At 31.4% G+C, this 114087-nt stretch overlaps 9 protein-coding genes, 3 long non-coding RNA genes and 3 other non-coding genes across 18 annotated transcripts; 7 read left to right on the top strand and 8 right to left on the bottom strand.

Moving 5' to 3' along the window:
• Window positions 1–4668: 4668 nt before the first annotated feature.
• Window positions 4669–7499, top strand: LOC121209674 (uncharacterized). Its single transcript, XR_005904764.1, has 2 exons — window positions 4669–5731; window positions 6939–7499. It is a non-coding gene; the product is annotated as an uncharacterized lncRNA (long non-coding RNA).
• LOC107899923 (transcription factor bHLH131) lies at window positions 5822–7364 on the bottom strand. The gene is made up of 3 exons (XM_016825661.2): window positions 7234–7364; window positions 6929–7141; window positions 5822–6468 (listed from the first exon to the last, which is right to left on the bottom strand). The coding sequence occupies exons 1-3, from the start codon at window positions 7249–7251 to the stop codon at window positions 6067–6069; spliced, it is 633 nt and encodes a 210-aa protein (XP_016681150.1). The 5' UTR covers window positions 7252–7364; the 3' UTR covers window positions 5822–6066.
• A 1059-nt stretch (window positions 7500–8558) lies between the features above and the next one.
• LOC107959578 (uncharacterized protein At4g38062) lies at window positions 8559–14319 on the bottom strand. Its single transcript, XM_016895667.2, has 2 exons — window positions 14114–14319; window positions 8559–13607 (listed from the first exon to the last, which is right to left on the bottom strand). The coding sequence occupies exon 2, from the start codon at window positions 13570–13572 to the stop codon at window positions 10546–10548; it is 3027 nt and encodes a 1008-aa protein (XP_016751156.2). The 5' UTR covers window positions 13573–13607; window positions 14114–14319; the 3' UTR covers window positions 8559–10545.
• Window positions 14320–15324: 1005 nt separating this feature from the next.
• Window positions 15325–15441, bottom strand: LOC121210507 (U5 spliceosomal RNA). Its single transcript, XR_005905625.1, has one exon. It is a non-coding gene; the product is annotated as a U5 spliceosomal RNA (small nuclear RNA).
• A 10985-nt stretch (window positions 15442–26426) lies between these two features.
• LOC107899929 (nucleobase-ascorbate transporter 11) lies at window positions 26427–32011 on the top strand. The gene is made up of 10 exons (XM_016825672.2): window positions 26427–27452; window positions 28197–28294; window positions 28386–28556; window positions 28830–28930; window positions 29065–29200; window positions 29336–29386; window positions 30158–30445; window positions 30600–30834; window positions 31075–31355; window positions 31547–32011. Exons 1-10 carry the CDS (start codon window positions 26804–26806, stop codon window positions 31766–31768), a joined length of 2232 nt encoding a protein of 743 aa, XP_016681161.2. The 5' UTR covers window positions 26427–26803; the 3' UTR covers window positions 31769–32011.
• A 530-nt stretch (window positions 32012–32541) lies between these two features.
• Window positions 32542–32614, top strand: TRNAA-CGC (transfer RNA alanine (anticodon CGC)). The gene has a single exon. It is a non-coding gene; the product is annotated as a tRNA-Ala (tRNA).
• Window positions 32615–37001: 4387 nt separating this feature from the next.
• On the top strand, window positions 37002–38771 carry LOC107959588 (abrin-b-like). The gene has a single exon (XM_016895675.2). The coding sequence runs from the start codon at window positions 37002–37004 to the stop codon at window positions 38769–38771; it is 1770 nt and encodes a 589-aa protein (XP_016751164.1).
• Window positions 38772–39489: 718 nt separating this feature from the next.
• Window positions 39490–40140, bottom strand: LOC107959598 (uncharacterized). The gene has a single exon (XM_016895686.1). It carries the CDS (start codon window positions 40138–40140, stop codon window positions 39490–39492), a length of 651 nt encoding a protein of 216 aa, XP_016751175.1.
• A 719-nt stretch (window positions 40141–40859) lies between these two features.
• On the bottom strand, window positions 40860–43754 carry LOC107899940 (receptor-like cytosolic serine/threonine-protein kinase RBK1). Of its 2 annotated transcripts, none has more exons than XM_016825677.2 (9): window positions 43434–43754; window positions 43239–43301; window positions 42787–43152; window positions 42226–42480; window positions 41956–42110; window positions 41798–41877; window positions 41574–41709; window positions 41344–41493; window positions 40860–41251 (listed from the first exon to the last, which is right to left on the bottom strand). In XM_016825677.2, the coding sequence occupies exons 1-9, from the start codon at window positions 43450–43452 to the stop codon at window positions 41111–41113; spliced, it is 1365 nt and encodes a 454-aa protein (XP_016681166.2). In that variant the 5' UTR covers window positions 43453–43754; the 3' UTR covers window positions 40860–41110. The 2 variants fall into 2 exon arrangements, with proteins under 2 accessions (XP_016681166.2, XP_016681171.2); XM_016825682.2 differs by having other exon boundaries at window positions 41583–41709; window positions 43434–43748.
• A 1139-nt stretch (window positions 43755–44893) lies between these two features.
• On the top strand, window positions 44894–44966 carry TRNAR-CCU (transfer RNA arginine (anticodon CCU)). Its single transcript has one exon. It is a non-coding gene; the product is annotated as a tRNA-Arg (tRNA).
• A 6968-nt stretch (window positions 44967–51934) lies between these two features.
• Window positions 51935–56387, top strand: LOC107899952 (MADS-box transcription factor 23-like). Of its 3 annotated transcripts, none has more exons than XM_016825695.2 (9): window positions 51935–52154; window positions 52274–52476; window positions 54700–54778; window positions 55175–55236; window positions 55441–55540; window positions 55631–55672; window positions 55765–55806; window positions 55927–56048; window positions 56133–56387. In XM_016825695.2, exons 2-8 carry the CDS (start codon window positions 52295–52297, stop codon window positions 56044–56046), a joined length of 627 nt encoding a protein of 208 aa, XP_016681184.2. In that variant the 5' UTR covers window positions 51935–52154; window positions 52274–52294; the 3' UTR covers window positions 56047–56048; window positions 56133–56387.
• A 9604-nt stretch (window positions 56388–65991) lies between these two features.
• Window positions 65992–68360, bottom strand: LOC107899965 (uncharacterized). Its single transcript, XM_016825699.2, has 2 exons — window positions 67629–68360; window positions 65992–67000 (listed from the first exon to the last, which is right to left on the bottom strand). The coding sequence occupies exons 1-2, from the start codon at window positions 68262–68264 to the stop codon at window positions 66242–66244; spliced, it is 1395 nt and encodes a 464-aa protein (XP_016681188.1). The 5' UTR covers window positions 68265–68360; the 3' UTR covers window positions 65992–66241.
• Window positions 68361–80625: 12265 nt separating this feature from the next.
• Window positions 80626–81470, top strand: LOC107905785 (uncharacterized). The gene is made up of 2 exons (XR_001686603.2): window positions 80626–80746; window positions 81193–81470. It is a non-coding gene; the product is annotated as an uncharacterized lncRNA (long non-coding RNA).
• Window positions 81471–86609: 5139 nt separating this feature from the next.
• On the bottom strand, window positions 86610–87396 carry LOC107899972 (uncharacterized protein At5g65660). Its single transcript, XM_016825706.2, has 2 exons — window positions 86983–87396; window positions 86610–86849 (listed from the first exon to the last, which is right to left on the bottom strand). Exons 1-2 carry the CDS (start codon window positions 87214–87216, stop codon window positions 86682–86684), a joined length of 402 nt encoding a protein of 133 aa, XP_016681195.2. The 5' UTR covers window positions 87217–87396; the 3' UTR covers window positions 86610–86681.
• A 17760-nt stretch (window positions 87397–105156) lies between these two features.
• On the bottom strand, window positions 105157–106264 carry LOC107905790 (uncharacterized). The gene is made up of 2 exons (XR_001686604.2): window positions 105739–106264; window positions 105157–105427 (listed from the first exon to the last, which is right to left on the bottom strand). It is a non-coding gene; the product is annotated as an uncharacterized lncRNA (long non-coding RNA).
• Between the last annotated feature and the right edge of the window lie 7823 nt (window positions 106265–114087).

Raw genomic sequence — 114087 nt, 5'->3', positions numbered from 1 at the left:
GTGTTACACCACCAATAGACTTTCAAGCTTAAAGTAGTGTGACCCCTGACCCTTGAATAAGTTTACTTCTGAAAGTCCTAATGTTATTTCTGACCAACCTCTTAAAGCCCCAACTTGCTAAACTACCAGCGAAGCCATGCGTATCTTGCAAAAGCTTCAACAAACAAAGCAAGGAAGAAATACTTTTAAATCGTAATACTAAAATAAAATTGTTTGCGATTATATCAATAGGCAACAGTAAAACAAAAATAAGTGTAGAATGATAAAGCCAACTTAGGAAAAACAACGACATTTATCAATTAACAAAGCTACATATTTAAGTAGAAGTAGAAGTAGAAAGATTATATCAATGACCTCCAAAGCTTACGTTTTAAGGATTGGTACCCCAAATTCACCTCCAAAACATCTTATATACTTCTCTTGATCGACTTTGCCATATTAATTTCTCATACCTATAAAGATCATTCACAAACCTTGCCATGCATCGACTCAAAACAACCCACTTTATAACTTACTTTTGGTGTACAAAACAATTATTATATTCATTTTTTGATCACATCATGACATGCTAATGAAGCATTCATGCCTCTATAGACACACCTTATACGTAATAGGGCATAAATCTATTGGGAGGCTAGGCTATTATATAAAATCCATAAATGATTAAAATATTCTGTTCAAAGTGTCATTTTTCAAATAAATTATGAGGCGTAAGGTATGTATGGAAGCCATCTTGTCAACATGAATTTGCCTCCGACATTTTGTTAAAGTATGGCAGAAATAATTCTTAACTTTCCCTCTTTTGAATCTTTTAATAATTTATCAATTATATACATATAGGAAATTTGTTTATTCCATCATTAATGGCAACATTAAGTCATTTAAAATTTTTTAAAATTTATTTTAGTTGGTTAATTATTTAATTAGATATTTAAATGATTTATTTCATTTAAAATGGATGATATAATGTCAATTGAGTTTTAGTTTGACTGGCATTAATATTGTTGCCAATGTATGAGGATCTGGATTCAAGTGTGTTGAAACACATTATCCTCTTATTTTGGATTTAGGGAGAAACTATAGATAATTATAGTTATTGTATCAAAAAGAATAAATATGATCAAAATCTATAACGAGAATATTTAAAAAAAATTATATAACAGGAGTGAAGTTAGAAAATTTTTTTAGGGGAGTCAAAATTAAATTGTAATTTTCACGATAATAAAAACATAATTTTACCATTTTAATAGCCTCTATCTTTATAATTTTTAAAGGATTAAATTAATTTTTTTATCATTTTTAGGGAGCTAAAATATAATTTTACCTTTATTAATTTAAAATTTTAAAAATTTCAAATAGCTTAAATAAAAAATTTTACATTTTAGAGGTTGAGTGGCTGCCAGCCCAGGCTTCTCCCTATGATATAATAAAATATTTCTTAACCATTTTTAGACATCTTAAAATGTCAAACAACAAATAATATGTATATTTTGAAATATAATTGGTGAATTTTATTTTATAATTTATCCATAAATAATAAATTTTTAATTGTTAAAGTTATTGGAAAGCTATATCATTAAACAAATAAATACTTTTAATTTTTTTATAATATTTATTTCTTATTTAATATTTAAATATATTTAATTAATTGATCGGCTCTACTTATCGAATTTCTTACACTAATATACTTAATTTTTTTTTAATTTAGTACTTAACAATTTGTTAATTTAGTATTTAAGTTTTTTTAGGTTCAATTTGGTATTTAATTTCGTTAAATGATATATAAATTATCCCAAAATATTAATGGTGTTAAAAAATTTACACAATGTTACAAAAATATCGTCAATATTAGAGGAAATTTGTGTTAAAAAAATTATGCATTTAGCTATACTTAACGGATTAATATTGAATAAGAAAATAAGAGTTCTAAAAACCCAAAATAAAATAAATTCATTAATTTAAATTAATAAAATGAAATAAGTAAATTAAACTAAAAAGAATTGAACATTTAAAATACAAAAAAGAAATATCATATCATTTGCCATATGCTTGTCATACATTGATTATTTTACTACCTCATAAAAAATAACATTTTTAGTATATTGGAGTAATTTGTATAATCTTTAATAAGTGTAGGTACCAAATCAGAAAAGAAAAAAAATTTATGCATCAAATAAAAAAAAAAGAGTCAAGTTCAGGTACCAAATTGGACCCCAAAAAAAGTAAGAGGAAAAAAATATCAAATCCAGATATCAAATTAGAAAAAAATATAAGTGCAAATACTAAATTAAAAAAAATTAAATGTCAAATTAAGAAATAGTGTTAAGTACGAAATATTAAGCCTTGTGTTTGATAAAAGGGAAGCTATTCAATTTTTTTAATATTTAATACAATAATCATTACTGTTTAAATGTATTGGAAAATTTTAATATCATTATTAATGTTTAGTTTTCTTTGTCTATTGAGTCTTAATTCGATTGATATGGATATTGTTGTCAATACAAAAGAACGTAGGTTTAAGTGCGTTGAAGAGCATTATTCTCTTATTTATAGGTCGAGAGGGGCTATGAGTAGTTTTAAACATTGTGTTAAAAAAGAACAAATATGATCAAAACATCAAATGAAATTATTCAAAAAAGAATGTTTAGCTTTAGTTTATTTGGTTGATGGGGAGAATTTCATTACGTACTGATTAATATGATACTCAATTTCCGCATTTTGCAATAGTTAACATTTTGGAATAAATAAGGCGATAAATAATGAAATTATTTTGAGTTAATTGCATTACACATCCTTAAAACTATAATTTTCATTTTAAATTGATTCATAAATTTTAACATTCTAATTACATCTTCAAACTATCAAAGTTGTGTTAATAGCCTTTCCATTACTAAAATCATTAAATTAATTGTTAAATAAAAAGTCAAATATTATGCGACATATTCTCAAATAAAAAAATTAAATAAAAATAAATGTTGTAAAAATCTCGATTTTGAGGTTTTTGAAGCTTTTATAAAAGCTTTATCATTCATTCTCTATTTTTTCTATTTTATTTTATATATAGTTTTAACTTTTAAAAGTTATAGTTAACGTTTTACTTTTTTTTTTAATATTTTAAATTATATCAAATAAGATTAGACGTGTTATTTAACTGTTTTAATAATAAAAAATATAATTGATATAGAATCGATAATTTAGAGATATAATTAAAATATTTTAAAATTAAAAATAAAAATAATAGTTTAAACTCTTATTTTCCAAATAGTAGATAAAATAGGTATAAAAAAGGGAAGGGGGTGTCCTTTACATGCTGTTGAATTTAAGACTTTTAAGATTCATGGGGTTGAAGTATATTTGATAATGCTTTTGAGAAATAAATTATGAAAATTATTAATAGTGTGAGATTTTAAGAAATAAAATATATTTTGCTTTATAACAATAAAGATAAACCTAAATACAAATAAATCTTAAGCATGCCATTCTTAGACCAATTTCAGATTTTGCTATTATAATATTGATAGTTGGAGTTGGAGGTGGAGGCAACGACGGTAATGGCAGTGGGGAAGAGGGTAAATTTTGAGGATTAAATTAAGATTACTGGTAAATTTTAAGGGTTAATTTATTTTGAAATTATGACTAAATTCATATAAGTTGAGGGCTAATTCTATTATTGTATTGATTTTTTACTTACCACGTCACCCTCTCGTAAGAGATTTAACTGCACTTAATAGAAATGGACAAAAAAAAATCTCGATTAATTGAGTGGCCAAATTAAAAAAATTGATAGTTGAGTGACCTATGGTGTAGTTTACCCATAAAAATATGTTTATATAATGTGCAACTATTAATATAAAAAATAATTTTTAATTTTTAATTATTATTTTTTATGTCTTTCAAAAGGGATATCATTCAACTCGGTCTAACAAAGCTTCGGGTTTGTTTAGTAATGCTTAAAAAAAGTATTTTTAGCTCCAAAGCTCCAAAAGTACTTTTGGCTTAAAAAACACTTTAAAAAAATTGTGCTAAACAAACTAAAATTTTTAGCTTTTTAAAAGCACATTTAAAAAACACTTATGTAGAGAAGAAGTTAAAAGTTTTAGTTTTTCTTCTTCTAAAAGTAATTTTAGTGCTTAATTATTTTTTCACCCCTCCAATAACATAATATTATACATTTTTTTCTTAGTTCTTAGTTACAAATATGTTAAAATCATTAATTAAAAATAAAAAATATGTTTTAAAATAATACAAATGTGTTAATATCTAATTACAAATATTTAATAGTTATACTTAAATATTTAAAATATAGTTTATATATTCTAATTAAAATTTATAAATAATTAATATTTATTAATTAAAAATATTTAAAATTTATATTTCATATATTCAAATATTAACAAGTTATAATAAATTTTTTATATTCTTATTAAAATTTAATAACATTAATTGATTTAAATATTATTTAAATATATATTTATTATTTGATAATAATATCTCTAAAATTAGACATTTTATTTTTTAAAAATGTTTTTTAACAATAATAAACACTCAAATCTTAAACTAAATTTTTTAAAATTATTTTTTATACTTTTCAAAAATATTGCTCAAAAGTATTGCTAAACTAGTTATTTAAACCTTAAACAGATATATATATATTTAAGAAATGTTCGAACTACGAAGCGGTTTGACTGTCAACATAATAACGACTGGGCAGCAAGACGTCGTTGCTTTGTCCAAATGTGAATGGACTTTCCATTTGAATACGGTTAATGGCGGCAACAAGAGAGAGAAAACCTACTGTCACCACCGCCGGAAGCTCCAGCACCATCACTATTGGACGCGCATTTACCACAATCCAAGAGATAGTAACATTCGAGAAGGAAATAGAAAAGAGCAAATTCATAGTCATTGCTGGCCTCATCTCCGACTAACAATCTGCTCAGTCTTTCCTCAGTCAGGTCAAGGATCCCCGTGCCACTCACAATTGCTGGGCTTATAAGGTATCTAATACGCCGCCGCTTCAGTTATCTGATTCAATTTCAGTTCATAATCTGACGTTGTTAGAAGGATTAGAGTCGGGGATCAGTACCGGTCGAGTGATGACTGATGACGGTGAACCTTCTGGAACGGCGGGGAAGCCGATTCATTCTTCGGTTGCTTTTTCCGGTTTGGATAAAGTCATGGTGGTGGTCATCAGGTAAATTGGGGGAATTAAATTGGGAACGGGAGGACTTGTTAGGGCTTACGGTGGAGTGAGATCGGAATGCTTGAGAAATGCTCCGATTTGTCTTGTCAAAAAAGCAAGAAAACAATTGAAGATCTTTCGATTTCAATACATTGAAATTCTAATATTTGATTGGAATTTCCTAAAGGTTCCAATGGGTGTGGAGGTTCCTTTCGACCTCTCGCGAGTTCTATACCGTCAACTGAGCATTGTTTTGCATTAGAATTATGCCTCGTTCAAGTGAATTAATATTTTAGGGTTAATCGTTAGCTTCTGTTAGTCGTATGCATAATTATTTCAAGCAAAACAATTGTAGCAGAGGACATTAAACAGGATTATGATACTGGCGAAGATGGGATCGCCATGGTTTCATTCGAAGTTGATTTTGATCGGCTTGTGAAATTAGAAGAGACTATCAAAGCCAATTGTAGCAGAGAACTTGTGTTTTATAAGCGGTGCAACCGACTTTGCTCTGCAATCTTTTCAGCTTTCCAGGAACAGGCAGGATTGGTACGTGATCTAAATCTAGGCTTGGCATGTTCCTGTATTTTATCATATCATAACTATTGTGTTTAAAATTTAAGATGTCGACTTGTAAGTGTTTTGAAACATTCGAATGTGTCGTGCTTGTAGATCGTATTACAAAAATAAATAAATTAAATTTGAGAATTGAGGCAGTCGTGTTTCGAACTGTTGTTCTAGGTCATAGAACTACATCTATGAAATTGAAAACACAAAGCACACTATTCACCATTATTTGTTCTTTAAATATACTCATAAAACCAACCTTTTCGATAGCCTTATAGCTGCTAGAAATTACTACTGTTTCACACACAACAGAACAATCAGATGTTGAAACGAGGCTTCCAATTCTTCTTAGGTATATCAATGGCCATTTTCAATGCTCTCTTGAGCATCCCCATCCGTTCATTTCCACTAAACCCTTTAATCCACAACACACTTTTATTCCTTCCTCCTATAAACACCATCTCAGCCCTCACAACCGTCCCATTCACCTTCCTAATTTCTCGTGTGAGATCAGCTATCAGTTCTGGCCTGTCATCGCAGCTGAATGTAGCCTTTACCAAATTCCCATCCTTTTCAGAAAAACCAAAACTTAAGCTGTTCAAGTCACCAGGGAGCACACATTCCAAGCTTCCGTTAGAAGCTCCTTTCATTTCTTTTACTCTGTTTTTCAGCTCCCTTAGCTGCCTCACTGTCTCACCCAACACAGATGCCTTGTCCATCTGTTGCACGAAATGAATAGATTGACTTGAGTACCCTTTCATTTTTATAAAGGAGACTGTTGCTTAGGGTTATGTTACTGAACTCTTCATTTTTCTTAAAGTACCTGTTTTTGAAATTTGCATCTGATACATGGAAGATCCTCTAATATATTGAAAAAGTGAGGGAAACAAATTAAGCATACTAGTGTAGGATAAATATCTATAGCTGACACTCGCACCAAATCTGGGAACATAAGCCTAGAGAAATAGAAGGGTCTGCAGATGCTGAAATTCAAACCTCAATCACCTCTTAAAGATGGTTTCATGAACTAACAGGCCTACACCCAAACCCAATACCCATGCATTATGTAAGCTGTTATTAATAAGTAAAATTCCACAAAATTTCTGCAAAAATTTAATATATCATATCTACAGTTCAATATCATGGTAATTAAATTTATGTAATCTCTTTGTCACTTACTTTGATCAAGTTCGGTAGGATGGTTCGGAGCATGTCAAACTGTTGGCTGATCCGCTTTCTTCGATGCCTCTCAGCCATTTTATGTTTCAGGGCATTGGCTATGTTGGCCTCAGCCTTAGGTTTAGTCACCTTTTTCAAACTTTTGAAGCTGAAATCAATGGTGGAAATTGAATCACGGTAACGTCTGAGATGCTGTTGTATATCCTGTTCTAACTATAGGTACGAACCAGAAGATACAAACAGATGATTATAAGAAGATTGCCCGACTAAGGAATGAGAAAATGGGAAAAACAGTAAACAGTTACCTGTTTAAGACGAACCATGGGGGAGCTCAGATTTTTCTCCAGTAGAACTTGTTCAGTAGAAAGAAAGATTGTAGATCGGAAGAGAGATTTTGATCCAAGATTGAACAAGGTAATTCCTTTTTACTGCTTATTAGCGAGATGGCATATGCACGCAAAAGAGAATAAGAGATATAGAAGCTAATAAATGAGAGTTAATGTATCAAGCATGGGCTGATTTTATGAAATATTTGATATAATCTAAACATTTAACTCTTAAGATATTGGTATCTAGAGTTGTTGATTATGATCTTGAAGTTTGTTTCACAATTTTATCATTTCATTCTTCACAGAAACAAACTAAAAAAAAAAATTTTGGAATAGCCACAGTGTCGGATAATCCTTAGTACTACATTCCAATGATTTGCATGATAATCAGGCCAAAGTAAAGTGCAATATGTATATGTGTGTTTTTGCGTGCGTGCCTATATAATAAGCTAAAAATATATAATTATGAAAATAAACTCTAAAGAACAGTTTATTTACAAAACATGTAAAAAGGAAAATTTCTTTTATTGGCCAATATGCATGATTTTGTTATGATTCCATGTCTGGAGTTAAAAAAAAAATTGCCAACTCTCTCACAGCCATGACAACATAAGCAAGTTAAACTAAAATCAAAGTTAGCTTCAGAAAGAATATTCTGTTAATAGATAAATGCACAAGAAGAGCTTAACATGACAGAATGCTAGATTTCACCATCTAGGAATATCAAACTCTATAAGTGCAGTATCAGTATGAGTCAAAGAAGTACTGGAAATTCTATAGCTGACATTCTGAAATTTTTGTATGAATGAAGACCAAATTTAGTCTAGGACATCAATGACAGTGTCTAGGAGACCATTTCTAAGCATCCACAAATGCAGTCTATTACACAGACAGACATTTTGAGTGTGTTGAATATAGGAATATGCCCAACATAAGTATTACATATATTGCAGGATGTACCTGTACCCATATCCGAATATGTGTCACACATGGGTACTTTAGGAAAATAAATAATCCAAGTAACATAGATTTAATCCAAGGGTCAATATTCATTTGAACAAAAGAAGCTAACACTGGGCTTGCAGAGCTTGAGAGAGATTATCAGGAAATTTCTGCTTGAATTCTTATTCAAGCCAAACAGCTTCACAAGTAAAATATAACTGTCCTCTAAATCCTACAAAAACAGTTAAGGAAAAAGTAGTTGACACTATCAATCAATCCCCTTCTAATATACAAATCATCAAAACAGAGAATAACAGTCCATTCAAGAACAAATAGTTAAAACATAACATCAAAACACATGCTCAAGAACCATAACACAGTTTCCATTAATTAATAGCGATGAAACAACGACAATTTGGTCAAGACTCAAGAACCATACCATAACTACTGCATTTTATTTTCAACAATGAGGCTAGTAAACAACAGTGTCAGCCAAACTAGCCTACATAAGCATACATTATGCTTTCATGTTAACCTGTCTACTGTTGGGAATCATACAAGCATATAGTGAGGGATCCCTTAATACCATTGATTTCCCATCAGCTAATATCTCTCAAACCAACAAATATATCATCAACGACCTCCACTTCATCTTCATTACAACCATCTGCAACTCCATTCTCAACTTTCTTGATCTTTATCCCTCTTCCTGCAATTTTCTTTGTATTCCTTGCCACAGATTTTAGTCTCTTCATTACAACACTACCTTCACTATTGTTGAAACCTTCTGCTTTCACTTTATTAGCCTCAATTTTCACTCCCAATTCCTTCTTCTCATCATCACTATCAGAAATCTCCACAACATCATGCCTTTTCCCTTTACCTCGCCGTCTGGTTTCCTTCTTGTCACCCATTGAACTATTACCAGAACTATATTTCGCCAGTAAACTTTCCGACGGCGGCGCCACCGCCACTGCATGAAATCCTTTTCTACAGTTCCGACAACGCAAGCTGCACTCTTCATACTTCTTCTCATACTCGAATTTGTAATAGCAGTAGGAACATGCAGTCCAAAATGTGCCCTTTACATTTCCCGTCTCTCCAGGACCTTTCTTCCGCTCATTTTTCCCATTTTTCCCTCGCTTTACAACTTTCTTTTGATCGAAACCCATGTTAAAAGGATGGGTTTCCCGTCTTTGGTCTTCTGCAGACTTATTGTGGATGGTTTGACCATTGTTTTGAGATGGGTTAGCAACTTTTTGACTAAAAGTGAATTTATCGGTCATTGGGGTTTAAGTCTTTTAAGAGAATGGAGGATTGGGGTTGCGATTACGGGTCGGTTTTGGCGATAGAACGTCGCCGGTAAGTAGAAATGGTCGGACGACGGGCCCAATATTGGGTAAACCCAAATGATTCGGATCGGATTCTTAAGAGGCGGCAAGAGAGAACAGACTCGGAACAGGGAAGAACCGAAAAACTGAAGAAATATTTTGTGCGGTTAAATATAAGGGTTTATGTTTTTATGGATTGTGTTGCCACTTGCCAGTTATAGATTCTATACGCTATAATTTCATTTAATTCTTTTAGAAGTAATTACTCCTCAAAATAAATAAATAAATTTAATTGTCATAATGTTATTTAAACGTAAAACTTGAAATACCACTTTTGGACATGCGTGGTGAACTAGGATATGAGGGTGTTTTTGTCATTCCCTGGTTAGAGCTTTCTTACATCAGGATCACGTTTCTCCTAGCTGGCATGCAGGATGTGTGTTGTGGTCATTCATGATCTAAAACATTAGATAATTTAGAAAGGGATAAATATGTAAGTTTATACGGTAATTTTGATTTAATGTGTAATTTTATTTGACGTGATTATGTATATAAATTTAAATTGTGATTTATATGTATTCATAAAATTTTAATTTTGATTTAATTATACATATTTAAAGAAATAAATACATACATTTATTTTCATATCGAATCAATATAATTGTTTGTTTGTATAATTTATTAACATAAAATGGTGCTAATTCGATAATGTTATTAGTAATTTGTGAAAATTAAATTAAATCATATAAAACTGCAAAAAATCTATTTATTTTGTTTGAAATATTAATGTATACTAAGGACGGATATGACTCTAAAAACCTTCCAAATGTATATATATGTATACCCATATCTGATGCATTAGATAATCGTACAAGGTCAATTACATTAGAAACATGCTATCTTGTTATTAAAAATGAAACAATGAATCATAAGTGGTAAAATGTTACTGGCAGATGATACATGCACGAATTTATCCATACACAGAAGCCGAAAAGGAAAATGAAATCAATAATTTCTAGTTGAGCTCTCTAAAAGGTGATCTTTCTTCAACAAGAGAATCAGGTTTTCTAGCTGCTGGAGAAGAACTAAGACTCTTCTTGTTTTCCTTGAGAGTGTCATAAAGTTCATCATTTCCTTTCATGTCTGAAATGCAATTGTCAAAAGACTGCACTATCCTCCCCAAAATCCCCATCAGCTTAGCGTCTTCACCGGCGAACTCGCTGATCCAATCACCTAGGCTCGTAACAAATCCAAGAAGGTTTTCGCGGTCTGTTGACAACTTGGTGTTGTTTTCAAGCAAGTTTCTGTTTTCCATATGTTTTGCCTCCAATTCAGCTTCGTGTTCTCTTGTCTGTTGATGAACGCTGTCCTCTGCCGAATTGGCTTCTTCTTCTAGTTCTCTAGCTGTGTGCTCTTGCACTAGTGACACCATCTGCTGCTGGAGATTAACTATTCTCCCATCTTTTTCTTCGGTTATACGGACAAGGTCTTCTTTCTCTTTCTTGATACTTTCCTCCACATCCATTTGTGCAAGAAGAGAAGCTTCTAATTCTTTACGCAATGCCTGACTTTCTTCAAGCTCGGCTTTTAACCGCTCAGCGATTGATTCCCATATCCACAATTCAAGTTCGAGTTCATGTCCTTCACGAGTTTTCTCTGACAGTTCAGAATTTGCTTTCACCAAGGCATTGCGGACTTCTTTCAGTTCCCTTTCCGAGCCATTGTCAGTCCGAGAAATTTGCTCTTCTAATAGAAGTTGGCACCTGGATGACTCTAACAGTTCATTGTATCTGTCAAGTTCTTTCTGCTTCAGGGCTAACTGTTCTTCCAACTGATCTGACGATTCAATCCGCTTCATTAATGAAGCTGTTTTCTCACGTTCTTCAGCCAATTCAATGTTTGCAGTTTCTAAAGCATCAGAAACTTCTTTTAGTTTCTCCCCGAGTTCATTTTTCATATGCACAGATTGCTCTTCTAACTGACATTGACGCCTACATGCTTCCTCGAGCATTTCTTTATACCTCTTAAGCTCTGCCTGTGTCTGGAGCCACCGCTCTTCAATCTGATCTAAAAACTCGACACTTATCATCAATGAAGCTGTTCTCTCTTGTTCTTCGGTTAATTCAGATTTCGTTGTTTCTAAAGCATCACAAACTTCCCTAAGTTTCTCTCTGGATTCATTTTCCATCTGCAAAGCTTGCTCTTTGAACTGTATTTGAGACTTAGCGGCTTCCTCAAGCATTTCCTTGCACTTCTTGAGCTCTTTCTGCAGCAGGAGCCGCTGTCCTTCGATAAGATCCAAGGACTCAACTCTCCTTAACAAAGATGCTACATTCTCCCGTTCTTCTGCCAGTTCAGAATTCACTGCATCTAAAGCATCATAGACTTCTCGAATTTTTTCTTTTGAATCATTCTCCACCTGCAAAGCTTGTTCTTTCAACCAAAGTTGACACCTTGATGATTCCTCGAGCATTTCTTTACATCTATTGAGCTCTTTTTCCATTAGCTGATGCTTATCCTCAAGTTGATCTAAAGTATCAACCCTCCTGGATAAAATCGCTGTCCTCTCACGTTCATCCGCAATGTCTTTCTGAGCATCGGCCAAAGCCGTATCTTTCATATCCAGCTGCTGTTTCAGAATAGAAAGCTCCTCTACCCTCTCTTTCTCATGGAGGCCCAACTCAGCCTCAACATTTCCAAGTTTCAGTCGAGCCTCTGACATTCCCGACTTCAATACTAGCAACATCACGGAAATCTCCTCATTCTGCAATTTCAACTGTACAGCTGAAGATAGGCAACCTTCAAGTTCCATCTCGAGAACTTTAAGAGTGGCATCTTTACTCTGTAACCGAGAGCTGTAATCGTTTAATTTCCTAGTCATTTCCTCCCGCTGAGAGTTCCATTCGGCTTCTTTAGCTCTAAGATTTGTTGAACAGTCCTTGTGCATCTGCTCCACACTTCTGAGCTTGTTTTTCAGTTTTGAAAGAGACGAGGAACTTCCAGCTTCCTGAATTCTAGTTTCCCGGAGTTCTTTGAGGGATGTCAGCAGCTCTTGGTTTTCTTGTTCCAGCTTTCCAGATCGATATTCCATTTCCTTATAAAACGATTCCTTCATGCCCAATACATGTCTCAAAGTTGCAACTTCATTGTCCCTCTGAGAATTCAAGCAGTCCAGTTGTGATTTTGCATCCTGGCATTTCGAGAAAATGTTTTCATAGTGTGTTTTGAACTCCGAAACTTCAACTTCGAGGTACTTTCTTCGGGTTTCTTCACAAGATAAGGCTTGATTGCACACCTGTAACCGGTTTTGGAGGTCACTCGTTACTCGGATCTCCGAATCTAACCTTGTCTGCAGTGAAGAAATCTCATCGAGCAATGCGGATTTTTCTTGCTCCCACTCTTTCTTACTTGCTTTGAACCGGTCCCGAAGCTTCTCGTGGGCTTCTTCTAAATGTCTGAACTGCTCCTTCTTCCATTTTAGCTGATCTTCAACCTTGCTCTTCTCTTCCTCTACTTTGATTAACAAATCTTCTCTTTCCCTCAGCGCCCTTGGATTTTTGGCTGCCTTCTCAGCATCTAAACACTTCTTCTTTGAAACAGATAGGTCCATTTTGAGACCTTCAATCTCGGCTTTAAGCACATTAATCTTTTGTTCTTGATCTATATTCACCTCATTTGCTTCATCTAAAGCCAATACCAACCTTCGATTTTCCTGCTCCGATTTCCGATTCCTTTCATCACGCCCAGCTCTCAGCTTATCATTTACAACATTCAAATGCTTGACAGCAGATTCTTTTTCATTCAGGATGCGTTTAAGTTCTTCATTTGATCGCTTTACTGTCGTGATTTCTTCTTCTTTTTCAAGAAGCTCTTGTGCCAACTTCTCGATTTTGGAACTCGCTTCTCGGATCTTCTTTACCTGCTCATTCTGCACTTTCTTCAAGTGCTCACATAATTCAGCTTTGCTTATGAAATCTTCCCTTAACTTTTCATTTTCAACTTTAACTTCTTCTAGCTCTTCATAAACTTTTTCCTTTGCCATTTTTTTCCCCGGAAAATATAGTTAAAAAATTACACCTGTTTGTAAGCAAAGTACAGATCTTTTAGGAGTGAAAATGACCATAATATATATGAGCATATAAAAAGTATAATCCATCAGAATTCTTTAGGAATTTAAACCGAATTGTCATTTTCTTTTCTATGGATCTCTGGGGAAACAAACGGAGGCAGAAAATAATACAAAATCTAATTATAAAAAAATGTAAATTGAAAATTATAAGGAAAAAAAAACAAACCTAAAGCTACATAACAACAAAATAAATATGTATATATTTCAAATTAAAACTTCACAATGCCAAAAAAAAAAAAATTACCCACAAGAAGAAAATGATTATTTTCTTAAGTTCAAGAGGACTAAGGCTAAAAGGACTTAGTTATCAGTTTTCTTCTACATCTGATCTTTGGCTCTTTTATTGTTATTTTAATGGAAGGTTGAGTGGTTTCTCAAAGTCTTTCTCTAAAAAACTAAAAATAGATGAGCAAAAAAAAAAAAACTAGAAGATAAGGAAAACCCAGAAATGTACCTGGTTTAGAGATAATAGATTCGTCATCTGATGGGGATTCCGCCAAAGTCTAATTTTTTCTGGTAATTTTCTGTTTCTGAAAATTGAAAGATTACGGAGAGAAAATATGTACGAAAATGGAAGAAAAAAAGAGAAAGGGAACCGAAGAAACAGATATATGATTCAAAAAGAGCCGTTAAGAGATGGATGCCGTGAATTTAAAATTAAGTGGACGGAGACCTGACGTCGTTAGAATTTAAATGAGACTAGCCGTTAGGTAGTAAAGGTTGGATTGGGCTAAGTGGGCCACTATATATGGGCTTTTTAACTCGCTGCTTTAACTTTCTCAGGTCAAAAATTTTACTTAACTTTTATATTTTTAATCTATGTATTATTTGAATTTTGAAACCTCGATTTTGATTTAAATGGTAGTTTAAATTCATTCTGTTAAATCGTATTGTTTTTAAAATATTATACGAGAAAGATATTTTTACATATGTAGTGTCATTAATTTTTCATATAATATTCATAAAAATTATATTATTTTAATTAATAAATTTAATGATTAGTTAGAACTCTATTTTTAAAAAATTTAAAGATTAAAATTATTAAATTGAAATATATGCTAAATGTACTACTTAGTATACTATGAGATTAATGGAAAACTTTTACCAATGAAATTACTACTATCATTTGAATCTGGATAAAGTTTAAAATTCAAAAACTATAATAATTAAGAAGTGATCAAACTAGAATACAATAATTAAATATATAACTTATTCATAAAAATAGGAACGGGATCTAAAAATAAACTTATGTTTCATAATTATATTTAAGATATTTTATATTTTTATGAATTTTAATTTTTGCGGTAACATATATAAATTTTAATAATTTTATTATATGCAATTTAAATAATTCGTATTTTCATATTTGAATTTAATTTCACTTTATATAAATTTAAATATTCAATACTTATTTAATCAAACGCGGTAAAGATTATTATATTGGATATTAAAAAAGTAATGAAAATGCATCTTAGTTATTTGATACCATTATTTTGCAGAATCCTTTAGATACTAATATAAGTTTCACTAAAAATGAAAATCTTCTCTTAATAAGAAAAATGAAAGTACCTACTTAAACAATAAACCCTAATTGCAAAAAGAAATTCTGTAAGGGTTCTTTGAAGTGAAAGCAACACCTTATAAAGTTTAAACTAGAATTGTTGCGGCTCTCCAATATGAAGAGCCCTCCAGAAATTGGCATATGCCGCTAATAGCAGCGAGCACACGGTATTCTTTAGTAAAAGGCGAAAGAATAGTTCGCTATGTGCTCACTGGACGGCTCTGTGACTCAACTAAGCTTTCGTCACTAGTTTATATAATTTCACTCGAGGTGTTGGCCTTTGTTTCCTACCAGTATGGGATGTGTGCTATTTTTATAGCTGCTTCTAAGTTTCCTATGCTCGTACTGTTAGTTTATAAGTACTGGTGGAAGGGCACCGCAAGTGATCCACGACGGTCCCCCAGCCATGGGCATAGAAAATAGGAGTTAAAAACAAAGAAACTAATTTTCAATAATTAAAAAAACAAAGAAGAAAGGTTTGAAAGGTTTGAAGAATATAGGGATTGGATACAGAATTAGACCTAAAAAATAATAGCAGTGATAAGAAGCAAAAATGGGATTGCAGACAAACAAGCAATCGAACAGTTAGTTGATCCGCTGGCATTGTATAAACCACATTCTGTTGCTATCATTGAAAGACGAAGCAAGTTTCTGGTCAAGGATCTCATTGTCATAGACGTGGCAGATCTTTGGAACATGTGATAGATATATGAGAGCAATTCTTGAAAGTGAATCTGTAAGTAATTTTGTGCAATGAAAAGCTTTCTTTATTTGGAGGAGAAGATGAAGCAGTTTGGAAGTAAAACTTTTCAAGGTATACAAGATACTAAATTGTTGCAGATACTGATGGTAATTAATTTGCATGATTTGAACATTGGAAGCAGTTGTGGAAACTCAAAAGGTACCATGCAAAAATGGTGCTGTTTTTGTGGAAAATATGCAGGAATTGTCTTCCAACCAAACAGGAAATAAGATAAGAGACTACAGGCAAATACAATTGGTAGCTTCACGTTGGATTTTACGATAGCCACGTAAGCGAATTTGTACGTTTGATGTTGATGTTGATATTGATGTTGGGGTTTGAAGTTTGAAGTTTGATTTTTTTTTTAAGATATATCTATAGAGCAGACTGTTCTGCTTGAGCTTAATTTATGAGCTTTTGGATCCAATTAATATCATCTCGAATTTTGGTCTTGTTGTTTTTAAGTTATCACACTCAGTGAACTATTTCCTAATTTAGTGGTTAACTGCAATTTTGACTTAAAGAAAGAACAGATTTGTGGAGTCTTAAGATTACTAAGAAAAATAGCAGTTTCTTTTCCTGGTTTTCCATGGCGGTTTAGCCGTGGTGGAAGTAAAGAGAAACAACCTGTTGTAAAAGTGGCTTCTCTGAATTCTGGGAATTCTTCTTCTGATGCTGAAACTGTTAAATTCCAAACAAAAATATCCGTAAATGGAAATTGGCAAGGCAGTGAAGAGAGGAGGGTCATTGATAAAGAATTTGATGTTGTGGTGGTTCCATCAGATGGTATACATTTGTCTGGATATGAATCAGATGGTCCATTGGGTGGGAAGAACCCCTCGGCCCTGGCTTTCATGGTGATGAAGAGGATGGTGGATACGCTGTTCTTGTTCCTTGTTATAAATGTGGTTACAAGGAGCTTGTAAATGGCCCCCATAACCAGCTCTCGAGTGCAATCAAAGAACCTGCTAAATGGGTTTTTGTATGGTAACTGCTCAATCCCTTTTTATTTATTTATTTATTGGTGATGGATCATTTCTAAGGCTAGTTGATTGGTTTTATGGTGTCTTTAAATGCTCCCCATTCTTCGAAATAAAGGCTAGAATATGTTTGAATCTGTTTTTGTGAATAAGTTAGGATTGTTCTTCATGCCTTTTTTGTGCTTGACTGTAAGCTAAGCTTTTACTGTCTGTACTTGGAAGCTATCGAGACAAGTATAACTTATCAAGAATTCTGGTTTGTTTTATTGAAACCGGGTTCGATAGAACTCATGTTACAATTGCAGCATCATGAAATTAGTGCTACATCCTATTGCATGTTTGCATAGTCACTGCACATAATCCTTGCAGCATACATCACTGGAATAGAAAGCCTTTATGGAACATGCATTTTAATGAACAAGATGAATGTATTAGGATACTATGAGGTTACCTACCATTTTGAGGTAATTGGTAGTTAACCACTGATGCAAACTTGTTCATTAACGGCTAGAGGGAAGTGTTAGGATATTATGAGTTAGTGTTGCGGAAAGGATCGATTCGAGAACTCCGATATGACTACAAGTAAATTGACCGGAACGAAAAATAAAGTGAACACAAGGATTTACGTGGTTCGGCTTTAATGCCTACGTCCACGGGCAGAGGCGAAAAGAAATTTCACTATAACAAGATGAAGATTACAAGTGTTTTACACTCAAGACACAACCCGAGAACCTCACAACTCTCAACCCCTATAGAAAACCCGAAAGCTAAAATCCTAGCTTTCAAAGAACAAGCTTTGCTCTCTCTTGGTTTGGGATCATGAATATGGCTAATGAACCTCTCTATTTATAAGAGAGTTCAAGGACATAATTGTCCAAAACTTTGGCAAAGATTTGTGGTTGAAAATGGACACCAACAACCATCCACTAATCCACTACCACCAACAACCCACTACCAACAACAACAATCCACTACCAATTTTAAGCCATTTCTTAACAAATCTCCACCTTGGCTTGAAATTTACCAAGCTGAACATCATAGTGAATTCCTCGAACTGGATCACCTCTTCCAAACGCCTCTCTGGCGCTAATCAATCCCGAATACCTATCAAGTCCAAGCAATGCTTGAACTTATATGCAGGGATCACCTTAGTTAACATATCTGCAGGATTCTTCTCGGTAGCAACCTTGCTGATAACAATGTCACCTTGCGTAACATGTTCCCGAACAAAATGATATCTGACATCAATATGTTTGGTCCGTTCATGAAACATCTGATTTTTAGTCAGATGTATGGCACTCTGGCTATCGCAAAATACAACAGTGAAATCCTGTTGTAAACCCAAACTGCTTACTAGACCTTTCATCCACAATGCTTCTTTCACTGCTTCTGCTAACGCCATATATTCCGCCTCAGTCGTAGATAAGGCTACGGTAGACTGTAACACAGCTTTCCAACTAATGGCTCCTCCAGAATAAGTGAAAACATAGCCCGTCAGAGATCTTCTTTTGTCCAGATCTCCAGCATAATCAGAGTCCACATAGCCCGTGACACTGCTAGTGCAGTCACTCTGATCATATACCAAGCATAAATCTGCAGAACCTCTCAAGTACCTGAGAATCCATTTCACGGCCTGCCAGTGTTCCTTGCCAGGACAACTCATGTATCTGCTGACCACACTAACTGCATGTGAAATGTCTGGACGAGTGCAAACCATTGCATACATCACGCTTCCAACTGCACTCGAGTATGGAATGTGAGACATTTGCTGCTTTTCTTCATCAGATTGTGGTGACAACTCTGCAGAGAGTTTGAAATGTGGTGCCAACGGAGTACTCACAGTTTTCGCTTTATCCATGCCGAAGCGTTGAAGAACCTTTTCAATGTAGTTCTTCTGCGACACACGAAGCTTGCCCGCCTTGCGATCTCTGTGAATATCCATGCCCAAAATTTTCTTGGCAGCACCCAGATCCTTCATCTCGAACTCACCACTCAACTGCGACTTTAACTTGTTGATTTCCGACATGTTTTTGGAAGCAATTAACATGTCATCAACATACAGCAACAAATAAATGTGCGAACCATCTGAGAGCTTCCGATGATAGACACAAGCATCATAGTCACATCTTGTGTAACCATGCTGAATCATGAAGCTATCAAACCGCTTGTACCACTGCCTTGGGGATTGTTTCAATCCATATAAAGACTTCTTTAATAGACAGACATGGTCTTCTTTACCAGGAACTGTAAAACCCTCTGGTTGACGCATGTAGATTGTTTCCTCGAGCTCACCATGCAAGAACGCCGTTTTTACGTCAAGCTGCTCAAGTTCTAGATCAGACTTGGCCACCATGGCAAGTAATACACGAATGGAAGAATGCTTTACGACTGGGGAGAAAACTTCATTGTAGTCAATCCCCTCTTTCTGAGTGAAGCCTTTAGCAACCAATCGTGCCTTGAATCTAGTTGCTTCAACCCCTAGGATGCCTTCCTTTTTCTTGAAGACCCATTTGCAACCAACTATCTTCTGGTTACTTGGCGGCTTAACCAACTCCCAAGTATGGTTCTTGTGAAGAGATTCTATCTCCTCACTCATAGCAATTGCCCACTGTGCCGACTCATCACACGTGACAGCCTCATTATAACTGGAAGGTTCTATACCAATGGACTCCGCCACACTGAGCGCGAAAGACACCAGATTAGCGTAACGCGGATTTGGTTTGATTTGTCTCTTCGTTCTTCCAGTGGCAATGCTATATGGTTTTTCTTGAGGTGACTCATCTTCATCGGAATCTTGCACCTCAACTTGATCATCCTGGACTGAAGTACCTTCCGTAGGAATTGGAGCGTCCACCTGACACTCCACCTGCTTCTCAACACCGTGATCTCCCATTCTATCTGACTCCTCCTTTTCCCGGGAATTTGTGGTGGATCGAAGCATGGATGACTCATCAAAAGTCACATCTCTGCTGATGATGAACTTGGACGAAACCGGATCAGGACACCACAACCTGTATCCTTTCACCCCTTGGCCGTATCCAAGAAATATGCATTTCTTCGCCCTCGGTTTGAGTTTTCCCTCATTTACATGAGCATACGCAGGGCAGCCAAACACTCTTAAACCAGAGTAATCAGCAGGAGAACCAGACCATACTTCCTCAGGAGTCTTCAGCTCAATAGCTGTTGACGGAGATCTGTTAACCAAATAACAAGCAGTATTAACAGCTTCAGCCCAAAATTCTTCACCGAGCCCAGCATTTGATCGCATGCAACGAGCTCGCTCCAAGAGAGTTCTATTCATGCGTTCTGCAACTCCATTTTGTTGTGGTGTTCGACGAACAGTGCGGTGTCTCACTATTCCTTCATTTTTGCAGAACTCATTGAATTCACCTGAGCAAAACTCCAAGCCATTATCCGTCCGGAATCGCTTGATCTTCTTTCCTGTTTGATTTTCGATCAAAGCTTTAAATTGCTTGAAGTTGATGAGAACCTCATACTTGCTCTTCAGAAAATACACCCAAACCTTTCTCGAGTAATCATCGATAAAGGTAAGCAGATATCTGTAACCACCTTTAGAAATTGTCGGAGAAGGCCCCCAAAGGTCAGAATGGAAGTAATCCACTGTGCCTTTTGTCTTGTGAATCCCAGTGCTGAACTTTACCCGAGTCTGCTTACCGAAGACGCAGTGCTCACAGAAATTCAACTTTCCTGTACACTGCCCAGACAATAATCCTCGTTTGCTTAGCACCGATAAGCCTCTCTCGCTCATATGCCCGAGCCGCATATGCCATAACTTCGTGGTGTCAGAATCTAGATCATCTGATGATGACACTCCCGCAACACCTGTAACCGAGGAACCATCGAGGAAGTAAAGGCCCCGCTCCAAATTACCACGTATCACAGTCAAAGCACCCGAGAATACCTTGAGAACTCCACCTTCAGCAGAGTACCGAAAGCCTTTCTTGTCCAACGTACTCAAAGAGATCAAATTTTTCTTCATTTCTGGAATGTGCCGAACATCAGTTAGAGTTCTAACAATACCGTCAAACATCTTTATACGAACTGTGCCAATCCCCATGACTTGACATGCGTGGTCATTTCCCATTAGTACTGAACCAGAATGCTTCTCGTATGTTGAGAATGCATCTTTCGAAGTACTTATATGAAATGTAGCTCCCGTATCAAGAATCCATCTCCCACCAGCGTAAGAGTCGGATACTGCAAGAACGATCTCGGCATCACTTGAAGAATCTGCATCAGCTACATTCGCACGATCATTTTGTTGCTCCTGTGATTCTGATTTCTCCTTCCTTTTCGGACAATCTACCTTCATGTGCCCGTACTTCTTACAGTAGTAGCACTGTATTCTCTTCTTGGACTGCGATCTAGGATGGCTTTTACTTGAACTTCCACCCTTTGCCTTGGATCTTCCTCGAGCAACCAAGCCTTCGCCTTCATTGTTTTCGACCACCTTACCAGTGATTTTCTTCCTCAACTCACTGGAACTTAAGGCATTTTTCACCTCCTCTAAAGTCAGGTCATCACGACCGTACATCATTGTATCAACAAAATTCTCATACGAGGGAGGCAAAGAACACAAAACAATTATTGCTTGGTCCTCATCATCGATTTTGTTATCGATATTATTCAAATCCATGATAATGGAATTGAATTTATCCAGGTGCTGGGAAACAGGTGTACCTTCCTCCATCTTCAGGGCATAGAGTCTTTGCTTGAGGTAGAGCCGGTTCGTCAATGACTTCGTCATGTACTTGCTCTCTAACCGGAGCCACAAACCGGACGCGGTTTTCTCATCCGCTACTTCTCGTAGCACTTCATCTCCTAGACATAGCAGAATAGCACTATGTGCTCTTTCTAGCATGTCATCCTTTTGCTCTTCCGAAAGCGTGCTTGGTAATTTATCTTTACCAGACAATGCTTTTAGCAATCCTTGTTGAACCAGCACTGCCCGCATCTTGATGCGCCATAAACTGAAACTATTTTTCCCGGTAAATTTCTCGACATCATACTTAGTCGATGAAACACTTGTAGCCATAATTTGGAACCTTTGAATGAATGATAATATTTTCTTCCTGATGTGAAAGATCAGACAAAGCTGCAGTCACAGGGCAATTCAGAAAATATTATCACTCCTTCAACTACGCTCTGATACCAATTTGTTGCGGAAAGGATCGATTCGAGAACTCCGATATGACTACAAGTAAATTGACCGGAACGAAAAATAAAGTGAACACAAGGATTTACGTGGTTCGGCTTTAATGCCTACGTCCACGGGCAGAGGCGAAAAGAAATTTCACTATAACAAGATGAAGATTACAAGTGTTTTACACTCAAGACACAACCCGAGAACCTCACAACTCTCAACCCCTATAGAAAACCCGAAAGCTAAAATCCTAGCTTTCAAAGAACAAGCTTTGCTCTCTCTTGGTTTGGGATCATGAATATGGCTAATGAACCTCTCTATTTATAAGAGAGTTCAAGGACATAATTGTCCAAAACTTTGGCAAAGATTTGTGGTTGAAAATGGACACCAACAACCATCCACTAATCCACTACCACCAACAACCCACTACCAACAACAACAATCCACTACCAATTTTAAGCCATTTCTTAACAGTTAGGTATCTATGATTCTGAGAAAATGGATCGGCAATCGTTAATGCAAACTGTCCAAATGACTATTATTGCTGCCATTATGGCACCATTCTTCCTTCCAACCTTATTGTTTCATTCGGAGCAGTCCCTTGTAGTTTCTGGTAACAATTCATGTTCGACTTTCTAATTCAGAAGAAACCCGAATTCGGTCAATGCTATAGTTTTATTACTTTATGGTTCTGCATCTATATGCTTTTGAAAATCTATCTTGACATTCTTGGTAGTATGCCTACAGACAATACTGCAAACATTGTCAATCACAGTTCACAGTTAAATGTCTCTGCCTATAGCTTTCTATGGAATGGGATGAAGCTTTGGACTTATAATTTTATCTCCTTAGCTCCGTTGAATTCCATAATGCAGTTTTTACTCATGACTTGCGAGCCGGGTGTTTCCGAGCTTTAATTAGATGCTTATATATGTTGTTTTGACTGAAAATGCTGCATTGGCTATTATTTCTCGCCATATCGTTTTCATCTTTTCGATTTGTTTAAATTAGCAGAAGGAAGCAACTCTTTGCATCAGTGGCTTTCTTCTCGTCGGAACTATTGAAAGGAATCCAATAAGTCAGCTGATAGTAAATATTTCCGCCTTATCAAACAAGTTATCCATTAGAATCAGAGAACATGCATATTTCCAGGGCGAACATCCTATGATTGGAGATGACATGGAAGAATTTCCAGGATGTCACTCTGTTTCAGTATTCAAGCCTTGGATTTACATGTAGTTGAACCGATCTGCTGCATAACAAAGATATTGCGGACAATTCTTTTCAGATTTCTTTCTATAAAATAGTATTACTGTGAATATGAAAGAAATTCACTTATATTAAGCGTAAAATCAAGTTAGAGATGGTATAAACTAAATTTACACTAAAATAATAGATTTTCTTCTCCTATATATATAATCCAAATAATGGTTTAAATTGTCAAGATAATAATAATTTCAGTATTAAGTGAAAAAGTTAAAACATAATCATCTATTATTGATGCTTCTGATTCAAGGCAGTAGTGGTGTTGTAATTATCAACCCAAAGAGGTATATATTGCTCTTCTTCTATAGTGATTGATAATAAATTCATTATTTGTCGGCCAAATGGCCTTCCAAACAAAGTGGCTACACGGGATGAAATCATGAAAAATAAAACTTGAGACTTCTTTTTGTTTCAAATGAAAGGGCTACTCAACAATAAAGTCCAAACTTTTGATAAATGCAACAAATAAAAACATTTAATAATTCTTATTTTTTAAATATTATTTTTTTCACGCCTATATAAATTGTATAAGGACGAACATAAAAGAATAAAAAAAATTTAATTGGTTTATACAATTTTATAATTATTTTAAACTACAATATGTTATAAGTATGGATTAAGTATTGCTCAAAACAATTAGGTTTAAGCATAAGCAACTGATTTTTAGAGTCTATTTTTCTTATCTAATTAATTTAATCAATTTATTTTTAATAATAGTCATCGGATATTAATTTTAACTAATTTAACTGAAATTTTAATTTATTCAACTAGAAATCGGAAAAATCAAATACGTTAATTATATTAATTAAGTCAATTTTTTTATATGTCAAAATTTTAAATTTGATATTAGAGTTTGTTACACGTGAAAATATTTATGTAATGAATTTATAAAAAAAATTGATATATAAATTTAATTAAATGAAAAAAATTAAATAAAATACTATTTAAAAATTAAAATCTAATTAAAGAATCACACCTTTAATATATAGTATACATACACACAATATAACCTTATAAGTGGATAGCAGCAACTGCACGTCCATGTCAACGAAATCGACTTTTTGTGTACTTGAAAAAGGAAGGAAAGGAAAAGTAAAGATTAAGCTAAAATGTGTAAATGAAGTGACGAATAAGAAATTAGAATGAAAAAAAGAAAGAAGAGAGAGTAGGGACCCATAATCCTTTTTGTAATTGTCCAATTCTATTTGCTAATCAAAAAGCCATCCTTTACAAATCCTGAATTCTAAGTAATCTTCCTCGTCAAGCTTTTACACCATCTTTACGTTTATGATAATAACCTAATTTTATATTGGAAAAAATTAGGCATATATGTGATTTTTGAAACGATTTTAGTAAGTTTATTTTCGTTATTTTTAGTTTTGTAAAGTATTTTTAGCCAAAACCATGGAAATATTTTTTTTCTAAATTTTATATTTTTTGTTTTTCAAAAATCTTTTTTAAAATTTTCAGTTAAACACATTTTCTAAAGAAATGAAAATTATTTTTGTTGGTTGAAAATTTAAAATATCTCTAATTTTTAAAAAAATCAAAATTGAATCTTATAAATAATTAAATTAATTTTAATTAAATTTTATAACTTAATCGTATTTTTTCGAAATCAGTTTAAATTTGTTCGATTTGTTTTTTTTTTAAATATCTCTTATACCATAAAAGTTAATAATTAAAAATAACATCTATTTTAAAATTCAAATCCTAATAACTTTAGTAGTAATTTTTTAGAAGAATTCATAAACCTAATTAGATTGCAGTTAAATTTTTCTAAATAAAAATTATATCAGCCTTGAATCTGAGCTACTCAAATGATTTATTTCAAAATGGGATAAATATTAAATTTATATATGAACTTCATATTAATGCGCAATTTTATATATAAATTTTAATTTGGTACAATTATACCTATTAAACTTGAATTGGGATTTATTTGTATATATGAAATTTTGATTTTGATTTAATTGTACACATTTAAATAAATAAATAAATAGATATATTTATTTTCATATTGTATTAATATATTATTTGTGTATACAATATATCAGCGCAAAATAATGCTAATTTAATAACGATGTTAATGATTTGTAAAAATTGAATCAAATCAAAATTTCATGTATCTAATTGTACAAAATCGATGTTCATTTATAACATTACATATTGAATCAAAGCTTATTTATAATTTTGACATTTATCCCTTCAAAATTTAGTAAAAAATTAAATTTTAAAAAGTCAAAATGATTATGCTGATGTGGCAATAGAAAAGCTAAAAACACCTCTTGCAAGAAACATTTTCAGTTTGTTTGTTTAAAATCGATTTATTTTCTTAAATTTGAGAAAAAAATGACTTAATTTATTAAATTCATTTTAAAAATGACATATGCCTAATTTTTGCTTTTATATTTCAATAATTAGTTGATAGAAATTTCATTTCATCACTAATAAGTATTTTTCAAAGGAAAAGGAAATAAAGTAGGAGAATAAGTCAATATCACAATAATAGAAAACTAAAATGTGATTCTGATGATGGTAACTTACATTTACAAATAGATTCAAATGATTCTATTGTTTATATGATGAATTATTATTTTAGTTTACACAAAACTGCTCCTTTTATAGGTGAAAATATTTGTTAAGTCTTACATGAAATCAGTTATTCTGTTATTAAAAATAAATTAAATTATAACCCAATTCAGTATCGGTGTTGTTTTACTAAAATATATATATTAATTATTTATTAGATTACATAATGTTGTTTGATTTAGTATCGAATTAAATATTAAAATTAATTCATGACCTATTTTAGAAAGAATAAAAAAACATTATATTATATTAATCTAATCTCTAATTTCGTTTTGCATTTATTAGTTTAGCACATATTTTAATTTCGATCATATTTATAGTTAAAAAACTAAGAAATTTACATAAATTTTATTTACATTGGATTGGAAGTGGATAGAGGTATGAAGAAAAATCCATTTATGCCGGATATTTGTTGAAAAAGAAATAAAAGGACAAGGAAAGGACTGGATTCAATTTTGCCGTTGCAGTGGCAACTGGGTAATTTTCAATAATAAACTTCATCTGATAGCAACTGGCCAGCGTCAATGAAGAAGAAAGCAGAACCAAAAAAAGTGAACAAGATAAAATAAACAAATTCCCTCACTTTTCACACTCACAGTTCCTACTTTCCAATTTCCTTACTTAATAATGCAAACAAAAACATACCAAATTATTTTCCTCTGAATTTCTCATCTTTCCCTGCACCGATCTGCCTTTACTTAGTTTCTACATTTCCTTCTCTCTTTTATTTTTTTCTGAGTTTATCTTGGTAGTTCACTGAGGTCCTTTTATTATTCATTCGCTTTTTTTTTTGTGTGTGTGTGGGGAAAGAATTGGTACGCATTTGAGAAAAAGCTGAAATGGAAACTGGATCGAACTCAGATTCACTAGACAAGGCAGAGACTTCAAATGGAAGAGGCAACAAGCTTGGTTCAATGTTACCAAAGATTGAACCTTTTGTGCCTAAAAGAGATCAAAACCATAACCCAAGAGAGTTAAGATCTTGGGCTAAAAGAACTGGTTTTGTCTCTCACTTATCTGGAGAAACCGGCACTGCTAGTTCTACTGAAAGATTCGACAGTTCCACTGGGTTTCATGTGGGAAAAAGTAGCCGTGATCAAAGAGCAGGCGGGTCATCTCCGAAAATAGAGATTGATCCGGTTTTGGGCCGGACTAGACCCAATATGGGTGTTGAAATTGAAATGGATTCAGGTTCTGGGTCCGGATCCAGACAAGGAAGGAAGACAGTTGCAGATGGGAATGGTTTGGGAGAGAAAGTTGAGGAAAGGAAAGTTGGGTTAAACGGGAATGGGGTGGAAAATGGGAATGGGAAAGGAAATGGAGTTGCAAGTGTTACACCACTAGTTGTTGAAGAGAAAGATGAGGAAGGAAAGGGTGGAAGGGATGTGGAAATTGGGATGTATCCAGAAGGTGAAGAGCAGGGTCATGAAGGGGGGAATGGTCATCATCCCGGGTTGAAGGTTGGGTTGAGAGATAATCCGGGTTTTGGTTAGTTTCCTTTTTTCCAACTTTTTTGTTTGTTTGTTTATGTTCATTGTTGATGATGAATTGATTACTGTTTTTTTCATAATGCTGGAACCAACTAATGTTAGCTAGTGCTGAAGTAGGCTGTTATTTACTTTAGATTTCCGAGCTATTTAGATATTGTATTACAAATGAAGCTAGAAGCTGGAGTTGATATGGTGATAATGTCTCCTATAGCTTAATTGGCTTGGTGTGTATTTTCAAAGAGCATTGAAAATGATACTGTAAGAGCTAGGAAAAATTGAAGAAGCTCATAGAAAAAAGAAGATCGAAAAGGTTCTACTTTTTTCAGCAAACTTCTCCACGCAGATGGAGCGTTTGGATTTTTCTAGACTTAATGTTCTAACTTGGATAGTTCTGCTATAGTTTTTTTGTTTCGTCTACACTTGTGATTTGTGAAAGTATAAAAGGACTCATCAATGCATGGTCAGCTTAGAAAATTGTCAAACATTTATATGAAATATCCAATTCAAACATGGTTCGTATTTTTATCATGGGTGTGTTTGAGGCTTTAACCAAAGGGAAGGACATAATATTATTGATCTTTCAGTAGCTACCAACTGCTGAAAAACCAAAATCGTGAATTGCTTTCCGCAGTTACAGGGTTCTTGAATCTTGTAGTTGCTGCTTAATCCTTAAAATGTCCTGGATAACTAGGAAGAAATCAGTACACACGACCAGTTCTCATCCGGTTATCTTTACCTACAGGAGCACTAATATATTATGGCCTGCAGCACTTTTTATCATTGGCGGGTTCGCTTATATTCATTCCATCAGTTATGGTACCGGCCATGGGCGGAACAGATGTAAGCTTCCTTTCCTATGGAATTATTGATTGCTTGACTTGCAGCAGAATTGGAATATGAAATGCAGTGATATTTCTGATATGCATTGCAGAAAGATACTGCCACTGTGATTTCTACAATGCTGCTAGTTTCTGGCATTAGTACAATTCTGCACTCCTACTTTGGTTCCCGGCTTCCATTAGTTCAAGGAAGTTCATTCATCTATCTGGCACCAGCGCTAGTTATCATCAATGCTCGGGATTATAGAAATCTCGCAGAACATGTAAGCAGAGGAAAATGAGTGCTTTACCTCCTGCTGTCAATATCATTTCTTTTTTATATAGTTTTAACTTAGCCGTAAATGGCTTTGATCCTCTAAATTCTGGTCAAATTAATGAATGCGATCTCTTTATTTTCATAAAAAATTTCCTCTATCTGTAAGAAGATTGAGCGCATCTCTAGTTCATGTCTTGCAAGCTTAAACCAGTGTTTCTTGCAATACAATCTTTTTCTAGACTCTAGTTCCAATAATACATTTTTTTTTCTTTTAATGCAGAAATTCAGGCACATAATGAGAGAGCTGCAAGGAGCTATTATTGTTGGTTCAATATTCCAAAGTATCTTAGGATTTAGTGGATTGATGTCTCTTTTACTGAGGTAATTCTATCAGAATTTTTGTTCATGGATATCATTAGAAATTGCCATGTCAACTATCTGCACACCATTTAGTTAATGATATAATTTGAAACCACCTATGGAGTTAACTGTTTCATTCTAATCTCACTTTGCAGATTGATTAACCCAGTTGTGGTTGCACCAACTGTTGCCGCTGTGGGTTTAGCATTCTTTAGTTATGGCTTTCCACAAGCTGGTAGTTGTATAGAAGTCAGTGTTCCCTTGTTATTGTTGGTTCTTATATGTACCCTGGTGAGTGATTTCCTGAGCAAAACAAATTGAATATGGGTAGCTACTGAGCATATGAACATATTTGATGCTTTAATTTTGATTATTCCTTTTAGTGATGTCTTCCAAATAGTTACTCAATTTTACATTTTTTTCTAGTATCTTCGAGGAATATCCATTTTTGGGCACCGATTGTTTCGAATATATGCAGTACGTACTCTCACCTATCATCTTGTTTATACTTTTTAAACCTTGACCTCAATTTTGTTTTTAATATCTAGTGTTACTCACGAGCTACCCTTTCTTGAGTTCCTTCTTTGGGGTAATGAGCTATCAGCTAAAAGCTAACCGGCTATCTGCTGTAAAAGTTTCTCACTTCGTTATGATGAAAGCCTAATGGTGGACAGGATAATTTATTGCTTCTTGTCATGTTTGTTTTGTTACCATTGTTTTCCAATTGTTTATCACCTCATGTTATCAGTGAAGGTGTTTTTATCTAGTTTTTTTGTGGTGTGGTTAAAGGACCGCTCTATTTAATTCAGTTTCCTTAAAAACTGAACTTATTTTACTGTCAAGCATTACATTCTTTGTACCATTGCATCTTCTAATTGAGTCGGAAATGGGATGTAATAATGATTTGTCATATAGATCTAACTGAGTCGGAATGTCCTTCATAAGAATGATTTAAGGTCACATTGCTCTCAAAAGTTTAAAAAAAGAAGAATTAATTTGTGTATGTTCCATCAGCTATTACGGAAGCTGAATTTTTTTACCCATGAAAAGCTGATTAGCAGTGCTTCCCAAGGGAAGGTCTCTCTTACCCCTACCATAGTCGAAGTAGAATCACAATATCAAGTGTTTAAAAAGTTACCACAGGTCTTTTTGTTGAACAACTTTGGTTTGTCCAGGTAAATGGTAGATTCTTTGTTTTTGGTAGGGATATTCTTTGTTGGACGTCATGTCATTGTTCGATCACTGCAGGTTCCTCTCAGTGTTACAATCACATGGATATATGCATTCTTTCTGACAGCCGGAGGAGCTTATGATTATAAAGGATGCAGTCCCGAGATTCCCAGTTCAAACATTTTAGTTGATGAGTGTAGAAAACATGCATATACCATGAAGCATTGCAGAACTGATGCTTCAAATGCATTGAGAACTGCTGCGTGGGTCAGAATTCCGTACCCTTTACAGTGGGGTGTCCCTATCTTCCATTTCCGGACGTCTTTGATTATGATCATTGTGTCACTTGTTGCATCGGTAGATTCGGTTAGTATTTATTGTGTGCCAAAATATCCATATCAAATGGACTGTGGGATGGAAATACTTTATTTAACTTTTAATATCTGTAAATTTGAGACACTGAACAAGAAATAACGATAATGGCCCTTACATTGCTGCTTGTGATACAATGACTAAGCAGGTCGGAACATATCACTCTGCCTCTTTGCTAGTCAGTTTGAAGCCTCCAACTCCTGGAGTAGTTAGCAGAGGCATTGCTTTGGAAGGTTTCTGTAGCCTGCTTGCTGGAATTTGGGGTTCGGGTACTGGCTCAACAACTTTGACAGAGAATACACATACTATAAACAAAACAAAGATGGCAAGCCGAAGAGCTTTGGTATTTGGGGCACTTTTCTTGATCCTCTTCTCAGTTGTAGGTAAGTCAAAATTCAAGCTTGGATGTGCATTGTGGATAGATGATAGAATGTTCTTCAACTTCAATGGATTTAAATGATTTGGGGTTCAATCTGATCTTACTGGTTGACACCTCTATGAAGTTTTAGAACAGTACCCATTGGGTTGCATATGTATTCAATATGCCTTGCTCAATAATTTATCTTGTTTATCTTACATGTATGAAATCAATATATGTTGATTTATTGACTTGTGCGTGACAGGAAAAGTGGGTGCAATTCTTGCTTCAATACCACTGTCCTTGGCTGCTGCAATTTTGTGCTTCATGTGGGCCCTTGTAGTGGCCGTAGGCCTCTCAACCTTGCAATACACGCAAACAGCAAGTTTTAGGAACATAACCATAGTTGGGGTGTCCTTGTTTCTTGGTTTATCCATTCCTGCTTATTTCCAACAGTACCAACCTGAGTCAATTTTGATGCTGCCAAGTTATTTTGTTCCATATGCAGCTGCATCAGATGGACCAGTCCACACCATTAATGAACAAGTAAGTTGAAGTTGTGCATATTTTTGAATCTTGATATAGATTGCCGCCATTCTAGTTGCTAAGCTGATGATACATAGATATGCAGACACTTATCCCGGATTTCTTTGATTTTATGATTTATGATGTCTTTCTTGATTTCCTTAATTGTATGAAAAAAAAGTTTTAACAAGTTTGTTTTATGAACATGTCAGCTTGATTTTTCTATAAATGCACTCTTGTCTATGAGCATGGTGGTTACATTCTTGGTAGCATTTGTACTCGACAACACAGTTCCAGGCAGCTGGGAAGAACGAGGGGTGTACATTTGGTCATGTGCTGAAGATGTCGCAACTGATCCATCCTTGCAATTGGATTACTCTCTGCCAGGAAAATTTTCCTCACTTTGTTGTTGTTCTAGCTGTTTGCGGGCATAATACTCAGCAGAAGGTAGCTTGTTCTTCAACTTGAAGTTTCTTTCCAAAGAGGTAAGTTTTGTTACGGAAGGGCACTTCCTCAATAGTACGCATAACCAAGCGCGAAGATGGTTTGGCTAAGTGAGAGAGATACAAGTACATGATAATTCTTTTGCAACAATAGAATTAGTAATAGCATCTTTGTAACTGATTGTTTCTACTTGAAAAGAAGGTAATATTCTTTTAATGAAATGTTTTCCTGTATCCATTTTCTAAGTTTGAAAGGTAGCATTTTTTCCTGTTTCTCTTTTCATTTACAGAAAGGAAATGAAATGGAACCAAAAATAGTGAAAACCTGAGATTCTTGAATGCATGCTCCAAAGAGCACTGCAATGAAAGAAACATATAAAACAGCTCTTACTTGGTAGTCGGGAAAAGCTGGACTTTGGGTTAAAAAACAAGGGTTGCAGTAGTTGGCCCCTTCCATCGGTGTATGTTGAACCCATGGTTAACAGACAGGCATTTTGTGGATCACCCTGCCAAACCGTAAAGGCCTTCTCATCCAAAAGCCTGAACATGAGTCACCATTTTCGTTGTGATTATATCAGCCCTGATCCATAGAACCCCAAAATACAATCTCAGATCATAGTGATCATGGTGCTACTAAATCCCTTACAAGACTAAAGTTGTTGAACACGGTGAGTTGACCATGAGGTAATTGGAGTAGGGATTGAAGTTTGTCCAAATTTTTTGTTTTTATATATGAATAATAATATTGAGATCAAATATCATCTGGGGGTGTAGCTCATATGGTAGAGCGCTCGCTTCGCATGCGAGAGGCACGGGGTTCGATTCCCCGCACCTCCAAAGCCAACTTTCGTTATTATTTTGGTCCTTTCGGCCATCTGTCGACTTTTCTGGTGGTTGTTTAAACTTTTAATCTTAACCAAATGGTTACTAAAACTTACCATTTATAGTGTATGTTAAGCTTTTACCATTTACATGATGAATATGTTAAGAATCATCTTATCTAATTTCATAAAGCTAGTGTTGTTAGTCTTTTTTTGTTTCCTCGTTTATGGGATAACATAATGATTTAAGATTTTCATACTTTACTTGATAAATAATTGAAAAATAAATAAACTGAAAATTAATTTTTCCAATGACAACCCATTTGAATTTGTTTTAGAAATAATTGTAAAAAATGATTTTTGGGTATTTGAGTGTCATGTTTTAGTTGGAAAAGAAGGTAAGGTAGACTGTTATTAAGTAAGGTTAGAGCTAATCTGAATGCTCCAAAGTGGATGTTGGTGTAGCCATGTTTAGCCCACTATTGTGGAAATTCGAGGGATTTTTATTGTCACAAAATGTTCTGATGTATTTGTCGGGATAATACATTGGACAAACTTTGTAGGGGTTTGCATGAAGGAGTTGGATGTCTTATAAAGGCTTCTTTTTATTTAAACCAAAAAAAATAAAAAAATAAAAGGTGAAGGTGAAGGTGATAGTCTTCTATTTGGTTGGATTATGAGATATGGGTGATTTCATACAAGTAGCTTAGTTTGTTTACGATAGTTTTTTTTTTAACCAACGAGGATTTGGTTTGATTTACAAACTTAGAAGGTAGGGGTGAAATCAAAATTTATTTTTTAATGAGGGTTAAAATTAAATTGTAATTTTTACGATAATAAAAATATAATTTTATTATTTTAATAGTCTATATCTTTATAATTTTTAAAAGATTAAATTAAATTTTTATATTTTTATGGGGACCCAAATATAATTTTATTTTTATTAATTTAAAATTTTAAAAATTTTAAACAACTTAAATGAATTTTTTTTTCATTTTAAGAAAAGTCAAGCCTACCAATTCTCCTAATTTTACTCCTATTAAAAGGGTGAGTTAAAAAAAGTATTAAAGTTTGAAGTTCGATCTAAACATGAATAGGGCAAGATATTTCCATAATTCTTTTTAGGCTTATCTTTCGCATGATAAATTTCTTGGTCTTGGAGTCCAAGGCACCTTGGGATTGACTGCTTCCTTCTACCTTGTTTGGCAACTTTGCATAGTGGATTGACGTGGTCAGTCAAAGCTTTGTCTATTATCATAATAGCCTAAACAGTTGTTCCATTGAAGGTCTTATTGGGCTATTTGGGACCTTTTATTATGAAGTTTATGGGCGTGGTCTAACAGTGTTTAGGTTGGAGGAGGGTTATCTACGGTTAAGAAATTCTCTTGGTTATTTTGTCCATACAGTATCTTAACTAGCGTAATATGAGTACAACAAATGTTAAAATCTTTTAACTTTTTTATTTATTTATGGTTTTTATGCACTTTTAATGAGTAATAATCAAGTTGGAATTTTTTTTTTTTAAAAATATAAAAAACTTAATATCTCAAAATTAAAGTATATAGAATAAATTTTAAATCTTAAAATATAAATTATGAAGGATTCGTCCTTGGAGAATTTAATTAGAATTTTATTCAAGTCTAGCTTCGTTTCTTACTACTCAAGTCATTCTCTAAAACATTTTTAGGATCGGTGCAGGGTTTCTCTGATGTTTTTCCCTCATATAATTTGCTTTTCTTTTTCTTTATTTTTTACCCTTTTCCTTGTATTTTTATTTCTTTATTTTAGTCTTTGTTTTTACCCATCTCCCTTTTATCTTTATTTCATTTTTATCACAGTCATTTTCTACACTTTAGTTCCGCACAAGCTACCTTCAAAATTTTCAACTTTACTTGAGATTCTAGCTTCCATTCATTTTCAATAAAACGAAAAGGTCAAAATGATTAATATTTGATATACTAATAACGGATTATTTAATACATTGTCAAAATTAGATGATGACACATTATTTTAAATGGAGTTAATTGGATTATGTGTCATCATTTGATTCACTAATATTTTATAGAATTATCCATTACGAGTACATCAAATATTAATCCTTAATTGTTATTGAATTATTTTACAATTATGCAACATGATGTTTGTTTATTTGGATGACATAATCTTGAATAATTGATTATTAAATTTTATTATTAAATAGTAAAATGGGCTACAAGGTTAACTAGAATGCATTCAAAATCATGTTTATGTAAGAAATTATTAAAAAAAAAAAAAGTTGATAGCAACACAATACATAAACACTCTAATCTTCATCTCTTTATAGTCATTCTTAGTTTCACTTTTAAAATAAGGTTTTTATAGCTGATGCATGTTAGTTCAAGAACGATATTTTTATCGATACACATTAATACAAAGTTTTGTATCATATATTATTGATATCAATATATATAAATGTTATAACAAAAATGATATTCTCATTGATACATTATTGAAATACTTAATTTAGTCTTAAATTTATCTTTTTTCTTATAAAATCTATAAAAAATAATTTAAAACCCAAAATAAATTAAAAAAAAACACGTATATTGAATGAAACTTGAACATAATATATCTTTATATTTAAATATTAAACTTACCATTTGAATTAAAATTTCGTTTACTTTTTGCATCTTTTTTTTTTTAATTTTGTTTGTTCTTCTTTTACTTTTACTTTACTTTTACTTTTTACTTTTTACTTTTTACTTTCACTTTTACTTTTACTTTCACTTTTATTTTTCTTATTTGTTTAACTCATGAACTATATTCGAATACATTATAATTCACTATTAGTATGTAAATTTATATTTTATTTACTATCAATATATAAACTCAAACACTAACAAATAAGATAGGATGAAAGTACCCTTGACTTTCTTAAAATAAAATTAACTACGTGATTGTTTTATAAACGTAATATTCATATAATAGTTTTAACCATTAATTAACATAATTCACATTTTACATATAACATGACGTAGATATTCATTTTTCGCTATTAACATTTTTATTTTTTCTTAAATATAAAAATTATTATATTTCACAAAATTATGTATATCTCTTTCGAAGCAACAATTCTTATTTGAAATAGTTGTTCGAGAATAATTATATTCAGAATAGAACTTTAGTTAAAATAACTGTAATCCAGTATCATTGTTATTTGGGAACAACTCTTATTAAGAACAGTTAAAATTCGAAACAACTCTTATTTAGAACAACCATTGTTTGAAACAATTTGTATTTAGAACAAATGTGTTTTTTTTTTTGAAAAAGCCATTATTTAGAATAAGTTTTACCCAAAAAATTATCACCACATAACTCCTCTTATTCGAAGCAACCTCTACACTGAGAATAACTACATAAAAGCAACTCACATTTTGGAATAGATCAAAATAAATCATTATTTAGGAACAACTCTCATCTAAGAACAACCATGTTTTGCATTTCAAAAGATGTTCTGCAAAAGATGTTTTATATGTTACTGCTTTGCCAAAATAGAAGAAATGGAAGAAACCCCAGAATATGACAGGATTCTTAGGTTATCTTTACTTTTGGGATATTCCGAAGAGTTTAGTTTGGTAGATTAGACATGGAAGTAGTTAAGAATTATCCTCGGAATTTTTCTTCACTATTCACCATTACTTACAAAACCTTTCACTATTTCTTTTTAATTTTTAATGCAATTATAACTGAAAATTAATTACATTATTCATATTAATTACAATATTTGTAAGTCCTATTCATGAAACACAATAAATACGAGTCTTTCACAATTGATGAAAGAACTCATGAAACTTTTGACATTTTTCACATTTTGATCTCTCCAAAGATTTTCTCTGAAATTCTCTTAACTTGCTTCTTTGTTAAGTCTAATTGACAACTACCACCTGTCGTTATGCTTATTATTAGTGGATTTACTCCAATCTTACTCTCTATTATTTTTCATTACATCTCACTCACTTGTTTGCAATACTTCCTCTCTTTACTAAACAACCATCTAGGTGATAAAAGCTTAGAGATTTCAAAATGCTAATTACGTATACTATAGAGAAGGTAAAATCGGATTAAGCGATCCATTCTATAGAATATGAGTTACTTAGAACTAACATAAAGGATGGGTATCAATATAATATACTCAACAAACACATTAATATTGTGCATGCTAGTGGATGAAAGTATTGGATTTGGGGCACCACCAATCCATTCACCGTTAGACACGTGTATGTCGTGGAGGAGTTTGAAATATTGGCGACCAAAATTGTTATAAAAGGTGCTCTCCTATTCCCGTTAGAAGCATCGCAAAACCCTCTACGTTCAAAAAACTATCACCCAATATACTTCCTATAGAAAATTTTCTTCAAGGAAAAATGAAGGCGTGGATTGTCCTACTGTTGGCGGTATTGGCATTCATGGTGGAACCACGATGCTGCATCGCTGCCAAAGAAAATGAACAGAAGCTCAAAATTTACACGGTGAAATTCACTACTAAGGGTGCTGACAGGACGTCGTATCAGATGTTTATTAAAGATCTGCAAAATGCATTGACAGTCCGTGCAGATCGAAGTGGAGACATACCAGTGTTGCCTCCCCGATCTGCGGAACCTTCTGATCCCCAACAATATCTTCTGGTCAAACTCTCAAATGGATACCAAACCGTCACATTAGCCTTGGATGTCAGTGACGTGTATATCTTGGGTTATCAACCAGGTGGAAGTGGAAACTCCTACTTCTTTAGTAACGTTCCCAATAACGTACGCAATTTTTTGTTCCCAAACACTCAAAACCTGTCTCTTCCATTTACTTGCAACTATGGGGCACTTGAAACTGCTGCAGGAGCGTACAGAAGGGAAATCCCTTTGGGAATTGGTGAGCTGCGCCAACATGTTGATAACATGAATCATATGCAGCCTAGTTCTTATCGTCGCCCCATTGCAAGAGCCCTTATAGTTTGTATCCAGATGATCTCGGAAGCTGTGAGATTGAGGAACATCCAACAGGAACTGCTTACAATTGCAGAGCCTCGTCATGATGGAACTTACAATGTGTTTTTTCCAGATGGTTTAGTGATGGAGTATGAAACTAGCTGGGAAGACATATCCACCGCCATCCAATCTGCAACAGATGGAATCTTCAGAACAGCAGTCCGTTTGGTATATGATGGTCAAGAATTAGTTTTGAGCACCGTGAGGCAAGTGATTTTCACCATTGCAATAATGCCGTTACGATGCAGAAGGAACACAGGGGCTCTTCTGCAGATTTTGCGCATGCCAACATCAACGTCGTCATCTGGGTTTTCCCCTTTGTTGCCTGTGGGCACGAGGTCCACTGACCTGGAAGACAATGACCGCACCTGTGAAAAAGATCTAGCACCAACCTCGCATATTATTGGTCTAGATGGTTTTTGTGTTGATGTATACCAAGGAAGCTACCACAATGGAAACAAAATAGTTTTATCAGAATGTTTGAAGAATCAGGCCGGTCAATTGTGGACGCTGAAAACAGATGATAACACAATTCGATCCGGTGGAAAATGCCTAACCACTTACGGATACAGCCTAAAGGACTATGTGATGATCTATGATTGCGAGACAGCTGTCCCTGATGCTACCAAATGGGAAATCCGGAGAGATGGAAACATAAGAAATCCCAAATCGGGGCTAGTTTTAACGGCAAGTAGATATAGCTCAACCATGATTAATCTGGTTGTAGATCGCAATATTTATAGTTCTACACAAGCTTGGTTTGTCAGCAATAACACGAAACCAACAGTGACCACCATTGTTGGTTACAATGGTTTGTGCTTGCTTGCAAGTAGAAGTCGAGTGTGGTTAGAGAAGTGCGTGAAAAACGATGATGAACAACTTTGGGCTATATATCCAGATGGGACCATCAGGCCTAAAAAGAACCGAAACGCGTGTCTCAAGTGTGCATATCCAGGAGGGTACTCAGTCACCGTAGGAACTTGCGAAGGATGGGTAGAGGAACGATGGCAATTTCAAAGCGATGGCACCGTTCTGCATGTGGTGAATGAACAGGTGATGGATGTGAAAGATACTAGCTCCTCTCTTCCTGAGATTACGGTCAATGACTACAACTCTCAGCGCCTTAGCCAAATTTGGTTTCAAGTGCAACCATGATTATGAAAGTGAAAGTGAAAAGCACAGCAATAGGCATGCTTATACACACACACACACACAAACACATATATGTATTGAAAAACATGTTGCCTCTTGTAACCCAACATCAGTATGTACCCCACTAGTTGTTGATTAAAGACTTATTTATGTTTATTCAAATCAGTATATCGATTAACATAAGCATTTTATACAATTAATACTATGCCGTAGCTGATTGTCATCTGTTGGTGCGGCACTTTGCTTTTTAAGAAAATATTGTGATGGTAAAAAAACAAACAATATTGTTACAAATATTGTTGAGAGTTCAAAATATATAAAAAGACAAAAACTAATTGAACAAGACTTAAAGGCTCTCCAATTTTTTTAAAAAAATATTATTTTGACTCTACATTTATTTTTTTCATTTTTTTTAATTTTTAAATTTAAGTTTTTTTTGTCAAAGCATCTGAATTGCCACAGGGATCAGCATTTAATTAATTTTAAAATTATTTTTAAAATTTAATATAAAATATAAAAATATCTTTTTAATATTTTTAAATTTTAAAAACTAATTACATACTGACATCCTGGATGAAGCGGCAAAGTTAAACAAACTATTATGAAAGCATTATGCCAAAGTTAAAAATATACAACACAAAATAATTTTACAATATTTTAGGTGAAAATAATTAAAAGAAATAGAAGAACGAAAAGAATGACGAGTCGTGGAGTCAATGACTCATGACAAACTCACCCGTTCCAAACCCTGGCGAGCGAGGGTAGAGGCAGGCTCCAGCTTAAGCGCCTCTACGAAAGCCTTCCTAGATTCTTCCCTCATCCCTTTTAACTGATAACAAACCCCCAACAAACAAAACGCCTTCGTTTTGATCTCACCCTCTTTATCACTCACCTTAACTGCCTCCTCCAAATCCGTAACGGCCGAGTCAATTCGCCTTCTCTTATTAACCGCCAACTTCAACTCTGCCCTCCTCACCAGCGCCTCCACACGTTCCTTCTCCGACAGAGACTTCACGCGGGGGAAAGCCAACGCCAAATCGAGCGATCTGAGAGCGGATCCCTTGTGGCCCAATAAGTCGAGAGCTAGGGATTTGAGAATGTAAGGAGTTGGGTCTTTTGGGAAAAGAGAAAGGGCTTTTTCGATTTCGGTTATGGCGGTTTTAGCTAGGGTTTGAGATTGGTCTTTCTGAGGGTTGGATTTGGCTCGACGAAGCAATTGGGTGGCTCGGCTGAGATGGCGTTGGGTTTGGGTCGTGGTTCGATGGTCGGTTCGGTGCTTGGTTAAGGTTTGTTTGGGAACGTATTGAACTGCGAAGACAATAGCGACTGTTAATAACAAAATTGCCGTCTGGATAATAATGTCCGTCGCCATTTCCCCTTCTCAAGCTTTTGCATAGAATTCTGTTATTTTACGGTTCATTTTATTTGGGCCTAAAAAGGCTTCCTTTCTTTTTTCTTTTTAAAGAAAGGACTCAATCGTGATTATTAATAAACTATTTTTTAACTAAATTAAGACTAGTTTTAAAGATGCTTTTCAAAAAGTGTTTTATGGCTGTTTTTAAAAAAAAATGTTTTTGAGTAAAAATTAAAATTTATTATTTTTGTTTTTAGTTAAAATAGTATTTTTTGAAGTATTTTTTTTGTCTCAAAAATATTTTTAAAAAACTTAAAAATATATTATTTAATAATATTTTTATCTTAAAAATACTTCTAAAATGCAATACTAAACCGACATTATTATGAAATTTTTAATTATTGCAAAGTGAATAAGTGGAGTTTGAATAATTTAACTAAATTGATAAATGATTTAATTAATATTTAAAAATAAAATAAATATATAAATGACACATAAATTTTATTTATAAAATTAAAAATATTAAAAAAAACTCAAGGATATAAACAATTAAGTTTAATGTTAGAATATAAAAATAGAAATTTTTATTAGATAAATAATTTTAGTTTAGTTTTTTATTATGAATTGAGCTCTAAATTTAAATTCAAATTTAAAAGTCTTACCGATTAAACTGGACTCAATTTCTTCTAACTTTGTATTAAACATTGAGATGTCGAAATATTAAATTATCCGGTCGATTAAAAGAATGTTTATTTATTGCCTTTTGGTAAAATAAACAAAAGAATATCTATAATTCAATGAAAGAATAGGAAGTTGAAAAGCTGAAGAAAAATAACCCAAATCACGTGGAATTTATCAACAACAACCATGCAAGGCGGCTCTATTTGTTCCAAATCCAATCCTGCAACACCATGCCCCGCTCCGTATAGATACAGTGTCCGAATGTATTCGAACGTAAATGTATAGATATGGTTTTCCAATTACATAATTATGTTGGACGCATGGTATATAGATAGTTTTTACAACTAGAATCTTTCAAATCATGGCCGTCAAAAATCACTGCTTTCCTTCCACAAGATATTTGGTGAAACTCAATTGGACCATCTTCGTTCTTAAGCATCCTTACAACCTGCAAAATGGGCAAAGAATTCGTGGTTTCTAGCATGAATTTTCAGGGAAAATGGGATGTTTTCTTGGGAAATTTTGTTGTGTTTTTCATACCTTTGTCATGGTTGGACGGTTGCTGGGTAAGTGACTTAAGCACATTGAAGCTGTAATCAATATTCGTTGCACTTCGCTCGGATTATAATCATCTTTGAGCCGAGGATCGACCAATTCCTTTACTTGATTTGATTCCAGAAATGGTTTTGCCTGTAACAAAAATGCAGAAAATAAGTTCAAATCTTTTTGCAGGATATAAAATGGATGATTTCGGTGCATATTTGTGTTACCCATATTACAAGACTTTGTTTGGACTTGTCAACTGCACGGCGACCTGTTACTATCTCCAGTAATAGAACTCCAAATGCGAAAACATCGGTCTTTTCATCAACGATCCCGTGCATAAAATACTCTGGAGCTAGATAACTGCAGGCAATTTTTTTTTACTTCATATAAAATGAATCAATGCTAATAACAAATCAACCGAATAACGAGAAAGAGTCGCTTTTCTAACCCGAATGTTCCTTCAATGGGATGAACAATATGGTGAGCCCATTTGTCTGGAAGCCATTTTGCGAGACCGAAATCTGAAATCTGCAATGTTGGAGGAAATCAGAAACATGGTATCATTCAACAAAACATATACATTTTCAGTGCATGAAATCACAGTACCTGAGCTTCGTAATCTTCAGTTAGCAATATGTTCGAAGCAGTGATGTCCCGGTGTATAATCCGCCGATGGCAGTCATGATGGAGATATTTCAATCCTTCTGATATGCCAACAGCAACCTTAAACCTTGTTTTCCAATCTAAACACTGTTTTGAATCTGAAGGGAAGAACAGTTTCTAGTTACACTCGAGACCGAGTAACGCAGGAGATGAAAGTATGTTTACCGGACTAAACAAGACAAATTGAAACTATAAAGGAAATTGGGGTGGTACAAAAAAGCATGGAAGTAAGGCTGCCAAAAGGGGAAAACTCAAGGACTAAATGTAAGCCGCAATCAACACTGAATCCGATCAAGTGAGCTGCATTCGGGTGATTGATGTGAGCAATAATCCCAAGCTCCGTCAAGAAATTTCCAGCTAGATCCTCATCGTCACCATTACTCACCATCTTCTTCACCGCAACAATTTGACCATCAGATAAATGCCCTTTGTATACTAATGCATGGCCTCCCCTTCCGAGCAAATTCTCTACAAAAATATTACATGCATATTTAGAACCATACTTTATCAATATAACCAAAGATACAGTACCTTTAGAGAATGTTACCCCAAATCAAATCAAGTTTTAACTTTTCCCAAATCAAATTCTAATAGCTCATTTACATGGATGTTATCCCTAAGTTGCTTTGAATTGTCAGTAAGTTTGAGCATCTTCAAGCTGTCATTCTATTTCTATCTAAAGATATAGCTAAACCAAATACAACCCAATTTTAACATATTTGCATCAGAGAAATAGAAAGGAAAAAGACTTTGAAATGGGATATGATGGCATACCAGGGCTGAAATTATCAGTAGCATTAGCAAGCTCTAAGTAAGAAAAGTTCTTCCATGAAGCTTTAAGCAATGGCATGCAATCAAGCTCTTCATCTCCGTAAGAGCAATAGCGTTTTGAAAGTTTTGTTAGCAAAGGAATCACAGATATACTTCTGGCTGATTTCCTCTTAATTGATCCGATTACACTCTTCCACTGAAAACTATCGGCCCATTTTTGCAAAACTGGGCCGCCACCCTTGCTGGTGGTCCTTGTGGGGGTGACGCTGTTGGCGGAGTCTGATCCCAGTTCAGGATTCTCCAACACACCTCTTGGCGGTTGATTTGATTCAATTTCTGGGCTTTTTTCTTCTGTTTCATTTCCCTTGTCTGCATGAACAAAACCAAAACCTGTAAATTTGAAGAAACCGTTTATGATTTTTAACCAATCCAAGTAAAAAGAATCTCCAATAAACCTCTCGGTAGTTGGTGATTTGATTCAATTTCTGGGTTTTCTTCTTCTGTTCCTTTAACTGTCTCTGCATGAACAAAATCAGAACTTTTAAAGCAACCATTTATGATTAAAACAATCCCAAAAAAAAAAAAACCAAATTCATTAAAGGATGAAAAATGTCCAAAAACAATAAGACAAAAAAAAAAGCCTGAAATACCTTCTACTTCCATAGCCATATTGTCCCAGGCTTTTCAAATTCCAAACAAAAAGAAAATTGAATAAAAAAGGATTTGTTTTTTCAATTCAAAATCCTCTCCAACATTTGAAATTGAAAAGTTCTTGGAAAATCAAGAATCTCCCAAAACTAAACTTACATGTTCGTGTTTTGGGAGAAAAGGAAAGGGGGGGGGGTTTCTTCTTTCCAATCCCAATCTCTGGGAAGATTAGTTTGCATTCAAAGAATTTTAGATGCAAAATAGTTTATATTTGGAAGTTGGTTATCCATTGACACGTTATGGCAAAACTAAAAATCAATCCACCTTTTATCATATGATCTGGAATTTCTCCTATATTTATACACTTAATTCAACTCAATCTATATCCTTTTCATTCATTTTTCTAATTAAAGTCACTAAAAAATAAATATATATTATTTAAATTATATTGTATAGTTAAATTTGTTTAAAGTATTGTTATGTAAAATGGAAGCATATGGTTTTTTCTTGTGAGGTTTTTCTCTTTATTATTATTTTTCTGCTAAGATTTTCTTCGACCGTTGGTTTTGGCGCTCGACATATGTGTCAAAACTAACGCTTGTATGAATGCAAGGAAAAGTTGGGTAAAATTCTGTTATTAATCCCTGTATTATATACAAGTTGTGAATTTAATCTCTATATTTTATAACATTTAAAATTTCAATCTCGATCCAAATGTTTTCCATTAAATATGTTTCGTTAAATTCTGTTATTAGTATTATATTATGCATAATTTTATAGATTTAATTCATACTTTTTAATTTGATCATGCTTAGTTTAGTTCATGTACTTTTTCGAATTTTTAATTTTTAGCCTTGAAAAAAATAGCACCCATTAAATTTATTAACTGATTTATTTTAAATTTTTAATATTATGTGTGAATAAAAAGCTAATATAACACACACATATGCTAATATTTTGATAAATATAATTTTTGAATTAAAAAATATTTAACTTAATAAGCTCGTGATTTATTTAAAGGGTGTTATTTTGAAAAAAATAACTTGAGTTTGAATAATCAATATAAAAAAAATTAGCTTAATGAATGCAACTATTATTGTTAAACGAGGACCTAAATTTTTTAAATTATAAAGAGTTTAATTAAAATTGACAAATAAACCATCAACCATCGATTTTTTGTAAACTTTCGTAAGAATTTTACTTTATTGCTATATGTTGAAGAAAAGAGAACATGATTTATTTATTTATTTCAAATAATAATATATTTAATATTAGTGAAAAAAGTTGAACGTTGGAGAGTAGTTTCAATTTCTAAAATGGATATCAATTTCATGGTGAGCTGAATAATAGAATTGATGAAAGCAAGTAACCTGTAATAGGACTCGAAAAACCATAAACTAGTGTAGGAAGTATTAATGAAGTAGATAATCAATAGGGTAGTTAGTTAGCCGATATTAAACAAGCGCTCGTAGCTCAGTGGATAGAGCGTCTGTTTCCTAAGCAGAAGGCCGTAGGTTCGATCCCTACCTGGCGCGTATCTTATTGTTTTTAACAGAACAATGCCCAAAAATTGATATATCATTAAAGCACAACGTAGAGGACTAAAAGGTAGGCTTCAAAGCTCTGCCGATTGGATTGCTAGGTTTGCTCCATCCGATTCTATCGGTGTTGTCTGATTGACGTTTCCTCCCCTTGAATTGTATTGATTGCTTTGTTGAATATATATATATGTGGGTTCAATTCATCGCCACCACATGTCCACTTCAACGAGGGATTAGCCCTAGGGTTAGTACTATTTGTTTTTTGGGGGGAGGAGCGTTGGGGGATTTAATTGTTTGGAGCTTTTATGAAAATGACTATTTTTTGCGAATATATTTAATTTTTAATTTTTGGTATAGTAGTTTTTATATTATATTTTAGATTGTATTTTAATTTTTAGATTGAAATGAGTCAATTGATTCTTATACCTTAAGTAAATAAGTAGAATAATTTCTGTTAAAATTGATATGTTAAATGCTTATTTTATCCTTTTATATATAAGACATAATAAAAAATAAATTAACCATTAATCTTTAGACTGTTGTCAATAGAAAGTGTAAGGTGATTTTCAATGCCTTCACTACAGTTATCACCATATTTTCGGTGCTTGCATAATTTTTATTATTATTATTTTGGTGGTAGATTGCTTGGAGTTTACTTTCAAAGCAAATTGAAGAATTCATCGTGCTTTCCAAGTGATTGAATATTAGTAAAATTTTTAATTTATTTTTATTAATTAGTGTCTAAAGGCAAATTTTACAACACTCGTAAAAATCTATTATCATTATCAATTTTGATTGATCTAAACAACTGTTTAAATCCAACTAATGATGAGGTCATATAGACAACCAACAATGTGTCCGTCATCTTGATCGAACACGACGCGTGTGAAGGTTCCATAGCTTTAAAATATGGCTTTAAAGGTTGTTGAACTCCATAGGAGATTAGGAGTACAGCTTTCTCCCTCCTGCACAGCCACGCGTGGGTTTTTCCTCCTCTAACGACAAGAAATATGCAATCGATCCCTTGGTCATATACTTTTCTTTCTATCTTTTGCTCGGAACCAGAGTTATGATGGGTCTCCCTTTATATTTGGACTTAATCATTTGTAACCTTGTGGTTTGATTAAATGAATTTGATCTATTTTAATTTATTTATATGATCACCTTCAAAAAAATAACATTAAAAAAGTTTAGTGCTCAAATCTTAATTTATATTTTTCCTTAAAATTGTAATTTTATGTCTATAGCTTTAATTAAAATCAATTATTGTAAATATTAAATTAAATAATCAATAACTAACTAAATAGAAAAAAATCTAGGGGACAATACACACATAAATAACGTACGAAAACTCCAACCTGAGCAGCAAAGTTGACAAAGCCTTAACATTTGCTAACACCATGAAAATGTCTCAATGACACTGTGCACTTTACTAAACTGCTTGTGTAATTAATTTTGAAATGAGGTAAAAATATCATGGAAGTTCATGTATTAAGTGTTAGATTGTTTTTTATTTTATCTATTAAAAAAGTGACAAATTAGTTATTGTACATTGGATCAAAGAGTAAATTAGCCATTTCTGTTAAGAATTTTATTCATTTCTACGGTTAAAAACTAGCATCACTAACAGAATAACCAAACAGTGACATATGGCATGTCATAAGTATTTCATGTTGACAAATAGAGACCAACTTTTAACAATAAAATGGATGAAATTTTTAATAGAATGATTAATTTATTCTTTTAATATAACACATAAAGATTAATTTATCTATTTTAGTTTTAATTTCAAAAATGAAAAACTGAACGAAATGGTGGAATTTAATTTTTATCTAAAATTTGAAATCAACCGAATCGAATACTGATGCGCACACTTCATTTCTCCTTCAATAATTTTGTACATTATTTTGTCGAACAGACAATAGTTTATGGATAAGAAATGAATGTGGATATGCGCTTTAAGCCTAACCCCAAATTTATAAGATATTATTATTTGTGTAGAATAAAAATAAAAATATCTAAAATCGTTAATCTTAATTCGGTTCGGTTCAACACTTTTTATCAAATTTAGACTTTATAAAAAAAACACCTTGTTTTGGGTCTAAAATAATCAAATATTGCAATTTTTGCTCTCTTTTTTTCACAACCATCATAATACATTTTCTAGATTCATTAATACATTTAAAGTGAACTAAATAATTAAATTAATATCATAATCATCAATAAGACTATTTAAAAAATTATTTAAGTTAATCTATTAAGGTGATAAACCATTCAAAGTTGTTAAAAGGAAAGCTAATACATAAATCATCAGTATACGTAAATTTTTTTCGATTCATTTTTTATATCAGTTATAACTAGGTGATTACAATATGCCAGATAAGTGATTAAATTTGTAACTATCAAATATATATAATTGTGAAAAGTTGTTTCTCTTATAAATAAAATATTATAAAGTTTAACAAACTATTTTTCTAAAATTAAAATTATGTTTATAATTATAATTATAATATTTAATAAATGATTCGCTTAATCTAATATAAAACTACACTTTTATAATTTTTTATGAAATATTAATAATAATAATAATAATAATAGGGTTAAATGATTTAGTCCATATAGATATTAAAATGGTCAATTTATTATTCTATTAGAATTATTTCTTTAAGTATAATTTTTATTTCATTTAGTTCGATTTAGATAAAATGAGTTTCATGTGGAAAAATCAAACTCGAATCGAATTGTGCGGTTTGGGTGATAGCACCAACCCGAAATCCGAACTGAACCAAACTGACTACATCAATTTGAATTGATTTTTCGATTTTTTTACTTAGCCCTAGTCCTAATAATTAGATTTAAGTGTAATTATTTGTAATTGTATATTTGTAATTTGAGTAACTATTATATAATTACCAAATTTCATTAAATTTTGTATAACTAGATCATTTCAATTACAATCTCGAATTCTTGTAAATGGTTAAATTTTTTTTAAAAAAAATCATGATAATTAATCATAATATTTTTTTTTTATTTTTAAAAATATAATATGCTCTACGAAACAAGCACTACACAATCTAAAAATCGAAATCATGTGAACTTGAAATCTGTAAAAGGCAGCAGATCTCTACGACTTTGAAAGATAGAAAAGCGTTGCCAAAATCTTCATTTTTTCTCGGGTGGAGAAAATATTTGAGAGGTATGATGAGAGTTCACGTGCAAATCCTTTCATTTTATGGGTAAAATATAAGTTTACTCTTAAATTATATTTTGATTATTAAATTTCAAAAGATTACAATATAATTATTGATATTATCAATTTACTATATTTTGATCATTAAATCGCTACTCATGCCTAGCTAAAAAATTATAGTTAAATACTTAAATGCATAATTGGAAGTTACATAATTAAAAAAAAAATTCCTTCATACTTCACCATCTTCACTATTTAACCTATTACATTACACATCAAGTTTTTGGTTACTAGGGTCGTGTCACCGTCCTAGCTTTAATCCCCACAATCGCTGACAAGAGGAACATTATATTGAAAAACCAAGGTGATCTAATGACAGTGATGGGGAAGATTGGATTCACACAAATTCAATTATGAGCTTTCATTCAAATGATTTTGAGCATGTGGGTGCCATCGTTGGTGAGAAGAGGTCGACTGAAAAGGCAGTGGTGCAAAGTGTGAGTTTAGGATTGGGAGTAAATTATGGTGACGTTGTTATCAGAATTCAATGACAAATCAAATGAAATCTCATGATTTTTAAATTTTGGTGAGTAAAAAACATAATGCAAATTTATATAGACATCCTTCCGCAACTTGGAAAATGATGAGTTGATGGTGGGATGAGTCAGAAAAGTGACATTTCCATTTGTTGGGATGCTTTATTAATTAATAGAAAACTGTTCGTTTTCGTAACTTTCTTTTCTCAATCATTTGTTGATGATTGACACCTGGCTAACCTCAGTTTTTCAAACATATTTTAAAATCTTTGGATTTTGGGATCTCCTTTATCTATGACTGCCTAACCCTAACCCTAAAACTAACCCTAGTTTCAGTTTATGCTTTTCTGGCAAAGGTTTATGGAATCTTATTGGTCCAACAAATCCCATTCACATGCTCATTAACCAATCGCAGGTATGATTATCTGTTTGGGACCCCCACCCAAACTTCTCATTTTCATTTTCATTTTCATAAATCTGTATTAAATTCACACAGGCTTTTACATAAATCACGCGCGTGGAGATTGTTTCCCATTGGCTAATGTGGATGAAAAAGCGTGTGGAGACAGCACTAGATTGGTGGATGATAATTTTAAGGTGTTTCACATGTATGTCACTGCTCAACTTGTATTTTCCAACAAAAATGTTGGAATAAAATGATTTAACTCAAAGTAACCTTGTTTTGGTTCCACGAAATCGGTCCATTTTCACTTTAAATCTCCTAATATTTTTAGGCATGTTCAAAATAACCTTCTTTTGCTTCCATCATCTATGATTTACTCAATCTTAATTGTTCTATCAAATGAGAAATAAAATTACAGATTTTTTTTATTATATATATACACACAACATCAAATTTTGAACATTGGTCTTAGGACTTAGGAGTGCGAACATTGGCTTTGCCATCTAAATTTTAAACTTATTATTTCAACTCAATTTTTTTTTATATAATAAAAGAGAGAGAGCTAAGTGTTAGAGACTATAGAAACTAAGAGAGGCAAAGACGACTCAATCTATTACCTGACAATATATTTCTAACTTCAACTGGTGGCTGCTCAAATTCTTGCTATCAAATTTTCATTAGTTAACATACGTTTCATGAAATCTGTTGCATAATTGGCTCCATGATATATATGGCAGACTCTAACATCCTATTCTATATTCTATATAAAGGCAAGCGTTTGATCAAATCAAGTGAAAAGTTTTTGTATTAATTGAGTTGACGAGTCCTAGCTATTTTACCATCCTAATTATATTTGAAATTTTTTAAATCGAGTCAAGTGGAATTGTTCGAGTTAAATTAAAAAATTAAACATGTCAAATTAAAATTTTATTACAGTATAGCTAATTCTATATTAAAGCGCATAAATTTGAAACCATATATATTTGAAAAAAATTCAAAAAAAAAAATTGATACTTTAATATGATAAACTTGAACCATTAATTAACTTATTTAGGTCCATATAAATATTTTGAATTTTTGAAAATTATTTTGAAATTTTTGTTGAAAGAGTGACTAATTTGTCCATTTTCAAAATTGACAGGGACCAAAAGGATATTTACACCAATTTGTTATTCAAATTATTCAAGTTATTCGATTTGTAAAATTTAACTCAACTCGAAACTTGAATCACTTATTCAAGTTGACTCAAATAAATCGATTTGATTAACTTAAATTTTATTTTTAAAAAATTTTTTCAAATCAAATTAAATTTTACTTACCCCTAATTATAAATTATTGTAAATTTCTTTAAACAGTTAAGTTATATATATATACACTTTATTAATATATACATTTGTTTAAAGCAAAAGTTAGCACTTTTTGAAGGTTTATCTCTCAAGATTTTCGCATTAACTTCATTGCAATGTACAAAAATAATAATAATTCATTATTTTGAAATATATATTAAGCATTTTGGGAGCAGCTATATTATATGAACTGAGCTCAGGAGAATAGTTTGCATATGTGAGCCGAACAATTCCATCCTTCTAAAACAAAGAAAACAAAATAATTAAATTTTTTTTAAAATCCTTAAACTTTGTCATGTTTAATTTTAGGAGCCTTTTTATTATTGTTAATAACTAAACAGTGTTGACTTGTGAATTGTGATGCTGTGCAACAGTGTATTAAATATAAAGTATTTTTATTTGTATCTGAAATTTTAAAGAAATCCTTTTATAAAGAATTGTTCATAATTTAAGCTATTTACTTATTTGTTTTACTATCAATTAAAATCAAATCAATTTAAATTTATAGAATTTATTAATCAATTCTAATTTTCATATAAAAACATTCTTGGACAATGACAACTCTAAAATCCCCCCTCCCCAAAGAAAAAAAAAGCGCGCTTTTGTATACTTAAAAATAGTGTGTTGGCATGATAATTAGGGTGTTTATCGTTTCAGGTGTGGTCTGAGTTCGAGTCGTGTTGCTATTAGAGTTTTGCACTCCTCTTATAATTCAAAAAAAAAAACAAAAAAAAAGTTTGATGAACCAATAACATATAAGGGCTTCTACATTTGGATTGAAGAAATTTGTTTCTTACATTATCCATATTTGGAAGCTCTCCAAATCCAAAGCTATGTCTGGAAATTAACACCAATTTTATACTTAATGTTCAAACAACACCACCCACTTCACGGATCCTATCTTATTCAAAATCCCTATTCTTTTTAAATATATATATATTTGTACCCTAAACACGAAAGTATAATCTCAGTTAAAATATATTTTGCATTATTCTCAAATCCAAATTGACTTAAACAACTGCCACTCCTTTTAGCTTTTGAATTAAAATTTTCCATATTAAAAAGGTATATATTTGATGAATCCTGTAAATTTATTTAATGTCATGTGTTTTTTCATTTGCATTTTATTTATTTATTTACACTTTACAAATGAGTTAAATTCTTTATTAAAAATAATCATTTAGTTTTTGTGATACAAGAAAAGACATAATTTTTTTTATATTCATCAATTGGATTTCAATTCAATTGTGAAATTATTTAATATTTACTTTTACAAAATAATAAATATTCTTTTAAGATTATTTTTGTTTTTATATAATTTTTTAAAAAAATTACATTCAAATTTAAATCTAAAATATCATTATTTTTATTATTATCAATATTAAAGCAGTAATTAACATGCGACTGTTTTCCACAAAAGATAATTAAAAAAAGAAGGAATAGACTACTATTTATTCATATTCATTCCCACCCGTCAGTAACTTATTCGAGCAATGGCGCCATAAAATTACAGGAAATCTCTATACCTTGTAAAGTATTTGCCCTAAAGTATTTGCAGTGTTAGCAAAGTTCCAAGTACTCCAAACCAGCTCTATTAACCCACAAAAGCAAACCCACTTTTCACTTGATAAGCCCTTCTCCCTCTCTCTCTCCCTCTCTCATTCATCATTAATTTCCAAACGCTGTCCATTGGCTTGGCTTAACCCTGTAAGCTAATAGTTCCAACTTGAGAATCAATCTTTGCCTTGTTTGTTTTTTTTATTGACTAAGATTTGTGTTTAGGGTCTCTTTCTATTTAATCTTTCTCTGTCATGATCTGACTGTAGAAACCCTAGAAGAAACAAAGGATGGGGAGAGGGAAGATTGCGATTCGAAGGATCGATAATTCAGCAAGTAGGCAAGTAACCTTTTCAAAGAGAAGAAAGGGTTTGATTAAGAAGGCCAAAGAGCTGGCTATCCTATGTGATGCTGAAGTTGGCCTTGTCATCTTCTCCAGCAGTGGGAAGCTCTATGAATTTGCAAGCACCAGGTTTCAACTTTTAACTCAACTCATATCCTTCCTTTATATATATGTGTGTGTGTGTATGTGTGTGTATGTATATATAATATGTTCTCCTTGACTTTTTAGTTTTTACAAATAGAGATAACCATTAAACCAAACCTGAGTTATACATGCTACCATTAGTCCAATGTCCTTTTTCTTTATTACTCTTTTTTTTTTTTTAGTTTATTTCTATCTTTGGCCTAATTTCCTGCTTGTTTAACCTATGAAAAACCAAAAAAAATGTTCTTCATTTCAAGCTTAGGGATATATTCATCTCAATGTAGTAAAAGATAAACACAATAATCCCTTCATGTCTAGGGATGAACACCAAGAGGTTGAGATTGAAATGGTGTACTTGTGATGATAAAAGAAAAGAAAGGGGTTAATTACAAGATGGATCAGTTGGTGAGAGATATGAAGGATATCACGGAGTATCAGATGGATGATTTGATTTAGATTAGGTTCTGCAATAATAATGGAGAAGAAACAAATAAAATACAACTTCAAAGGGTAGCCAAAGTGCCTTTTTATGATCATTAATCAAGGGGGAAAAGAAAAGATGAGTAAGTGCTTTTCTATAAGACTGCACTATTGGGAAGGATTATTGCTGGCGTGCTTCAAAGGCGGAGGGTCAGTCAATGAGCATAAAAAAGTCAAAATGGATCATTATTGTCAAATAAACTATATATATATATAGCTCTCACATGAGATAGAAGAATCTGAACTAGATAAACATCAGTCTAAATTACTTGGATTCTTTTTCCAAGTATTCATATTTGATATATACTTATGTTGGCTTATGGATATATGAAAAAATTATAAAATCTAGCACTCACCTTCAAAGATGAATAAGTGTTGCATTCCTCCTTCCTTCTTATTGGAAAAACAAGCTAATTGTATCTTCTTTCTTCAAGCACTAACTGAAACATTTTCCTTTTCCTTTAACAAGAGGAATCAATTTAGCCATCTTTAATATAAATATGTATGTTTTTTATTATTATAATATATCCATATATATTTTCAGCAACTTTGTTTTTCTCTTCCAATAGAAATTCCCGTTCTCCAGTTCTTTTTATGGCCTTTGTTCCTAATCATTCTTATATTCGAACTTGTTAAAACCATATACTTTTTTGACTATAAATCTTTGCTTTTTCTCGTACGAAATCGTAACAGTAAAATTCTTTCCATGATTATTTATGTCTAAATCAATTCCCAGGCATTGAAGTCAAAATTATACAGCTAGCTTTAGCTGAAATATATAGATGGTATATACGAGTATAGTTCCCTCACTCAAGAATTTGGTGTTCATAGAAGCTAGACATTTTGAACCTAAAAAGATTTTGTTAATGACATTTTCGGTTCATTGCATAAAGTACTTGGTTTCCCCCTCAGCCAAATTTACAGAAAAAGAAAAAATCTCATGGAGGCAACTAAACAAAACAATTGGCCTTTAAAACACAGTTGTAGCCAACTTTAAAACAATTTCTTAAAAAATACAAATAATTATATAGTTTGATTCAACTTTCTAGGATTAGTGTTCCCCTTTTTAATATTCAAATCATAAAAAAAGAAAACCCAAGTACTTATATCATTTCACAATATTATATATCTATATATAATGATGTATTTCACTTTAGCATTTGTTGACGTAGATTTCCATATGAAGTAATCTATTAGATATCAGCCAGTTAACCTCAAATGTTCTGAAAAGGGAAGGTTCATATTGAAAAGAATCAAGCATTTGCAACCAATAAATCATGCACATAAACATTGTTTTATATTTCCCAAAGTTTTTTTTTTTGAGTATCTCTTCTCATGACGTTAGAAGAATCTTATGACACTAGGTAGGTCAAGAATTCATGTGCAATAACCTGTGAATTTTTTGCATTTCCCATATGCACGTGGTTTAAAACAAATGAAGTTATTTATGCCAACACTTTAATACATTTACGAGTGGTTCTTAAAAATATAAATGATAATAATAAATATATTAAAAATGAATTCATGAAATCTAAAACTGACTGTTTCAATTTGTTTATAAATTTATTTTTATTTCGTATTGCCACCATGAGTTCTCTAAATCATTTCAAAATATGCTATAAGACACTTACAACAAATGATATCTATGTGAATAAATGTTAAAACGACAACTAAAAAATAGTTTTTACACTAAGACTGAGTATACCTTTGTATATATATATCTATCAGCATGAAAACAGTTATTGAAAGATACAACACCTTGAAAGAGGAACACCAACAGTTGTCGAATCCATCATCAGAAGTCAAGGTAACCTTCTCTACCACTTTTTTCCCATACACACACATAATATAACACAACATCTCTATATGCTTGAAGATTCTGAAAGAAAATATACATGGAATCTTGTTCTAATGGCAGTCGAACCTTGACAATGCCAAATACTGCAGCAATTGTTCTAATGACTTGGAGGATTATACTTTTCTCTCGTGCCCAAATATATCATAAATAATTCATAGGAGGATCTGTTTGACAAATATTGATTGAATAACAAAAATTTGGATTAAATGATGTGAAGAGTCTATAAGAGCTAAATAAACGTTATGTTATGGTGAAAGCAATTTGCTTAATTCCCTGTAAGAATTAAGAAAAAAAGATGCTTTTATGTCCTAAATGAACTTAAGATTTTTCTGTTTTACTTGACAGTTTTGGCAAAGAGAGGCTGCAATCTTGAAACAACAACTGCAGAATTTGCAGGACAACCATCGGTATGTCCTTCTCTCTGACCTTAAAATTCCCTAATATTTACAAAAAAAAAAAAAAGAGGCTGCATCAGTAGGCAACCGGAATTGTAGACCAGTCTTATACATGCACAAATACAGACGCATGTATAGGAATACATGTATGTAGGATGTGAAATCATATATGAGAAGACATGGTGATTGACCAACACCTAAAATCTGATACGTCAGGCAACTCATGGGTGAACAGCTTTATGGTTTGAGAGTTGAAGACCTGCAGAATCTAGAGAACCAACTGGAGATGAGCTTGAAAGGTGTTCGCATGAAAAAGGTCTTAACACCACTATTTATGCAATTTTTAGGCATAATAATAATTGTATGGTAGTAAACTTGACATGCTTAATTTTTAACTTTTTTGCAGGAACGGATATTAACCAATGAAATAGAAGAATTAAACCGAAGGGTCATTCAAAAAGAACACACTAGCTGAGTTTTATTTACATTTGTTGTTCCAAATAGAAACACTTAATATAGTGCTTTTTCACCTTTTTCCAGGGGAGCCTTATTCACCAGGAGAATGTGGAACTCTTCAAGAAGGTAAATCTTATCCGCAAAGAAAACATTGAATTACACAAGAAGGTATTTCATTTTATTGATGGATACAAACAACTCCATAATATGAAATTAGCATAACTCCAGTTGAGTTAATCGAATCAGGTTTATGGAACAAGGGATGAAAATGGAAATGCTATGAGTTCATATGTATTTGACGGTGGAGAGGGTTCAAATGTCCCTATTCATCTTCAACTAAGCCAACCTGAGAGAGATAAGGATTGAAGGTAAAAAAGGGTTTCTATATCAATGTGATACCTTTGCTATATTGCTTTTAATATCCAAGTATATTCCATTCCATGAAACTGCAGGATAACAAGAAAGAATGCAGTGATGAGTTAAAGAGATATGTTACTCCAGTTCATCCCCAGCAAAACCCATGTCTGTGAAGATCTACATAAAAGATCGTCAGTAGAATGACGAATCTGAAATTGATTGTGGCATTATTTATAATAGAACCACTATAAGTTATTGGAGAACCAGGAAGCAAAATATTAATTACAATATGCTGTTTACACGAAAGTATCATTAATGTCAATGAGATGCAAGCTCTTTTTTCTTCTTCATTCACAAGTAGTCAAGTAACATGAATGGCACTTGGTCTTGAGATGTTGCCACTACATTGTACTTTCTATCTCTCTTCTACAAATTGCAAAACATTGAAACGCAATATCATTTAGGACAAGATGAACTTTGAAGCTTTAAATATGGAGCAACAAGACTCATCATCAAATTTCTAATTTGCTAGAAATTTATACATGAAACACGATATCATGTTAAGCATTAGCGGAGGGGTCTAACTATCTTGAAATTAGGTATTAGGGACAAAAAATAAATTTTAAGTACCAAATCGATTATAGTAAATTAGGAGAAAAGATTTAAGTTTTTTTTTTCAAAATAATACAGAATAAATTTTATTTACTAAAATAATATGAACTGTGAATGGGAACCCCAAATTGGCATGGAAGTTGACGATTTGAAGTGACTACAAGGTAAATGAAATTTTTTATTATTATTTCATTTTAAGTTAATTTTAAATATTATAAAATATTAATAAATTAATATAAATATTGTTATAACTTAAATTATTTTTTTTGCAAATGAAAACTTTTCAACTATGTAAATCATATAACTCATTAAAAGTTTTAAGTTGTAAAATATTTAACCTTATCACAAAATGCCTTATATATATAAAATTATTAAAAATCAAATCTCGCAAAGTGAGTTCATATTCCTAATATATAATATCTATTTTAGACGAAAAAAATTAAACTCCTAAATAATACAAATAATAATTTAAAGTTTAAATTTCTTATGGCATGGCTGCACTTCGATTTCCTAACTTCTAATCTCTATTTACAATGCCTATACCAACCGTTTAAGGGCTTATTACTTACTTTTTTTTTTTAGTCTTTGCAATTTTTTTAAAAATATTTGCATGTCATTTTAATCCATGTTAAGCTACTTGATATGTTGTTTCATTATTTGGATTTGTATTTGTTGTGTGTAATTTATAAGTTTAAATATGCCAAAAGTCTTTATGTATTTTTTAAAATTAAAATTTAGTTATTATACTTTTAATTTTAAGACATTGAGTCTTTATATTTTTTTTATTTAAAAATTTTGATCCTTTCATATTTTTTTCGTTAAAATTAATGATGTCAAAAATAAAATATCTTTCTTAACTCTCAATATTTACAATTTTTGTTAATTTAATCTTCACCCTTTAAAAGTACATAAAATATTTTAATAAATTTTAAAAAATATTTTTTTCATATTTTAAATAAAAATATAAAACTAAAAATCTTATTTTAAATAAAAAATCTTATTTTTTTAAAAAATAAAAATTATAAAAAAAGTTAAACACTTTAAAATCTAAAAAATAAAAACTATTTTTAAAATATAAAAAATTTCCAAATATTTTTAACACAATCATTGCCTCATAGTCACCCCGTATTGTTAACCGCTATGTCAATTTAGAGTTCCTATGTGCAGTGTATTTAAATATTTTCCATTTTATTTTAGTAAATATTTTTTTTTTATATTATTCTAAAAAAAATCAAAAAATTAACACCAAATTAAATATTGAAACTAAACTCCAATATCGATCCACTTTCTTTCTCTATGTGAGTCATAAATATTTTTCGTGAATCATAAATGATTTTAAGGTTTCAATTTCATGCTTTCAACGATGACGGTGAACTTGTAGGGTGTGAGTTCCTTTGACGAAGGACGAAGCTAGAGGGACAAGCAGAGGTCCTAGCTCCAAAAAAAAAAAAATTGTTCCTTTAATTCTTTTGAGTATTTTGTAAAGGTTCAAACTAATTTAATAGTAAAATTATATTTTAATCTCTCCTAAAATTTAAAATTAAATTATAATATAATTTCTTAAAAATATAAAATTTTACATTAATACAGTAACAAAATTAGGATTTATAACTCCCAAAATTTATAATTCAAATTCTACTTTAAAAAATATATAAATAATTTCGCCCTGGCTTCCCTTCAATTATTCCGTCACCATTATTAACTGATAAAGCTGTTTTTGGGGGAAAAAACAGAGGATACAAAATTGGTGCTGTTATAACACTGATCAATCATTTTTGTTAAGGAGTTATCCATCCCAGTTCATTAGTCGTTGTCATGGAGTTCAAAAGAGTTGTTTTTCCAGATCCACTTCATATTACTTAATATTTTTCACAGTGAAAAAAGAAACTTAAACAACATATCTTGATATATTTTTATATAATATTACAATTACATCAAAATTGATAACAAAACCAGAAAAAAGAAACATAAATAAGCACAAATTTATCTGGATCTAACGTCTTGAAATATTGATTGTTCATGATGAAAACCTTCGTCGAAATTCTGGGAATAGCTAACAGCATCATAGTGAAAAGACAATGGCTTTGAGGATCCATAAATGCTACTCTTCCCATCTTTTACCAATCTCCTCAGCAGATTTCTCCATCTCTGCCTTCTCTTCTCACTGCCACTGCTGCTGCACTCATGGATGCGTGAGTACTCCATTTCTTCCTTCACCGGTAAGCATGAGGGAGACATCGTATAACAGCCGGAAAAATAAGATGATTGCCGCCGGCGACTCAGATCTCTCCCATTTCCGACATTGCTTTCTTCTTCGATTTAGGTTTGAATTTGGCGATGCTAAGCTTCTCATGTATTTCTCAACATATATATAATATAACATATGATTGAGTATTGAGCAGAGGGTAGATCAGTGTGTATTTTATATTACTATAATTTTAAAATATTAAAAATTTATGTTATGTAATATTTTTATAATTAAATTTAAATAAAAATATATTTTATTAAATTGTAATCAAATGTAAGAATTGAATAATTCAAGTGTGTAAATCAGATAAAAAATCCTTTGTTTTTTTCAGAAAATTCAGGGCAACATTTAATAATTTAAGCCTGCAAAAGCTTGTAAGCCTGAATAAATGGAATTTAAAAAAAAAAAAGAATAGTAAGGACAATAATCATGTGATCCCTAACGATTAAGGGATTTTAATTTAATTAATTAAAATAATTAGGACTATTTTTTCACAGATTTCTGATGAACAACCCATTACTTCCCTCACTCGTCTCTGATGTGCTTTGGATTCTAATTTCTAACACGATATATTTGTTTATTTTAACTTAAATATTAATGTTGGGTATGGGTCCCACTATGTGGGAAACCCATATTTTCTGGCACAAATGTTTTACCTTCCTTTTTCTTTTGGTTTTGTCAAAAGCCAATTTTTTGGCTTATTAACGGGAGTGGGCAGAAATTTTTCTGCAGAGAGCTAAAGAAAAAAAATAGAGAGAAAGAGAATAGAAAAAAATCAGATTTTCAAGCTTGGTGCAGCAGTGATCAACTCTTCGATCGAAGGTCCATCCGTGGTTCGATTGAGCTGATTTTTGGACAGCAGCTAGGCGATAAGGTGTTCTTGACTTTGTACGGTCGGATTTTTCATCCGAGTCTTGTAGCGTCGGAAATACCCATTTTCAGCAGCTACGTTTTTGGTGATGTTCTCTCATTTTTCTCTCTTTTGCTAAAGATTACATGTTGTTAGCCTTGTCGGAGTTGAATGCTTGTTGTAGGCTTGATATTGTGATCTTGTAGTTGAACATTTGATGATAGTGGAGCTCTTTATCGGACTCTAAAGTCCCGTGGTTTTTTACCCTTGATTTAAAGGGGTTTTCCACGTAAAAATATCGGTGTCTCTATTTATTTTTGTTGTGGTTGCATTAGTTGATTTGTGGTTGATTAAGGTTGCTAGAGAACATATCTTGTGCTATTGTGCTTGCCATAATTTTTACAGGAGTTATAAGGAGAGAAAGAACACCGGTTGTGCTTTCGCTTTGTTTCGGTTGTTCGGTTTCTTCCCAACAAACTGGTACCAGAGCTTGGTTATTGTGTCAGATAATTATGGAAATTAATACGAGCAAGATGATTATGTTGAATGGCACAAATTATCAACTTTGGCGGAATAAAATGAAGGACTTGTTGTTTGTGAAGGCTTTGCATCTTCCGGTCTTTACTACTCAAAAACCCGATTCGAAAAGTGATGAAGAATGGGAATTTGAGCATCAACAAGTGTGTGGCTTTATTCGGCAATTTGTTGAAGAAAATGTTTACAATCACATTGATCAGGAGACACATGCTCGAACATTGTGGGAGAAGCTTGAAAGCTTGTATGCTTCGAGGTCGGGCAATAACAAGTTATTTTTGCTGAAGAAAATGATGGCGCTGAAATATAAAGAAGGAATGTCTATAGCTGACCATGTTAGTGAATTTCAGAGTATGATGAATCAGTTGCTTGGTATGGGTGTCAAATTTGATGACGAGATTTTAGGACTTTGGTTGCTTGCTACTCTACCAGACTCTTGGGAGACCTTTCGAGTCTCACTCATTAATTCTGCCCCACAGGGTATTATTACTTTGGATTTGGCTAAGAGTGGTGTGTTGAATGAAGAGGTTAGAAGAAGATCTCAGGGTTCTACATCACAGTCCGAGGTGTTGGTTATCGAGAACAGGGGGAGAAACAGAGACAAAGATGGAAAGGGTAGAGATAAAAGCCGAAGCAAGTCAAGATCGAGATACAAGAATCTTGAGTGTCATCATTGTGGTAAGAAAGGCCATATCAAGAAATATTGCTTCAAGTGGAAGAAAGAGAACAAAAGTGGTGGTGATAAACACGACCGGAATGACGATGAAAAATCCGAGCGTGTTACTACTGTTACTCGTGAAGATTTGTTAGTTATTTGTGATCAGAATTTGGTCAACCTAGCATACGACGAGACTAGTTGGGTGATTGATACTGGTGCATCACTTCATGTCACGTCGAGGAAGGAATTCTTCACATCTTATACTCCTGGTGATTTTGGGGTATTGAAGATGGGTAATGATGGTTTGGTTTCGGTTATTGGTATGGGAGATGTTAGCTTGGTAAGTAACAACGGAACAAAGTTAACTCTCAAGGATGTCAGACATGCACCGGATGTCCGTTTGAATTTGATTTCTGCAGGAAAGCTTGATGATGAGGGATTCTGTAACACCTTCAGTGAAGGGCAGTGGAAGCTGACTAAAGGCTCCTTGGTTGTGGCTCGAGGAAAGAAGAGCTCAAATTTGTACTTGATGCAAGCTTTGACTTCTCGAGAGACGGTGAATGTGACACTGAATGACAACTCAAGTGAGTTGTGGCATAAACGACTCAGTCACATGAGTGAGAAGGGGCTTAACTGTTTAGCGAAGAAGAATCAACTTTCAGGTTTAAAGAATGCTACACTGAAGAATTGTGCTCATTGTCTAGCAGGAAAGCAGAAAAGAGTTTCATTTAGAAGCCATCCTCCTCATAGGAAATCAGAGTTGCTAGAGTTGGTCCATTCAGATGTTTGTGGTCCGATAAAAGTAAGATCACATGGTGGTGCACTTTACTTTGTGACTTTCATTGATGATTGTTCAAGAAAGCTATGGGTTTACACTTTGAAGTCTAAAAATCAAGTCTTTGAGGTGTTTAAACAGTTTCAAGCATCAGTTGAAAGGGAAACTGGGAAGAAGTTGAAGTGCATTCGTACTGATAATGGTGGCGAGTACACAGGGTCGTTTCATGAGTATTGTCTGCGACAGGGAATCAGACATCAGAGAACACCACCAAAGACTCCACAGTTAAATGGGTTAGCTGAAAGAATGAACCGAACATTGATTGAGAGAGTCAGATGTTTGTTGTCAGATGCAAAGTTACCAAGATCGTTTTGGGCTGAAGCTTTGAATACAGTGACACATGTGATAAATCTGTCTCCTAGTGTTCCTTTGAAAGGTGATGTGCCAGATAGAGTTTGGTTTGGTAAAGACGTGTCATATGATCACCTACGTGTGTTCGGTTGTAAAGCATTTGTTCATGTTCCAAAGGATGAAAGATCCAAGTTGGATGCCAAGGCTCGACAATGCATTTTTATTGGTTATGGTCTAGATGGTGAGTTTGGTTATAGACTCTATGATCCAGTTCAGAAGAAACTCGTGAGAAGCAGAGATGTTGTCTTCATTGAGGATCAGACCATTGATGACATTGATAAGACGGAGAAAGTGGATTCACAAGGTAGTGGTGACTTGATCGATGTGAATCCGGTTCCCCTAGACTCTTCACCAGATCCTATCCAGGATGATGTGCATGGTGATGTTAGTGGTGACCATCAGACTATAGGTGACTTTGATACTCCCATGGATGATGTTGTGAATGATCAACAACAAGCACCTATAGCTCCACCAGCAGTTCCACTTCGAAGGTCTTCTAGAGATCGACGATCTTCTGTCAGGTATTCTCCTGATGAATATGTTCTTTTGACTGACGGGGGAGAACCTGAATGTTATGAAGAGGCTATGGAGAGTGAATGCAAAGATCAGTGGGTTGAAGCGATGAAAGGCGAACTTCAATCATTGCATGAGAACCATACTTTTGAATTGGTGAAACTGCCTAAGGGCAAAAGAGCTTTGAAGAATCGGTGGGTTTACAGGTTGAAGCAAGAAGAGAAGTCTTCATCTCCACGATACAAAGCTAGATTGGTCGTCAAGGGTTATACTCAGAAAAAGGGGGTTGATTTTGAAGAAATATTTTCTCCGGTTGTGAAGATGTCCTCTATCAGAACTATACTGAGTTTGGCAGCTTGTTATGACCTAGAGGTTGAACAAATGGATGTGAAAACTGCTTTTCTTCATGGTGACTTGGAAGAAGAGCTTTACATGGAGCAGCCAGAGGGTTTTGTTGCACAAGGGAAAGAGGACTATGTGTGCAGATTGAAGAAGAGCTTGTATGGTTTGAAGCAAGCTCCAAGGCAATGGTACAAGAAGTTTGAGTCTGTTATGGGGGAGCAAGGCTACAAGAAGACTACTTCTGATCATTGTGTGTTTGTTAAGAGATTCTCTGGTGATGATTTTATTATTCTTTTGCTCTATGTTGATGATATGCTTATTGTTGGTCAGAATGCTTCTAGAATTGAGAAGTTGAAACAAGAGTTGAGTAAATCCTTTGCAATGAAGGATTTGGGGCCAGCAAAGCAAATTCTTGGCATAAGACTGACACGTGATAGAAAGGCCAAGAAATTATGGTTATCACAAGAGAGGTACATTGAGAAAGTACTTCAAAGGTTTAGTATGGACAAAGCTAAAGCGGTGAATACTCCATTTGCTATGCACTTTAGATTGAGTGTTAAGCATAGTCCTTCCACAGAAAAGGAGAAGGAAGAGATGCAGAAAATGCCTTACTCTTTAGCCGTGGGTAGTTTGATGTACGCAATGGTTTGCACGAGACCAGACTTGGCTTATGCCGTTGGTACAGTTAGTCGGTTTCTTTCTAATCCAGGCAGAGAGCATTGGAATGCAGTGAAGTGGATTATGAGATATCTTCGTGGCACTTCCAACATGAAACTTTGTTTCGGCAATGAGAAACCTGTTCTTGTTGGGTATACAGATTCAGACATGGCCGGAGACATTGACTCGAGGAGATCTACTTCAGGTTACTTAATCACTTATGCAGGGGGAGCTGTGGCATGGCAATCGAGACTGCAAAAGTGTGTTGCATTGTCCACCACCGAATCAGAGTTCATTGCAGCAACCGAAGCGTGTAAGGAGATGCTTTGGATGAAGAAGTTTGTGCATGAGCTTGGTTTTACTCAGGAGAAGTATGTCCTGTACTGTGATAGCCAGAGTGCTATTCATCTTGGTAAGAACTCAACTTTTCATGCTAGATCTAAGCATATTGATGTGAGGTACCATTGGATACGAGATGTTCTTGAAGCTAAGCTGTTAGAGCTTGAGAAGATACACACTAATGATAATGGTGCTGATATGTTGACGAAGGCCTTACCAAGAGAAAAGTTTGAAGCATGTTGTTTGACCTCCGGCATGGAGGCATTCCCCACATAGTTGGAGGGGGAGATTTGTTGGGTATGGGTCCCACTATGTGGGAAACCCATATTTTCTGGCACAAATGTTTTGCCTTCCTTTTTCTTTTGGTTTTGTCAAAAGCCAATTTTTTGGCTTATTAACGGGAGTGGGCAGAAATTTTTCTGCAGAGAGCTAAAGAAAAAAAATAGAGAGAAAGAGAATAGAAAAAAATCAGATTTTCAAGCTTGGTGCAGCAGTGATCAACTCTTCGATCGAAGGTCCATCCGTGGTTCGATTGAGCTGATTTTTGGACAGCAGCTAGGCGATAAGGTGTTCTTGACTTTGTACGGTCGGATTTTTCATCCGAGTCTTGTAGCGTCGGAAATACCCATTTTCAGCAGCTACGTTTTTGGTGATGTTCTCTCATTTTTCTCTCTTTTGCTAAAGATTACATGTTGTTAGCCTTGTCGGAGTTGAATGCTTGTTGTAGGCTTGATATTGTGATCTTGTAGTTGAACATTTGATGATAGTGGAGCTCTTTATCGGACTCTAAAGTCCCGTGGTTTTTTACCCTTGATTTAAAGGGGTTTTCCACGTAAAAATATCGGTGTCTCTATTTATTTTTGTTGTGGTTGCATTAGTTGATTTGTGGTTGATTAAGGTTGCTAGAGAACATATCTTGTGCTATTGTGCTTGCCATAATTTTTACAGGAGTTATAAGGAGAGAAAGAACACCGGTTGTGCTTTCGCTTTGTTTCGGTTGTTCGGTTTCTTCCCAACAATTAAAGCCCCAGTGATTCTATAATATATATATAATATTGTGAATATAAATACATATTTATTAGTGATTTTTAATAATTTTATATACTTAATTCAAAGGTTGTTAATTTACTCTTCTTCTTCTTTTTTTGTTTCTAATTGCTATGTTAATTTACTAATTTTTTTTAAAATTATATCTACACTAATCATTTTTAAAGTAAAAAATATTATACCTTAAAATTCAAACCACAATAATATACTAAGTTAGATTAAAGGGAAATTAAAAAAGCTGAATTACACACAAACAACAGTACTTTCATAAATTCCTATATTAAAACTTGAATTTTCAAATATTAACTTTCTTAAATATAATTTTAAATCCCAAGTATGCAACCATTTTTAAAGTAGTATTAATTAAGTAGGAGATTGTTGTGTCGATATTGAGACCCTTGTCCCCTATCCACTGACTATGCTCATTTGACATTCACACTTCATTCTTGTTTTCCATTCCAAGAAATTTAATATTTGGACAAGGCAGTACCTCCAAATTTGTTGTTCAACATGTAATTTAATAGCAGTTTTGTTTGGTGAGTTTGTTTCCCGTAAAGTTGCCAACCCAATAGTAGTCACTTTGTTAGTTGAAAAGCATTGGTGTACATCGTTTAGCAGATGCTTTTTAAAGAGATAAATAGTTAATTATCTCATAAATAAGGATGTAAATAAACTTAAATATTAATTTATATGTTGAAAGATTCTGTTAAATAAAACTTAAATTAGAGTTGTCATTGAAGTATTCATTCAATGCATGAATTTTTGTTTGTAGGACCCAATTTCATCACGGGTATTTCCATGCGTTCCCATGCATTATACTTTTTGTCAAGCCCCAGGATCCTACTTAACACAAGTTCCATGGTTGAACCAAATCAAAGCAAATGAGCAGACAATACCACTTTCCAAAAATTATTGGTGTTCGATACTTGTATATTTCTAATATATTTCAACATGGACATAAAGCATGGTTCTCCAAATATCAAATCCATAAACCAATACTCACTGAGACTTACATGGTTATAAATATATTAACCTAAAAGTTTACAATTTGAAATCAACCTCCTCCTTTTTATTACTTGAATGAGGAAATAAATTACTATGTTCCAATTTGCTAAACTACAAGTTCATTAAACAACATGATCAAGAGTCAGCACCTACAAATGACACAATTAGCATTCTAGTTATAGTAGATTACCATACAAAATCAAAATCAAAATGTTATAGCTTAACATCATCCTCGTCCTCATCATCATCGATGTCATCCAACTCCAAAGAGTTGTCAACACTAGTGGTCTGCAGTTGTTGCATCTGGTTAATAACATATCTTGCATCAGAAACTAATGCATTTTTTGCTGCTTTAACCTTGTCTACTTGGATTTGAACATATCCTCTGTTCTCCTTTCCAAGTACTGCTTTTTCAACTTGTGTACGTTCAGCTTTTCTCTTAGCCTCCCGGGTATGTAGCTGGTCGATGTACTTCTCATGTAAAGCCTTATTTTTAATCTGCTTCAACACTGGGGGACTAACAAGGGCTCCAGTACCTGAGTTACCAAGTCTCGAATGGTGCTTCTTACGACCCGAAGAAGATCTCTCATGACACTTGTGGACAAATCCCTGTTTTTCTAATAATTTTTTCGGGGTACAAACCATAACTTTCGGTACACCACGCATGGTTGGACTTGTGTTGGGCTCAAGAATGGAGAACAGATCCGCTTCATCACATTCGTCCACAAGATGATGCTTTCGCAACAAATGTCGCACTGTTTTTTTCTGTACGAGAAAGCTTTTCTGTTTACCGCGACCTGAGCTTTTATTCCTTGGTGCAGAGGACTCTAGCAATTTGCTTGCGGAGAATGACAAATGTTCGATAGGCGACAAGTTTGTTACATTTGCCCTCGATCGAGGCTCAGGCTGAGTTGGAGTTAAATGGTTGGAATGGATTCTATCAAAGCAATCCTGGGCAGATTTTCCTGGCACCTGAGATAGAGTCGGAGTTAAATTATCAGAGCAAATGCAAGGCCATATTTGACACCGAAACAAATCAGCAGAAAGTCTTCACATAAGAGTAAATCATGAATAGTCATACACATCTAAACACAACTGATAGCGAAATGCGCAGCATTCACATCTAACAATACTGAATGCAGTATAACTCACTCGTCTAGTTTCACAAGGTTAATTGCTGTAAATCTATAATTAATTTTCCTTCGTTTGTTAAAAAATTGTTGTTTTCAATGATGACTAATCCCACAAACCCCCTTGTTCAAAGCTCTAGTTGTAGAACTAGGCTGGTAGTGGTACTGTAAGCTGAATTATGTGTGAGACATAGCAAAATCAGAAACATCCCAAGTTCCTAATAATATGCATTTTCATGAATGATAAAGTAATATTCAGGTTTTCAGCAACTAGAAAACACATAAAACATATAAGCAACTTGTATGTCCAAACTTCACCATATATCTAGGACAAACACGGCATAGATATCCATAGGCTTTAGCTTGAATTTGAATAACCACAAAATAAGCACATCAAATCTATACCATTATGATAAGAAAAAAAAATCCATGAAATTTAAACCCAGATATCAAAGGAATGGAAAAGATACCAGCTTTGAAACTTTCTTCCAAAAATTAGCCGTTGGCTTGGCTGAAAAATAGGCTCTTTGCAGAGCCAATTCTTGCTCCCTTGTCCACCCCTGAATAACTGTATCCTCTCTATTGTCAGGCTTCCTCTTTCTCTTTCTCTTAACTCCAACAACTTCATTTCTTTCACGAACTTCTCTTCTTTCACTTTCTTTCCTGTCCACTGTAGTCACTTTCAATCCAACAGAAGCTTCCCTTTCCTTTTCATCCAACGATCCCTCCTTTATACTCTCGTTCTCCTTAGATCCATCATTCTTTGTCTCGACAAATTTTCTATCCTCGGGCTTGTTAGACAAAGACCCACTGCTCAATCTTGGAGATTTTCGCAACCCAGGCGTTGAATTTGAACAATTTCTTGATATCTCACTTGAAACAGTGCTCGTTCTTTGAGACCTTCGCAACTGAGGCGTTGACCTATCACGATTTGTGGAACCATGACTTGATTGTATGGGTTTCTTGGAAAGTTTAACTGCAGAGCTAGCAGTACTTTCCTTGGAATTGGCCTCTGACTTAATGGGAGTTTTTTGGTTGAGAAGCCTTGCAGATCTGCGCATGGCAATGGGTTGTGGGGTTCTAGGAACGGAATTTCTAGTTAGCATTTCACGAACACTAGGTCGGCTTTCGTTTTTCCCGTCTAATCACCTCATGTTCGGGGGTTTTTGAGAGGGAAAGTGCTTTTCAAATTTTAGGTGTCGATATGAATAGGCCTTAGCACGTGTCATTATACACACACGTTAACTTAGCAGGCCCAATTAGAATGGGCTAGAAAAATAATCCCAGCAAATTTTCTTTAAAAATAGGTATAATAATAAATTTAGTCATTAGTATTTATATTTTTATCAATTTGACTCTTTTTTTTTATAGATAAATTTGACCCTCAGCCTTTTAATAAGAATCAATTTAATCATAAATCTTTTAAAAAGAGTCAAATTATTATTTTTTAAATGAAAATATAAATTAAAATATTAATTTTTTAGACATGGCACTCTATGAGTACTTCATGTCAATTTTATTGAATTTTTTAATATTTAAAATTTTATTTTTTGAATATTTTATAAAACAATATTGTGTTAGTATAAAGTACACATAGACTACTATTTGACTCTTTTTGAATGACTAATTGTTAAATTTAGCTTAAAAATAGAATAATGATCAAATTAACAGAAAATATAAAATTAAAAGATAAATTTAATATCATGCCTAAAAAATACAATACGGTACTTTTAGAATTTTGAAATATTATATTTAGACTTCTTTTTATGTAAATCATGTATGATTCTCAAATTAAAATATATTTTAGTTTTTATAATATTATATGAGGATTAATTATGCAAAATTATGTTTATAAATTAATTATAATATATTCCTCACAGTAATAAAATAAAATATTTAATAAATCAAGAAAAAAAACACAACTATAAATATGATCAAATGCATGAAGATAAATAAAATATCATCCTACATTGACTACATACATGCTAAAGAACATCGAAGAGACATCCCGATAAGACAACACAATCCACAGGTTTTAAAGGGTGATTGGAATCTTTATCATCAAAATAAGACAATAAGTAGTAGAAAGAGCTAAAATTAAATTGGGAATAATATCCTAAAATATGTTGAACTAAGCTTCCCACTAATATGATTATTTTTCTCACAACTACATGAATAATAAATAGGTTTGCTGAAACAGTAATTATTTGAAGTTAGAAAATTTGTTAAAGGAATCAGAATTAAATTGTTTTTTTTAATGATAATAAAAGTAAAATTTTATCATTTTAAAGTATTAAATTATTTTTTTTATTTTTTTAGAAGATCAAAATATAATTTTACTATATACTAATTTAAAATTTTAAAAAGACTAAATGTGAATATTTCTATTTTAAGGGAATCGAGCCTTGCCTACCCCTTTGGTTCTGCCTTGAACTATTCTATTTCTTCTTCAATATTTTGGCTCTTATTGAAATGTGATCGTTGTATATTTATTATAATAACATATGAGATTTATATTGTATTTGAAAATTATTTTTTTTATAATTTTCAACTTAAGAAAAGTATAATATGTTAATATTATTATTAAATACCGAGATTTAAATTATATTTTTAATAAAATTTACTAATATAATTCTGTTGATTAAATATTACCTTCACTAGTAAAATACAATTAGTAAATTTTCAATATAAAATTAAAATATTATAGTGATATAATATCTTTAACTTAATTTTATTATTTTTATTTTACTTATAAATATAATTAATTTCACTAAAATTTAAAAAAGAGGTATTTTATAATTTATAGTTGTTGTAAATAAAAAAAAGTCATAAAAGATCTAATTAGAAACTCATTATGAAAGTAAAATAAAATATAAAATTTAATATGTTGTTATAGAAGATGCTTCCTATGTTGATTGAATCTTAATTCAATTAATATTAATATTATTATCAATACAATAGGATTTATACTCAATTACGTTAAAGTACATTATCATCTTATTTAAGAATTAAAAAAATATTATATTTAAAAAAAATACTTCTAATAAATGAGGTCACTTCGTACAAACATACCTAACATTTTATGGGGAATTCCACTACCACTACTACAAACTTTTAATGCAAGTAGCTTTGGTTGATTGATTTCTTGTGCCCCACTAAAGCAACGTGAGCTTCAAGATTTGCACCCAAAAACCTAACTTTTCTTTATTTGATTTGATTTATTGTCTTATCCCTGTCCAAATTGCCAATAATGGTTTTCCTTTTCTTTTTTGTTCATGGAAATTTTATTTAGAAATAGAAAAATTCTACTTGTTTACGTAAACATGAGCTTATCTAAGGAGTTAGATTTCAATTTTCAAGGAATCCCACCCTTTATATGTTCTCATTCTTCAATTCTTTTTTAGATGATGACCTCCTTTATATAAAACTATAATAATTTATCTTCTTATGTCGCTTATTAGCCTCACTTATTAATCAAATTTTAATTTAGTTGTAAATATTATTTTAAGAAAAGTAATTTATTTTTTGTATTTTTAAAAAATCTAAAAATATATATCCATATTATTAGAATAATAAGATTTAAACCCAAAACGTTATAGTCTTTATTAAATTAACTTTACTATGTCAATTCACATTATAAGTTTGTCATAATTTAATATTAATTATTTGATTGATTTTTAAACTTTTATCCAAAAAAGTGGAATATATATAATAAAATTTAATATTGAGTCATAATATAGCAATGTAATTGTTATTTTGTATATTGATAGTGGAGTATTAAATTTAAGTAGGATCAAGAAATTATCGGGTCATTGAGTAACTCTCCGTTTGTTCATCAACATTTCAAATTTTCATGTCAATAGTCTTTGTTAATCCCTTTGGAATGAGGTTCTTCCATCAAAGATTAAAGAATTTTTATAAAGATTATTGTGAGATTTTGGGTGTGTTTGTTTGGTTGTATTTCATTTTCCAGTGTTTGGTAGCCTGAAAACCTTTTCCATTTGGAAAATATTTTCCAAACCATGCGTAAAATCCCTTACATTTTGGGAAAATGTCTTACCGTTTCAATTTCTGTAAGACATTTTCCCGTGCTTCTCCTTCATCCAGGTAAGGCCCCTTCTCTTGCTGCTGTTCAATTTCCGTTCTCTTGCTGCTGGTATTTTGTTTCCTTTCTCCCTCTCTTTCTCTCTTTCTCATGCAATCTCTCTCTCTTGCAGGCATTTTTCTCTTCCTGCATAAAGCTTTTTTTTCGGGTCTTGGCTTAAGGTAAAGCTCTACCCTTTCTCAAATCTAATGGTTTCTCTTTTTTAGTTACCATTTTTTGGGGGAATTTTCAGGGGGTTTTATTTTGGTAAGATTTGAAGTACAAGAACTGTATCCACAGTTCCAAAAGCTTCATAAAATAACCCTGAGAGGCTAGTTTTGCTTAATCTTAATAAACCCCAAAAAAAAAATTCTCATCTTTCCTGTGGATTTGAGATAAAATAATTTACTGACTGCTTCATGTAAATGTATATATATACATACTTACTACTCGTCGCTCAACTTAAACAGATTCAGTGATCACATTCTGTTGCTCTTAATTTCTCTTTCTTTAATTTTCCTCTGTTTAATGTTGCATATGAGGACAAGGATGGATGATGTCTGTAATATATAATATGAATAGAAAGCTGAAATGTTGCCCCTGGCTTTTGTCTTTTTTTAATGAATGAATGAACGAATTGGGTTGTTTGATCATGAGTTACTAGAAACATTGATATAATAATTTACTTGTGCTGGTTGTATTTCCATGTGATGTATGTATTTTAGGAATCACACTAGTCCATGTGAGAGAACAAAACTCCATTGGACCACCTTAGAAAATGACACTGATGTTCAACAAATTTGACTCTTCTCCATACCACTTGTGTGTTTTTCTGTCAATATTTTTTACCTTTGCCAATGTTGACCTGTGTTTTTTGTATTGGGATAGATGGATACTACAATATAATGAAATTTAATAAACTACGAATAAAATATCATTTGGTAGGATACTACAATACATCATTTGCTGTAATTAGCCTGTGTCTGGAGTCAAGCCTGAAATTTTATGCCTTCTTTGTTTCTTTAGCCGATTTTATGCCTGAAATTTTAACCGGTTTTTTTTTTCTTTTGATCTTTCTTCAGATTCACCTTCTTGTTGCTGTTCGTCAAGATTCTGTTGTTGTTTCAGGTAATTCTTCTGTTTTTGAATGGAATTTTTGTTAGATTTTTCTGCTGCCGATTCGATGGTATGTGCTGTGAATCAGATTACTGTGAAATTTTCTTTGTGAATCAGATTACTATGTAGGGTAGTCATGTGTAACTGTAAATTATTTATGCATTGTCTTTGCAAAGCATGTGTGGATAGCTACTATAAGGTATGTGTAATGTAATAACCCGAAATTCACGGGTACCGGAAAAGTGAGTTATAGGGCCTCCGTCTTAGTGAAATAAGTTCGAAAATAATTATTAAAAATATTTATGAGCCTAGTGGTGTGTCTAATTAGGATCTAATTAGGTGAATTTAGCTTAATTTAGAGTAAGTAATAAAAAGGATTAAATTGAATAAAGGGTAAAAGTTTAATTATAAAGCAATAGAAAATAAAAAGAATTAAAATGGCAATTAAGCCATTGACTACAAATGAGGCGACATATTGGTAAAATAAAATCAAAGATTTTTTTAGGTTTTATATATTATAATGATTATTATTATGGTTTTATATTAAATTATTATAATTATTAATTAACATTATGGTTTTATATTAGATTATTATTATTAGCATTATTATTAAATAAATTAAATAGAAGACAATTGTATGGTAATAAAATATACATGTGTAAGAATTGTATTGGTACAATTGTAATTTAAATATTTAATTACTTATAATTTAAGTATAAAGATATTTTATAATTATTAATTGTATTAATTAAATAATGAGATTTTTATTTGATAAGCAAATTAGATAATGACATTTGTAATAATATAAATATGTACACTTGTTATATAATTATTAATTTACTTAATATTAAAGTAAAAGATATTTTAATATATTATATTAATATTATATTATGTTAATAAAATAATAAAGCATAAAAAGAATTAAGGAAACAAAGAAACAAAACAAAAGAAACAGAAACGAAGCAGGGAACAAAACGAAAATAGGGGAAGAAAAAGGGAAAGAAAATAAAAAGGGAAATTGAGATTTTAAAGCTTCAAGTTTAATTTGTAAGCTTAATTAAGTACTTTTCTCTTAATTTTGATATTTTAGAAGCTTTAAAACAAGTTTTGATGAAATTAAGTTCATAATTCAAGAGTTTATATGTTTCCAAATATGGTTCATGTTGGATAAATTATGGAATTAGGGATTTAATTGAATGAATTCTAAGTTAGAACTGATTAAGGGATTAAATTGTAAACTAGGCTATAAGTTTTATGTTGAAGGGACTAAATTGAAGAAATTTCGAAATTAGGGAAATATGCTGGAAATTTTATAGTTAAATATAAGTTTAGACAAAATTTGAATAGAAAAAGAGAGTGAATTGGATTAAGAAAATAATTAAGTTTAGTTAGGATTAAATTGGGAATAAGGTAGGAATTGTTTAGAAATTTAATTATTTATTATAATAATGCTGTAAATAATAATATAAATTACTATTATTTTCGTAGCCAACAAAGAACCTGAAACGTCAGCATCGAAAGAAAAGGAGAAAGTCATTGAGGACTAAAACGGGAGAATTACGGTGTGTATTACTATAATTCAAATTTTAATTATTATTGATTGCTGAAATTTTAATTGTTATGTATGGTAAGTAAGACTTGAGGTAAGTATGTGATTATTTGAAAAGTGTATTGATTGAAAAATAAATAAATGGTGACAATTGTATGGTGTTGATGGTATACACTTGTGTGAAAATTAATTTGTATATGAATTAAGATAATAGATATTTGAATTGAATGAGTGTTGAAAATTTTTGTGTAAATTAAATTGAAATTAGAAAAAGTAAAATAATACCCTATTAACTTGTCGGACTAGATTTGATACAAATGGCATGCCATTGGATTTGTGATGTAATGAGGAGATTGTAGTTCGGCCGAGAAGATGTTTCTGTTATTATATACTTCGATTTATTCGAAGAGGCACTTAATGCCTTACTGGTGTATTATGGAGGATTTAAAATATTCTGGGTGTGTTTGGGTTGGACATTCTGGTGTGTTCGGGTGAAAATCTGCGTATCTGTCATAGTCCGAGCTTTGTTAATAGGGTAAATAATTGAAATGAAATTTTGAAAATGAGATTATTTGTTTTAGCACTATTGAAAAGTACGAGAAAGAATGTATGAACTAAATTATGAATTGAGTTAGTATGAGAAAAATGAATTATGAATTTAGGATTTATGAAGTAAAATAATTATATATAAAAGTAGTTTAAATAATTATAAAATTAACTATTAGTCTCCGTTACAATATTTATCTAAATGCAAAGTCTTGAGTCAGGTAAGAATTTTTCTACCGAAAGGGATTAAGGTGCTCTTCATAAAACTAGAAATACACAGCACAAAATCACATGTATCATTTAGCACAACTATTGCCCATCCCATATACCCACTATCAGAGCCATCAACATTGCATTTATGCTTTCCCACGTCCAGCTTCCACTAACAAACATTCCCTGCCTCTACCGACGTACACGTGATAGTTTGAGAGTTGTGAACCAACTTCACTCCAATTTGCTCCTAACCAACATTGCATAAATTCATCCACATGTTGCACAAGTTGATCTGTCGTCATAACCTTTGTTTCCAAATCGTCACATTCCTGTTGTGCCAAATTTCCCATAACACTCCCGAAACATGCCTCCTCCTGTCATCTTTTTGATTAGCCAAAGTCCTATAACAAGCTTATTAATCGACATCAACAAACGTGAAAGGACAATGTATAAAAATGTAATTGAAATTTTTATTAGCTTGACGACATCTCAGATAAAGAGGATAAATATTCACCTCACGAGTCAAAAGCTTACTAATACAAGACACAAAGGGTCTGTTTCTTTGCCAGTAAAATGTTTTCCGAAAAATGATTTACTTTTCTGGAAAATGATTTACTGAAATATTTTCTGGTGTTTGGATGAAGCTGTGTAAAATATTTTCTGTTGTTTGGCAGATTTCCTGAAAATATTTTCCATAAAAGTTATTTTACATATATTAATAAATTTATATACATATTAATAAATTTTTATATTTTAAATTGTTTTTACATATATTGCAATGATTTATTTATAAATAAATAAATTAAATTAAATATATAATAATACTCAATTATTAAGCTACAATATTAACCTTCATAAATTGAAAACAACCAAATTAAGTCAAATAAATTATTTGTAATTGTGTTAAAAAAATAAAAAACAAGGATTGAATAATTATAAATTAGCTTCCACACCACAATTAATACTAGAAATTAATAATATTATCCAAATGCATAATTAGTAGTACACCACATAATAATAACATTGTCCAAGTGCATAACTAAATATTACACCACATAAAAGTATCAATATCTTCAACCTTGAGAAAATTTTTGAAGCCAAATTTTTTTATGCTTCTTATTTTTAACTAAAAAAGCTTTGGTCTCGGATTCATGACTCACTAGATAATCAAACACAGAACACAAGAAGTCATTATGAAATCCTTCTTCCTCCATCGACATCACTTGTTCGTAAAGCTGTGGTGTCTTATCCGCACTAAATTGTTCCAAAGCATTAGCAATTTTGCCAAGTTGTTCACCCACGAATTTAACTTGTTCATCAACGACACTTTCTTGAACATTTTTTCTTTTACGTTTGGATGTGCCAGATGCAGATACATTTGTTCTTACCTCTTCATCCTCTTCATTGTAGCAATCTAGAGGCACTGAATCTTGGTTACCATCATCCAAATCTATGTCAACAAATGTTCTGGCAAAACTCCCTATTGCCATATCTTTGCCAACAACCAAAGCCATTTCATCATAATGATCAATACTTTTATTCAAAAATGGTTCATACTTCTTGTGTGCCTGTTGGATATTATACACAATTAGAATAACAAGTATAAAACAACTGAAATATACTTAACATATATTATATTACTATCACTGCTGCATCATATGTCGCTCTATCACGTGTGATCATTTTCATGTTATCATCCCATCCAAAACCACTTTCACCTCGAATTTTGCATATAATTTGCCATTGGTTTTTTACAGTCGTCAAATGATTTTCCACATGCTTCGCATCGCATTGGACTTGGAATCTTTCAAAAATAGCTTCGACAACTCATTTAATAGAAACTATTTTGAAAGTATTAGAAGGCTTATTTCCTTTCTGGGCCTTCTCTGCTAGAATTTCAAGAAAAACATGTTCCATCGGTTTTGTCCACCTGAATCGCTTGGAGGTCCCTTCTTTGTTGCCCTTACCCATTCTACATTAATAATTGTCATTGTCAATCATTTCGATATCCAACAAGCTTAAAACATAATAAATTCAATATCTAACAAGCTTAACATAATCAATATCTAACAAATTCAAGACATAATAATTTCAAAATCCAACAAACTAAAATTTTAATATCATTATCCAACAAACATTAATAAAAAAAAGAACAATTTTAATACTAAAACATACATAACATAGAAACAACAAACCTAAGACCTAAACCTACCTAATATTTCTAGCCATATAATCAGTCCATATAGTTTGTGCAATTTCGTCTCTCTTAGCAGACCATTCTCTTGCTTCTTCTCTTTCTTCTCGCTCCATAAGAGTTGGTATTATCAAATCAGACTCAGATTTATAGTAATACCACTGAGTATATCCATACTCAGTGTACGGTTGTTTCCGTGCGCAGGTTAGTAGAAGTCAAGTGTCCCGGCTCAGCATCCTGAACAATCTTGACTCCAACACAAACTTGGTGATGTATATTTTTCTTTTGGGTAAATGTGGCATGTACATAGGTGTTGTTTAGTCACTTGAATATGTATATTACTTTGAGTAGTGAATGATGAATTATAAGATTTAGATGGTTAAATGAAATGGTAAGGAAAGTACATGATATTTTGATACATGAACATTAAGTTGTTAAATGAATGAAGTTTATAATCAATTTTGAATGATGCTATGATAGTTATTAAGTTAAAATTATGTTAATGATATAAATATTAGTTATATGAATGTGAAACATTGGTGTTGGTGATTTTGGTTTGAATTTGCAGGAGGTTTAGGTAAAAATAAGTAGAAATGCTGGCAAATTTTTTTATAAAAAAAAATTTTGGAATACTTGAACAAGTCCCATTCTACTTTTAATACGTGTTTGAACTTCGAGAGTCCAAGATAGGGACTTAATTATACTATGAAAGTTATATTAATTGTAAATTATTCGTAAGTTGTCTGATATGTCCGGTAATGCCTCATAACCTCATTCCGGCGACGATTTGGGGTTAGGGGGTGTTACATGTAAACTGCTTTGGCAAAATATGTGCTAATTGTCCTTGTAATGCTTGAGTAAATCGACTTGAAAGGTACTTATGTGCGAATCTTATGTAAGTAATTATGTGCTACCCGATTTAGTAAGATTTTATATGTCAACTGATTTAGTATATGTATATATCAATGTGCGAGTCGTAATGATGTGTGAGCTGTGTAATTTGCGAGTCATAGTGATGTGTGAGCTGTGTAATGTGTGAGCTACAATGATGTGCGAGTTGTGTAATGTGCAAGCTATGTAATGTGTGAGCTGTGAAAATATGCAAATTGATCCTATAAAGCATGTGCAAGCTTTTTGCAAAATGCAATGTACGAACAACACATTAGGAGTTTAAACTGTGCTTATCTGATTCTTGTATATTTGATTCAAGTTCGAGATAAATATCTAAGTTTGAGAAATTGAACTTATAACTAAAAAGCAGCACATATAATATTGTTGTTTGATTAGTATGGTGTTTTCAGTTTCTTAGATTGAAAGGTTTTGTTGGCATCTTTTGACAAAACAATGTTATGGGTCACTCGGTCGGTTATCTAGATATAGGAAACTTCAACAGTTCAACTCTTTCATTATCTCCTTAGCCAAATGGAGGATTGATCATGAGCAGTTTATTGAATAATGATTGTTGCTTTATCATTATCGGTTGACGACTTCAAATTTGAAGCATTGGTATAGCAGACTTATTAATTATTTAGCAAAACTTATCAAGTTCTTTTTCTCTTGCTATTGGCTCTATTTATAGGATGTTCATTCTCTTTGAGAGGTGTGCAATTAGAATGCTAGAAGATTGAATCATCTTTCTCTAACTATTTATTTCGAGCTTTTCTTTGATTTTTTTTGTGTTGAGATTTTCATATTCACTATAGTATTGAGAACTCTCGTGTATTGATCAGAGACTGATATTGGGTGTTGACACCATTTTTTTGATAAAACGGGGTCGACTTGGATTTTGAAAAAAAGAATGAAAACGGGAGTCGCCACCAATCCTTTTTTTGATGAGGTGTGATCGGGTCACCTCAAAAAGTGGTTGTTTTTAATAAATGATTTAATTTTATGAAAACAACGATTTTGGTCTACGAAATTCAGAAAAAAGGTTCGGGAGTCGGTTACGCATGAGGAAGGATTAGCACCCTCGACACGCCCAAAATTGGTACCTTAGTTGATTATTTAATGTCTTTATGTCGAAAATTAAAAACTCGAAAAGAATTTAAAAATAAGATCCTTCTTTATATTGCGTTATTTTTTTAAAAAAAAATTACTTGGATAAGTCAAAATGAAAAATGCCTTCTTATCTCGAATTAACAAGATGTCACATCCAGTAAGTTAGGACACGACACCTTGTATTTTTTGAGAGTAAGCTTTCCTTTTATTTTTTTATTTAAACCTCATTTATTTTAATTTTAAAAGGATATTCGATTTCTTAAAATCAACGAGAAAAATCGAATCTCAGTAAGTTAGGACACGATTTTCTCGAAATTTCTAAATACGGAATATTGCCTTTATTTTCGAAAAATCCTCATATCGAGAAAACCACGTGTCATATCCAATGCGTTAGGACACAACATATTGAAATCCCGATAATGAGTTTTTATTTATGTTTTTTATTAAAGAGCATTCTCGAGCATTTAGATTCAACAGAAAATTAGAACCCAGCACGTTAGGGCCCAATTCTCTCGAAGATCCCAAGTATCGAGTATTGCTTTTGTTTCCAAAATTTTCCTTTTTTACGAATTCGGGTAAAAATTGATGTGACGGAATATCAATTACGATAATGCGAGTAAAAATAATACGAGCGAAGATAACAAAAATAAATATATAAAAAATCAATTATATACAATAACAAATAAATAAACAAAATAAAAAAAAACTAAAACATTTTTTAAAAAAAATAATAATAATGGACACATAAATAAATAGATAAACATAAAGTAAAACAATAATAATAAAGAAATGAATAAAATTATAAAAGTTTTAAAAATGCATGTATGAATTTTAAAAGATTTAAAATACAAAAAAAAACTATGTAGGTATATATATATAATGAAAATATGTATGTCTATACATATATATATATATGTGTATGTACAAGAATTATAAAATATGAAAACATAATTACATATATATAAATAACATGCGCATGTATGTATATATATTACATAAAGACAAAAAAATATAAATATGTATATTATAAAAATAAAATAACGTAAGTATGTACATACATTTATAAGTATATGAATTAAAATATGTAAATATATAAGTATATATATGCCTGTAGAAAATATGAAATATAAAAATATATACTTAAAATAAATAAAGAATATGTACATGTATATATATAAATTATAATAAAATATTAGAATAAAAATATTAAATATGAAAATATATATATATATATGTATACACGTACATAATAAAAATATATACTAATACATAATAATAATAATAGTGATACTAATAGTACTAATAATATAAAAATAACAAGGATATTTAATAGAGATATAAAAATAAACGAAAAAAGGACTAAAATTGAATTAAAAACAAAGTTGTGGGGCAAATGTGAAAGGAAATAAAGAGAAATGGGCTTATTTGAGCGCGCACAAAACATAGGGGGACCGAAACAACAATTATTCCATTCCATTAAAACACAGCACATTAGCGGGGACTAAATCGAAAAGCGCGAGAAATTATGGGGCCAAATTGGAAACAAGAAAAATGACTTAATTGCAAAACCTTGAAAAAGTGGAAGGACTGCGCGCATAAATATCCCATTCGAACGAAAACACGCGGATCCTCTAGCGGGTCGGGTCGGATGGGTCGGGCAATGGTCAAAACGACGTCGTTTTGAGGCTTAAGTGTAGCCCCCAAAACGACGTCGTTTTGGAGGGCTATATAAAGGCCTAAAATAGCCAAAAAAAATCATTTGGGAGAGGGAAAGAAAAAAAAGAAGAGAGAGAGGGAAGAGAGAAGGGAGAGAGAAGGGAGGGGGAAAGGGAAATCCGGCCAAGGGGGCCGGTCACCGGACGGCCACCGCGTGCGGTGGCCGGAAAAGGTAAAAAAATATATTTTTTTTCTTTTCTCTTTTTTTTTGCTTAATAATGCATATATTTTTATGTTTTATATTTTTTAGTATTTTTATGTAGAAAATAAACTCAAAACAGTAAAGAAAAAAAAAGAAAGAGTCACCTTAGGTTTTAGATTTGATTCTTCGATTTGGTGTTAGAGCCCCTGATAGTATATATATTTTCGAATGGTTCTTGTATTGAATCTGTTAATATTGAAAGAAAATCTTTTGTTTTCATAGCAAAAAATAAAAAAAAATCCCCCTTAAATACAACCGATTCTTCCCTTTGAAATCTCCAAAAAACATCAAAATCCCCCCTCCTAGTTTACAATGACCATAGGGCTTTTATATAGCCCAAAATCCAAAAAAAAAAATACAAAGAATTTCATTTTTTGGTGTTTTTCTTTGCTATCCTTTTTTGTCTTCTTTTGCAGGCATAGAGTGGTGGAGGCAAGTGGGTGTGCTGGTGGCAGACAACTGGTGGTGGCGGGCCAAGGTGGGGCGGCGGCTAGGGTTCTTCTCCTCTCTTTTTTTTGCTGAAAATTGTTTAGGTTTGGGGCTGGGCTTAGGGTTTTAGTCTGTTGGGCTAAATTGGGTTTGGTTAGGGTTGGTTTAATTTTGTGATGGGTTGCTATTTGTATTTTCTGGACAATGGGCCCAGCAAATTTGGGCTTCTACATTGGGTGTATGCTAATTGATTTCTAGTTCGCTATTGGGGCAGCATGAATTCTAGTTGTATTAGTATCAGATAAAAATAATAAAATAAAATAACATTTAGCATGAATTAATGATATTATAAAAATAAAATAATAAAATAATATCAAATTAAAATATAAATATTAATTATTAATTCATAAATTTAAATATAATAAATAAACAGTAACCATAATTTAACCTAAAATAATCTATACTAACATAGATTTAATAAAAATTCGACATTATTAAAGGTTTTTTTTTCAACTTTTTTAATTAATAAAAATTAATTTCAGTCGTTATAATTATTTTAATAAATATATATCTTTAAAGTCTTGACTTTTGAATATCTTCATGAGCTACTAGTGTATTAGATATCAATTTTCATATATGTATGTATGCACTTTAGTCATGGTAGTTTTGTTCATATATGTGATCTTATGAAAAGCTTTTACCTTTTTTGTAGTGATCAAATATTTGTGTGGCATTGTTTTGTGTAGATAGATCGTAGTCAACATCAAAATGTAATTGCTGCAGTCGTGGCTTCAGTTTTAGCTTTTGGGGCTCTTTGGATTAAAAAATTAAAAACTAGGAAGGAAATTACTTCTCACCCTCGTGTGAATCGAGATTATGAAAGAGAAAATTATATTAATAGTATTTTATATAGTGGTGACCAACATTGTATTAATATGATAAGGATGAAATCGATTGCCTTTTTTAATTTGTGTGATATTCTTAGTAGGAATAATTTATTACAATCAACTAAATCTGTGAATATTAGGGAGCAAGTAGTGATATTTTTTCATATAATTGGTCATAATGTAAGGTTTCGAGTGATTGGATCTAGATGTTATAGATTAACTGAGACAGTTCACCGTTACTTTAGGATTGTATTGAGAGCTATTTTGAAATTGTATAAACTAGTTATTAGATCACCTGATGAGTCAACTCCTAGTGAAATTAGAAACAATCGAAGGTTTTATCCTTATTTTAAAGATTGTATTGGAGCATTAGATGGAACTCGTGTTCGTGCATCCGTTCCACCTAGCATTGAAGGAAGATTTCGTAGCCGTAAAAGGGGGACGACACAAAATGTATTGGCTGCCATTACATTTGATTTGAAATTTTCCTATGTTCTAGCTGGTTGGGAAGGTAGTGCACATGATTCTCGTATTTTAAGTGATGCACTTTCACGCCCAAGAGGATTAAGAATTCCATAAGGTAATAATTATCATTAAATACCAAATAGTTCTAATAAGCTCATAATCTATTAGTATTAATAATGTTTTGTAAAATTGTAAGCAAATATTATCTTGCTGATGCTGGATATGGCATCCGAAATGGATATATTACCCCATATCGTGGTGTCCGATATCATTTAAAAGAGTTTAGTGCTTAGGGGCCTGAAAATGCAAAGGAGCTCTTTAATCTTCGACATTCATCATTGCGAATCACTATTGAACATGTTTTTGAGATTTTGAAGAAACGGTTTCATGTATTAGATGCTGAACCATTTTGGAATTTTCAAACTCAAGTAGATTAGTTTTGGTTTGTTGTATCATTCATAATCATATCATGGGAGTTGATCCTAATGCTAAACCATGTGTTTGTATTAGCTTGGATTTTTAATCTTTTTTGTTATGTTGGATTCATAAGGACGCTAATAAGGTTTGGTTATGTCTTGACAATGAAAGTTTTATTGAGAGCAAACTACAAAAATTATACTAACTGTCATCCGTTATTACCAATATTGCTAATGCTGAGAAACCACCTACTTTGGATGATAGTATAAAGAGCTAGGAATGTTTGCATTGAGTAAACCCGATGACTCGAGTTTAGGAACTCTATTTATCCTATCTTTATTTGCTTTTTCCAACTTGATTTACTAATTAATATCGCTTTTTGTCAAAAATAAAATAAAATCATCATATATCATACATCAATTAAGAAATTCCACAAACAATCCATCATATTTTTTATATATTTAATTCACTATTTTTATATAAACATGACAAAATTAATATGTGAGTGATGGAGAAACAAATCTACCAAGTTAATATATATATATATATAAAGTGTTGGAAATAAAGGTGTTTTAAAATAAAGCTATTAATGTCTTATATTTAGTGATTAATTGAAGACTTGAAGCTATCTTTACTTTTTCTTAATCAAAAGTGCATTCGAGTCTACCATGAAATGTTCATCTCTAGTTTTTTCATACTCGGCAAATGATTGATACCTTGAGAATCATTATGTTGGCCAATCCAATATTGTTTTCAAACATCACAATCAATCAATAATAATTTTTTTTTATCTTTTGAAAAAAAAATTCCTTTTATTTTACATTCATATTTTTTGCATCTAATAAATCCTTAATTTACGTCTAAAATTTTGAAGTTAATAAAAAAAGAAAAATATTTTAGAAGAAAGAAAATGATGCACGCTTCCTTTGTTTGGATAATTAAAATAAGCAAAAAAACATTTGTTTAATATTTAACTCTTTTATCATTAAATTTTGATTTACTCACGAAAAATAAAATATAAAGAACAATAACAAAAAATAAAAAGAGAAAAGAATATTGAGTTGTGTATATATATTCACGGGAGTAGTCACGGAGCTCGCACCCTTAAAATAAAAAATTATCATTTAAGTTCTTTAAATTTTTTAAAATTTTAAATTAATAAAAATTAAAATACACTTTAATTTCTCTTAAAAATAATAAAATTTTAATTTAATCTTCTAAAAATTATAAAAATAAACCATTCAAATAACAAAATTATATTTTTAGTATCATAAATTTAATCCCTACAACTGTATATTCATATGGTGATAAACTGTAGATCACATGTGTGGAATAAAGTAAAGATGATTGAAAACCCACTAAGAATTGTCCATAAAAAGGTGTATGGGTGTGTCCCCATGTGATTTTGGTCAAGAAATGGGTCCCTCTTGATGGAACGCTTATCATCCGTACGTTTACAAGAGTCCCTACTTTTTCGTCCTATTACTTTGAATATGATGGAGCAGATGAAACTGCTTTTTTTGAGCACCCAACATCAAATCTAGTATATTTACTATTATTCATAATTACAGATGACTGGATTGGCCGGAGTATATATATTTCATTTCATTAGCCGCTCAGGTCTTTAAAATAAAAATTCGAATCACACAAAGGTTAAAAGAGCATGGCCCAGTTCCATCCCCTCGACAACGATTAGAAAAGGTTAAAGTACCGATTCAAGAAAAAGGCCAAACATTACATTAATATTAAATCAATCAACAAATAAAACATGGCCTGGCCATGATTTTCATTATCCAACATCAGCCAGCCAACATTAAATACAAATCAATCGAACAAATCATCATAGTTGGGTGAAGATTAATATTGATGGGTCTACAAGTATAATTGATAATTAATCGATAGCTGGAGAAGTTATACGAGATTTGTTGGGAAATTGGAAGGAAGGTTTCAGGAAACAATTGGGTAGATGTTCTATTTTCAACGCTGAATTATAGACTATTCTTTACGGATTTGAAGTTGCTAGGCTAAAAGATTATAAGAAAATTATCGTGAAAAGTGATTGTTTGAAGGTAATGGAATGTCTTCTAGATAGATTTGGGGATTATAATTCGATGACATTGGTACAAAAAATTATTAAAAAGTGCTTTCAAATGGTAAAGTTCACGTTCATTCGAAGAGAAAGGAATATAGTGTTTAAGAGGGGGTTTTAAGCTCATGATTGTTGATTTTCCTAATTTCATGTTAAGAAATTATTCTTAGAACCCTCGGAAAGAAAAATGAAAATCAACATGAAACTCGTAAATGATACATAATGCTGTAAATAGTGAAATTAGGTCATATGGAGATAAAAACAGTGGCACCCGAAGTGGGTTAGCGTAAAAAAAAAATTCAGTAAATGGTTTTAATGTTTGTAGGGTTATTATATATTATTAGATATTGATACCATGAATCCCGAGGAGATTCGATTCTTTTAACAGTTCATTTTATAACATGATGTTTGATATTCCATGTTTTTATCATTTCTCCCAAACAGGTACAAGTAGACGCATAGTCAGGCTGTTTCTTAATATTTTTGGGCTCTAGGTATAACAATAAGATAGGTTTTAAGTTCTTAAAAGTTGAAGAATTTTTTTTTAATTCCTTAAAAGATGGTAAAAAAATTTGTTTTTTTGACCTTCAAAAGTAAAAAAGAAAAACGAACACTTTTTTTTACCCCTTAAAAATTAAATTAAACTACTTTCAACCTTAGACCATAGGTGGTTGCATCTCCAAATACCCCAGGGCCGGGCCTACACAAAGACATTTTAATCGGTTCTTCCATTGTTTTCTTTTTTTTCAGTTTTTAAAATTTTAAAACTGAATTAACTGAATGCTTACCCATATGATTTTAATGATTCCTTCCACCACATACGTTGGATGAGTTAAAATACCAAATTTGTCCCAATTTGACATTAATTCCTATTTTGGATGGAAGCTTTTAAGATTAAAAATAAAACTGAGGATAAACTAGTCTTCATCCAAATCTTCCCTTGTTTTCTTTTTGAAAAGCCAAGTCTGTATCAGACCAATCTCTTTAAACTGAGCTACTTATCCAATTCCATTTGGATTCATATTAAATAAATATAATTACTATAGAAATAATAATGTAAAAGTAATTAAGTGGTTTATTTATTAACAAAATTTGAATTCACTGTGTCTAAGACTAAATATGATTGTCTAGAAAACTGGATATTACCAACCAAATTAAAAGACTTGATGCACTTAAAGCATGCCGGTTTTAGTTTGCTTGACTTGTAAGTTTTCTTACAATATAAAACTGGGTCAGGTTTGTTTAATTATGGACTAAGACGTGCATGGATTCTTCACTGACAAGTGTTAGTTAGAGACGTGGATCTCAATTTTCTGCTGTTATTTTGTGTCTTTTTTTTTTTTATGAAAGCATTTACCATGTTTGTAATTTCGATAAACACGATGTAGGATTGTAATTCAGAATAGACAATTCTGGACCTGATTAACCTCAGATGGCTAAATTTCCAGACATTTGTAGCCTGAAAACGTACAGAGCTGGCTCTCTGTTAGTCAAGGAATAAAAATGGCATAATAAATTTACAACTACCTACTTGCAAGAAAAACTGTAAACAGTGAACACTATACAAATTGAACAATCAATCTAAAGTGGGATTCAATATTTACAACAATCAAATTTGCTAATACAAAGGAACTGGAAAACGAGGTGATTTGGGTGTCTTCTGCACTTCCATTACAACCTTAGCTTCTCGTGGAGGTTCACATGGACATGGCAATGCTATGAACTTTGGAATCTCATCTCCAGGCATTAAAACAGGCAAGCTTTCGCTCTGGTTTCTCTTTAAATCCTGAAAAACAAGAAAACCCAAATCCATGTTTAATTGATTGTTGAAAGTCAAAAACTATGAAAGACCCTTTTTTATCTAAGAAGGTTAATTGAGTACTTGAAAATTTGTCATGTTGTTGAGGGAAAAGTTTTACCATGCAGTTAGGCTTAGATTTGGAGGGGGATGCTTCGATATCGTCATCTGGAACGGCGGCTGTGTCGGTGAAAGATCGACGGAGGGATCTAAATTTGCCCCAGTGATAGCAGCAAGAGAAGAAGCCACTCAAGCTGAAAATGATGATTAAGAGGAGAGCAGTGCCGAGAGGGAAACCAAGGGAGGGTCGAGATGCATCCATGTGTGATGGTGGGGAAAGATCCTGACTGTCCATTATCGCATAGTACTTATTGTCCTTCCTGCGGCGGCGGTTGCGGCTGATGCTGGTGGTTGTGGCGTTTGTTTGTCCCTACTCTCTCTCGTATGAATGGAAGGGGTGGAATTAGGTAAGCTGACAGCTGAGTATGGACAATGAATATTTTTGAGATTTGGGTTTTGGAGATGATCTATAATATTTATAAAATGAAAGGGTTAAGGTGTACGTGGAAAGGTACATGGAAAAATGTCCTAATTGTCCCGGCCATGGTACGGTATAGGATGGGGTCCAATTGTTGGAGTACAATCACAAACAATGAACCCATGGAAAAAATGCTACACCAGAAAAGAAGAGCAATTCACGGATGAAATTGATCATGTATGTTTGGTTTTTTCCTTTGGAGACATGCATGTATGTTGGAATGTTTAATTTAATGTTCAAGTACGTTTCAATAAAAATACTAGTTTTAAAAAATAATTTGAATAAAAATAAATAAACAAACTTTGATTTTGGTTGATTTTAAATTTTATAATTTGTATCATTTTTATATTCGTGTAATTTATATTTTATACTAGTAAACATAAATTCAATTTTTTTTACAATCAATTCTTATGATTATTCATAAGTCAGCCTTATGTTCAATTATTTTAATCGATATTGTTGTTTCAAATCCCGTAACATTCAAATACAATAAAATACATTTGTTCGACTGGTAGCTTAGAGCGTAGATACATACTCTCAAAATGTGGTACTCACATTGTCCATAACTAATTACTATATTAACTAAATATAAATGCAACAACCCAAAAATTTACGGGTATCGAAAAAGTGTATTGTCAGGTTTCAGTTTTAACAAAACAGTTTCGTAAATATTTTTAATAAATATTTACGAAGTTAGTTGTAAGTTTAATTAGGTTTTGATTAGGTAAATTAGCTTAAAATAAGAGAAATTAGGAAAAATGACTAAATTGAATAAAGTATAAAAGTTTAATTATATATTAAAGAAAAACTAAAGGGACTAAAGTTACAATTATATCATTTTTTTATAATTAGGCGGTTTACATGCATAAATATCATGAGATTTTTTTTACTAAAACTTATTATGTTAAACTAATTAAATAAAAGAAACATAAGAAACATAATAACAAATTGGAAACAAAAAAGAGAGAAAAGAAAGAAAAAGAAAAATTGGAGATTTTAAGGGTTCAAATTTAAATTGCTAATATTGTGCCGGAGACATCGGCCAAGAAAAGAAAGGAAAATATTGACGAGGAATAAATCTAGAAATTACAGTTTGTATTACTATAATTCGAATTTAGTTATTATTTATTTTTGAACTTTAATTAATGTGTGTGTTAAGTGGAATTGAGGTAAGAAATGATATTGAATTGTGAATTACGTGAATATTTGAATGTACATTGATTGGAAATTGAAAGTGATTTGAATTGAATTAAATAAAATATTGTGATATTGAATTGAAAATATGAGAATTTGTGTTTGGTATAAATTTGATTGAAATTGAATTGAGAAAGTGAATTGAAAACCCTATTAACTAGTCGAACTAAGTTGAATATAGTTGGCATGCCATAAGATTGGAAGTGTTCAGGGATGTTTCGGCCTTGAGTCAATGAGGCACTATATGTGTTGTAATATTGCTTCGGATAATTCCAATGAGGCACTATGTGCCGTTTTATTGCTTCGGATTAAATCCGATGAGGTACTAGGTACCCGATTCACTTCAGCAAGGCCGATGAGGCACAAGGTGCCATACTTGTGTGTTTGGTTGGATCCGTGTATCCGTCAAAACCCGAGTCAAGTTAATAGGGGTAAATGAACGAATTAGAAATTAGAATTGGCATTGAATGAATTGATAAACCAAATGATTATGTATATGAAATGGACTTAGATATCAGAATGAGAAGTGAGAATGAAATGAATTGAAATTAATGAGATAGTATATGAGTTTAATTGAATATAATTTATGAAATGGTTATTGAAAGATTAATTGTGTAAACTGAATATGCTTAATTTACTATATTATTTATAAATTTGAATTATAGTAATACTACTGAATGTATATACTCAGCGTACGGTTTGTTTCCGTGCGCAGGTTAGGTTAAAGTTTGAACGTTGAATTAACATCCAAAGCTGATCCCGAACTCTTTGTGGTGAAGTATATTTCTTTTTGGTAAATGGTATGTACTTTGGATGTAGTATTTGTTATTTTGGGAAATATTTGTAAATGATGATATAATATGAAATGAGTTGAACACATATGTGAACATATGTTTCATGTTTAAAACAATTAACTGATGTGTTTTGGTTGAAATAGGCAAAAACTAGGAAAATTTTTAAAATTTTGCGAAAATTTTTCTAAGTTTCCGATCGAGTCCCGATTTGATTCTAACATGTATTTTGAGCCTCAAGGACCCATAAAAGAGACTATATGATTAATTTATGTAATGTATGTTTATTGAACTGTGAAATGTTTGTATTTGTTTTGAAATATTCTGTAATATTCTGTAACCCTGTTTCGGCGACGATATAGGGTTAGGGGGTGTTACATGACAATTAAAATATTAATGACCTGTAAATTTATAAAATAATCATGAATAACAAGTAGCAATTATTTTTACCAACACATTAATCATCATGACAATGTGATTGATTAATCTAATCAACAAAGCTATTTCGATATATTTGCACAAACAAAATTAAAGAAACATATTATATTAAAACAATAACATTTTCACATAATAATATTTAGCACAACTAATTTTCGTAAATAATTTTATTTTTATTTTATTTAAATAAAATATCCACATAAAAATATTAATCACCAACTACACAAAAAAATACTCAAATAAATTATCTTAATCCGAATGTTTGCAATTGAAAATTTCTATTCTACACAAATTAATAATTTATATATATAAACATAAATAATCAATTAAAATATAAATTACAAACATAAAAAAAAAACAAAAAAAAACTTCAATCACACACACTAATTATCTCTCTGTGTCACAAGCTAACCCCTAAAGTACAAATACTATGAATTGGTTGCTTCGATGAGAAATCTTCCTTACGGTTCTATAATATTCTAGAAGACTCTAGATCTATTGATGGAGAAGTTAATTATAGATGCTCAACACGCGATTTTTAATATTATAGATGGTCCGTAGTTAATTTACTTTTTATCTAAAAAAAAAAAGCTACAAACATTGTAAATAAAATACGAACATAATTAATTAATATATAAATTATAAACATGAAAAGAAAAAAAAGAGTCAAAAACTATAAACATACACTATTAGAAACTGATTCACAAACTATCCCAAAACACTAATTAACAAAATATAAATATAAACATATAATATAACCTCAAACCCTAAAATCTAATCATTAAAAATAGAATATAAACATATAACATACAAATTATTATAATTAAATTATTTTTTTACCTTTGCTTTAGCTGAAGTATGTGTGGGAGGAGGGGAAGGGACCATTGTTTATATTGGTATGAAGAAAAGGAAAAAGAAAGGTCTAATATATCTAAATCTTCTTCTTTTTCAAACTTTAAATCTATCATGCTTGATACATGAGTAGCATTGATATTGATATTTATTCACTATATATATTTATTTTTATTTTAACATTCATATTATCTGTATTTTGATAATATAATTTAAATCTCATTTAATAAGGTAACGACATCACTTAAAAAATAATTTTTTCATTTAAAATGATTAATTCATGATAAGAGTACTTTTAAAATTAATATCAATTAATGTGTTAATGACACTTAAAAATACTATTTAAATATTCTATTCTTGTAAATAATTTATAACCGAACTATTTTCGTAAATATTTTTAACTATCATAAACATATATAAAATTGATATTGAAGCAAGTTTTGTGTAAAGATGGGAAAGTGGGAAAAATAGAAGCAAAAATTAGTAGGAGACAAGTTGAGTTGCCCTTTATTGCTTTATTGCTTTTAAAGTGTGTAAGGGAAACAGCTTTAATCAGTTATAATACAATGGATGGCACCAAGTTATAATTTGTCTGTAAGTGCTGTGTTGTGATTTAAATATGGTGTCAAAGCTTAGTTTAGTTTATCCATTGTTTTGTACTTCTGAATCTGCTGCATTATTCAATCTTCTCAACTATATTTTGTCTTGTATTCATTTATGGAGGAAGGTATAGTTCAAGAACAGAGTAGAGTTACAAGTGTTGAATTTTTGTATAATATCATTGCTAAAATTTGGACTACTTTTTGTTGTTGTACTAGGCCATGCTGTCTTTCATCTTTACACATATCTATATAATTTTGAAAATATATAATGTTATATTTTTTTTATTAATTTAGTTTTTTAATTAATTTTGACTTTTAATTTTTTAAAAAGAGTCAAATTTGATCATCAACCATTCAAATAAAAAGTCAAAAACTTCTTTTAACAAAAATACTGATTAACGCGTTAAATTTTTTAACATGAAAATCAACATGTAATTCATGCTAATTTTTTATGAACTTTTTTATATACATTTTGAATTTTTTTATAATTGTAAATTATTTGTTGACGTAGTATATAAGACAATTAATGTCATAGTAGCATTAAGTATACGTGAACTTCTACACCAACATCGTTAAAAAATTAATTTTTTAATCAATGTTTTCATTAAAAAAACAAGTATGACTGTTTTTAAAAAGGTTAATGGCCAAATTAAGTTTTAAAAAAAATAAGGGTCAAATTAATAAGAAATGTAAACATTGAGAGCTAAATTTCACATTACACTGTTAGCAAATGAAAGTAATGTGAATCTATTTAGCACTTTAAATTAGTTTCATGGTCATAATTTTGATTTATGTACCCAAATATGTGTTAAAGTAAAAATATTAGATGTAAGAATTTTTTTACAATATTAGATTGTGTGGTTTGGGGGTTTGAACCCCGCTCACGAAAAAGAAACACATTTTATGGCCAATTATTTATCTCTTAAGAGAACACTTATGATGAAAGGACTAATTATTATTGTCGATGATGAATAGCTTGAATTTGACAATAAAAAATATATTAGATTATGCGAGTGAAAAATATTATTTAAAAATATAATTATTAAAGAATTATAAACTAATTAAATCCGATTTTGGTTAAAATGGTAATGTTAAAATTTTGAAATTTATAATGTTGTAGATTTAAATTCTATTATAATAATATTTTATATAAAAAGATATAAATAAAAGAATACCATTGTATAGTAATACTTGTTATTTTGTAAAAACAATAAAATTTTAATTATTTGAACTGAATTAGTATATGATTAAAATATTATAAATGGTTGAATATAATGGTAAGGTATATTATTTTTTTAAAAGGAGAAGATAAGTTCGAATATTAAAGATAATATTATTGGAAGAGTAACTACGAACTTCAATATAAGTTGCATCGAGGGAGGCAGGCATAGGCAAGTGGCTCTTGAAGTTGTTAAAGGGCAAAATTAGGAACCAAACAAGGAGAGAAAGCAATAAATAGACAGAAACTTGGAATTGAACGTAGTGTTGAAATAATAAAAAATTGAAGTAGGTAGGAAATATCATGAGTCGATTCGCCCATCCTATGATAGCAACATGATTTTAGGGAAGAAGAAATGCCGTCTACAATTCAAGTTTGAAACGTTTTGTCTTCATGAGGGGACCTGCTTTAAGTTTTATTTATAATGGTTGAAACTGACTTGTTTCTAGTATAAAACAAAATCACATCTCTTGCTACAGAAAATTTTGGAATGTTAATTTGAAAATTGTTTAACCTGAGGTTTGGTACAGATAACAGATAAAAGCCCATTTTCCTTGAGTTGATAAGCGATGATGAATCAGCCCCCAGAATCATACACAAACATACAAAGATCCTTTCTATTCACACCAGCTTTTGCAAGCCTTGAAATGGCTTTGACACCCCAATTTTTCCTACCAGATATCAGCTTCACAATAGATTTGCAAATACAAGAATATTGCCATGGAACATCTACCAATATCATTGGTACAAAAAGCGCATACAGCTCTGTCCGATGAAACCAAGCTCCTCCTTGGTTGGAATTCGACCTCGAATGAGTTGCCATACAAACACTTTCCATTTTTGGAGGGGCAAGGTCGACCGATATATATTCACATGTCTGACCTTAGGACATGATGGCAGTGCAATAAGATTTAGGGGAATCATTTCCACAGCTGGCAGCTTTCCATAATAATTGGTCGTTTTTTGAGGGCTTCCACGTTACCATCTTGAAGAGATTCACAAAATTCTCTACACTGATCATTTTCCCAATCAAACAAACTCCTCCTTAACTCAATTTTCCATTTCTAATGGTCATTAGCAAACCGAATCGTTTCATTTATTTGAAAATACAACTGTTTACCACCCCATGTGTGACATGAGTTCAGTTATGCTAATTATATTATTATTTAGTGCTTTGCTTTTTTAATGTAATTCATTAAAAAAATATTATAAAACGCAAATGTATTGTAATTCTTTTATTAAAAAATAAATAAAATGTTCTTTGTACATTATATAAAAGAATAAAATAATCTTATTAAAAAATTATTTTAGTGTTTTATATATAAGACATAACAATAAATTTAGAATTAAATCTTTACATATTTATTCAATTTTACTCTTACTATTTTATTTTTATCAAATTAATGTTTAATTATTCAAAGTCAAAGTAATACTATTTTATCTTATAATAGGTTAACAAATAATTAAAAATATAAATAAAAACATAATTTTAAAACTTATCTCTTCAAAATTAAAAAAAAAAAGCCTAATTTTTTTAAAAACAAATTATTATTTTTTTCAATTTTTCAATAAAACATTGTAAATTTTTTAAAGAAGTGCATTTTTTTTCATTTTAAATTCAAACAAGTTTAAAATAGATGAGATTGTTGTTGGGGTGCACTATAAATAAATATTTTAGGTGGCATAGATAAATGCTGAATACATATATTTATATAATTACTGATATAACTATCGAAAATACTCTCAATATTTATAGATTTTTAGGTTTGAGCCTTTAATTTTTTTTTTGTTTTGGATTGACACCCTTAATATTACAAATTTTTTTAAAAATCAATCCATTTTTAATAAAAAAGTGAGCTAATCACTAATCAAACATCATGTCAACTAAATAACTTATGTGTCACGTAAGCACAATGTCATAAATGACATCATTTATTTAACAATTTTTTTTCATTTTTGATTCCATCTTCTTCCTTCTTCTCTCCTTCTCTTTCCCCTCTAGCTATTGTTCCAGTAAAATCAAAGAAAAACACAAGTCACAACACATGTTTCTTTTAGTTTCAGTTTTTGTAGCCTTATGTTTCCAACCATGGTGGATTTACTAACAAGGAACTGTCGTACATAAAGCAACAAGGCTTTATTACAAATTCTTCAACCATGGGGTTCAGCTTAAATAAAATCTCAACCAAATCTCTCATCTCGTTCTTGCCATTACTCCTATTTTCCAAATTGCTAAATCCATTAAGCCCTCCAGTCCTTTTCATCGTCTGTTGTTGGTTCTTTTCATTAAACCCATTCTGTGTCAGTATGTTGCTATCGCCATTGCTGTTAGTGATTGCTACAGGATTTTCTTAAAAAAAATGTCTTCTTTAGTAGTCTTAGCATCATTTAATATGAGCAACTCAGTCCAATTCAAAGGCCATAATAGAGATGAACTTAGTTTATCTCGAGATCCAATTATGAGATCCAAATCCAAGTAACTAAAGACAAAATTTAACTTATTCGTTCAAGACTTTATCACAAATAAAAAAAAATCGAGAAGAATAATTGAAGCTTCAAGAAGATAAATTTTAAAGTAATGATGAATTAGAAAAGACTAATTCTGTGCGTGGGCCTAAACTTTCAATCTATGATAACAAGCTCATGTGAAAAATGTTAACAAGCTTATGCAGTTCACTTCAAGAATCCCAATCGATCCCACAAGCCTAGAGGTTTCATATTAGGTTTGGGTTTTACTCTTAATTTTTTATTATATATGAGCTTAATATTGTATTTATCAACTCTCATTATTTTATTTCAATTTTTTATAATTACTCAGTATTTTAAGTTATTTAAAAGTTTTATGTTAACAAGAAAGTTTAGTTTAAAACTACTTATTGTTTAGATTAAATTAGACTTCTAGTATACTTAAGAGTTTTATTTAGATTTATTTAGCTGGCTTATATATAGACCTTTGCATTGTACACAAAGCACACAATTCATTATTATTCATTTTCTTTTGAATTAATAAATTCAAATCCAAGTTTTTTTCTGAACGTCTAGAACCAAAAGTCAAATCTGCAACTTTGATAAACTTTACGATCCGCTTTCGCATTCATCCGTCTCATTTTGTATCATCATTTGTGGATTAATCTTGATCTTTGATTTATTTAGATCGTTTACCAAATTAAAGTCAGACGATTTTTGCCCTCACACTCTTGGCAACCGCCATGATGAAATCCAAACTCCCTCTAAAATGAACTATTTTTTTTTCTATATTCCTCTGTAAACAAACAGCAAAAACTATCTAATGATCTGAAAAACCAATACCTAGAAAAAAGGAGGAGAAAAGAAATAAGTTGTATAAATATAATTCTTATTGTTGTTGCTGTTCGGGAGAGCAACATACCTCCCTTATCTAAATGGTTTTCATGGATGAAAAGCGAAACCCACCTCAAAGATCATCGCCACTTGATGAATTGAGATTTAAAAAGAAAAAGGGGATAGACTTTGCAAATTGATGGAGGAAATGGGTAAAACATAGGAAAATAAGTAATAATTTTTTGTTCAGCTTTGTATTAAAAGAAAGAAAAAAATAAGAGAAGACATCTTTGACATGTCATTTACATTTGGTTAATTAACGATTAACTTACATTTTCCGCTAAAATTGGATTGATTTTAAAAAAAATTGTAATGTTTAGGGTGTCAACCCCAAAAAAAGGGTTAAGGATTCAAATCCCATAACACATGAACTTTTGAGGGTATTTTCAAGAATTATGCCATAATTATTAAAGTGATTTGTTGAGTTGGTGTTGCCTTTAATCGGGTCACCAAGGCAATTGTTAAAGTATAAAAATATTTTTTTCTAATTAAAATAAGTTTTATTATTCGATGGTACCTTTTTCATTTCAAAAATATGCATATCGTGATATTTACATTCAAACTAATTACATTAATAAAACATTTAATTTATCACTCAATTAAAGCTTTATTTTTATGTTTTTATATATTTTAATTTTAATTATTTACACTTTATTATTTCTATCAATTTATATATTCATACTTACTATTTATTAAGTGTTTTACTGAGGTGGTGTCACCCTCAATCGAGTCACCAATTCGGTTAAGAAATTACAGAAATGTCCTTCTGTAATTTAAATAAATGATACTATTTGAGGATATTTAGTCTTTTCATTTAATAAAAACCAATTAATATAGGTATGTGATAGGATTTTAACCTGTGCCAATCAGATTAATAAAACATTAAATTTGTAACACCCCTAACCCGTATCCGTCGCCGGAATAGGATTACAATATGTTACTGAAGTTTATAGAATAATTACACATAATTTCGAAAATTTTCCTATGTTCATAACAAAACTATCCACCTGAGTCATAGTCATTAAATTATTTATATCTTGAGCTAAAAAACTCCAAATTGAGAATCTTAAATTTTTCCTAAAACTAGACTCATATATATTTTTACTATAAAATTTTAAGAATTTTTGGTCTAGCCAATAAGCACAGTTTATTTTTTAAATTAACCATTGTTTCACTGTCCAACAGTCCTGACCCCTTTTCACAAAAAATTAATTATCTCTTATTAAAAAATTTGAATGATGTTCTTGTTTATTTATTTTGAAAATAGACTCATCAAGGATTCTAAGCATATAAATTATAACTCATAATTATTTTTGTACAATTTTTAATGATTTTCTAAAATCAGAACAGGGGATTTCAAAATCATCCTGACTCTATCTTACACAAATTCAAATATCTCTTAATATGAAATTCTTTTGCTTACAAAGTTTTCTTTATATGAAACTAGACTCAATAGGATTTAATTTCATATTTAATTCAACCTCTGATTCAATTTTCACAATTTTTTGTGGATTTTCAAAGTCAGACTACAGCTATTATGTAAGACTATTTTAGTGCAAAATATTAAGGACTAAGTTTATAACACCTTTATTTCCTTTCACTATAGTATTTCCTATCACTCCCTTTTATTTTCCTTCACTATCATATTATGAACTTAGTTCCTCATGTAAGAAAACTCTACTTTAACATCACAAATACCTATTACATAATATCATATATACTTAATTAATATACCATATGACACATCAATATGCATATTTTTCCTTACCATACTTATACTATTTCATCCATGTGTGTATGAAAACCATTTATAACCTTATGAACTCATATGTTTATATATATATATCATTGCTAGCCATACCAATGGCTAACTTCCAAACGTTGTGTAACATTTATCATTTTATTAATTTAGCTATACATGCCGTTTTCAAAATAAGTAAACTATTATACCAAAATTGACAGGATGATAGTGTGATGAAGTCTCCGACTCGTCTTCCACTTCTTCCGAGCTTTCAAGCACTATAAGACAAGGAAAATAAAATCTAATAAGCATATTTATGCTTAGTAAGTTCATATAACATGAATCAAACTTACCAATCATATTTAATATTTAAATCATATAAAAGCATAATTTCCATTCATTTTGGTTATTTACCTATTCATAAACATTTCAATCAAACACGTTAGTAACAAACGTACCAATAGGCATAGATGAGCTCATCATGCTATTGTCCCATTCCATCTCATATTTTTCATGTTTTGTTTTACTATCTCATCCGTTGAATCATTGGAATTATCGATGGATTTTCTAAGAGTACACACAAAGTGTACGTTTTCATATTTCGTCAATTCATATCCAGGATTTAGCCCTTAGGATGTTAAATCATCAAGCACTCTCTCGAGTTACATATCAAGTAACCGTAGCGAATTAGGATTACCATTTTAGGGAAAATCCTATTCACCTTGAGTTACCATTTCAGGAACAAATCCTATCCATTTTATATATTTCTAGTGAATCAGGAATAAATCCTATTCACTTTAATTTCTTTAGTGAATCAGGAATAAATCCTATTCACTTTTAATTCTCGAGAAGGCTTTTGTCAGATTTTTCCATCCCAGCTCAATCCATTTCTGCAACATATGCAGAACCTCATATATTTCGGGAAATTTCCATTATCCATCGATCACTAATATTCAAACGGAATTTCACCCATTTATTAATTTCCAAACATGTATCATTTCTTTCATTTCTTAACATGTATCATTCTTTCATTTCACATCTATATAATTCATATATTCAATTTCATACATCATATACAATACAATACAACATTTAAATTAACATATTTACATACTTATTCAAGTTATACGAACTTACCTCGATAGCAACTTGTAATCAAAACTCTTTTAATCCGATATCTTTTCTTTTCCACGATCACTTTCCTTTTTCGATCTTTCCGGGTCTATATAAATAAATTTAACATCAATTCAACATATTTCATACTCATTTGAATTCAACTCTTGTTCTAGACAAAATTACTATTTTACCCCTAAACTTTTCATAAATTTCATTTTTGTCCCTAGGCTCGAAAATTAATATCTATGCAAAATAATCCTTGTTCCAAGCCTATTTGATTTTTACATCTCACATTTACAGCACTTATATTTCATAAAATTTAGAATTTTTCTTTAAATTTCACGAGTTTACAAATTAGTCCCTTTTTACACAAAACTTTTAATTTATTCTTCAATTTAATCTTTTACCTAATTCTAACTTGAAATTCTATCAATTTAACCCCTAATTCATCAATTAATTCAACATAAACCATGTCCAAAAATCTACTAACTTTCAAAATTTTAACATATACTAAGTAGTATTTTATCTAGGATTCCAAAAACATCAAAATTATAAGAAAAGGAACTAAATTGGCTTACCAATTGAACTTGAAAGCTTAAACCCCAATTTCTCCCTTTTCTTTCTTTCCCTTTTTCCTTTCTTTCTTTCTCCCCTGTTTTCTTTCGTTTCTATTCTGTTCTTCTTCTTTTTTTCTTTCTTATGTTTCTTTTGTTTATTATATTTTAGTTATATTATTATATTATAATATCTATAATAAATAAATACATATGTATTACAAATGTACATATGTATTTATTACACATTTACATTATTATTACCATACAATTGTCATAATTTAATTTATTTACTTTATTTAATTAATATAATATAATAATATAATAATATTTACTTAAATTATAAGTAAATATATAATAATTACTAATATATGTATATTATTTATACACATGGAAATTATTTTTACCACACACATGTCAATTCATGGTGTAATTTCTTATTTAGTCCCTTGAATTTTCTTTATTCTATAATTCAACTTTTACCCTATGTTCAATCTAGTCCTTCCACTCAATTGCTCCTAATTTAACAAATTCACCTATCCAAAACCTAATTAACCACACTGTAGCGACGTAAAATTTTTTTAGCTTAGCTCGGTCGCTAATTGTGGCGATTTATTAAGAAACTTGGAAATTGAAATTTGATTTTAAAATAATCCAGGAGTCGCCACCGATCTTTTTAGGGTGTGATCAGACACCCATTAGATTCCTTTATTTTCAAAATGAAGGCTAAGTTTAGATCCACGTCAAATTCCAGAGACAAACTAGGGTTCGGGAGTCGGTTACGCGTGAGGAAGGGATTAGCACCCTCGCGACGCCCAAAATTGGTATCTTTTAAACATGTGTTGTCTTGATTTTCAAAAATACAAGTTCAATATAAAATTTAATCGTGATCCGATTGAAAAGACGAGAAATTTTAAATTTTCGGTTTTTGAGGAGGGTGTTCCGCCTTTAACATAAGCCAACAAATTCCATCCAACATAGCGATGAAATTCGATGACTTAATATTGAATCGGTACATTGCCTCGATTATTAAAATTAATTGTAAAACAAGACTGTGATTTTCGAAGTAATATAAAAAAAACAATTAAGATGAAACAAATGACAGAACTAGAAGTATATTGAAGTGAATATAAGCGTGACAAGTATATTAAAAATCAATGATGATATATGCACAATATATACATATTAAAGATAATAATAAAAAGAACTATTGATAATACTTCACAAACGTATATACACATTAAAATTTATATAATATATAAAATATAACAAAGAACACATATATATAATACACGAAATATATATACGGGTATAATATAATATTGAAATATTTACATAAACCTATACAAAAAAACGACTAATAATGATATTACATAAGTATATACATAAATATATCAAATTTATATACTTATTATAGATATATACATAAATAATGAAACATATACTAATATTCGCATGGTAAGGATAAAATATATACGTAAGATAATATGAAAAAAGAACATATATGCATATATATATATAGATATTATGGTATTTAACAACATATACATGAAACAGAAAAAGAAATATATTAACAAATAATATAAAGATATATATATAAAATAACATAGAAATATATGAATAGTACAATATTTACAAATATATGAAAATAATATAATGAAATATACGAAAATAGTACTATATACACATAAATATATACACATGTATAGTGAAATATATATACTAATATTGATAATAAATATAGTTGGAATAAAAATAATAAAATAACATATACTCGATACGGTATAAAAAAACGTATATACACATAATAGTATGTACATAAGATAATACAAAATATATACACGAAAGGTTATAAGAAAATATAACTGATAATATTAAAAATACACACACATATATATATATATAACATAATATTTAAAACACACATATATATATATATATATATATAATATAAATAAATTTTATATATAATACACTATATGCGTATATTACAAACACATACATATATAATATTATACATTAAGACATTTAGTAAATACATTTAATATAACAAATATAAATATTATAACTAATAAATAACAGAAAATGAAAACAAATAAATTAGAAATAAAACAGTAAATTAACCAAAGGGGCTAAATTGAACTTAAAACAACATTTTGGGGCGAAATTAGAAATAAATAGCAGGAAATGACCAAAGTGTCACGCACACATAACTTGGGAGGACTAAAACAGCAAATATTCTCTTTCACCAAAACGCTGCGCAGTACGGAGGGACTAAATCGAACAACATGGGAAATTATGAGGCCAAATTGAAAATGAGAAAACTTGATTGTAAAACCACAGAAAAGCGGAAGGGCTAAAAGTGCAATTAGCCCTTCCGCTATAAAAAACACGCGGATCCTGTTGGAGCGGGTCGGGTGGCCTAAAACGGCGCCGTTTTAATTTTAAATGGGGGGACCGAAACGGTGCGTTTTGGTCCCCTATAAAAGTTAATTTTTTTTGAAATTTTCATTTTGCAGCAGAAGAAGAGAAAAAAAAAGAAAAAAAAGGAAAGGAGAGAGGGGAGAGGAGAAGGGGATCCGGCCAGGGGGGTCCATCGGCCGATCGTCGGCCCGTCGCCAGCGCCGGCGCCGGCCACTGCACGCGGTGGCCGGAAAAGGTAAAAATTTACTTTTTTTTTGTTTTTTATTTATTTTTCGAATATATGTGTATATATATGCTAGAAATGAGGAAGAAAAGAAAAAAACGGATTTAAGAAGATAATAAAGAAAAAATAAAAAAAAAACAAAATCACCTTCCGATTTATGTTTTCGTTCCTTGTTTCTTTTTTGTATTTTCCTCTGCTTTTTGTATTCGATATATGCTATTTGTTGTTTGAATCTATTGCTGATATTGTTATTCCGAAATGGTTAAATTTGCTTCTCTTTTTTTTCGAATCCCCCCCTTACAGATGTTTATTTCTCGGCTTTATAGCCGACTACAAAACTAGGAAAATATTATTTATTTTTTTGTCCTATTCTGTTTGGTCTGCTTCTGTCTTTGCAGGGTATGGAGGTGTCAGGGAAGTGAGGAGAAGCATGCGGTGGCAGACGGTATGGGAGTGACCAAGGATGGTGCTAGTGTCAGAGGAAAGTGGGGCGTGGTAGCCAAGGGCAGAAGGGCGTGCGGCGCAAGTAGGGGGCGAGTGGGGGGTTTGGTTGATTAGGGTTTCTGTTTGGGTTTGGGGTTGTAAGTGGGCTAGGTTTAGGTTAGTGGGTCTGATGGGTTTGGGTCTGGTTGTAAATGGGTTTGGGGTTTAAAAATGGGCAAATGGGTAATTGGGTTTAGCTGAATGTGATTGGGCTTTAATGATGTTGGGCTGATGAAATTGGGGTAGGTATTAGGTTAGAATGGGTTGTAGTGGGCCATGCGGGTTTGGGTTAGATATTGGGTTGTATTTGGGCCAAAATTGGCCTTCAACACACACAACTAACTTCGTAAATATTTATTAAAAATATTTACGAATCCGGTTTACCGGAACGGAGTCCCGAAAATGCAATTTTTTTTAATTAACTACAAAATCAATAAAATTTTCTTATCAAAATTTTCATGCAACCTTTCTATCATAATATAGACCACGCCATAATTTTAAAATAAAATTTTCTTTTAGCTCAGATTTGTGGTCATGAAACCACTGTTCCGATTTCACTGAAAATAGGCTGTTACAAAATCACCACTCAACCAAAGCTTAATTTTGATATATTTTATACATTTTTGTTTTAACATGCATAAGTTATTATCTCCATTAATTGTTTGTTTTACTCACAGTTTAATCTATCTTTTAATTTTAATATTGTACATATTTTTTTTGTTATTATGATTAATTAGTTTAAAACTATACATTTCATTATTTATTGTATGCTACTTTTAAACACACATTTACATTCTAAATTTATAGTTTCCACACGCATACACGTGTGATAGAGTTTCTTGTATGAAATCTAAAGATGGACTTTTACTTTACATATTCACTCACAACTGCACCTCAACTATAAAATTTTTCTCATGTCTTACTTGTATGTGGAATTAGAAAATCCTGAAACACATGCTCCTAATGAAAGAATCCAAGTATGAATTTTGGAGATAATTTAGGTAGCCATAAACTTCGGACATGAATAGTACAATGGTAAATATTATTACATGTTAATTAGTTAAAATATGCTATTAATCCATGTACTTTGATAAATTTTGAGATTTAACTTATACTTAAAATGTTAGAAATTAAGTTCTCCAACTATTTTGATTTAAGAATTCCAAACAATAATTAAAATCATAAATATTTTCTATCAAAATTTGTTGATTTGACATGTTCATTGCCCTTATATGATGTTTCATATGATTGACAAAAAATAAAAATGTTGGTTAAAAATTTAAAAAAATAACTAAAATTAACGATAATGATCATACCGAAATTTTTTAACATAAAAGGTACGAAAAATACATTTTAAAATATTAAAATTTTAAAATACAAAGACTCTCGAATTTTATAAAAGTATATGGACTAATAGCATATTCAACCGTCAAGATTATAAGATTGAAAAATCAAAAAAATAAAATAAAAGAGAAGAAATATATAAGACAATTTGAAGTGTGATAATTGAAAACCTTATTTTAGAGTTGGCATAGTAAATAATTCCATCGCCAAAGTTAAAGCTGAAATGTTGATCTTTGATGACATAAAAAGAAAAGCTGAATAAATAAACTCAATTTCTTAGTGGGCTTGACACTTAACAAGATAGCAGTCGACCTTCATTGGGTCTAGACCCTTCATGGGTTTGCCCGTTAGAAGTGTTGCCCAGCTCTGAATTTTCACGTCTCTTCAAATTTTCATTTTACTAATATTTACATCTTTTTTTTTTCTATGATGTTTGTATAGAAGTGTGTATGGGCCGGGCCAGGCAGGGTTTGGGCCGGGCTCATAAAAAATTCCAGTCCATTTTCAAGGCCCGGGCCAGGCTTGATCCAAAATATGGGCCTAAAAATTTGTCCAAGTTCGGCCCGGGAAAAAAAGTAGGCCCGAGCCTGGCCCGACCCGGCCATTTTTTTCTTTTTTATTAAATAAAAAACTTTAAAATATAATAAATCAAATACATTTAAAAACATAAAAATAAATATTAAAACAAAAAACAAATAAAAAATGAGACTAAAATAATTCTTAAAATAATACATAAATTAAAAATATAATAAAAAGTAATTATATTAAAATTAAAAATTTGAAACAAATTAGAACTAAATTAAGAACCAAATTATATTAATAACAAAAGTTTTACAATATCAAAATAACATTAAAAACAACAAAAAGAGTAAAGTAAAAGTACTAAAGTTACATAAAATTAAAAAAATAATTTAAAAATAATTTAACGTTAAAATCGGGCCGGGCCCGGGCCAAAAAAATCTTACAGAGGCCCGACCCTTTTTCTAAACAGGCCTCTTTTTTGTCCAAGCCCATTTTTCGGGCCTATATTTTTACCCAAACCCTCCCATTTTTCGGGCGGGCCTTCGAGCCAGGCCGGGCCACCCGGCCCATGCACACCTCTACTGTTTGTATCATATGATTTTATTTAAAATTATTAAATTTATTATAAGATTTTTAATATTTGGAAAATCCAAAAAAAAAATCACAAACTTTTTAATTATTCTAAGGAGTCACATGTAATGTGGATCCCTGCATAATATTTTTACATTTGGATTCTAAAAATATATATTCAACTTTGTAAGTGAAAATTCACTAATCTCAATATCAACTCTTAAATTTTAGGGTAATCTTTGATAATTTTATTTTTCCTTTTTGATAATTGTATTGCCTGGACCCACTAGAAACCCAAATATACAACAATAATAAATATATATATATTAAAAAACCAACAAATATTATTAAAAGTCCATTAGTCTGAAATTATAACAATAGCCCAAACCCATTGTTTAGACCCAAAACCAAATACAATGGCCCATTAACCTAGACCCAAAATACAGCCCGATTGGCCCAAAGGTCAAGCAATCTTCAGGAACCCTAAGGTTCCCCTTTGCACCGCAACCAGCCAAGCTTCAGCCTTGGCCTCCGTACCGTCCAGCAGTCACGCCCGCGCCAGCACACGGCCCCGTACCCGAGCGCACACCTGTACCTGCGAAGAAAGGTACAAACGCAACAACAGCATAGAGCAGAAAAAAACAAAGAACAAATGTCGAATTCTTTTTATTTATTTTCTCTTTCTTTTTTCGGCTATAAAGCCAGGATCTGTAATCGTTGTAAAGGGTACGTTCACAGAGAATACACACACATTCAAAAGGAATAGAAAGCAAAAAATAGAACAAGGTGATCTTCTGCTTTTGAATCTCCGGGGTTTATTACGCTCTTTTCTCTCTCGATTTCCCTTTTTGATTTTCTTTTTCGTTCTTTACATCTAAATAAAAGAAAAAGGAGACGAAACCTTACCTGGAAAATAAGCCATCGGTTCTTCTTTGCTTCGCCGAAATCGGAGACTTAAGGGGAACCTCAAGGCCACAAAGTGTTCGCATGTAGCCTGAGGATGCCGGCCATCGACATGGTTGCGGCTTGGCATTGGAGAGGAGAGGCTTAGGGGCTGCCGGAGAGAAAAGAAATGATGTTAGGGTTTAGGTTCGGCCAAAGCTGTCGATTTAGCCCTTTTATTCAACCTCGAACGACACCGTTTTAGGCCCTGCCTAATGGCTCTCCAAACGGTGTCGTATAACTACGCCCGACCCGATCCGTTTCTCCGCCCAAGGACCCGCGTGCTCTCGTGGAGAGGGTATTATTTCACAATCAGCCCCTCCTTTTTGTACGGACATTCAATGGTGTCTTATTCATTTCAATTTTTTTAAATTCGGCTTTGTATTTTGCGCACGAGTGCAATCTAATCAGCGCCTAAACGCATCATTTTGGGTTCTGGTATATTGCCAGTTTTAGTCCCTTGCATTCGCGCGCGCGTCAAAACTGAGTCCTTTTCCTAATTTCAGCAACTGATTTTATTTATTAATGATCCTTTTAGTTTCATTTTTGTTTCAATTGAGTTTTTTGTTATTTTCAGCATTTTTATTCTTTGAAACCCTTCTATTTTTGAGGCTTACTTATTATTCACCATTCAATATACTATCTTGAAGTATTTTATTAAGTTTTGCATGACCATATTTTATTATTCATACTTTCATTTATATACGCGTAAACAAATATCTATATGTGACTATATATATTTATTCATTTATTTGCTTTTAAATTAGTTTGTTTAAAATGTTCATTTATACACTTGGGTATATGTATATACTTTACAATAAGGTTCATCTTATTTTATACATATTATTAATATTATATTATTTTACACCTATGTTTTCTCTTAAATTTATTCTCATCTCTTATTACATAATTTTACATGATATACCCCTTAAGCTATTTTATTATATATTTTGGTGACACTTATGTTTAGTCTATATATATTATATTAAATTTATGAATTTTACATACATCGTACTCTTTGTATATATGCATATAGGCGCGTTCCTAAAACTATTGTATATATTTTATTATAAAATTAACTTAACGTCGCATGTATTTTTATATCATTTACAAGTGATTATCTTCTAAATTATTTATGTATATATTTTGTAAATCTACCTTGTGTATTATATTTCATCATGTATTTTTTTTTCATACTATATATATATTATTTAAGTTATCATGTGCTTTGTCAATTTTTAAATGAACTTGTTTTTAAACATTTTGCACGTGACTTAATTCAAAATCGTATTCTATAATATCTATTTTAAGAATTATATTCTTATTTTCTATATAAATTTGTCAATCTATACATTATGTGCTTCGAAAATATTCATTCTACGATATATATTTTGATGATTGCGTGAGTATATTAAGCTTGTCATTGTTTTACAATAATCTTATACCATATTGCTTCTTTGGATTACGTTTTATTTTATGCCTCTAATAATTTTATTATGCCATGTATGCCGTCGTTGCATTTTATTTATTCGTTATTGCCACGTTAATTGTTCCCCATGCGTGATTTGTAATCGGATTATGTTCCTTAGGTTAGTTATATTTTAGGGTTCATTAATCGATTGTATTTCATGCATATATGCCCCCATATCATCGTTTCACTTGATTTTCGAAATGTGGTTTTATAAAATCTGAACTTTTATGATCAATTTCATCTTATTTCAAGTCGAAATAATACGTTTTAAGCTAGTTTTATAAGTATTCCTTTAAAAATTCTTCAAAACGAAGACAAGATTTGATGTTTGGCAATTCGCGGAATCGTGCCCTAACGTGTTGGGTTACAATTTCGCGTTTGCTCAAAATAACCGAATATCGCTTCGAAATTTCATTCATGTCTTTTAAAATTCTTCCAAACGAGGACGACATTCGATATTTAGTAATTCACGGAATCGTGCCCTAACGTGTTGGGTTACAATTTCGCGTTTGCTCAAAATAATCGAGTATCCCTTCAAGATTTCATTCATATCTTCTAAAAACTCTTTAAAACGAAAGAAATGTTCGATGTTTGGCAATTCGGGGAATAGTGCCCTATCGTGCTGGGTTGCAATCTCCCGTTTGTTCAAAATAATTGAATATCTCTTCGGAATTTCACTCGTGTTTTTCAAGGTGAAGCAATGGTCAATGTTTGGAAATTCGAGAAATTGTGCCCTATTGTGCTGGGTTTCGATTTTCCGTCGAACTAAATAGTTGAACATCCTTTTGTGATTTTCAAATTAAAAATTTTCGGACGTCGAAACAAGAAGATTTTTGGCAACCAACTCGGGTTATTCAAATGTTATTAAAAAAGAACCACATTTCAAAAACATTCTTAATTTTAGACATAAGGACAGTATTTAATCGATTTGGTACCAATTTTGGGCGTAGTGAGGGTGCTAATCCTTCCTCATACGTAACCGACTCCTGTGCCCGTTTTCTCATATTTTCGTAGACCACAATCATTGTTTTAGTAAACCAAAAATGTTTTATTAAAATAACCAAATCCTTAGGTGATCTGATCACACCAAAGCAAAAGATCGGTGGCGACTCCATATTTCTATTTTCCAAAAAGTCGATTCCCTCGTATTTTCATTAAATTCAAAATTTTTAAAAAATTTGAAAAAAGGGATGGTTTCGACAATAATATTGGTCAACTTTACACATTAAATGATTGGATTCGAAATCAACAAAAATAAATTTTTAGTAAAAATTATAAAATTTGTATGTAACAATGAGTAAAATTGAATCTACAAAATCTGATTAGTAAAAAATAAGTAAAATAAAAATAAAAGAGATTTTAAAATTGAAAAGTTAAATTAAAACTAAAACTATTGAAATAAATACCATTTATAAAATTTTAAAAAGAAATAAAATAAGTAAAATAAAATAAAAGGGATTTGTAAATTAAAAATTAAAATTAAAATTAAAACTATTGAAAGAAATATTTCAAATAAAAGTTTAACAAATCAATAAGATAATGTAACATCTCCTAACCCCAAACTGTTACCGGAACGAGGTTATGAGGCATTACCGGACATATCAGACAACTTACTAATAATTTACAATTAATATAACTTTTATGGTATAATATAATAATTGAGTCCCTATCTTGAACTCTCAAAGTTCAAGCACGTGTTAAAAGTAGAACGGAACTTGTTCGAATATTCTGAATTTTTTTTTTATAAAAATTTCGGTCTGCTTATTTTTACCTAAAACCTTCTGCAAATTCAAACTAAAACAACCAGCACCAATTTTTCACATTCATATAACTAATATTTATATCATTAACATAATTTCAACTTAATAACTATCATAGCATCATTCAAAATTGATTAAAAACTTCATTCATTTAACAACTTAATGTTCATGTATCAAAATATCATATACTTTTCTTACCATTTTATTTAACCATCTAAATCTTATAATTCAACCTTCACTACCCAAAGTAATATGCATATTCAAGTGACTATATAACACCTATGTACATGCCACCTTTACCCAAAAGAAAAATATACATCACCAAATTTGTGTTGGAGTCGGGAATGTTCTGGATGCTGAACCGGGACACTTGACTTCTACTAACCTGCGCACGGAAACAACCGTACGCTGAGTATGGATATACTCAGTGATATTACCATAATTCAAATTGTATCAACAATAGTAAAAACATAAATATTAAAATACCTAACAATTAATGTCATATGTACTAATTCATAAATCAATGTATTTTCTCAAACTTAAATTTATATCACTTATGAATATACATTTCATACTTTTCTCTTATTATCACAATTCCAATTTCAATTCGTAATTCAATTTATTTTTCTCGTTTCAATGCCTCAAATTCACATTTCAATTTTTCACCCTATTAACGTAACTCGGACTTTGGCGGATACACGGATCCAACCAAACACACCAATATGGCACCCAGTGCCTCATCGGATAGTTCGAAGTAATAGTTGACACCTAGTGTCTCATCGGCCTAGCCGAAGTAAAGTTGGTACCCAGTACCTCATCGAATCTATCCGAAGAAATATAGTGACACCCAGTGTCTCATCGACTCGAGGTCGAAGTATCCCTGAACACTTCCAATCCTATGACATGCCAACTATATCCGACTCAGCCCGACTAGTTAATAGGGTATTCAATTCACTTTCTCAATCCTATATCACTTTCAATTCACAATTCAAATCACCAATCATTTTTCAATCAATACGCTTTTCAAATAATTACATCTTCCATAATTCACTTATTCAATTCAATTTGATTCAATTTGCATCACTTTCATTTTCACTCAATATTCATATCAATTTCACATACTTACCTCAAGTCTTACTTACCATACATAACAATAAAAAAAATTCAGCAATCAATAATAATTAAAATTCGAATTATAGTAATACACACCGTAATTCTCCCGTTTTAGTACTCGATGACTTTCTCCTTTCCTTTCGATGCTGATGCTTCAGGTTCTTTGTTGGCTACGAAAATAATAATTTATAATCATCAATACAACATGATTCAATTTAATTCACGAGCCTAAACATGCAAATTTAACCATTTTAATGTATATATATAATTTCACCATTAAGCTGTCTACTTGAGTCATTGTTACTAAATTATTTATATCTTGAGCTACGAAACTCCAAATTAATATCCGTAAATTTTTCTTAAAACTAGACTCATATATCTTCTAATCATAAAATTTCCAGAATTTTTGGTCTAGCCATTTAATACAGTTTATTCGTTAAATACTCCCCTGTTATTTCATTTGACAGTTCTGACCTCTCTCTACTAAAACTAAATTATCTCATTGTACAGAACTCGAATAAGGTTCTTGTTTATTTATTTTGAAACTAGATTCATTAAGGAGTTCACATATATAAATTACACTCCATAATAATTTTTGTACAATTTTTAATTATTTTCCAAAGTTAAAACAGGGCATCTCGAAATCACCCCGAACCAGTATTACAAAATTTCAAATATCTCTTGATTCATCAATTAATTGCTTACACTGTTTCTACTATAAGAAACTAGACTCAATAAGTTTTAATTCCATATTTTGTTCATCCTCTAGTTCAATTTATAAAATTTTTAGTGAATTTTCAAAGTCAGACCATTGCTACTTCCCAAAACTGTTTTGATGAAAAATGTTAATAACCAAATTTATAACACCAATTCACACATTATTCCTATTCAAATTTCATTTAAACTCAAATTTAACTATTAAATTTTCAACATATTTTCTTAATTCCAAATTTTCCTCAATCTAGTCCCTAAAACACAAAACTTATAGCTTACTTTGCAATTCAATCCTTATATCTATTCTAACTTGAATTTCGTTCAATTAAACCCCTATTTCATCATTTTATTCAACATGAACTTTGTTTAAAAACCTAAGAACTTCCAAACTAACAACTTAATTTCATCAAAAACTTGTTTTAAGACTTCTAAAATATCAAAATTATGAGAAAAGGACTTGATTGAGCTTACCAATTAACTCCAAGCTTCATAAACCTTATTTCCCCTTTTCTTTCTTCTTTCCTTTCTTTCTCCCCTGTTCTTCTCTGTTTCGTTTGCTTTCATTCTGTTTCTTTTAACTTATTTGTTTCTTTTATATATAATATAATATAATATAATATAATATAATATAATATAATATAATATAATATAATATAATATAATATAATATACTTAATTATTAAATAAATATATATATTTTTTAATCAATAAAATCTTTGATATTTTCCACGTTAAACCGCCTCAGCTATAGGAAATGGTTTAATTTCCTCTTAAGTCCTTCTAATTTTTCTTTAATCTATAATTAAAATTTTACTCTTATTCAATTTAATCCTTTTTACTAATTACTCTAAATTAAGCTAAATTTACTTAATTAAAACCTAATTAAACACACTACTAGACTCATAAATATTTTTAATAATTATTTTCGAACTTATTTCACTAAGACGGAGGCCCGATAACACACTTTTCTGGTGCCCACGGATTTTGGGTTGTTACAGATAAAAAGTTAGCGAAAAGTTAAATCTCGATTTTGATTCATAGATTTAATCAATAATACAAAGATATATGTTAACATTGTTGTGAAACAAAGAATAAAGAGAAAATAAATAACAAGAAAATAGGAGAGCAAAAGAGAATATGTATTTTTATCAATCAATAGGGGTGTTTACGTATTTTTATTAATTAATAGGGGTGTTTATAATGCTTCTCTAATATCTATATTTATAAATATAAAAAGTATAAATGAAATAAAACTCACCTGACATTACGAAAACAAATTATCTTAATTACATAATCTGAAAAATGTAATATTAATTTAATTACTTGCGCAAGTAGTTGTGAGTTGATAATAAACATACATGTGACCATCTTCTAGATACATATATCAAAATCATGAAATACTTAAATGGCCCACATGGTGGGTGAATAGGCCCACATATATCTCCTTGTATGTGTTTTAGAAATGCGGGTGATTCTAACTCAATTTTAACCAATGATGGCCTAATAATTAATTTACATTGAGAACAAGCAATGCATGAGAATTCATTAGATTGAGGATTCTTTTGGTTTTTCAATGGATGGCCTAATCGGTCTTGCCAAATAGTAAATGAACTTGAATCTATAAACTTTTAGTTTATTGTAATATGTGTTTTAATTGAACTAATAGTTTGTATAGCACAAACCAGAAGACAAAATAAGTAATTTTTTCAAGATAAATTAACTGTAATGATTTGTAGATACTCAATATTTTTCTTACTTGTAGTCTCAAAATAATATCAATTTCGACAAATATCTTTACAGCTTAATAAATTTCTTCAAAACTCAAATGAAAATAATGCATCATCTATAATAAACTGTCCCTCGGGGTGATAATATTGTAGCTCTTTCGGAGCTTTCGATTAGATTAGCAATACCAGATATGATATTAACATTTGTGTCACTTGCAATTAATTGAGAAACATATTTCTTATATTTAAGTGTTGTGTATGCATTGTAGTAGAATCTACGAGACATGTTTTCGTTCTTGGTCTTGGGACCAACCAAAGGCTTGGGAAAATTAAATTTCTCCATTAAAAAAATACACAATAAGTGATGTTAGGGAAAAAACACTTTATTTAAAAGAAAATATTAATATTGAATAACATGAAAATATAACTTTTTCCTAAAAAATCAAATATTGAAATAAATAATAATAATAAGATGTTCTTTTCATCCCCAACTTTTCCAACGTCATTTTCGAAAAAAATATTTCACATCCAAGTTTGAAGTCATAAAGTCGAATTTGTTTCAACGTTCTTTCCCTGCTTTTTGAAAAAGGCTTGTTATAGCTTTGTAAGATGTTCAAGTGTACGACAAGTATGCAACTAATATCCTTTCATATCATATCTATAGAACAGATTTTTTGTACTTTTCGAAAGATTGATTAGACCATCTTTCTCTTTCTTTTCAATGTTATTCTTCTTTTGTTAGTCAATATTACAACCATGATACAGTAATTTTTACATCCTTAACCACGTCCATAATTATGATCACAATCGTAACCACGACTATAATTTCTTTCACTTTTAGAATTACTATGTACCGCCACATTCACTTTTGGGATGGAGCAAAACTAGTGGGATGACTTTTGTGGTTTTTCATCAAGAGCTCGTTATTTTGCTCAACTACTAAAAGGCATGAGATTAATTCAAAGTATTTCTTAAAACTCTTTTCAAAATATTGTTACTGTAGGAGCACATTAGAAGCACGAAAGGTTGAGAAAGTTTTCTCTAATAAGTTTGCATACGTAATTATCTATCCACACAATTTTAATTGAGAGTTTATCTTGAATAATACAGAGTTATACTCACTTTCTTATTTGAAATCTAGCAATCTGAGATGCATTCAATCATAACGAGCTTTAGAAATTATTATCTTTTTTTTTATAGTTGTATCTTTCTTTTAAATTATTCCACAATTCAACTTGATGTTTAAGGTAAAATATTCTGCCTTTAACCCTTCATGAAGATTATGGAGGAGGAAAATAATAGCTTTAGCTTTGTCATGATTAGATCTTGATTGGCTTGAACAATTATATTTCCTAGACTTTTGGCATGTAGATAAATATGTAGCGTAAAATAGTCAGAATCTCTAAATAAGTATGATATAAAACTTTACTTTTAATGGCTACTAGAATCTTAAACTATATCAAATCACACTACATGATATTATATACGCTTAAATAAAAAATTGGTATTCAAATTATACGCTTCTTTG

This window comes from Gossypium hirsutum, chromosome A11 (genome assembly GCF_007990345.1).
Source record: "Gossypium hirsutum isolate 1008001.06 chromosome A11, Gossypium_hirsutum_v2.1, whole genome shotgun sequence".
Lineage (NCBI taxonomy): Eukaryota > Viridiplantae > Streptophyta > Magnoliopsida > Malvales > Malvaceae > Gossypium > Gossypium hirsutum.
Note: the sequence above shows the minus strand (reverse complement) of the source record. Positions and strands in the feature narration are given on the sequence as shown.

Excerpts from the sequence above, each read along its gene's own strand:
- LOC107899965 (XM_016825699.2), bottom strand. The coding sequence starts at position 68,264 with ATGCTAACTAGAAATTCCGTTCCTAGAACCCCACAACCCATTGCCATG. Across the intron at positions 67,001-67,628 it reads GGAAGAAAGTTTCAAAGCTG|GTGCCAGGAAAATCTGCCCA; the intron begins GTATCTTTTCCA and ends ACTCTATCTCAG.
- LOC107959578 (XM_016895667.2), bottom strand. The coding sequence starts at position 13,572 with ATGGCAAAGGAAAAAGTTTATGAAGAGCTAGAAGAAGTTAAAGTTGAA.
- LOC107899972 (XM_016825706.2), bottom strand. The coding sequence starts at position 87,216 with ATGGACAGTCAGGATCTTTCCCCACCATCACACATGGATGCATCTCGA. Across the intron at positions 86,850-86,982 it reads AATCTAAGCCTAACTGCATG|GATTTAAAGAGAAACCAGAG; the intron begins GTAAAACTTTTC and ends CTTGTTTTTCAG.
- LOC107959588 (XM_016895675.2), top strand. The coding sequence starts at position 37,002 with ATGAAGGCGTGGATTGTCCTACTGTTGGCGGTATTGGCATTCATGGTG.
- LOC107899952 (XM_016825689.2), top strand. The coding sequence starts at position 52,295 with ATGGGGAGAGGGAAGATTGCGATTCGAAGGATCGATAATTCAGCAAGT. Across the intron at positions 52,477-54,699 it reads TATGAATTTGCAAGCACCAG|CATGAAAACAGTTATTGAAA; the intron begins GTTTCAACTTTT and ends TATATCTATCAG. Across the intron at positions 55,849-55,926 it reads ACATTGAATTACACAAGAAG|GTTTATGGAACAAGGGATGA; the intron begins GTATTTCATTTT and ends TAATCGAATCAG.
- LOC107899923 (XM_016825661.2), bottom strand. Across the intron at positions 6,469-6,928 it reads TCCTACCGAACTTGATCAAA|ATGGACAAGGCATCTGTGTT; the intron begins GTAAGTGACAAA and ends TTCGTGCAACAG.
- LOC107899929 (XM_016825672.2), top strand. The coding sequence starts at position 26,804 with ATGGAAACTGGATCGAACTCAGATTCACTAGACAAGGCAGAGACTTCA. Across the intron at positions 30,446-30,599 it reads TTGTTGCATCGGTAGATTCG|GTCGGAACATATCACTCTGC; the intron begins GTTAGTATTTAT and ends ATGACTAAGCAG. Across the intron at positions 30,835-31,074 it reads GATCCTCTTCTCAGTTGTAG|GAAAAGTGGGTGCAATTCTT; the intron begins GTAAGTCAAAAT and ends TGTGCGTGACAG.
- LOC107899940 (XM_016825677.2), bottom strand. Across the intron at positions 41,494-41,573 it reads AACAAAGTCTTGTAATATGG|GCAAAACCATTTCTGGAATC; the intron begins GTAACACAAATA and ends TTTTTGTTACAG. Across the intron at positions 41,252-41,343 it reads ACCGTCCAACCATGACAAAG|GTTGTAAGGATGCTTAAGAA; the intron begins GTATGAAAAACA and ends CCCATTTTGCAG.
- LOC107959598 (XM_016895686.1), bottom strand. The coding sequence starts at position 40,140 with ATGGCGACGGACATTATTATCCAGACGGCAATTTTGTTATTAACAGTC.